This window comes from Myxocyprinus asiaticus, chromosome 33 (genome assembly GCF_019703515.2).
Source record: "Myxocyprinus asiaticus isolate MX2 ecotype Aquarium Trade chromosome 33, UBuf_Myxa_2, whole genome shotgun sequence".
NCBI classification, from domain to species: domain Eukaryota; kingdom Metazoa; phylum Chordata; class Actinopteri; order Cypriniformes; family Catostomidae; genus Myxocyprinus; species Myxocyprinus asiaticus.
In genome coordinates this window covers 20,400,795-20,527,354 of record NC_059376.1, presented here as the reverse complement: position 1 = coordinate 20,527,354, position 126,560 = coordinate 20,400,795, and the positions used below count along the sequence as shown (strand labels likewise).

The following is a 126,560-nucleotide window of genomic DNA, read 5'->3' as shown; positions in this document are numbered from 1 at the left end:
TTTTTTTTTTTTAAATGTACAGTATGTTTAAATCTGATAATTGCAACACACTCCAAAATAGTTGAGACAGGGCAATTTAAGACTAATAACAATTTGACGAGTTGAAATAAGGCAATGTTAAACAGGTGAGGCAATTGTGTCATAGTACTCTATACTGTATACTGTATAAGGAGCCTCCAAAAACAGCCTAGTCCTTCAAGAGCATGGATCGTTCAAGACTTGTCAATTTGCCAACAGACCCCTCGTCAAATAATCCAGCACTTTGAGAAAAAATTTTCCCCAAAGACTAATTGGAAGGATTTTGGGCATTTCACCCTCTACAGTGCACAATATAGTTAAAAGATTCAAGGAATCTGGTAAAATTTTGGTGCATAAAGGGCAAGACTAAAACCACTTCTGAATGTGCGTGATCTCTGATCCCTCAGACATCACTGTCTTAAAAAACATCATTCATCTGTAATGGATATAATGAACATTGGCTTGGGATTACTTTAGTAAACCTTTGTTAGACAACACCTTTCGCCGCTGCATCCACAGATGCAAGTTAAGACTTCACTAATGCAAAGCAGAAGCCCTACATCAACACTGTCCAGAAGCGCTGCCGACTTCTCTGGGCTCGGTCTCATCTTAAATGGAAAGTAGAACAGTGGAACTGTGTTTTTTGGTCCGAAGAGTCCACATTTCAAAAGGTTTTTTGTATAACACAGCCATTGTGTTCTCCGGGCCAAAAAGGAAAAGGACCACCTAAGCTGTTATTAGCGTCAGGTCCAAAAGCCAGTGTCTGTATGGGCCAGGGGTGTGTCAGTGCCCATGGCATGGGTAACTCGCACATCTGTGAGAACACCATGAATGCAGACATATGTGTAAACATTTTGGAGCAACATATACTGGCATCCAGCATTGTCTTTTCCAGGGACGTCCTTGCATTTTCCAGCAGAACAACTTCAAACCACATACTGCCTGGATTTTAAGTGCATGAGTGTGGATGCTGGATTGACCTGCCCGCAGTACTGACTGTCTCCAACTGAGAATGTGTGGTGCATTATGAAGCGCATTAGATGGCAATGAAGACCCCATACAATTATGCATCTAAAGACCTACATAATGGATGAATGGGGGAAAATTCCACTTTCTAAACTTAACAAACTTGTGTCTTCAGTGCCCAAATGCAGAAGAAATGGTGATGTTTCACAGTGGTAAACATTCGACTGTCCCAACTTTTTTGGAGTGTTGCAATCATCTAATTTGAAATTACATTTGTAAAACATTTATAGTGAAATTCACATGGTAAAACATAATATAATGTGTAGTTGTAGAGCTTTCAATATAGCAAAGGGTGAATATAATTTACAAATCACACATTTTTGTTTTTATTAGCATTTTTCATACTGTCCCAACTTTTTTGGAATTGGGGTTGTAGGTGATCTCAGGTTTTACTATCTTGTGGGGACATTTGGTCCCCACAATGTTGCATAAACATGTACAGAGACACACACACACACACACATACATACATATTGTGCTCATAATTGAACAGTATTGCTGGGTCATTCAATAATTGCATAGGAGCACAGACCTTGTAATCCATCAGCACAATGGATAAGCTGGCACTCTTTCAAAAGAATTCACTGCTCCATGAATCTATGAACTAATTTAGTTTGTTATACAAAAGTGAAGCATTAATCACATTTGCCATACAAATTATTTAAAACAGAGTTCTCTGTCTCAGTGTATATCAGTCTTACAGAATCACAGGAGCATTAATACATAAGCAAACATCCTGCCCAATACATCAACAACTGACCCTGGTGCAGTCTTATTATTATTAGGCAAAGCAGTCATTAAATTCTAAGCACATTGAATGCCCCGGGAGTGGCACTGATTGGAATCATCATTCCTCAATGCCCCATCAACCATGTTGCATTCCATTGGTTGAATGCACTGTAAAAAGTGGTGACTTGCAACTGTGCTTAAGGAGATAATTCTACCTGACCTTAAACTTAAAATTAGTTTTGTTTGTGTATTCAGTTTGGTTCGGTTATGTTAAATAATATTTTTGACTTGAATAAAACCAGTTAATTTAGATGTTACTACAATAAGCACATATTTTTAGGTTAACACTTTTTCAGTTTGCTTTCTCCGCAGAATGTGGCACTGACAACTGATCTTGATTTCTCCAAATCTATTCAGCTCAAGTTATCTTAGACAGGAAATCGCACTTGATCAGGCAAATTGTCTAATAATATGGTAAGCTGATTAGATTGGATAAAGAACTCCATACTGTAAAAAAGGTTTTCATCATTATAACATAATTTTTGTTTCCATACATTTAGCTTGTCACAATAATTTCTGTCATTTCTACATGATAAGAGTTTTCAAAGTTTCAATTCAATATTCTTTATCAGTAATTTATTTCAAAGTGATTGAAAAAGTGCAACAAACTTCCCTATTGGTTGTACCTTTAACACCACTTTGATTTTTCTTAATTTAAGGCAGCAATTAAACTTTAAAAGTTTAAACTTTAAGTTTTCTATTTTAGAGGTTTGAATTTTGTCATAGTGCACTTCAAATGTGACTGCAGTTGCTTTCTTTTTTATGCATGGCAGAAAAGGCCAATGAAAATTGGCGAGTGGAATTTGCATGCCAGACATACAGGTATAAAAGGAGCTGGTGTGCAACCACTCATTCAGATTTTTTCTTCGGAGCCGAGCGGTGTTGATGTATTCCACTGCCAATCTATTCATCTCTGCAAGAGAAAGCAAAAAGCGATCTCCACAGCTGCTGGATTTTACGGCACATCACAGAGGTTTCTCCCCCTCTCGCACAGATAAGTGCGGAGAACGCCCCTGGGCGCTTCGGCAGCGCGTGTTGAATGCTAAAAGAGTATATTTCTCCTTAAAAAGAGTGTATATTCCCTAAAAGAGTGGGCACTGACGGAAAGTGTCTTTTTAAAGATGCCTTTCTGATTATGTGCACTTCCTGGTTGCGGTCATTATCTCTCTGATAATTTGCAGTGGGCTGGGCAACACCCAATACCTTCGCAACATTTTATAATCTCCGGGTTAATCCAGTTTCATCCCGTGTGTTGGTAGGTACAAACAGGTAAGGATGCAGGCAGCTGGCCGTGTGTACCACTGGCACACAAGCGCCTTTCCTCTTCCGAGGGGAAGACGTGCACTCTTTCATCCAAGTGAGTTCCCGGGATTGGTGAACCCTGGATTCCTCCCTCAGCACCTGCAGCAAGCAAATTCGAGGAATTTGATGCCAGGCCCAGTACTTGTGTCAGTATGCCCTGTTCAGGTCAGCCCCTGTACTGGGATAGGTGCCCCATATGCGTTGGTTCCCTATCGGTAACCCCATATGACATAATCTTCCATGGTACGGTCTCCCTGACGGTATACCCGTGTCTCCCCTTGGGCAGAGTCCCCTCTGCCTCCATTTGCCACGTTTGTAGAGCTCCATACCCCTACCACGGGGACTTCCTCCACATGTGATACTGCCGATAAAGAATCGGTAAGCCCATGTGACATATTTCCACACAATTACCTCCCCTTCGGGCAGGATGTGGTCTCCGCGGTATCCTTTTCCACCCCGATGTGAATAAGTTTGGCCCCAGCTGGAATCAAGCAAGTTCTTTCTCCGGGAGAAGAAAGAAAAGAAAAGGCCGAACCATTTTATGCTTTCGGGGGGCGAGGGACCATACAACATGCATGGGGCACTGGGAAGATTACGATGGGGCCGGTGCACTTGTTACTTGGCACGCAGTGGCCTGCCTGCACCTGCACCGCCGATCCACGTAACACAGTTCAGCTGGTTGTGGCGTTTCGTATAGGGACCCCTAGTGTCACTACATAGACACAACGTTGAGTGAGTGACAAATAGGGAACGTCTAGGTTACTGTCATAACCCCCGTTCCCTGATGGAGGGAACGAGACGTTGTGTCCCTCCTGCCACAACACTGAACTACCTGCTGTAATGGCTGGGACTCTGTCTCGGCTCCTCAGCACAAACCTGAATGAGTGGTTGCACACCAGCTCCTTTTATACCCGTATGTCTGGGGGAGTGACATGCAAATTCCACTCGACAATTTTCATTGGCCTTTTCTAAAACATCAGAGGTGTTTGGGGCTCCCAAGCATGACCCCTAGAGTCACTACATCGACACAACGTCACGTTCCCTCCATCAGGGAACGGGGGTTACGACAGTAACCTAGACATTTTACCTATCAGCAGTCTTGGGGTGGCTTGTTGCTGCGCCACAAATGCCTTCATCGTGTCTTGAAAGTTGTGTCTCTAGTGTAATGGAGCTCTCATTGTGCATCTATCATGTCTTCAATTTCATTATGAAGTACTCAAGTCTGGTGGCTCAGCTAACACCACAGCAATAACCAGAACGGTTCTCACTCACTAAAATAAGAAATAAGACAGGCCCCACACTCAGCTCACTGGCTTGCTTTCTAGGTCTATTGCTAAAACAAAACTGACTTTACACCCTAGTAACATGGGCCAGATAGAGAATAACTCTACAATAAAGCAGTTGATGTACGCTACTGTCACTGTGTTGTCCGTCCGGACCAACACGTGCTTGTCCTGGATCAACGGCGTCCGCAGGGCGAGCAATACTGCCAGCAACTTGAGGCAGTTGATATGCCAACGCAGTCGTGGTTCTGTCCAGGGGATGGCGACTGCATGCCCATTGCACATGGTGCCCCAGCCATGCTTGGAGGCGTCTGTCATAACCACGACAAGCCTGGACACCTGCACTAAGGGGACCCCTGCCCACAGAAATGCAAGGTCTGTCCAAGGGCTGAACAGGCGACAGCAGATTGGTGTGTGTGGCAGCGGGGGCATGGTCAAGCATCTCTCCGGAGAGAGAGAAAGCGGTAAGGGCGCTTACACCTGAGTTAAATTATGTCTAACACCTGTCTCTAATTTCAGTGAGCACAGGGAGAGCGGCATAAATAGAGCCACACAGCAGTTGGATGAGAGAGAGAGCCTGGGCACAGACTGTGAAGCCAAGAATTATTATTACAAAGTTGAGAGTTTATTTTTGTGAACTAGTTTGTGGATTTTTTTTAGACTGTGTTATCGAACAACGTAAAAGCCTTGAGAGTGTGTATGTGCTACAGAGAGGAAAATAAAAATGCTTACCTGAACCAGGAAAACTGCTTCTCACCTCCTCCTTCCACTGAGAAGTGCTACAGCGTGATGGCCATGTGATGTGCCCCGCGGCGCCATGCCCATCTTGGGACTTGAGTCTGAAGCCAGTGCTGAAGCGGTCTCATATGCATCAACCCGAGCACCGCCGAGGACGCCATATGCCCCAGGAGCCTCTGAAATTGTTTCTGTGGGACCGCCGTTCTCTGCCTGAATGCCTTCAGACAGTTCAGCACCGACTGCACGCGCTCGCTCATGAGGCGCGCCATCATAGAGACTGAGTCTAACTCCATGCCGAGAAAAGAGATGCTCTGAACCGGGGAGAGCTTGCTCTTTTCCCAGCTGACCCGAAGCCCCAGCTGGCTGAGGTGACTGAGCACCAAGTCCCTGTGCACACACAACAAATCCCGAGGGTGAGCTAGAATCAGCCAGTCATCAAGATAGTTGAGGATGCAGATGCCCACTTCCCTTAGCAGGGCAAGGGCTGCCTCTGTGACTTTTGTGAAGGCGTGAGGTGACAGGGACAGACCGAATGGGAGGACCTTGTACTGGTATGCCTGGCCCTCGAAAGCAAACCTCAGGAAGGGCCTGTGTTGAGGTAAAATCGAGAAGTGGAAGTACGCGTCCTTCAGGTCTACCGCCACGAACCAATCTTGATGCCGGACGCTTGATAAAATGCGTTTTTGCGTCAGCATCTTGAATGGGAGTCTGTGCAAGGCCCGGTTCAGTACGTGCAGGTCCGAGATTGGCCGCAACCCACCGCCTTTCTTTGGTATGATGAAGTAGGGGCTGTAAAACCCCTTCTTCATCTCGGCAGGAGGGACCGGCTCTATCACGTCCTTCCGTAGAAGGGACGTGATCTCCGCACGCAAGGCAGCAGCGTTCTCACCCATCTCCGAGATGAAGTGGAAACCGTTGAACCTGGGCGGACGCCTGGCGAACTGAATCGCATAGCAGAGTCAGATGGTCCTGTTCAGCCACTGCGATGGGTTGGGGAGCGCAAGCCATGGCTTGCTCCAGGTGAGGGGGACCAAGGGAACATTCATGTCGGATGTACCGGTGGGTGGGGCCTCACGGCGGGGCGGAGTCTGATGCGCCAAGTTGGGGGGGCTCGAGCCCCAAACTTGTGGCCATGCTGAGTCTGGGGACATCGAAGCACTTATCTGGCTCCATATACCCACCATAGGACCAGTCCGGGGGGGGAGGAGGGAAATCATCCTCGTGGCCTGTCGCAGTCGTCCTGGTGTGGGTGCAATTGTGCCACAGCTGGGAACACGGGGGCGGGGGGCCCACCTCTGGAGCGCCATGCCTGCCATAAAGGTGCGGTGCCCAATGGTCGTGGACACCAAATGTGTGACCCAGGAAGTGAGGAAACCGCTCTTTTCTTGAAAACGTGGGTGAATTCATAAGAAAAGGAAAACAAGGATTCTCCTCCCAGCCCTCCACCGGGGGATGGAGTGGTCTGTTTACCAGCTCCAGGTCTGTAGCGGGTCTCCATCTCCCTGGGTCGCCCATCTCAGGGGCGCTTTGAAGCCTTCCACAGGTTCTTAGCGGCAGGTCGTGAAACGGGTGGTGTCTGCTTCCTGCGGGTGGATCCGGTGTTGCTGCCGCAGGGGGATTCCCTTGGCGACGAGCAGACAGGGTGCGGGATCTTGATCCGCGCTGTGGCAGGATGTGCTGGATAGCCTCCGTCTGCTTCTTAACCGTTGAGAACTACTGGACAAAGTCCTCTATGGTGTCGCTGAATAGGCCAACCTGGGAGATGGGGGCGTCAAGGAATCGTACCTTGTCAGCCTCCTTCATCTCGACCAGGTTGAGCCAAAGGTGGCGCTCATGAACCACCAGGATGGACATCGCCTGCCCAAGAGACCGCGCCGTGACCTTCGGCACCCGGAGGGTGAGATCGGTCGCCGAGCGCAGCTCCAGCATTAATCCCTGTTCAGAACTACCCTCATTCAGTTCTCTCAGCACCTTGGCTTGGTGCACTTGCGAGAGATCCATGGCGTGCAGGGCGGAGGCGGCCTGTCCAGCAGCACCATGTGCCTTAGTCGCCAGTGATGACATAAGCCTACAGGCCCTGGATGGGAGTCTCGGACAAGTGCACCGTAACCGCCTTATCCACCTGGGCAATCGCCGAGTACCCCCTGGCAGCCCCACTGTTGAGGGTAGTGAGAGTGGAGGAGCCCATAAATCGGGTCTGGGCAGTGAAAGGTGCCCGCCACGATCTCGTGAGCTCATCATGCACCTCTGGGAAGTGAGGAACCGGGGCGCGGCCGTGAGCGGCGCTCTGAGCCCAGGAACCAATCGTCGAGCCACGAGGGTTCAGGGGGGAGTGGAGGGTTCCACTCCAGCCTGACGCTCGCAGCCACCCGGGCAAGCATGGTCGAGTCCTCGGTGTCAGACTGGACGAGCCCGCTCTCCGATGCTGCGATCGAGAGCTCATCCTCTTCGTGAGTCCCGAATGAGCTTACGAACTCGCCATAAGACGAGCCAGCGGTCTCATCCCAGAAATCGACCGGGGCACACGAGCGTACTGGGGAATGGGAGGTCCGTGGGCCAGAAGAACACAGTTGTTTGGACTGTAAGGAACATTTTGACCACCAGGGACAACTGATAAGTAGTGGTTCATGCCTTGGAGACTCAAATGCTCAACTAGTCATATAAGAGATAGAGATGTTTAAACAAAATATATATTTTCAATAATTTATGGTATTTTCATGAATTTTGATAATTTTAAACATTAATAAATAGTGGATCAGCAGTTGAAAACAGTTTGATCTAAAAAGATAATTGCGATCAAGTCAAGTCATGGCTTCAACCAAACCATTGATATAAACTATGGATAATTATTGCATGTTTGTCACACTTGTTAAATGTGTTTAAATTACATCTGGAGACAACAAGAGAGTAGTATGGTCTCAGGTAAGCTTCCACAATTTTGTCTGGTTCAGACCAACTGTCTGTTCGCCTAGGGGGGTAGGGTGCCCATGGAGATGATGAGATGTTGTCTGGTAGTATGTGATTAACACATTCACCCCCAGTTCTCCATCCAGTTCTCAAATTTTGAAGCTCCAAAATCCACACAAGGGCAACATAAAAGTACTCTGGACAACTCTGGTGGTTAAATCCATATCTTCTGAAGCGATATCATAGGTGTGGGTGAGAAACAGATCAATATTTAAGTCCTTTTTCAATATTTAATTTCCACTTCACTTTAACTTTCACATTCTCCTTCTGTTTTTTGCAATTCACATTCTTCGTGTTCATCATCCCCTACTGGGCAGGGTGGAGAATTTATAGTAAAAATGACTTAAATATTGATCTGTTTCTCACCTTTTCTTACTTTTATGCTCCCTTTATGTGAATTTTGGAGCTTCAAAATTTCAGCACCCATTCACTTACATTGTGATGACCTACAGAGCTGAAATATTCTTCTAAAAATCTTAATTTGTGTTCTGCAGAAGAAAGAAAGTCATACACATCTGGGATGCCAGGAGGGTGAGTAAATCATGAGAACATTTTCATTTTTGGGTGAACTATCCCTTTAAGTGTTAATAAACTATGTGGCAATGTGCCATTTCAAGCAAAACTGGTAACACTTTACATTAAGGTTCCATTCGTTAACATTTGTTAATGCATGTATATCATGAACAAACAATGAATAATATGTTTTTACTGAATTTCTTAATCTTTGTTAATGTAAGTTAATAAAAATACAATTGTTCATTGTTAGTTCATGTTAGTTCATAGTGCATTAACTAATGTTAACAAATACAACTTTTGATTTAAAAAACATTTATTAGTATATGTTGAAATTAACATTAATATCCAAGATTAATAAAGGCTGTAAAAGTATTATTCATTGTTAGTTCATGTTATCTAATGTTGTTAACTAATGTTAACAAACGAAACCTTATTATAACGTGTTATGTCAAAATGTATACATTTCAATTTATGCTGGTATATCTTTATGCTTTCATAAAGGTAACAGGGTTGACAGTTTAAAAAATGTCTATATTAACACAAATACAAGCAAAATGTATGTGTATATTAACATTACAGAAAAAGTCAGCATCAACCATCCTTTAAAGTCAGTTTTTACACTTACTGTACTGTAGGCATATGAAGGACACAAATGAAAGTAAAATATACTTTAAGGACACGTTGATGAGTACAAGATTCTCTTTTGTTTCAAAGATATAATTGGATTTAATACAAAATCTGTTGTCAGCCAAGGCTGAAAACCATAACGTGAATGGTTTTTTATTATTTAATTGTGTATTGATGGACTGTTCTGTCCATTCTCCCAAAGCACTGTCAAAATTGTAATCCCCTTCTTTGTCTTCCTTTTTTTAATAACTGTTAAAATGTAAAAAAAAAAAAAAAATAATCAAATAATAAAATAAAACCAATGTGGGGATATCTGACCCATACCCAGACCATCCATATGCCGTATATGCAGCACTCAAATCAATCAGCTTCTGAGACAGTCCAAATAAGAACCAAATTCAAGGTGTACACAATTCATTCCGAGACATTCTGAGGAAGGGAAACAGAGACAAGAGAGATAGGATGGATGGGGAATAGGTTACAATTAGCTTGGTGGATGATGGCAATCCTAGACAATAAAGAGATCAGGTTATACACCCTGAAGTCATGTATTGCATGAGCACTGCTGGAATCTTGCACGATTCCTTCATTTATTGTCTCAGGTGTCAAACGTTTCAGGATAGTCATTTGTAACTGCTGAGACAAACATATTTCATGATTGGAAGTTGGCTTAAATTGTGAGCCTTTCCATAGGCCTACACTCAGTGAAGGGTTCTACAAGTATGGTTACTTGAAACCTTCAGTTTATGAACACAATGAATGTAGAGAAAAATAGGTGTTTCTTGATGGTTACTGTTTCCTTGTTTTCCCTCACCAGATATTGGCCCTGTTTCCATCACTATTGATCCCAAGAAGTTCCAAAAGGATCTTCAGGAGCTGTTTGTTCAGGTTGTCACCAGTCTGCAAAAGAGCTAATTTTACAGAGAAGAAATTACCACTATTTGAGTAATGCTTATATGATGAACAATGTATGGTTATTTTCTCAGTGTTTGGATGATGTCAAATTATCATTATTTGCATAATTCGTATAATCTTCAAATAATTTATAATCCTCAAATTGCAGTTTTACATAAAGTCATAATTATACCAGGGTTCCCATGGTCATAGAAAACCTGGAAACTTTAGGGAATTTTACAAATGTAATTGTAAAAGTCATAGAAATTCCTGCATAAAATTGATTAAAATGATGGAACAATCTTGAAAATTTTAATAGCGAATCAAAAAAATTCTAGTTATGGTCAGTTATAAAATATTTTCTTGGGTAGAAATTGCTCTTTGTGCGTGCAGTGGGGTTTAATCAAGAAACGTGCAGAATAATTTGTGTAAATTGAAGGTAAAACCATTCTTGTATAAATTATCCCATTTAAAGGGTCATGACATGCCTTTTGTTATTATTTTAATATGTTCCTTTGGGTTCACTTAGAATATTAGTAAAACAATTTTTTTTGCACAAATAGTGCATATATTTGTGCAAAAAGTCATATATTTGTAAAACATGACCATTTTCCACCCTCATTCTGACTCTGTCAGAAACGCTTGGTTTTGGTGCTGTTTCTCCTTTAAAACATGAGAGTAAACACCCACTGTTATGACTGGCTTTCTGCTTTTGACTGACCTGCTCTCTCCTTGCAATCTCACTGCTCACCACTACTGGGCGGAGCTATGGAAGTGATTAGGTAAAGTAGGCGTTGATGTGTTGTTGTGGGGGTGGTAAGATGCAAATAGGTGTGTTCAACTTGAACTGCATCTGGATTTGCCAAAATTTCCCGGTTGCAGTCAGGGGAGGAGTTGAAAATAGAGCCATCAAGCCAGACACTTTTGTGCTTCCCGTCATGTGCAGAACCTACACCAGTCACGGCAGATCACGTGATGTTTGTTTTCTTTATTGCAGAAGAAGTGGAATTCAGATAGACAGAGGTTTGAATCTTACATACTGTATACTGTAATAAGCAGAAACATTATTCATTTGAAAGGTTTATGTACTGCTTAACACCTGCCTGCTGTGTATACAAGATGAAAGTACAATAAAAGATTATATTATTTTAATACCAATAAAAGTGTCAGTATATTTAATAATTTGGTATGTTTTTCATGAATAAACATGATATTACTATGTTAAAAATAATATAACATGATGTAATGTTATAAGATTTTTGATAATTTAGTGTAACTGGAGGTGTCAGACTAAAAACCTTGGTAATGGCATACTACTACCATACTACTTTTATTTCTTCCATAGAGTGATATAGAAGAAGTAGTAAGAGTGAAATATGCAGTTGCAAACAAAGCCCATGAAACACACATCAGCGTTGTCATCTGAGAGTTCTGACCAATCGTGAATAAGCTGTGTCTTCATTCAGAGCTTGTGCAGCCACTCAGGAGCAACTGCAGCGGCTGCACTAGCTGGCTGATCTAGAACGTTCTTGGGGTACTTTGATGGCATACGTTACGGTGAAGTGGTGGTGGTGCCATCTCAAGTCAGACAAAATTTCTAACCAACATGCACTGCTTCAAGTAAGGCGCCGGTCTGCACAGCACTGCATGAATTCTAATACACCTAATATCTACCACAGTGTGACATCACAATGTAGAGCAGGGATGGGCAACTTTGAAGGGGGCGAGGGCCAACATTTTTCTCCATTCTACCAAGGGGCCGGATTACAAATCCGCACTCAAACAATGTTCTCCCATTTACTCAGTTTCCTCATAATTGTGGGTAATCTATGCACAACGAATGCAGTGTTCTTTTAAAGATTTTGTTACATATAGTAACATTTTTATTTAACAATATTTATAAAAAGTATATAATTATTTTGTAACTTGCGTTTTTACTAAAACATGCCGTTTACAAGTACAAATTCATGTTCAATTGACAAGCAATATACTTCAGACTTACATTTTAATTTGCATTGTCTACATTTGCAACAGACAAACACACAAATGAACAGACAACATTTTCAATCCCACCTCATAAAACAGCTTATAGGTATTAGTTACAATCTAAATATTATCATCAATAACAATACTGGATACAAGAACATAACATTTCAGTGCATTAATACAAAACATTTCAGCACCACAACATACACGCACAGACCAAACAGTCCCATGCGTCAGAGAACATTCTCTCTATTCGCAAAACTTTTCAGCAATCAGTCAGGCATCTCATTCATGCATTTCTTAAAAGTTTCTCCTTCTTATAACAACTTTTTTGTTTTTCACAAGCACGAGCAAAACAGCGTTAGATGTCTTTAGTGATTTCTGCACTGTCTCGGATTTCGCTGACAAGCTGAGGTAAAATTTTGCTCAATTTATCTTATAAATGATGAGCAAGTGTAAGATGTTGCATGCTAGAATCCTAGAGTGATCAGCAGGTCTTCTAAGAACAAGCGACCTCTTCTTGTCAATAGTTGTAATAACATCATAAGCTGAATGCAATCTTTACATAATCCCTTTTTCAAAGAAATAAAATCAATCCTCAGTCTTGTCCGACGGGCCATATTCAACGATACAGAGGGCTGTATACGGCCCGCGGCAACCAGTTGCCCATCCCTGATGTAGAGGAAGTAGAGAACAAATCGTTTTGGCAGCTTGGTTTCAACAAATGCTCTTTTTGCAGTGAGAGGGAAGTTTTGACTTCTGAAACTTACAGTGTGTTTTTATAGTACAATGAACTCTTAAATGGGAAAATATCAAGGAAAATTTTATTCCATACTAAATGTAATTCCTCATGTCATGACCCCTTTAAATGGGACAATTTACATAAGACTTATTTTACAAACAATTAACACACACGTTTCTTCTGCTCATGTTTCATGAAAAAAGCCAATTTTCTACAAAATCCTTATCCAGTTATTACAAATGACTGGAAACATCCTGAAAAGGTCATTGATATATATACAGTATGTACAGTATATATATATATATATATATATATATATATATATATATATATATATATATACTGTATATATACACCTATCAGCCACAACATTAAAACCACCTGCCTAATATTGTGTAGGTCCCCCTCGTGCTGCCAAAACAGCGCCAACTCGCATCTCAGAATAACATTCTTCTCACCACAATTGTACAGAGTTACCGTAGACTTTGTCAGTTCGAACCATTCTGGCCATTTTCTGTTGACCTCTCTCATCAACAAAGAATTTCCATCCAGCCACATGACTGGCTGATTAGATAATTGCATGGATGATTTTTGGTGCCAGACGGGCTGGCTTGAGTATTTCTGTAACTGCTGATCTCCTGGGATTTTCACACACAACAGTCTCTAGAATTTACTCTGAATGGTGCCAAAAACAAAAAACATCCAGTGAGCAGCAGTTCTGTGGATGGAAATGCCTTGTTGATGAGAGAGGTCAACAGAGAACCTACTACACGATATTATTTATATATATATATATATATATATATATATATATATATATATATATATATATATATACATATATACATATATAGACACTATATATATACTCACCGGATACTTTATCTTGTACATCTACTTATTCATGTGATCATCTAATCAGCCAATCGTGTGGCAGCAGTGTAATTTACTAAAATCATGCAGATATGGGTCAGGAGCTTCAGTTAATGTTTGCATCAACCATCAAAATGGATAAAAAGTGATTTTGACCGTGGCATGTTTGTTGGTGCCAGACAGGCTGATTTGAGTATTTCTGTAACTGCTGATCTCCTGGGATTTTCATGCACAGCAGTCTCTAGAGTGTATAGAGAATTGTGCGAAAAACAAAAAAGAAACAATAAATGGCAATTCTGTGGACGAAAAAGTCTTGTTGATGTCAGAGATCAGAGGAGAATGGCCAGACTGGTTCGAGATGATAGAAAGGCTACGGTAACTCAGATAACCACTCTGTACAATTGTAGTGACTAGAATAGCATCTCAGAATGCACAACATGTCAAACTTTGAGGCGGATGGGCTAAAAAAGCAGAAGGCCATGTTGGGTTCCACTTCTGTCAGCCAAGAACAGAAAACTGAGGCTGTAGTGGGCCTACCTCAGCAGAAATCCAGATTTGTCGGACCAGACGATGTTTTTCCAATCGTCTACTGTCCAGTTTTGGTGAGCCGGTGCCCACTGCAGCCTAGGTTTCCTGTTCTTAGCTGACAGTAATAGTACCTAGAGGGGTCTTCTGCTGCTGTAGCCCATCCGCCTCAGTGTTCGGCATGTTGTACGTTCAGAAATGCTTTTCTGTATAGCACTGTTGTAACGTGCGGTTATTTGGGTTACTGTCACCTTCCTGTCAGCTTGGACCAGTCTGGCCTCTGTCATTAACAAGCCGTTTTCGCCCACAGAACTGCCGCTTGCTGGATGTTTTTTTGTTTTTCACACCATTCTATTTACACTCTAGAGCAGGGGCACACAATTAAAGTTCCAAGAGGTCCAGTCTCTACATTTCCTTCCCAGCAAAGGTCCGGATAGTATGTAGCTTACATGGTGTCAGTAGTTATATGGCTAGGAAATTATGTATCTTCTTTTTAATAAAAAAAGAGGAGGGATGCGCTGTCGTAGAGACCTCGCCATTGCCATCCGCCAAAAGGAGCAGCCGCGGCCATCTACCGGGGGACGGAGGAGTTGCTGCCGGCCACCTGGACACAGAGAAACGTAGAAGGCGGAGCCATGGCAGGTTCGAGGGGCAAAGCCATAGAAGGCAGAGCCATGGGATGCTCGAGGGGCAAAGCTGTGGAAGGCAGAGCCGTGGCAGGCTCGAGGGGCGAAACTGTGGGAGGCTCGAGGGGCAAAGCCGTAGAAGGTGGAGCCGTGGCAGGCTTGAGGGGCGAAGCCGTAGAAGGCAGAGCCGTGGCAGGCTCACTAAAACAGACACTGGTTTGAGGCAGATGTAGGTAATTGGCGAGCACTTTACTGATCTGTGGAGAATATCCGCACATGTGGCACTCATTTCCAGTTGTAAACTCCGAAAGGAACCTGCTGCCGTCTGCAGCCAGAGAGAGAGAGAGAGAGAAAGAGAGAGTAAGAGAAATAGGGGAGAATGTGAATAATGAAATGATATGTTTGCTCAAATTTTCTCTGTCATTCCTAAATGTGTGAAGATGTGTTAAATAAGCCTCATTCTCAAGAGCTTACTCTGTGTTATGGACACAAAGCAGCTGTTATGTCTGTACTCAATATTAGGTCATAACAAATACGTACAGCTGTCTCTTAAGGAGTTAATGGCTGAAATCAAGAAATATGAACTGTGAAATTGAACCTCCCCACTTAACACTCTGTTTCCTTAATTGTTGGGCTTACATTCTCCTTGTGCTAATAAACTGCTGTCTCTGCTGAAAAAAAAAAAAAAAAAACTTAAGAAGGGAGTGAATTAGAGGAGAACATGTGTTGCTCGGCACGCTAATCAGTGGCATGATCAGCATTCCCCCGGGAACAATCAATTTTCCCATGGAAACGCCGATCATGCATGCCGGCCGCACCTGTGAGACATGAGGGAGAGAAAATGACAAAACAAACAAAACAAACCGGCGAACTCACCGGAGCCATGACACAGTACTTTTAGCTACATTTTAAAGGAAAGGAACTGTTCTGCATATGTCTTTAAAGTATAATAATAAAAAACCTTTCAATCTTAACTTTTCTTGATTCAGTCTTAGTTTAAAGCATCATGAACCAAACCGAACTGTGAGTTCAGTGTCGTGAACCAAACCAAATAGTGAGATGAGTAAATCGTTACACCCCTACTAAATGGATAATCAAAAATACTCAAAACCCAAAGGATTTATTTGGAAGACAATAGAGATTTTATTGTCATGTTTAGAATGCATATATCCATTAGACTTATCCATTTGTTTATGTTCTTAAATGGGTTGAGGAAACTATCCAGGCAATGAAGGTCCACCTTCTCTCATCCAACCATGAGAATGCCCATGAGACCCAGTGGGAGTTGCCCTTTGACCCCAGCTTGAAAGAGGTCACTGTGTCTTTGAGTGGTTCAGCACCACAAACTGAGCTCGGGGGCCCTCTAGGTAGGACCAAGTTCTGACTTGCATTTCATGACTAGAGAGAGGCCTATAAAAGGTATAACTGTATCAGCATACTATATGTACTACATGGTACTAAGATCAATATTCTCAGAAGTACATGACAGAATCAGACGTATATTGGATGTACAGTGCATCCGGACAACATACATTCGAGCTGGCATGGACTTTACATGTTTGTGCAAAACCTAATGATCCATCCATTTTATCCCAGCGTTATTTGATAATATTCCAAGAACATCTTGTGTGCTTCAATGGAAGCATGAAAACCTGACCTTTACTTAGCAAATTTGCACACATTTGCTTATTTAATTACTGACCTAGAAATATTGCAGAATCTTAAATATTTCATATTCACTTTATGCCTTTTTTTTTTTTTTTTTTTTACATTTTAATCCTTTATTTAAAACCTTCTGTTTATTTTCAGGTTAAAATTAGATCCCAGATTTTCAATGTGAACCTAATGTGAGTTTTGAACTCCATTGTATTTCATCATTTTTATGTCAGTTTCTCTTCATACAGAGCCCCTTCCTGTTCTTCGCCCCCCTGTCAATGTTACAACATCCCCAGGTACAGTGGCAGTGCTGTCATGTCAGGTTCAAGGCTCTGCGCAGCACAATCTGACCTGGTACCATTCGGGCTCTGTTTTATCATCTTGCTCGGGGAGGGTGAAAATACTAGCCAACTTGTCTCTAGAAATCAGCTGGGTTCGCACTCAGGATGCTGGACCCTACCAGTGCCGAGCCTCTAATGCCCATGGAGAGAGTCAGTCTGTCATATGGCTGGTGGTCTTAGGTACTGTACACCACCTGGTCAAACACTCAGCTCCTGGGCCTTGTGAGTCCTGCAGTCATGTGTGTTCCATTACAAGCCGCCAGAAGCCACAGCACACATTCTACGCATCCAGCAAGTTTGAGGCCAGCATGTTTCAAATAAGCAAGATTAATGAGAGCTTAGATTGGCAGTTCCTTTTAGAGACACAATTTCATCATGCCGTACAAATAGCGGAACAAATCGGAGATGTGTATCATATCAATGTGAGCAGTGTGCATGCAGGCTACCACAATTATTATACCATCCTTTACTGAAGCAATAAGCCAGGAAAGGCCATGCATTACATTGATTTTAAGACAAAAAGGGATGCACTTAGAAATCCCCTTAAAACCATATAGTCCCTTACCTGCAGTAAAATTACTGAGCATGTTTACATGCAACAATGTGTGTGTTCATGTAAATGCATTAAACAGCATTCCTTTATCGGTATATGGTCATAAACGGCGTAAGAATAAACAGATCGATGTGGGTAGATTTCTGCCCATTACGCCGATTTCATGCTGCATCTAAACTCCTTAATCGGCATTCTTACTGGCTTATTCAATGTGCGCAATTGAAACTTGAAATGTACATAAAAATAAAAATAAAAAAAATTGGAAAACACATTTCTTGCTTTATAAGATTTTTTAAATAAGCTGTTTTTTGGGACTATTCAGCGTATTTCTGTGCATGTAAACTGGCTCACTGTAACGCACACACTTGAGTGGCTTATTGCTTATATAAAATGGTGGAAACAGCTAAATTTGCAAAAAGGGCCAAATTCAGTCACTATGCCAAATGTGAAACTGAGAAAAATGGCAACAGAGTTGTTTGATTGTCTAGCCAATGTAGATTATAGTTTAATTCCTTTTTTGCTGAATTGCTTTGTTGAGCCAAACACATCTTTCACAGGATGTTTTGAACCCAATTTGGATATTAAGCATAGTTACTGAATTTTCCCTTTGCAGGGCAGTATGAGAAAAGACTCCAGTATTAAACAGATAAATGTATTGTTAATGATTATTAAAATAAACTAATTCTTCCACTAAGTAATATAGTTCATTGTCCTAACTGTAGACTGTTAATGGTTGCCAGGCAATGTAGCAGCTTGGTGCATTACAGTAATGTGAAGAGGATAAACCCAGCAACTCTTCCCTTCAAGAGTTGCTGGATTTATCCTCTTCATTTGTTCTATCCATGCACCTTGTTTGTTGGTGAAGTTGCACCAGACTCATTACCCAAATCCGCTTTACAGTTATATAGAATGTGCAGTCACATGTGTGTGTTTAGTTATTTTACAATAGCTTTGAACATGGCTCATCCAATCAAAATTAAGTTTTTTTTTTTTCTCTCTGGGTGCAGAGGTCCGCATCTCCTGTTCCGCATCTGGATCCCATCCTCCTAAGGTTTTCTGGAGCCATGGCAACATCTTTCTCTCCAACCACCACTGGTAGGTGACCAGCTCCCCCTCGCTTCTCCCACTATACATCTGTCTCTTCAACATCCACACACAATTTAAGATGCCTATTTGTATCTACATTCCTGAAATATAATTATTTATTCATGTCATTCAGAAAACTGTCCACAAACCATTAACAGTTTGAGATGTGGTCAGCACATTAAAATAAATCTGCATTTAATGCTGTATTTTATTCAGTCAGAAGTCAGTTTGATGTAAAGAAAATACTTTGTTAATACTGTCCAGTTTGGAAATCATTCCACACAACTCTCACTGTAATGTAATCATTATATCAACACTCAAAGTCTTGTGGCTTATTTGAAACTTTTGTGTGGTTTCAGAATGAGTATATCTGAGTCAGGCACTCTCACAGTCAGAGGAGCTGTCCCTGAGGATCACTGGAAACTATACGTGCCTGGCCACCAATAAGGCTGGCACCACCTCCCAGTCTGTTACCATCAGTTATGTTGGTGGGTGTTGGAGTCAGTGGTTCCGCTGATGGAAATGCTTGTACATTGTAAACCAGGCTTCTGTAATGTTGTAATTTTGAGTTATAGCTTTGATTATAAAACTGAAAATAACTCTGAGAATGACTTGACAGCATGCATTGTAAAGAATTGTGATTTAGGTGCTTTAAGTCTTGGCCCTTAGGTGTTGGCTGACTTGTCAACTGCAATATGCCAGAGCTTCAATATACCAGAGTATGGAAGCTTCTGCCACTAATCCATTTGTAGCTGGCATCTTTCAGTGGAATTTTCTCTGAATGTCATGCATAGTACAACTGACAGAAGTGCAAAAGAGAAGCAAAATTGCACAAGATAGGCTAATAAGATTTATTTTCAGAGAATATATCCCCCTCTAATTTTGTCTTGCTTTTAGCATAAATCAAGTCAAATTTTTTGTGGTTTACGCATTAAACAAGGAAAAACTATTTGCTAATGTGGCAAGAGACATTCTCAAGTAAAATCAAGGATGTTGTTTCAAATAATAATTAAAAATTCTTCTGGAAAAAACCTTTAGTAACAGGGCATAAAGGTAAATACTGTCTCAAGGGATAATACTAGGGGCCTTTAAGACATGTTACTTTGATTCTTTATTTACTTGATTTGAATATCTTATGCAGCCCAACTGTATTAGATTACGATAAGAATGCAGATGTAAGATCACCCCTCCCCTTTACAGAATGTAACTAATGAAATGAGTATATGAAAAAAAATAAAAAATACTACAAGAAGTAGCTTTGAGATGAATCTCAGCTTCAAAGAATAGAGCACAACAGTCTGGTTCCGGAAGTAAATGTCCCATTCATTTCTTCCATAGATGAATTGATTTTCAATGTTAACTTATAAACCTTTAAAGACAGACCTACCTTGAGCTTCGAGGTTGTTTATCGATGGTATATGCTTCCATTGAAGCCATCCGTATGCGTTATTTCAACTGAATTGTTTAAAAATATAAACAATATTACAACGTCTATAATAGCGGAATTCCTGTTGAACAACTACATTACTCATGGTCCAGCAGAGAAAACTTCACCATTCAGAGAACCGTGGCCATCGGAGCACGCAAAATAAGACCGGAAGCGACCGCACACTCCTGTGAATGAACACTGTGAATGACCCAAGCGAGTCGATCTCCCTGCACTCTCAAAAAACGTATATATTTGTGTTTATCATAATGGTTCCAATAAACAGAAACTATATTGTTTCTATACTTATAATCAACAACCTTAAATCAATATTTAATATATTCCCATCATTTTTTATTCAATTACATCACGCACAATGCTTTATGGGATTGTAGTTTGTACCCTTGTGAAATACGGTAGGTACACATTCTTGTACCTTTGTCTTTTTGTCCGATTTTCAAATCGTTTTTCGCCTCAGAACAAAGTTTGTGATGTTGTGATTCACCTTGGAGCTGGCTGGTTTGATTCATGGCTTATAACTCTTATGGAGGATTTTATGAAAGCCTATGCAAAAAATTAATGGGAAAATACTTTTGGAACACAGACGCTGAATAAGTGGGCGGGGCACTGTTATGTTCTATTACAAACTTTGATTTGAAGCAAGAAATTACATGAAAATAAGGGAAAAAGAGGACAAAGGTGGAAGACTGTGTACTTAGACTATTTTAGGAGGGAATTAACTACTTATCCCATAAATCATTTGAAATTATTATGAAGTTCCAAATGTAAGTTTGGGAGGAGCTTTGGTCTGCCAATCACATAAAAGGATATATAAGCAGCTGCTTCCCTCGCAATGGTGACGATTCTTCTGGTATCCCTCCACCTTCCCATCTCCACCTTTATTTTTCATAACACCTATACCAATTATTATATCAAAATTGTCCTTCTATTTCTTTCTTTAGTCAGATAGTCCAGGGGAAATCTCAGAACTAAAGCCCAGTCCTGTGCTGGACAGCACGCCATATACGTTTACCTTAAAGGGATAGTTCACCCAAAAATCATTTACTACCTCATGACATCCCAGATGTGTATGACTTTCTTTCTTTTTCTGAACACAAAATAAGGTTTTTAGTAGAATATTTCAAATCTGTAGGTCCATAAAATGCAAGTGAATGGGTGCCAACTTTTTGAAGCTTCTCAGTTCTCACGTGAACTTTTCAACATGCTTACGTCACACGATAGGCAGTGTGTATTCAACCCTCGTGACCATGCCTACCACAACTGGGTGGAAATGAAATTTCATAGTTAAAAGTTACGTTTTAAATATTGATGTTTTTCTTACATCATTTTATCTTTTCTTACATTATTTAATCTTTGGTGTTGTATGGATTACTTTTATGATGGTTATATGTTTTGGAACTTCAAAATTCTGGCACCCATTCACTTGCATTGTATGGACCTACAGAGCTGAAATATTCTTCCAAAAATAATTTGTGTTCTGAAGAAGAAAGACAGTCATACACATCTGGGATGGCATGAGGGTGAGTAAATGATGAAAGAATTTTCAATTTTGGGTGAACTAATCCTTTAATGTGCTCCAAGACTTTATGAACCCGTGAACTTGTGAAATAAATGTAAAAACAATACATGTTATTTTATTGCAACATATTAAGATACAGTATATATACACTGACTCTACACTTGAATTAAGTAATTCAAAAGGCTTCATCAGATTGGGTGGTCACTGCTGAGCCACTATTTTAATTTCTATAGTAACAATGATTTCTCTGAATGGCTAATCTGTCTTCAGGATTATAGGTAGTGTAGTTCTTCAACAGGAATTTAGCAATTAAACACAATTTTTGTATTTTTATGAATTTGAAATAACACTGACTTATTATGTTCTATCTTATTATTATATCATCACAGAGCACTTAGTAAGTCTTAAAATATTTTCACATTATTCTTAAAAATACATTTCTTTGTGGAGAAAATGGATGGATTTTTTTACTTCTGAAACCCTACTCTCATGTATGCTCTATTACATGTGTTCATTGAGTCTTACACCATCCCTCTTCAGGGGATCTGGATCTGGGCACAACACCATTTTTAGAGCAGGATGTCCATCGTGGAACACTGCAGATCTGTGGGGTTCAGGAACTGGATGCTGAAGATTATACCTGTGTGGCCACAGATATTGCTGGCTCGGCCTCTGCTGTGGTCATGCTACAGGTGGGAGGTGAGAACATAAGACCTCAACTGCTTTATATGTTTCAACACTGTATGTTTTAAATAGACCTGTTTCATTTTATATGGGGTTTTATTTATTTCTATTGCTTTTCCATAACTTTGAACCACATATATTTCATAGCATAAATAAAAAGCCTTGGACAAAAATGTTTGATTTATAAGTAGAACACACCCATAATTCCATGAGCTTCCAAACCACAAGTGATTCCCGCACCCAATGTTCCCCAGTATTGTTGCAGTGTGTGCAATTTGGAATGTTTGATATTTGAACAGGTTTCTTTAACAATTCCCCAGACAGCATTCTTAGACCCCCAGAAGCTCATGGCCAGTGTACGAGATGGCTTGAAAGACCCAGAGCCAGATCATAATATTTATAAAGAACTTGCCTCATAAAGTCCACCCTACATAATGTGCCATGCAATACTGAATGTGTAGCTTATTTCTTTTTCACGTGCAGATTTTCTACTTTGTTCTCTGATGTATATGAATAGTTGACATATAATATGTCCATGAACCTTTTTATTTTATTTTTTTTTCAACATTTTTGGTTAAAATTGATATATACATTGTGTTTACAGGAAAGTGTAGCCTATATATCATACACTTCCAATAACTGGTTACCATTTCTTTTAAGTGTTTTTATTTTTTATTATTTATTACTTTATTACTTTATTATTCATTATTATTTTAATCACCTTTTTTACTCACGCTGGTTTATTTAAATTGTGCCGCGGTGTGAAAAATGATTTTTTTTCCCATGTATTCTCTCAATTAATATGTATTCATAAAAACTGTATGTAGCCTAGTAATAGCCTAATAATAGAAGAATAAAAACATTTGCGAAAATTATTTTAATTATATAGTGTTATATAGCAAACTGCTTTAAATTTCATGTCAACAAAAGCATGTAGTAGAAAACAACATGTCAACACATGTCCATAAAAGACACAGATGGAATATATATGCTGAAACAGAGTGCAATGAGGTTCTGCAAGTAAACATTTTTCCATAGGGGAACTGATTGTTAATGATAACTTATAAACCTTTTAAAGACAGTGTAAAAGATTTCTGTTCATCTGGGAAAGGAGGAAGAGGGAGCCAGATCCACATTCAACAAGACTTTAATTATAACAAACACGTCTCTCTCTCTCTCTCTCTCTCTCTCTCTCTCTCTATCTCTCTCTCTCTCTCTCTCTCTCTCTCTCTCTCTCTCTCTCTCTGGCATCCTCGGCTCTTCTCTTATCTCTTTTCCACTGATTAGGCAACTCAGCATCACAGACAGACTTACCTTGAGCTCAGAGGTTGTAAATCGATGGTATATGCTACTGTTGAAGCCATCAGTCTGCATTATTTCAACTTTATTTAAAAAAAGTCTTGTTTAATAGCGAAATTTCTGGTGAAGAACTACACTACCCATGATTCCGAAGAGAAAGATCCATCAAACAAAGAATCGTGGCCAACAAACCTACTGTTCGGTGACCACCCACTTCCATGAAGTGTTGTGAATGACACAGTTATGTAGTTTCCCTTCAATCACAAACTACTTATACTTTTATATAAATCCTAATATTTTGCAAAACAACTTATAATATATTGTTTATATACTTATAATTAACAACTTTAAATCAATAGTTTTATATTTTTTTCACAGTTTCACAAGGCTTTATAGGATTGTAGTTTATTCACTCATTATGTACACAGTCTGGTACCTTGCCTTTTTGTCTGATTTTCAAATACCATTTCTGACCATTTCTGCAGATTACATAGTTACACCGGGAGGTGATGACAAATGAATGTATTTTATGTTATGAGTGAGTCGTTGAATCATTGACTCAACTGATTCATTTAAAAACACAGTTCATGACTGAAACAATGGAAGTAAACAAGAGCGATTTGTTCCTTTAAAAGATTGTTTCAAAATCACTGATTCGTTTACGAACGGAACACCACTAGTTTGAAAGCAGAGTAAAGCTGAGCTTGATACTTTGGCTTCTTTTGGAACTTTTTTTGCTGGAATTGAAAAATGAGCAAGCTAACTGGCCATTGTTTGTCTGAAATGTACTGTAAGTTATTCAATATGATTTACTTTTTTGTTGGACTGTTGTTTAAAAAGCAATATCACACCGCAATTGTGCTGTTCTAAATATCAGCATGTGATATTCAGAACAGCAGCACTCTTGCTCATGTTATAAAAGTGTCTTGCTCCTCCAAAGGGTACATGAAAAAGCTAATTATCTTTGAAAAACATTTGATGACCCTCTCCAATTTTTGCAGCTGCTCCAGCATTCTCAGAGTCCCCAGAAGACATATTGGCCAGCATGGATGATAACATTACTCTGCCGTGCATCGCCCATGGTTTCCCCACAGCATCTCTGACATGGAGATGCCAGGACGGACGTGTAATGAGGCAGAGCTGGTGGGAGTGAGGACCAAGGAGACCAGAGCAGATTAGGCGGACAGCCAGGAGACCAAAGAGACCAGAGCAGATCAGGCGGATGGCCAGGAGACCAAGGGGACCAGAGCAGATCAGGCGGACGGCCAGGAGACCAAGGAGACCAGAGCAGATCAGGCGGATGGCCAGGAGACCAAGGAGACCAGAGCAGATCAGGTGGATGGCCAGGAGGCCAAGGAGATGACCTCAAGGTGGGGACTGGATCAGGAGTCCTGGTAGGCAGCCGCAGGGCCAAGACAGGGTCAGGAGGTCCTGGGAGGTGGCTGCAGGGCCGAGACTGGGTCAGGAGGCCTGGGAGGTGGCCACAGGACAAGGACTGGGTCAGGCGGTGGAACCGCTGTAAGAGGAGTCACTGTTAAGGCGGATGGAACTGCTGGAGGAGGAGTCTCTGGGGGAGCGGTCGGAGCCGCTGGAGGAATAGTCTCTGGGGGAGCGGGCAGAGCCGTGGAAGACTATGTGGGCAGAGCCGTGGAGACTCTGTGGGCGGAGCCAGGAGAGGCTTGAGGGGCGAAGCCATGGAAGGCGGAGCCGTGGGAGGCTCGAGGGGTGAAGCCATGGAAGGTGGAGCCGTGGGAGGCTCAAGACAAAGAGTCCTGGATGACTGGGAAATGACCTCCATGGTCGCGAACATGGGAAGAGTCTCGGGAACGACCTCTGTGGTTGTGGGCACGGGCAGAGACTCGGGAACGACCTCTGTGGTCGTGAATATTGGCAGGGACTTGGGAATGACCTCTGTGGTTGTGAACACTGGCAGAGACTCTGGAACAACCTCTGTGGTTGTGAACACTGGCAGAGACTCGGGAACGACCTCTGTGGTCATGGGCATGGGCAGAGACTCGGGAATGACCTCTGTGGTCATGAACACTGGCAGAGACTTGGGAATGACCTCTGTGGTCGTAAACGCTGGCTGAGACTCAGAGACGACCTCTGTGGTCGTAAACATTGGCAGAGACTCAGGAACGACCTCCGTGGTCGTGAACATGGGCTGAGACTTGGGAACAGAAGCCTTTCTTCTCCTCCTCCTCCTCCGGATGGCCGAAGTTGTCAATGCTGGCTCTGGGACGGACGAGGCTGGCAATGCTGGCTCTGGGACGGATGAGGCTGGCAAAGCTGGCTCTGGGATGGACAAGGCTGGCAACACAGGCTCTGGGATGGATGAGGCTGGCAACGCAGGCTCTGGGATGGATGGGGCTTCCAGCTCATTGGCCGTGGCAGGCGTGGGCACTGGCTCGTGGGCCGTGGCAGGCGTGGGCGCTGGCTCGTGGGCCGTGGCAGGCGTGGGCGCTGGCTCGTGGGCCGTGGCAGGCGTGGGCGCTGGCTCGTGGGCCGTGGCAGGTGTGGGCACTGGCTCGTTGGCCGTGGCAGGCGTGGGCACTGACAATTTGTGATGTAAGGTCTTCATGGCCCTACGTACCAACATCAGTGGCAGATCATTCAACAGGCGGCTTGGAGCGAGGAGTCGCGGAAGGCTTGGCTGTGACATGGCATGGGGCAGACTCAGGCGTGGCTGTGACATGGCGTGGAGCAGACTCAGGCGTGGCTGTGACATGGCGTGGAGCAGACTCGGGTGTGGCTGTGACATGGCGTGGAGCAGACTCAGGCGTGGCTGTGACATGGCATGGAGCAGACTCAGGCGTGGCTGTGACATGGCTTGGAGCAGACTCAGGCGTGGCTGTGACATGGCGTGGAGCAGACTCCGGCGTGGCTGTGACATGGCGTGGAGCAGACTCCGGCGTGGCTGTGACATGGCGTGGAGCAGACTCCAGCGTGGCTGTGACATGGTGTGGAGCAGACTCCGGCGTGGCTGTGACATGGCGTGGAGCAGATTCAGACTTGGGTGTGACATGCCGTGGAGCAGACTCAGGCGTGGGCGCTGGCTCGTTGGCCATGGCAGGCATGGGCGCTGGCTTGGAGCAAGGAGCCGTGGAAGGCTTGGAGCAAGAGAGCTGAAGATGCAGGTTTTGGCCCGGGGTTCCCACCATAATCCACTGTGTAAAGGGAACCACAAAATTCCAGAGCCTTCTCCACATATTCGTAGAGTGTGCAGTGAGTATCAGCCGGAGGCAATAGTTCCTTCAGTGCACTATTCAGACCGGCCCGGAAGAAAACAACCAGAGAGCGGTCTGGATAGTGCACTAAATTCGCTAGCTCTAAAAACTCACGGACGTGATCCTCAACTGGACGGTCCCCTTGCTTAAGGAGCAGAATTCTGACAGCCGCTAGATCCATTTTTGGTCAGTCTTTCTGTAACGAGGCAGGTGAGGATGGAGGATCTAAATGCAGCTTTTAATGTAAACAAAAGATGAACAAGATAACACAGAATAAAATGAAAACAAAACACAGGGAACCAAGTACAGAGCATAACAAACACATGTGAAGACTGACAAACTAACCAGGGGAAACAAGGGCTTAAATACACAAGGGAAAACAAGGAACACCTGGGGAAACAATCAGGGAACGAGGAACACCTGGAGAAACAATCAGGGAGAAGCAATCATGAAATAAAACTACAAAGGACTACAAAACTAACACAGGAAACAGGTACGGGGAATTAAAAAAGAATTACAACATAAAAGTCTAGACAAAAACAGGGAATACATGACAGGACGTCCCATTTTTGGCAAGTCGTCTGGCCACGTAGGCACTTTACAACTGCCCTCTGGTGCCCTACAGATCCAGAGTGAGTCACCATATCTGTCTTTCAAAAGATGTTCAGAGAGATTAAGTATAATCCCTCCCAGGGATCTAACTCCTAGCTAACAAATTTCTGTTCTCAAAATGTTTCTAAAATGTCACATTGTCGTTGTGGGAATGTCAAAACTTCCAATTATCTTAACACGAGTAGGTTGCTTTTTTTTTTTTAATCCCCTTTTCTCCCAATTTGGAATGCCCAATTTCTACTACTTAGTAGGTCCTCATGGTGATGTGACATAACTTTAGCCAAAGTTGAATGTTTCCTGTTAGATGGGCTAAGACAGACCACCATGCAGGCCCTGTTCCACCCACATGAGAATTGTGAAGATGTTATTTTAGGTGTTGACATGCTGGGGAGGTGGTTCTGTAACCAACTGCTGCGATACAGGATATAGAAACAGTTACAATTGATAGTTTCCTCTCTCAAAGAGTGGAATGAGAGACCCTGAGGGAGATCTCTTTACCCTAGGCAAACTCAGGGGTTGGGTGGAGTAAGAAGTCAAACCGCAAGCCTCTCAGGCCTGCATCGGAGCTTCTGGCAGAACAAGGAACTACATATGGACAAAGTAGAGTTCTAAATGTTTATAGGCTACAGTGTTTTTATTGAACAGCCATTACAATTTAGCGGTGATCTGCTGTTGGCTGACTTGGTACTAAAAACATTAGGAGTATATGGCTCTTTTACTACCTGCCACTGTGTGTGTGTATTTAGACTGTATATCTAGCCTGAATGTGTGAAAATGTTTTGAGATGGAGATGGCTGTTTTAAAGTTTCATAGACATTTGAAATGGATTCATAAATTTAATTTAAACGATTATTCATGCTCATATAGCCATAGGAAAGAGAAATCATAAATCAGATCATTTGAATATCATAGTTTTCGCTGAAGCCAGGCGATTGACACAATGTCCTGTCACTTGACGTGGTTGCTGATTAGGACAAAAACTCAGATTTACATAGAAGAGATACTTTTATCTTTTGTTGCTTTATCGCCTTATGTCTGCTTTGGACACAGTGTTAATGTATATTAACAATTGGCTCATTTGTGTCTATTTTTATTTTTCCTAAAGGATTGTAGTAGAAACATCTAAGGCAAAGTTACAGTAATACTTATATAAAACATAACTGAGAGCTGCATTAAGTCTTTTGAGCTACAAAAGAGCAACCTCTGATCGATTTTTCTTTAGATTACACCTTATTATATCCACATCCACATTCAAACATTGCTTGATTTACAGTATATTGAAACATAATAATTTACACTGTTGTCATGTATCCATTGTCTCTCAATGGATCACTTTAATGTATTGTAATGTATCATTTCAACAGCTGCCAATGTGTGTGCAAAGGCTGAAATGACTGCTATTCAAATTCCATCCATCCAAAGTGTTGCTAAGATCTTAGCAATAAACTCATTACAATAGCTTCATTGTTTTATCAGATGAAAAGTTGAATGCGAAATGCTCTCAAGCAAAAATGAATTGCCACAAATGATGTCAGAACTATCATCACAATGGAATTAACTACTTTGTTGTAAATACAAGCAAATCAGCATTCCCATAAATTTTCACAATCTCTAGTCCAAAGGCGCCAAGGAATGATTGGGCTTTACGCAAATCTAAAAACTTGTTGGTCTTTAACTTTTGATTATTTATTTCTGTAACAAACATGCAGATTTACATCATTATAAAGCATTAAAAATTATATATTATAATGATAAATTATGATTTTAGGTATCACTCTTAGATATCCTAGATTTAGATATTTATTAGATATGTAGCATTTTTTTTTTATCCGAGAACTTAAGAGAAATTAGAGATGAAATGAACAACTTTATCTTTGTTACTGTATGACATATAATTGTGTTGAGAAGAGCAAGTACAATTTTAATAGTAGCCTATTATTTCTGTGCATTGTTAAACAAGATATTGCTGACTGAATATTTGTTCCAGCTGTTGTTTTCATCCTTTATTAAGCCAACATATTACTTATCCCATTGACATTAATAACTGTAACAGCAAACTATCAAACTATTATAGCTTAATACTATGTTAAAGACTTTTGTATGAAATGCTCTTACATGTTTATGAGTGTCATTACACAAGAGTCCTATACATTATAAACAGTATGGCTCCGTTCACTCACTCCAGGTGTTTGGGTCAATGATGAGGGTGTGTATGTATGTGAGGCCAAAAACCAGTTTGGATCCAATAAGGCACTCGCCAGAGTCACTGTTACTGTCTTAGGTACATATACTGTATGTATCGTGCTCCTCACCAATATCACAAATATCGCCACCATAAACTCCAGAAATATGGCCTTCTGTGTGATTTCACAGTTATATTTTTTCCTTTCAACAGAACCACCATTTTTTAGCTAAAGGTGCACCAGCTGTCACAACCACAGTTGGTCAACCTTTGAACATTCCCTGGATGTTACTAGTTGGAATTCCACTCCCTGAGAGAGTCTGGATGCACAATGGAAAACAAGTGAGTGAAAAGAGAGAGGTGTGTAATTTTAATAAACATATTTTCAAAAGGAGGTCTGTTCATTTCTTTAAGGTTCAAAAAAGATCACCTCATGGGGGCTTTCATGTTGTGATCACCTGACCCGCCGAATACTACTCGCTTTATCTCAGTACCCCTGTTATGTGACATTTTGCTCACTGAACAAATTACTTTAAAATCTTGATAGTAGCCTATTGCTTGTGTGTATTCTTAAACTAGTCACAAGACTGCCTGAATTTTTATTCTCCTTGTTCTTTCTTATTCTGATGTTGATGCAAATTTTGAGGTAGCAAATTTTAAATATCAGTGAAGTAAAACCAAGTGAAGGTAACTGCGAACTTCTAGGAAAATGCATGTGTTGTGGTCCGTTGTTTTTATTGTTATTTCTTTATGATCCTGTCTTTAGGTGCGTATGGGTGGGAGAGTCTTTCTAAGGAGTGACGGCAGTCTACATGTGGATAGAGCTGTACCAGAAGATGCTGGGATATATGTTTGCACCACAATGAATGTAGCAGGATCTGCCAATATTACAGTCCAAGTGGAAATTCATGGTTAGTGGACAGGACCTAATTATGATTTAGAATAACTGATTATCATATTTGTCATGCTTTGATTGTGAGAACAAGACAAAATGAGACAATGGAGGAAGAATAATGGACAGCTGTATGCATACACCATTATTTATCCTATAGCCCTGATCAAAATAAACAAACAATGCATAAGTTTTAAACAATCTCCAGAGATTTGTATCTAAAGTTACTCAATGTTTAGCTACTCATTTAGCTCAAAATACAGTCAACTCATCTAGACCATTATGCAGCTAATATTAGAGTTTCATATTGAGTGGTAAGTCTCTGGATTTCTTATGAAATATCTTTGGCAGACTTCTAATTGTGAACTGCAGGTTGTAAAGGCCCAGTGAGCAGCTGTTATTTTGACCTACTTTTGCAGTCCCTCCTAATATCAAGGCTGGTCTGCTGCACTACATAGCCAACGAGGGCACACCCATCTCCATGTCCTGTGAAGTAAATGGGGTGCCCACACCCACAATCATCTGGTCCAAGGTACATCACCCTGATCTCCTTACTTTGCTCCCTCTTTTTACCTAACAGTGCTTTTAACTGTCACCATACCGGTTGTGACAGATGGCAGTAGCACTGTGTTAAATAGTGAGCTGGAATAATTTAGGATAATGGAGTTTAAGAGAAGTGCTGAAGCAGCACATTCATATTATGATGCATCACTTTCTCAGTTGCCTTTAAAACAAATGGGGGCTCACATCCACCTGCCCCAATCACAGTGAGTTAATTTTTCCACCACCTTGTTTCAGAAAATGAGAGATTGGTGGTGCATTGTCTACAGTATCCACATAAGGCATGTAAATTGCTATTCTGGTCACATGAAACAAGGTCTGCTACATACATATTGTTATCAGCAAAATGGGGTGGGTGATACGCATGGGGAATGCCTGATTCCTGGTAACTCGAGAAGCATCTTCAGAGATTTTGCTGCTCTGTTGAGTGGATATGCTTTCCAATCTCTCCCTTCAATCAACATGCTTATTTCAGGGCTTTTAGGTTGTCTGCCATCTCCTTTTCTCCCCAGGGTCGAGATCCCTCAACCAGGACAGTCTGCAAGAGGTGCTGACAAGCTGACAGAAGTCTACACATCCCCAGTCCCACGCTGGAGGATGCGGAGGTCTATGTCTGTACCGCCACCACCGCAGTGGGCTACAATAGTAGAGAGATGCATCTCAGTGTTAACAGTATGGAATGTCATAAATTAATTTAAACTTCCTACTCGATTCACATCTACAAAAGCAATCCATATATATCAGCTTTGGAAAAATATAGGTGGAATAAGCTTCCAACCATCACTAGATCTGCTGAGACCATTACAACCGTCAAGAAATCGTCTGAAGACATATGTTTTCCACGAGCACTTAAAGGGAATGTTTCACCTAAAAATGTTAATTCTGTTGTCATGCCTATTCAAACCCGGAAGATTTTCTTTCTTTAGAAGAATACAAAATAAAGTGTTAAGGAGACCTTGGAGCCTCAGTCACCATTCACTTTCATTGTATGAACAAAATTTGCAATTAAAGTGAATGGTAACTGAGGATGTCAGTTCTGCCTAAGATCTCGTTTTGTGTTCCACGGAAGAAAGAAAATCTTACGGGTTTTGACTAACTTGAGGGTGAGTAAATTATGACATTTTTGTTTTTGGTGTGAACTATCCCTTTTATTAATCTGTGGATTAATAAAAGGGATATTCACCCAAAAATGAAAATAAGATCACTATTTTCACTACCAGAAATAAGATCACTTCATATTAACCAAAAATATAATCTTTTTTCTATTTCTCTCTTTGAAATTACTCTCATTTACTCTTGAAATTCAGGTTGCAGTCCTGCTAATTTTGTTGGCTCTTGTATGATAAATTGCTTGTGCTGGTCCACATTTGTAGTTCACTGATTAAATGCAAGATTATGTGTAACATATTCCCTGTTTTTTGCATTGACTTTTATGTTGAAATTCTTGTTTATTTCCCACATTCCTGTTTCCTGTTAGTTTGTAGTCCTTTGTAGTTTCATTTTATGATTGGTTTTCCCCTGATCGTTCCCTTGTTTGCCACTGTGTATTTAAGCCCTTGTTTTCCCTGTTTCCTTTGTCAGTCTTCACATGTATTGTCATGTTTTGTACAGGGTTCCCTGTGGTGTTTTCATTTTTATTCTGAGTTCCTTTGTTCATCTTTTGTTTCCATTAAAAGCTGCACTTAGATCCTCCATCCTCGCCTGCCGTGTTACAGAAAGACTGACCCAAAAAATTGATCTAGCGGCTGTCAGAATTCTGCTCCTTCAACAAGGGGAACATCCAGTTGAGGATCACGTCCGTGAGTTTTTAAAGCTGGCAAATGTAGTGCACTATCCAGACCGCTCTCTGGTGGTTTTCTTCTGGGCCGGTCTGAATAGTGCACTAGAAACTGATACCTCTGGCTGATCCTCACTGGACGCTCAACGAATATGTGAAGGCTCTGGAACTTTGTGGTTCCCTTTATACAGTGGATTATGGCGGGAACCCCGGGCCAAAACCTGCGTCTTTGGCCCCTGTCTCTAAGCCTTCCACGGCCCCTATCTAGAAGTTGTATGATCTGCCACTGACGTCAGTGCGTAGGTTCATGAAGACCATACCTCATTGTCCACGGCCAACGAGTTGCCAGCCTTGCCCGTCCCAGAGCCAGTGTTGCCAACTTTGGCCATCCGGAGGAGGAGGAAAAGAGTTTCTGTTCCCAAGTCCCTTCCCATGCACACGACCACGGAGGTTGTTTCCAAGTCTCCTCTCATGCCCACGACCACGGAAGTCGTTTCCCATTCATCCTGGACTCTTTGTCTCGAGTCTCCCACGGCTCTGCCTTCCATGGCTTTGCCCCTCGAGCCTGCCACGACTCCGCCCGCTCCCCCAGAGACTATTCCTCCGGCGGCTCCACCTGCTCCCCCAGAGACTCCTCCTACAGCGGCTCCACTGCCTGACCCTGTCTCGGCCCTGCGGCCACCTCCCAGGCCTCCTGATCCTATCCACACCTTGATCGTCTCCTGGCCGTCTGCCTGATCTGCTCTGGTCTCCTTGGTCCTTACTCCCACCAGCTCTACCTCGGTCTTCCGAGCTCCACCTCAGCCCTCTGAATCTCTGGTTCCAGCTTGGTCCTCCGAGCCTGCAGCGTCGCCCTGACTCCATCCCTCCAGCTCTGCTTTGGTCTCAAGCCTCCCTAACTTTGCCTTGTTCCTCTGCTCCCCTTGTGCCCCCCTGAACTACCTGTTTTCCCCCACACCCCATGGATGATTTGTTTTGAGCATCTGGAATCCGCTCCTTAATAGGGGGGCTCTGTCACGCATTTGTTTTTTGTGGTGTATGGTGTGGGTTTTTTTTTTTTTTTTTTTTCCATTGACTTGAAGTTCTTGCTTGGTTCAGATGTTCTTGTTTGTAGTTTCATTTTTATGATTTGGTTTTCCCCTGATTGTTTCTACAGGTGTTCCTCTTCCATTGTTTGCCACTGTGTATTTAAGCCCTTGTTTTCCCTGTTTCCTTTGTCAGTCTTCACATGTATTGTCATGTTCTGTACCGGGTTCCCTGTGGTGTTTTCATTTTTATTCTGAGTTCCTTTTGTTCATCTTTTGTTTCCATTAAAAGCTGCACTTAGATCCTCCATCCTTGCCTGCTGTGTTACATTATGTGAATAGAGAATTTGATGATTGAATATATACATACTCCAAACATGCATTTAAAACAGTATGGAAGTATTTTCTACCCATATTTCTCAAACTGTATATGGACATGGTGCTTTCAAACCTTAAATACTCATTTCAATAGCCAAACCAAGAATTGTTGGTGTTGATGGGACACAAACAATGGTTAAAATAGCAGCTGTGGTTGGATCTGATGTCATCCTTCCATGTGACGTTCATGGAAGTCCTTCACCGCTGGTGACTTGGAACAGAAATGCGCAGCCCATCCCTCCTGTCACAGCCTGGTAAGAATACTATAATAAATTCTGTCAGACACCACATTAAATTCACTAAGACAACCCTGAACTTCCCTTAGAAAAGCAGACTTCTGGCGAACTTGCTGCAAATTTCCACTCATTTTCACATGCGACTGAGCTTTGTGACAAACTCTTCGTTGTCGTCAAAGGTTTGCTGCAGTTTCACCACTACCAGTGAAGAACTACAAACTTGTCAAACATTTGTGGTGAGTTACAAGCTCATTTACATGTGAAAATGAGTTGTGGCAAGTTTGTCAGAACTTTAGGTGTTTCCATGATTTTCAGTTATCAAAACTATGACTTCGCACCAGTGGAAGTATAGGAACCGTATGTAATTCAAATGTAGTGACAAAGTGTTGAACAAATCAAATTTTTTTTTTTTTTTTTTTTTAGCTATTATACAGTAGCCTTCCTTTGCCAAGATAACAGCTGTGCACACTTTGAGCATTCTCTCAACCAACTTCATGAGGTGCCACCAGGGATGCTTTTTAAACTGCATTAAAGGAGTGCCAAGCATGATTGGAACATGTAGGCTGTTTTTTCTTTCATCATCTGGTTTAACTCGCCCATCCATTCAGTAAGCTAGTTATTTAGAACTCAATCTAGCTAGTTGGCAATAAAATAAGTGAGTGAGCTAGCTACTTGCTAACTAGTTAATAAGTGAGCTAGAGAAATGCATTTGGGGGCAGACTTTATATTTCTCTACCAAGCCATATCAAATGATTTCCAAGATTATGAGAAAAATACATTCAGACAAGTGCACTTTAAATAGATTTTATAAGGTAACCTAAAAAAGGTGCTTCATATGGTATCATCTAAATTAAAGGAATAGTTCAAAAAGAAAAATGAATATTCTCTCATTTTCTTATCCTTATACCATCCCAGATCTGTGAATTACTTTCTTCTACTGAACACAAACTAAGGTTTTTAGAAGAATATTTAAACTCTGTAGGTCCATTCAATGCAAGTGAATGGGTACTAAAATTATAAGCTGCAAAAACGCACTTAAAGGCAGAGTAAAAGTAATCCAAAAGACTCCAGTTAACCACTGTCTATGTCTTCAGAAGCCATATAAGTGTGTGTGAGAAACTGATCAATATTTAACTTGTTTTATTCAATTCAAAAACGTTGTTTAATCTGGAATTTGAAAAGTAATTTTCATTTTTGATCCTTAAAATAAAAATTGCAGGTTACCACTTTTTTTAAAACATGTCCAAACTTTTATCACCATAATTGTTGAAACATGATAGAGAATGATGCTAGTGGCCTTGACAGGGTTTATCTTCTCAGCTAAATATAAAAAATAGTTTGCACAGCCCTGGTTTGTAGAACAGTGTTATTATAGTGCATAACAAATGCCAAAAATATGTTCTTGATGAGCGATTATGTTTTCTTGCTGAGAAGGAATGGGCCCTTATGATGTGATGTAGCCATTTATAAAAGGCTTCAGCTGTGTCAAAATTCACCCCAGTTGACTTATCTTGCCTCATTCTAACTCTGACTCCCTCCACAACAAAGCCATTGGTTCTCTGTTGTAAAGGATTCACATTAAATCTTAATGCTTTACATTTATATGGCTTAACTGGAAATACATTTAATTTGCAGTGATGCAGGCATCTTGTCTCAGCATTAATCTCATTGAGAGTTTTGAGAGTGGATAAAAGTTGTACAACATCCATAACAATCTCTTCAGAGGCCATAGCTCATTCAGAAGTCCAATCATGTTACGTGGGATTGTGTTTGGGGCTGAGACTTTCTCATGCTAAAATTCTGTCATCATTTACCACCCACATATCGTTCCAAACCCCTTAGTTATTACGTAGAACACCAAATGAGATTTAATTATTCCTTTAACCCATTACAGGAATAGTTCACCCATTTTTCATCATTTACTCACTCTCATATTGTTTCAAACCCATATGACATGTGCTGTGGAGCACAAAAGGAGTTTTTTATAGCAGAATGTCCGATCTGCTCTCTTCCATTTAGGAATGGAAGAGAGCAAATCCGACCAGGGGCTGTCAAGCTCAAATAAATTACAAAAATGCCATAAAAGCATCAGAACAGTAGTACATGTGACTCTTGAGAGTCTTTTGAAGCCATATCATAGCTTTAATCTTTATTCGCTGAAAATCTTGCCTGGAAAGTCTTTGAAAGTTTCAGTATTCTGCTATAAACAACTACTCATTTTCACAGAAGAAGGAAAGTCATATGGGTTTGCAACAACAAGAGGGTGACTAAATTATGGCAGAATTTTCATCTTTGGGTGAACTATCTCTTTAACAGTCTTGGCTTTTGTTATATCAGAATGAGACTAGGAACTTGTGAATGCACATGTTGAGGTACAGCCTGAAATCTTTTTGAGTCATACCTACCAATCACTAGATGTGCAAGGTGTAGAATCACATGTGGTGGACTGGAAAACAGAAGTTGAGATAATTATGTTGAGGTTGTCACATTTGCTAAGCATGGTTGGCCCTAGATACTTTCACTCTCACTTGCAGACATGTCCTGGTCAGGGTTTAATCACTGGAAACTGGTAAACCGATGATGGCAGTGAAGGGCGGGAGTGGAGATTCAAAACAAGCATGCTGGGATTTATTAGATTCTGGAGCATTGATGGTATTAGTCAGAGGGAAGCAGTAGATACAGTGTGTATATATATATTTATTTCTTTCTTCATCAAAACAGAATTTAAGATTTTTAGGATTTCATTTCAGGCCTCCTCCTTTAAACAATGCAAGTGAATGTACTCTATTTTTTGACCAAAATGCATATTTAGGGTGCATCAAAATAATACACACGATTCCAGTCGACAAATAAAGTTCTTCTGAACCCAAGCAATTAATTATTTTTTAGAAACAAAACAATACTTATACATTTCTGTGACGCGCGCTCCTGAGACGGATGACGTAAGCTCGTTGGTAAGCTCCCGCGTCATGTGGAGGAGGAGGCAGGAAGCGCACCATTGTTTACTAGAGAAACTTGCACAGACCAAGCGCCATTCACAAACCAAAACAGTCCAAAACAATTTCAAAACAATATAAAATAAAAAATAATTTCCAAATAATAATAAAAAAAAAAAACATTACTGCAGTAAATAACCATCCTTTTTTTCAGAGCAATGCCATTGCGTTATCTACTTGTGCTTTTTCTTTAGCAGAAATATATAGGCTATATGACTGTCAGGAATTCAAGCCACACAAGTTGTAGTTAGTGAAACCAAGTGCGAGAGCATTTACTGAGATTCACAGGGTTTACATAGTGAGATCAATGGTATAGGTGATATCACACAGAAGAGAAGCTTCACAAACTGAAGAAGAGGTAACAGGCAAAACAGCAGAGTAAGCACTAAACAGATATCTACGAAGATCAAGAGCAAATACAGACAGGTAAATAAACAGTGCATGAGAACAGCGCGGTCAAACTAGAGTCCTTTGTGTGAGACTTGACAGTGAAGTGGCGTGAAGGTGAGTTATTTATGCAGGCAGTGATGAGTGAGTGAATTGAGTGCAGGTACGGTGAATCAGAAATCAGGTGATGAGGAGCAGAGAGCAGAGGAAGGTGCAGAGCCCGAGGGAGGTGTGACAATGACAAAGTTTTCACACATACCTGAGTTTGCTGGAAAAACAGCACGGGCACAGCCGATGAATTCAGAAATCGACCCTTTGTTTCTTTCAATGGTCTGAAATCCTCAGGGGTAAAATATTCACTGCACACCCCCCAATATTTGAGAGAATGTAGGGATGTACTGATATCCAGGTTCAGCGCGATAAGCCAGAGCTTCAAACGCTCATGATCATGTATAGACAATCGATGAAAAGTTAATATTTTTCCCAGGCTGAAACATCCAGGATACACACACCAAATGACCATTTTGAGCAATACACTTATACAAATCTAGAGCAAAGACAATTAAACTTTTGTACAGTGATCCTTCTCTTTTAAACAATGACGCAATTTCTGCCTCCTCCTCCACGTGACGCATGACCTTACCAACGAGCTTACATCATCCCTCTAATGAGCGGGATGTACGGAAGTGAAAATTTGTAGTTAAAAAGTATACAAGTATTGTTTTGTTTCTCAAAATAATCAATTGTTTGGGGCAGAAGAACTTTATTTGTCGACTGGAGTCATGTGGATTATTTTGACGCACCCTAAATATGCATTTTGGACCGTCAAAAAATGGAGTACATTCACTTGCATTGTTTAAAGGAGGTGGCCTGAAATGAAATCCTAAAAATCTTAAATTCTGTTTTGATGAAAGAAACTCATATACATCTTGGATGGACTGAGGGTGAGTAAATTATCATCAAATTTTCATTTTTGGGTGAACTATTCCTTTAAGATAATAGGTGTTGTTTTGATAGAAAAACTGCCATAGCAACCCTGCGTGTTTTGCGGATATGACATGATGTGTGTGTGTTTCAAGAGTGTGAATATGTGTAAACTGCTATGCCGCAGCTGGAACATTACTCTTCTCCTGTGTCTTTGAGGGCCAAATACGCTTTCCTAAAAAAAGAGGGCCCCACTGGGAGAGGAAACCTAATTAGAGACCAGACCACTGCAGGCAGAGAGCAGGAGGCTAAGAGTGAGAGTACAGGGAAGTGTTTTATGGGTCTGTTTTGTTGCACGTAAAGAGGTAGTCATCAGTTTCTTGAATAAGAGAAAGGCAGGAGAGTGTCAAGTCTTCTATACTCTTAAGAATTTGTGCTGAATTGCAGTTTTCTGTCAGTATTTTAGAGTCTCTTATTGTGTTGTTATGGTGACTGGGAAAGATAGTCTGGCTATACTCTGTGCTTCACTTAATGAAAGGTACTTAAATAGGATGTGACCATAAATATGTGCAAATAGATATTTTGTTGTGCAGGTCTGGTGGAGGGTGACAGTAATGATACTTGTCTGAATAAAATGAAGACAAAAATTCTAAAGGAAAGGGAAAATCCTGTAGAAATATATTGAAGAAGGAACCAGAGCAATGTCTTACAGGTGGTGGACTCTTTTGACTTGAGCCAGTGAGTAACCACCTAACAACTACCCAGAACACCCTCCCAAAACACCCTAGCAAAACACCTTAGCAACTGCATAGCAATAAGCTAAAAACCACTAAGAACACCTCAGCAACCATCCACAACACCCTAGCATTGTGGTGGTGTGTTTTGCGCATACAAGCAACATTCATATTTTCTTCAGGAAGTTTAAAAAATCAAATTGTTTTTTTAGTTGTAGGGTAGAGCAGTGGTTCTCAAACAGTGTGCTGCGGCACACTGGTGTACCATGGGAGGTGGGTTGGTGTGCCGTTGAATTTGTCCTTACAAACTAAATAACCTTTTTCAATTATTCCATGATATGTGTGTTGTACAATTTTTATATATATATATATATATATATATATATATATATATATATATATATATATATATATATATATACACACCCCGAAACATCCTCTTCAACTTCACTCGAGAGTGAACCAAAAGAAGAAATATCGAAAACATTCAACAGACAATACCATGACAGCTACATCACCTTGGGCTTTATGTGGACGGGTGATGCCGCTTCTCCGCAACCCGAATGTCTCATCTGAATCTCAGTTTACTACACTGTAAAAAAAAAAAAAAAAAAACAATTGTGTGAGTTTACCGTATATTCCTGGCTACTACTTGCATGACTTTCACAGTATATTTTACAGTAGTATTTCTACAATTTATTACAAATGATAGACTGTACACTGTGACTTCACAGTTAACAGGTCCAAGAAATTATTGTAATGTAGCAGTGCTGTATTGTAGAATCACAATGATCATTTTGAATTTTGAAAAAAAATTTGTTAATTGTCACCATAGTTGAGATTTGTATGCTGAGTGTTGATATCTGTGTCTGGTTGACGATTTTTTTCTAAAAGTTGATGAGAGATAAAACCAGTCATAGCATTGCAAATGTCCCTCCCTCATTGTTCATTTAAAATTATACTGTTTTCTTACTTTCAAATGTATCATATAGTGTAGCCTACACATCACGGTCCGACATAAAGTCAACCACTAAATTGACTAATTTTCTCCGTACATCACTGTACATCAATTCATGTTCTTAAACACAATTGCTCCAACTGGGAGAAAATGAATTAGTAACAAATAAGATAAGGTCCCATCCAAAGGGAACACTGAACACAATTTGAAACACAATTTTCCCACAATGCAGTCCGTTATTCTAATTTCTTTTTTCACAGTAATTTGTTGTATGACAGAAAATGACCTAGCCTGCATTGATTTTTACAGTAAAATACTGAAAACAGTATTTTACTGTAAGAATTCTCTGTTAAACCTTGTGAAATCCTGACAATTTTTTTTACAGTGTAACTGTATTTTTATTTTTACAGTGTAACTGTAATTTATATTAGATTGTGGAGCTCTGAATAACTAAATGTGCTTGGTATCATCAGTATCACCCACTATTTTGGACACTGGCCATCCTTCAGAGGTCAGCTCACCTGCAGGGGAGGAGTTAACTCTTGAATGTTGGGTGATGGGTACACCCACACCCAAAGTGAGCTGGCTAAAGAGCGAAATGACTCTAGAGAATGGCATCACAGAGCATACAGAGTAAGACTCTCTTACACCGATTAATTCACAATTATTACATTTTATATTAGAAATAAAATATAAATATACTAAAATTATAAATATAATATATACATGAATGATATAATATATATAAATTATAAAAGATTAACTTAATATTTTGCTTGACAGAGTAAAGCTAGTTTTTAGTTCACAGTTCCACCAATTGATGGTGTGTATATATAAGGATGTGTGCATGTGTTACAGTATCTCTCCAGATGGGAGCACTCTAACACTTGTAAATATAAGGCCAGAGGACTCTGGAATATACACCTGTCTGGCTGTCAGCTCAGCTGGCCAAGAGAGCAAGATCTATACCTTGTTTGTTTTGGGTAAGAGGAGCATTCTTAAAAAAATTTTATCGTACACAATACAAATTAATTAATTGTCATGCTGTTTTTTATTTTCATTGCTATGATATCAGTTGAAAAGACCAGCATTGTTGTCTATAGCATATGTTGTGTTTTGGATGCTGGTATGCAGGTGTCCCTATCAGACTTCCTTAATAGCTTAATCCAAAAGCCTCCCTTTGTCATTTTTGATTGTGAACAACATGGCAGTGCTGGTTCACCAGCTATACCAGCACCAAACCAGCATACAAATGTTGGGACCTGGACACAGAACAATTTTAGGGCCCCCTTTAGTGTGCTGGGCTACTAAATGTTTTTTTTTTTAGGTTAAAATATAACAGTGCTATAGTAATTCACAACTTTTTTATTTTCAAACACAAATCTACTTTCAATCAAGTAATAAATTAATAAAAAACACTGCCTGCTAACAAAATAAATTGAACATGTATAAATTTACAAGTTTTCTTGTTGGCAAATCATTAGATTTCTGAAATGAGACTGAGAGGATGTTGTTCAGTCTATCCTGATGCATTTCTGCTCTCATTTACATTTAGCAAGTCTTAACTTGCTAACTGACATTTATATAGGGTCCAATATTAACTTAGAATATTACAAAACAATTTTTAATATCTATTAAAATGTATTTATTATAAAAATATAAAGATAAAAATGAAGTATTTCTTACTAGCGATTTAAAAAATGTTTTTTCATTATTTTGATTACAATCTATTTTTGTTTCTATGACACTGGAATGTTTAGCTGTTTTTTCCTGTGACAAACAACGCAGGTTTTTAATTGTGTCAGTACATTGAAACTGCACCTCTCAGAAAAAAATAATTAGATACATCATCATGATTGTGATCCATTCCTCACATATTGTATTCTTTTGGTTGTTTGAAGTAAGGAAGATTCCACATTGAATGGTGTTCTGAAGGAAAAAAACTTTAGATATCATACTGTGCATAAATATCTTATTGTAATTTTTTATTTGAAGAAGCATGAGTCATGGCAGATGTTTCCTTTCACAGACAGTTTGATTTGTGCACATCACTTTATTTAGCAAGGGTCAGATTGTTTTTCTCACAGTTCTATGTAAATCATGTAGTTGTTAATAATGTTCCTAGCATACTGGTGAATAAGTTGGTTTCATTTAGTCACCAAAGCCAATTTTGTCTAGCATTTGGTGCGAGCCGAGTCAGTGTCAATTTCAGTTCAATTTTGGACCCTGTGTACGGGGATATCTAACAAATGTTTACATAAGTTGCTATGTTTACATGTATGACAGACCTTTCTTCTGAGAGGAACATATAAATCGTCTGCTACATCTCACTCTTTCTCTGCTCCTTTCTCTTTTTAATATCAAATTTCGGCTTAATTTTTGTTGTAATGTATATGTTGGTACTCTGTTTGCACTGTGCGCTGGCTGAACTTGAGGACCAGACCACTTTCATTTTTGATGGAGGTGGAGAACGGGTTCACTAACAAGGGAAGAGACAGGGCAGATCAGGGAACTCCCCATTTTTACGGATAGAATTGGAGTCTTGCAGTCTTGTTTTATTCATACCATAGCACATTATTGCTATATATACAGTAACTGTTTCATGATAATATCATGGAATATCAGTTTTGCCTTTCAGTGGTCCCCCTCCAGAGAGGGCCCCTGCTACTCATGTCCACCATTACTCCCGGTCTGACGCACCTGTAAATCAGCCTTAACAAGCATGAGAATTCATGTTGGTCTTTTCAGCAAGGATAGTTTTAATTGTTAGTTTAAAGACATTGTATACCTTCTGTAGGTATCCAGGTAAAACTTTCAGATTTTTGACCCTACAGTTCCTCCCTCCATCAGTGGGGAGACCAGCATCCCCCGTGAGGTGCACACCACTCAGAACAGTGTGGTTACATTTGAGTGCAAATCCACTGGAAACCCCCAGCCTCAAATCAGCTGGCTGAGGGATGGACATCCTTTGCTCCTGTCACCCCGCCTCCGCCTGCTTTTTGCAGATTCTGTTCTTAGGTCAGTTGCACACAGAACCAACCAAGGTTGTACTTTCTGATATTATAGATTTAACAATAGATTAATGGTATTCTGTATGTGTGGACACAGGATCTCACAAGTGCAGCTGTCTGATTCTGGGAACTGCACTTATGTGGCGCGTAGCCAAGCTGGACTAGCCGAACTCAACTTTGACCTCCAAGTGCAAGGTACTGTTGAAACCATTTTAAGAATAATTTACCCCAAAATTCAAATTCTGTCATCATTTTCTCACCATCATGTCACTCCTAACCTGTATGAATTTCTTCCATAATGAAACCATAATGAAAGTAGCCCCTAGAGCGCTATATTCCAAGTCTTCTGAAGACATACAATAGCTTTATGCGAGGAACAGGCTGAAATTTAATATTCAAAAACAAACAAACAAAAAATAAAATAAAATATTTACTTCCCTGGAAAATCTTGTCTTGAAAGTCTTGCTTTACATTCATAGTCACTGTTAACTTTCAGTATACAGAAAACATTAGCTTGGACATCCTGCTTTTAATAACTTATTTTGTGTTCCACGGAAGAAAGAATGTCATATAGGTTTCGAAATACATGAGGGTGAGTAAATAATTTTCATTTATGAGTGAACTATTTGGTTACTGTAATAAAAAAAGGATTCCAAGAAATAGCCTAAACACTTCAAGCTAATGATTTTTTGCAAGTTGTTGATCGTTGTTGTTTGCCCCCATCATCAGCTCCCCCTGCTGTGGAGCACACAGAGCCAACAGAGCAGGTGACTGTGGTCCAGGGCTCTTCAGTGACACTCACTTGTGAAGCCCGCGGTGTGCCTCCTCCCATTCTTTCTTGGCTGAAAGATGATCAGCCGCTCTCACTGCACCGAAATCTGCTCCTGGATGGACAGGAAACCTGTTTCCTGCTCTCTGATGTGGGTCACAGTGATGGAGGTCTCTACAGCTGTGTGGCAAGCAACCAAGCAGGAAGCAGTACCAAGACCTTCAACCTCACCATCCTAGGAATTTCAGTTTAAAGGGTTTACAGTGTTTTTATTTAGTTTTTGCTAAACTTTTAGTAGAATAGCAGTTCATGTTTAAAAATATGGTTATAATAATAATGTACACTCATCTGAGTGTATATCAGTCTTAGAGGAAAAGCTGTTTTATTCTACATATGGTGCTAAGTGAACATTCATGACACCACGATGCTGAGATCACATGACCAGCTGAACATCATTAGTTTATCTCAAAAATCCCCTTTAATTGGACACTTTCACTTGCATTGCACATTTTTAGAGTGACATTGGTAGCTGAGAACTTCTGATTTTACATGATGCTGCATCAACGCCACTAGGTGTCAGCGCAACATTAAAGGAATAGTTGACCCAAATTTTTAAATTATCTCATCATTTACTCACCCTCATGTTATCCCAGATGTGTATGGCTTTCTTTCTTCTGTTGAACACAAAGGAAGATTTTTAGAAGAATATCTCACCTCTGTAGGTCCATACAGTGCAAGTGAATAATGACCAGAACTTTGAAGCTCCAAAAAGCACATAAAGGCTGCATAAAAGTAATCCATATGACTCCAGTGTTTAAATCCATGTCTTCAGAAGCGATATTATATGTGTGAGTGAGAAGCAGATATATTTTTAAGTCCTTTTTTCCCTATAAATCTCCACTTTCACATTCTTCTTTTGTTTCTGGTGATTTGCATTCTTCATGCATATCGCCACCTACTGGCAGGGAGGATAATTTTATAGTATATAAAACAGACTTAAATATTGATCTGTTACCCACAGTAATCATATCGCTTTAGAAGATATGGATTTAACCACTGGAGTTGTATGGATTACTTTTATGCTGCCTTTATTTCCTTTTTGGAGCTTCAAAGTTCTGGTCACCATTCACTTGCATTGTATGGACCTACAGAGCTGAGATATTGTTCTGAAACTCTTTATTTCTTTTCAGCAGAAGAAAGAAAGTCATACACATCTGGGATGGGATGAGCGTGAGTAAATGATGAGAATTTTTATTTATGGGTGAACTAACCCTTTAACACGAATATTACGGAGTGCACCTATAAGAGATGTGTATTAATGTAAAATGACCAATTAAGAGACTTGACAAAGTTTTTTGGTCCACACAATAATATTCCAATAATTTTAGAACCAGGTAAAAGTGTTTTGTGTGGATTTCATCCTTGACCAGCACAGAAATTGATGCTTCTTCAGCAGGGAGATCTCCTTACTCAAATCTGATGTATATATATATATATATATATATATATATATATATATATATATATATATATATATATACTTAATCTGATCGTGTATTTGCCTATGACAGAGTCCCCCAAGATCTCAGGATCTTCATCCCCTGAGGAGCTTTTTGTTGCTGTGGACAGTGTCCTTGAGTTAGAGTGCATTGCTACAGGTCTTCCCCCTCCTACTGGCTAAATAATGGGCGCCCCCTACAGGAAAGCACGGCAGTATTACAGAGAGATGGACAGCTTCTCAGGATCAGTGAAGTTCAGGTACTTAGAATTCTTAAAAAAACAAACAAAAAAAAACATTGTAATCCAATTTATCTTTTTGCTTTCTTGTAATACATGTATATACGTTTTTCATTTGCGTGTAACTTTGCATTTGCGCCAATGTGCTTTCGTGTAGGTGGAGGATGCAGGTCTGTATACCTGTCTTGCCAGTAGTCCAGCAGGAGAAGATGGTAGAAACCACAGGGTGCGCGTTCAACATGAGTAAACCAAGAGACATTAGAATCTCATTACCCTGTTACACAGACCAACATATCTGGTCACCAGAATACACTGTGTTTTAGATGCTGGTGTCCCTACCACTTTTTCTTTACCACAACCAGCAAATTAATCTTGGTCAACCAGCTTTGCCAGAATGATAATACTGGTGGACCAGCTTTACAAGCTGAATTTTGCTGGTCCACTAGCTAGACAGCTCCATACCAGCACTGACCAGTATAAATCAGCATTCAAAATTCATGCTTTTTTTTCTTTTTTCTTTTCTTTTTTTGTCTTATCACTTTCAGTTCCACCCACTTTGCTTGGCTCTAGTGACATCAGAACTGTGTCAGTGCCAGCCAAAAGTCACTTGACACTGGAGTGTCAAACTGACAGTGACACTCCACCAGAGATTGAGTGGTACAAGGATGATGTCAAAATACAGGTGAGGACAGATTTGTGTACTTACAGGACACATTTTTAAAACCATTATGCCACTATTTGCATTACATTCATCTTGTTTTTCTATTGCCTCTCTTGTCTCTCTTAGCTGGGAGGGTGAATTCAGACCATTGCTGGTGGACAGTTTCTGGAAATTGAAGATGTCAGGACCCACGATAGTGGACAGTACAGTTGCGTGGTCACCAACATTGCTGGTAGCACCAGCCTATTCTGCATAGTAGATATTCTTTGTAAGTTTGTGTCTATAACAGAATCGGTGACCTTGAAATGAAAATTCTGTCATTATTTACTCAACCTTGTGTTGTTTGAAACCAGTGAATTTCTTACTTCCATACAAAAGGACATGCTTTAAATATGTTCCTGCAGTTTTTTTTCTCCATCCAACAAAAGTACTATAGTAGATTTTTATATATCAAATGTAGAAAAGTACTAATATAGCCTGGACTTTGTGTGTGACCCAGGAGAGGGCATATGGGGTTACTAGGAGTGTGGACTTTGTGTGACCCAGGAGAGGGCATATGAGGTTACTAAAAGTGCTGATGTTACAAGAAACACTCTGTGTCCTCAGCTGTAGCAATGAACAATGGTGCTGAGACATGAGAAAACTCTGGGAAGAACAGCAAAAGTTAAAGATTAACACAACCATTAATCAAAAGTAACTATATTATGCTCAGATTGTGATGTATTATTTACTCAGAATGTGTACTTTCATGATAAATGAATTTAAAATGTAATTTTTTTAAATGGACTAAAAGCCAGGTTTCCACCATTAAAAAGCGGTCAAAGGGTCTGTGAAATAATGGTGGGAAACATAATCCATTGGATACAAAAAATATTAAGAGGGCGTAGACATGAGGTAATGCTAGATAACAAACTGTATAAAAAAGGAGGGTTTGACCAAAAGCGTCAGATCTCAGCTGATGTCTCGGGTTTTGTTGGTTTGCTCAATAAACTCTAACCTTTGACACCTGGAACTCCTGACTCCAAGAGTTTTCTTACAGAGAGGGAAGAAAAGTTTTCCATGCTCCACAACAGTACATAGTGACCAGAAGCCACTATGCTCCAAAAACGAACATAAAGTTTCAAAAAGGATGATAAAAGTACCATAGAAATAGTCCTTAAATCTCTTGCACAATATTCTAAGTCTTTTAAAGCCATACAATAGCTTTGTGTGAGGAACAGACTGAAATTTAAGTCATTAATCACTGAAAATCTTGCCAGCTTTCAAGTTTGTGCATGTGCATTTTTCAACTTGGCACGAAGAAGTGTTGTTCCAGATCTTACATAAATTATGTCATTGGTTCTTGCATGACTTATGATGCCTTTTTGGAGCTTGACAGCCCCTGGTCACTATGCTATGTTGTATGGATAAGAGCAGTGTGTACATTCTCCAAAATATCTCATTTTTGTTCAACGGATAAAAGAAAATCATATGGCTTTATAACAGCTTGACAAAACATGTCAGGTAAATAATGACCAAAAAAAAAAAATCTTTGAACTATCTCTTTAATTCCAATGATTTCTGTAAGCAAACATAATGTTGTCAAAACTTAACCATTGACTTAACAGCTTCTTGATTATGTTCACCCAGTGCCGCCATTTATCAGAGAGGGCAGCCCACTGATCATAGTGCATGTTAATCAGGATGCAGTGTTGCCATGTGAAGTGGAGAGAGGGCCATCCTCATCTGTCTTATGGAGGAAAGATGGAGGCCCAGTCCCACTTCACAATAGCAGGTGAGGTTGATCCTCAAACATTTATGAAATGTCATGTTTCATAAACCATCATTTATATTAGTGGCTCAATTGATTAGATGTCAAAGTGTTTTTCTTGAAGGTGCTTACCAACTCATTTTAATCTCTTTGCTTGCATATTCACTTTGCTGTCAGAGGGCTCTTTGTGCATTGAGGCAGTGCAGCTGTCTGATCCTGGATGTTACTTCTGCATTGTATCTAACCAAGCAGGATCAGACCATCGCGGCATGGACCTGAGTCTACGGTACTGCAGAACACTAACACTTTGTCTCTCTGTATTGAAGAGGCATGATGTCCTTTTTACTTACCTCATAACTGAGTAACTGCAACTTTTCTTTTTATCATGCTTAAAATATAGGAGTGTGGTTGTAATGTTTCTATTAATCCTCTTGTGGTCCACAACAATCAATGAAATGAAGATGTCTTAAACTGACAGTATTAACATGATTAATTCAGTCTTTACTGTCTTCATTTAATCTTCCAGTGGGACCCTCAATCAGCCCTGGCCCCTTTAATGTAACAGTGGCTACAGGTCATAGGGCAGTGCTTAGTTGTGAGACCACAGGCATACCCGCTCCTCAGGTGAGCTGGAAGAGGAACGGCACACCCCTCCATGTGGATCTTCACTCTGGTGCTTACAGGTGTGCACTGCTAAAATACAACACTGTTATTGACAGTTCATTTAATTCTTAATAGGTGAAGTATGTAGTTTTATATATACAGTGGCCCCAAAAAGTATTTGGACACTTAAGCTTAACTTAAAAGTGCATGAATTCCTTTGCATTTGAAAACAAAACATCAAACCAATTTGCATTTATTGTAAAGAAAGATAACATAAGCACAATTTTCAAGCAGAATATTTAACAAAAAGAAGCTTATGTTTTAAATTATAAAACAACTGATATATGGTTTAAAATTAAGACAAAATTATTTGGACACTTGATAATGGCTTCATTAAAGATTACAAGTTCAAGTATTTTAGTTTGCAATCTGAGCATAGAATCAGCAAATTTCTGCAAAAGCTGTGGGGAAAGTTTCCTCCAGGTATCAGCCACCAAAGCTTTCAATTCATCTACAGTAGAACATCGACGATCTGACATTTTCTTCTTCATTGCATCCCATAGGTGCTCTATAGGGTTTAGGTCACGGCTCTGGGAGGGCCATTCTAGGACATTAATAAAAACATTTGCAAAGTAATCTTTCAGTAGGCAGTTGGTATGCTTTGGATCCTTATCCTGTTGAAAGAGCCACTTCTGTCTTAATTTCTTCACTGAGTTCTGCAAGTTTGCATCCAGAATTTCAATGTACACTTCAGAGTTCATGATTCCATCAATTAACACAAGCTCACTGACACCACTGTAAGAGAAACAGCCCCAGACTCTGACGTTTCCACCTCTGTGCTTTACAGTACCTGTCAGGGTACTTAAGAGAAGGACCCAAACACAAGGGGCAAATTAATGGGCTTTATTATAAAATAAAATAAATAGAAACCAAACACTCTCATGGGGGAGAAAAACAGAAAACAGGTCTAAATAACAACATACAGAAAAACTGACCAAGAATAATGAGCAGATCAGGAACCAAAGGACAAGGTACACACAAAACAATCTGGCACAGGATTCTTCTTCTTCTTTGGATTTATGGCGGTTGGCAAACCAACTTTTGGTGCATTTCCGCCACCTACTGCGATGGAGTGTGAAGCGTTGATGTAAAGGGGGGGACCACCTAAAGACTAAATTCTTCTATACAGATCTGTTTCTTTTAAATAATTTAAGAGAACTTTATACACTTTTGAAGACTTGTTCAAAATGTTCTGTAATGTCAGTTTATACCAAGAGATTTAAACTCATCTTTGAGTTGGAATCTTTCACTGTCGTATGCCATACCATTTAGTAGCACATGCTCAACAGTCTCAGGAAGACCACATTTATTACAGGTACCAGATTCATGTTTACCTATGATGTAAAGTGAGTGATTGAGAGCTGAGTGTACAATACATAATCGAGATTTTACTCCATCATTCCTCCTCTTGCCATAGTTAATCCTTTCATAACCAACTTGTTTTTGGATATTATATAGATGTTTTCCCTTTATTTCCTTGTCCCACCTCTCTTGCCACATCCCTTTAACAGCCATTTTAATTAGTCATTTGACTTCAGATTTGCTTAAATGGTGCATTTTGTCAATTATTGAATGTGTAAGAGCTTGCTTAGCCATATTATCCACCTCCTCATTACCCTCCACTCCAACATGAGCAGGTACCCATAAGAAGACAATTATTATTCTTAGCTGATGTATTCTGAACAAACTCTGAAGGATTTCCAATAGAATGTCTTGCCTAGATGATGATTTGCCACTCATTAAACTTGTAAGTGCTGAATATGAGTCAGAGCAAATCACAACACTTATCGGATGCATTTCTTCCACCCACTGCAAAGCCAACTGAATAGCAATCATCTCTGTTGTATAGACTGATAAATAATTTGATGTTCTTTTAAGAATTTTATATTTAAAATGAGGAATGAACACTGCTGCAGCTGTACGTCCAGAATCAGGATCTTTTGAACCATCAGTGTATACTTGCAAAGAAAGGAAGTACTTTTCATCACCTTTGTTTATCATTGATGATATTTAATATCTGGAGATCAGTGATGACACTGGGAAAAACCAAGGGGGTGAGACTGACACAGGCACAGTTGGGCTAATAGTATCAATATTATGTATTCTTATGTGTTGAGCCTCCTTGTTTGCAGTCCATCCAAAAAAGTCTAACTGTTTATATTCATATTACCAGCAATTCTACAATACCTTTTTAACAGGATGATAAATAAATTGACCTTTTATACAAATACAGTAAACCATTTTGAGTTGGAGTCTTCGAATGTCTAAAGGCATTTCTCCCATTTCTACTTGCAGTACTGCTATAGGTGATGAACTAAAAGCACCACAGCATATTCTCAAAGCTTGACACTGAATTACATTTATCATTCATCTTCGATGATGATGCTGAACTGTATACTTAACTGCCGTAGTCAAATTTCTCAAACACAGGTTGGGAAGTTTGCATCTGTTCTTTCTGCTGTGCTGTCTTTTGAACGTTTAATTGCTTCCATGTATGTTATTCCCTCTGACACTCTAACATTCTGAACTTTCACAGCATCCTTTCTAACCTGGCAACCACCATAACCTGCACTGTGATCACCTCCACAGTTACAACATTTTGGATTCACCCCTTGACTACACTTTCCATACTCATGATCTCCACCACACCTTGCACAACGTTGCTTTCCTTTGCATACCACCGCCACATGACCGTACTTCTGACACTTGAAGCATCTAATTGGTGGCGGGACATAAGGATGAACCACACAACTTAGAAATCCTAGAAATACTCTATCATGTAGTTTTTCCTCATCAAAGTGGATCATTACAGAAAGACTATCCATCTTCTACCTATTCCTGACATATTTCAAGCACTTTACATTTATCACTGCCGCTCCTGTAAGGTTTCACTTGATTGAATCGATTGAAACATCTGTTGAAACCCCTGTTATAACTCCTCTTACCTATTTATTTTCTTCCATCACTGAACTCACAACCTTTATTCCTAGAAGAGACATTCATCCTAATGCTGCTTTTTGTTGCTACATATCTTTGCAGAACAGCCACAATTTTCCATCTCGCATCATTTTTGCACTTTCAGTTTTTCCAACCGCATCCTTTAATGCTTTAGTAACTTTAATTGTTCACTGATTCTGATACAAATTTTATCATTACCTTGTGTTCTTCTTTCCGTCTTCTAACCTGATTGTTTTCCCTTTCACTATCAGTTCCGGAAGCCTGACTCCAAACTATCTTTCTTTTGCGACCTTTAACTAAATTCCAATCATTTCTAGTATCTTCAAATTCCCTGCCAAACGCTCCATCCTCCATCTCCAGATCACTTCCGGAATCTGCGCCATTTCCTTCCATCTCTGCTTCAGTCACACCCCAATGTGTCCAACCGCCCAGCGTCCTCCCTGGCACAGGGTTGAACCTGAGAGGAGCTTAAATAGGGAAGGGTAATTGGAAGCAGGTGCAGCTGATAATGAGCAGGGTGGAGTAATGAGCCGTTGTCTGGGCACAGAGCTAGTGTTCCCCTCCTGGCACCTGCAAACACAAAAGGGAGAGGGTGAAACACAGAAACAAGCAGGCAGTGGAGACTGTCATGATCATGCCACAACATGTATAAACATAGACAAAAATGGCGGGATCATAACAGTACCATTAGTGTAGTGTGGCTGGAATACTTCCCCTGCCTTTCTCCACACAAATACTCTGCCATCAGATCCATGCAGGTTCAATTTGGACTTATCTGATAAAGCTGCTGTCTTTCTGCGCATGTTCTTTTGATAATTTTACCCTGTCTTTATAATTCTTTAAGCTAATGAATGGTTTACGCCACATTACTCTCCCTCTGTACCCATACTCATTGATCCTATTTCGAATGGTCAGCGAACTAAGTTGTATCTGGTAGTTCTCATTGATGTGTGAGGCAATCCTTGCAGCTGTTTCTTGACTGTTTCTCTTGATTTCACTTACAATTATCCTGTCCAATCTGCTGGTTGTCTTTCTGGGTCTGCCTGTGAGCGTTCTGTTCTCATTCAAAAGTCCTTTATCTTTGAACTTTTTTGCAATATACCCAATTGTGGAGGATGGAAGATTTTGTTTTTCGCTTATCTGGTGAAAGCACTTATAAAGAAAATGTCAGATTGTCGATGTTCTAGTGTGGATAAACTGAAAGCTTTGGTGGCTGAAACCTTGAGGAAACTTTCATCACAGCTTTTACAGAAACTTGTTGATTCTATGCCCAGACGTTACAAACCAAAATCTAAAACACTTGAACTTGTAATCTTTAATGAAGCCATTATCAAGTGTCTGAATATTTTATTTTATTTTATTTTATATAAAATGTCTGTTGTTTTATTATTTAAAACGTAACAAGCTTCTTTTTGTTAAATGTTTTGCTTGAAAAGTGTGCTTATGTTATCTTTCTTTACAATAAATGCAAATTGGTTTGATGTTTTGTTCTCAAATGCAAAGGAATTCATGCACTTTTTAAGTTCATTTTAAGCTTCCAAATACTGTTTTGGAGCCACTGTAGGTGTAGTGTGTAGTATCTAGACTTTGTCTTTCCTGTTTTGTCACTTAAAATGTGTACAAACAGGATTGTTTAGAAAAATACCGATCTGCCAGGCTTTTTTTCTTTCATTATTACAGTGTATGCATAAACATACTGTGCGGTAGCTGTATTTGGAAATAATCCAGAGGAATCTCTGCCAGACAGACTTTTCCAGTTCTTATATACACATTCCAGAGATGCTCAATCATGTGTGTATGTTTATATCTGAACATACCGTGTCAGACTTAAAAACACATTAGCAGATGTCAGATATGCAATTGTATTCTTTCTTATTTTAAAGCTCACACAACTTTACCAAGTGATTTTGCATTGAAGGTTAATGTCTTCTGGCTCTTTGGTCATCACCTCCCCATCTGATGAAGATGAGGTTTACTTTGAGTGCACTGTGACCAATGAAGTTGGAGAAGAGCAAAGGGTCATCGGGGTGATTCTGCAAGGTTTGAGATGGAGATTTAAATCTTGTGTTTTCATTAATTGTGTAACATGTTAATTGATGATCGACAGAGATGTAAAATACACACTCATAAGGGGCCCCAACAAGTATTTGGACATTGAAGCCACACATAATGCATGAATGTTTTTAAATTATATACAAAAATATCAAACCAAGTGCTATTTATTTGAAATAAATATAACAAAAACACACTTCCTTTTTTTTTTTTTTTTGGAATCCCCCCTCCCAATATTGGTAGTGCCCAGGAACCTGAATGACTCCACTGCTTAGAATGGTGAGGGGGGTCAATGTCGGGGTGTTCCTCCTGAAGTCCACAGTCATCTCCACCGTTTTGAGCGTGTTCAGCTCCAGGGTAGGGTTGCACCAGCTATGCATAAGTTCTCACGTAAGTTAGGACATAAAGTTCACACTAAGGGCTTAGTAACTACTAGTTAGTTTGTAACTAAGTCAGTGCTTAATTTGGTTGCCCCACCTGTTCTTAAGGCAAGACTTAACTAGCAGGTCGTAAGCTCTCCGTAAAGTGATGCGTAGTCGCATAATATGACGTTTACCTGTATTGATCCAATAAGCAGCCTTCAAATTTGTACACAGAAGTATTAAAAAGCCATGAATTTCAGTTTGATCTTGTTACGGTTGATGTTCAAAACTTGTTTGTTCACGTAAATGTCAGCTGTAATAAATTATATCCCCGTTAAAAATGATATGTAATAAAACAAGATTTCATTAATGAGATATTTAGCCTATGTAAATAACAATATTTAAGAACTGTATCTAAAATGAATAAGGGACAATAAATAAATAATTACTTATACAACAGGCTGGAAAAATAGACATTTATTCATTTTAATATCATATATATATATATATATATATATATATATATATATATATATATATATATATATATATATAAAATGTGTTGAAACATGACACTTGGCGATGCACCCTGAAAACTGCACCGTTAGATCGGTTTCATGCTGAAGTGCCGCTTAAAAGTACGTTTTTTTTTTCTCTCTCGTAAATGTAAACGAGTGTAAATGCCAACATCATCATATATGTCGAAAGGACTGAAGCCTGTCACGCAAAATATGAGCTCACTGATGTCATAAAATATCAGTCTGCTTTTTTATTCCATCAGCTACTCCTGGTCGGAGGCTGCCGTAAATATTTAGTTTATACGTAGGGGTACGTCCTACCTAAATTGAATGGTGCAATGCTCAAATATTTAGTAGTGCGTAAATTGTGACTTAGTGCCCATTTATGCCACAACTAGGCTAAGTTTTAACTTGCGCACAGCTGGTGCAACCGGCCCCAGGTTGTTTTGACTACATCAGTAAGCCAGTCGTTCAACCTCCCTTCTGTATACAGACTCATCGTCATCTTGGATGAGGCCGATGACAGTGTCATCTGCAAACTTCAGGAGCTTGACAGAGGGGTGCTTGGCGGTGCAGTCATTTGTATACAGGGAGAAGAGTAGTGGGGAGAGCACATATCCTTGAGGGGCACCAGTGCTGATGGTACATGTGCTGGAAGTGAATTTCCTCTGCCTCATTAGCTGCTGCCTGTCCGTCAGAAAGCTGGTGATCCACTGACAGATAGACGTGGGAACAGAGAGTTGGTGTAATTTAGTCTGGAGAATAGCTGGGATGATGGTGTTGAAAGCCGAACTGAAGTCCACAAAAAGGATCCTTGCATATTAGGCAGATGGCTTTAATGTTGTGGTTTTAATGTTGTGGTCGGTGTATATACAGTGGTTATGGGTACTTTTTTCTTAGGTCATAGACTGACAGAGCTCTCCAATGGAGCTTTGAAGTTCTCACGGGTCACTCTTGGAGATGCTGGAACTTACCAGTGCCTGGCACAGAATGAAGCAGGCACAGCTATGGGACAGACTCACCTAGTTTTGCAAGGTATGTCAGTTGCATGTTTTTTGTAAAAAAAAATAAATAAAAAAAAATCAAATGTCCAAGACCAGACTCAGTCATTGAAAAGCCCATATTGATTCACAACTAATCTAAAAACTGGGGGGGACCTGTCTACATTAACGCCTATTGTGGTTACAGCCCTGATGTCAATGTTAACTTTTTAGTCTGTGGAAAATGCTTCAGAATTTTTCAGTGAGCTTCACCCTCTATACTCTGAAAGATGACTTTAATCAGTTTATAAAAGAAAATGACTACTGAGTGATCACTGAGTTCTCTCTGTTTTGGTACAGTTCCTCCAGTGCTCTCTGTGCCGCATCTGGAGTACACAGCAATTCTTGGCCAGCCAGTCAGCCTGGAGCGCACTGCAGATGGCCATCCAAAGCCAGACGTGACCTGGCACAGGGAGTGTAGGCCTGTGGTGGAGGGTACACATCTGAGACTGTTCTCCAACGGCACCCTGCACATTACCGCCACTCAAGGGAGCGATGCAGGAATCTATACCTGCTCAGCCTGAAACAATGTTGGAAGAGCCAGCCAAGATGTTAGACTGGTTCTGCAAAGTGAGTTCCATACAATTAAAAGAGAACCATTGTTTTATGTTTGTTAGAAAGCTTTGTGAACACCATGTGATGTTCATGACAGTTTTGAGGACTGTATTCCTCTTTATTGTCACCTTTGGCTAGCTCATTGGGAGTATCAAAAGAAACAATAATGTAGGTAGTTGACATGAACTACTTTTGGAAAGTTGACATCCTACAGGGAACTCCATCTAAACCAATTTTAAACAGCATTTTACAGTATAATTGCTCATTATTTGATAGTTATGCAAACAGTTTTTATAACCATATTAACTGAAATGCAACTTTGAAAAAAATGGTGATTAGTCACAGCACTTAAAGTATACATTTCCCCCCCATATGTACATTTACCTAAATTATGAAAAGTATTATGAGAAGTGCCATACAAATAAAAATGGCTTTAACAGACTTATCCATTTAACACACTGTGGTTTTAGGATAGACAATATTAGTACCTATTAATGACATCGACATAGAAAGATTTTTGTACCTATATTTTGTACATAAATACCTGTGTGTTTCTCTTTCTTAGTCCCACCCCAGATTTCTATTGGTCAGTCAGAGATAACTGTCATCCAGGGATTTCAAGCCCTGTTGCCATGTGCACCTCAGGGGCTTCTAGAGCCCAGAGTGAGCTGGGAGAAACAGGGAATCCCTGTGCTAAACCTGCCAAGCAAATTCACTCTACTGAGGTCAGGAGAACTGATTATCAAAAGGGCAGAGGTCAGTATGTGCATGTGTGTATATTTGCTGCAAGGTCAGAATCCATGGCCAAGGGCAAAGTATACCCAATTCATGTTATGAATTTCTTAATATTCTATTCTTGGCCTAATCTAGTGCTTTATGTATAGCAAATTTTGTGTTTGATTTTATGAGTAACCACCATAATTCTTCAGATTAAAAATGATTGATTCAAATGAAGTATTTGATGTAAACGGCATCATGCTGTGTGTTTTATGTGGTTTAAAAAAAAATATGTCCATGTAGGAGCCATAAAGTTATGTACAGAAGGAGGATGATAATGTAAAAATGTCTTTATGATATGGTTTAATTAATTTAGTTTCTGTGATCCCCTGTGGTAGATAGAATGCATTGCACCAGCTTTTGCTTTTCCTGTATGCAACCATTTAAAAAATATGAAAGTGATGTGGCAAGGGGAAGTGGGAGGGAGGACAGTTTTTGTACCTACACTTACAATACAAAGTGTTTTTCTCTGATCTTCTTTGAGTAGTGTCAGTTAATCTTTCCCGCAAACAGAAGTTGCTTAAATTGAAAAGGAAGCCACTACAGTCCTCATAAATGTAAAAAAGAAAAAATGCAAATAATTTCCTATAATTATATTAATTATAATAATCATAAAAAAAACATAAAAAAAAACTTGTGTATGTAATTATGATGCAGTTTTGTCTATGTGCAGGCTGGCGATGCAGGTCTATTTACCTGTGTAGCAACCAACACTGCTGGAACAACTCGACAGAACATTTGCCTCTCAGTCAACATGAGACCTGCTTTTAAAGAGTTACCTGGTGATGTGACTGTGAATAAAGGTCTTAGTCTCACGCTTTCCTGCCATGCTCAGCGTACTCCAACCCCCACAATAACCTGGACAGCCAACAACCTGCCATATATAGGTATAAGAGGGTCTGTCTGGCTTTATTTTGTTGATTTTCTGCTAGAGCTGGCAGCCATATAACATCATATTGTCATGAGCATCACAAAAATGTTCTTGTTTTTCTTTTTTCTTTTTTTTTTTTTTTTTTTTGCCTGCAGGTCCAAGTGTTGATGGATCTGGTAGAAGCTCAGTGATTACTGAGAATGTCACTGTAAGTGATGGTGGCACCTATGTCTGCATTGCAGAGAACACTGTTGGCTCCATACAAGCTCTCTCATTTGTACGTGTCAGAGGTATGCATTCAAGTATCCATACTGTTTAATCGTGGTCGAAATCAGTTGTTCAGTGGCTGATACTGTTAACTTAGGAGCAGGTTGGCCAAAGGCCAATGTAAGGCAATATGAAAATGTTCAATAGAACTGCCAAAACGTTTTTGAACATTGATGGTTGGTTTCAGTGCCTATATTTTTTATTACAGATTCCCAAATTATGTATATCCTCATTTTATTTTTTTTTCCTAGTTCCTGTCTTTTTGATTTGTCCTTGGTTGTTTGTTTGTTTTTTATATATTTAAAAGCCTAAGCAGGGACAGGTGCTGCAAATAAGTTATTAGCTTGAAGACTGTGTACAGAGCATCTACTGTTAAACTTATGTAGCAATGTTATTCTGCATTGTCTCTGTCAAATAAACCAATAAATAAATATAGGCAACAAAAAATATATATTTATATAACATATTGAGATGTACACACAAAAGCTGACATTTAAACAAGCTTCTTTTTACACAGTATTTACTTATATTTGAAAAACCAGTTTCGCATTATAACAGGGTTGTTGCTTCTGTTAATCAGCCAAGTAGGCCATCATTTCCAAATGACCAAATATCATATATTTAATGGCCTACCCGATAGGTCATCTATACCTATACTGCCCTATACTAATCTAATCTATACTGCCCTATAAATCCAAAACACAGTAACTACGCCAACACTTAAACTGAGAAAAATGTATTTCGTTTTTAGACTGTCCAGCCAATTATCAAATAGTCTCATTCTTTCTGTCACAGGACAGATCATAGTCTACGAGACTACGAGACTTTATTTTGTCAAAAAGAGTTATGACCAAAATCTTTACTGTCTTATCTAGTGAAACTGTCCAAGATGTAATGTTTGCTAGCTTCTTTATGATGTTGTTGCTTCTATATGATTGCTGGTGGTGTACCATTGACAGCTTAAGCACACCCATCTGTCATTGCAGAACCTCCGGTGTTGAGAGGGTAAGCACACACGACTCAGACTGTAGTGCAGGGCAAAGCAGCCATGTCGGACTGTGCTGTTAGCGGGGACCCAGTCCCTTCCCTATGCTGGCACAAAGATGGCCAGCCCTTTCTTGGCTCCCTGCAGTTTCATCCTCTTCACAATGTCTCCCTTGCTCTCTACAGTGCCGCGGTAAACAGTTCAGCATAAGGCTTATCAGTGTAAGCTGCAATATTTTGTACTTTTGGTACAATGCCTAAATGCTGGAATGAGCTGTGTGTGTGTTTTCCAGAATAGAGACTCAGGAGAGTACAGATGTGTTGCAGAAAGTGAGGCAAGTGTTGCAGAAAGAACAATATTTCTAAAAGTGCAGGATAAATTATTATACAGTATCAGTTATTTTATCAGATCTCAGTCATGTGTAACCAGAATTTCCATTTCATTGGTGTCAGTAAAGTCCTTTTATACATTTGTATTGCCAATTTCATGTGTAAACTAATTGTTTGATTCGATCGATATTCTTTACTGTGATTGTAGTCCCAGGGGGCTACTCAAACTGGGAAGCATGGGGCACATGTAGTGCCACCTGCGGGCAAGGTATCCAGGAACGAATCAGATTTTGTAACAACCCATCACCAACCAATGGGGGCCCAACGTGTGAGGGTCCAAATGTCAATTCCAGGAAATGTCAGGCCTCACTTTGTCCAGGTACATTTCCATTTATTCAAATATAGTTTTCTTAAGAAAACAAATAAAAATAAAATCATCCAGTTTAAAATCTTAATTGAAAACAATTCATGTCCCTACCTCTAGAACAAGATCCCAAGTCTCTAAAACACAGATATTTCACTATCAGCATTCTGGTGGACTTTTTAACTTATTTTTGGCCAAGAACCACAAAACAAATAAAATCATGGCTGTTTATATTTGTTTTTTTATTTTTTATCTGAAATCGATAAAACCACAGTAATAGACTGGCTTACACCAGTACTGTGTGCAACTTTATGGTCACAGTGTTCTTTCATCCTAACATACGAACTATTTTAAGAGCATAACTCCACAAACAAGGTGGAATATACAGGTGTGCTTGTTTACTTGCTATTGATTGACAAAACTCTGTTTAAAATATGTAATGCCATGAAATCCAGCAACTACTTTATAATCAAAAGCACTCATTGTTGCAGCCTAACAAAATTCCACAGAATTGTGACAAAACTGTAGGTCTTTTCTGACTATCTGAAGTTGCAAAGCCACCAACCACTTAGATTTGAAGTGGTGGATGTCATTTTAGTGTAAAAAAGTGCCTCAGACCGTCTATGATGGTACTGTACAGACAACAAGAACCCGGACACAATCTTTCTTTCTTGCTTATTCTCTGTCATGTAGGTGAGTTTCCACAGCGTGAATGAGGCAGACTGATAGGTATGATTAATGAGAAGGACTTTGGAAGTGGCCTTTTTTGGAAGCCAAAATTACAGAGAATAAAGTGGATGGCACCAGCACACTGGAGGCCCATGTGGACAACATTCCACCAAATGTCAGTGAGTGACAACTGGAGAAACATTACACATACAATTCATTTGCATAGACAATGTTATTTATTTGACCATGTGCCAGAGTGTACTCAACCATACAGTCACACCCATGTCTTATCAAAACAATGCTTACAAGAACAGAACAAGTGCCCATTCAAGCTTAGAGGCAAAAATAAAAGCATTCAATTTTCATTTCAAATGGATTCCAAAGTGTCAAGAAAATAAATAAGTACCCCTAGTTAATAGTTTCATTTGCTGTAAAAAAAAAAAAAAAAAAAAAAAACACTGTGTTTGCCTAAGCAGATGTAGTTCCTTGTTAACATTAATTGAAAGGTTTGTTATTGACAGCCCCATTTCCAAAACCTCAAAAATGTGCTTTCAAACTGACACCCTCCTCAAGGGGCATTGTTCAAAGAAGCATGTTGCATTGATGCAATGTTGTTTTGATTTTGATGTACTGAATATTTGTGTGAAAGTTCCCAGCATTACAGGTCCTTTGTTGTGAGTGCTTGTGTCTGTACTTGCCCCAATTTACTGGATGACACAGAATGGCTTCTCCCTCATACATGGGCAGTTCAGACAGGAATCTCAACTGGAGTTTGAGACAGGTTAGGGCCTTCAGTGGTTTGTGAAGTAGAACATGCATGATTGAAGAGCCAAACTGACAGATTTGATTGCAGTACATGAAATAGCAATAAGTTGTTGCACACTAGCCAGAAATGCCTTTACTGTGAATGGAAAAACCTTTTTCATTTCCTGTGAAGAAACTCATATATTTTGTTGAAAAGATATTTAGCCCCAGAAAAATAGATAGTCTTTGTTCAGAAGGATTAAACCCATTATGTGCATGCTCTGAGAGTCATTTTTACCTGCTGTGTCTTTTGCCTTGGGTTTTGGAATCACAGGAGAGATTTTAAAGCTGACTCATGTGGCTAGAGGTCTGGATGCGGAGGGCACTATGCTGGTGGACATTGTTATCAGTGGCTTTGTTCCTCCCAGGGTTTTGTCGTCTACTCTCAATTTAAAGGTTGGTATTGCAAACGCAAACCTAAAATTGAAGTGGGTAATTTCTGCGGCCTTTGCATCACCAAACAGATTGTAGAAATAATGTTTTTTTTTTTTTTTTTTAAATAGGTTTCCCACACTCCCCGTTTGCCATTGATTGGAGCAACAAATAGTCCTGTTCCAAACTCATGACATTGGATGAGCCAATGTAGCTGTGTCTGGCTGGTTGAGATGCTCAAACAAACAGAGCAACGTTTTGATAGTGCAACATTTACATTTATGCATTTGGCAGATGCTTTCATCCAAATACTTATTACAGGGACAGTACCCCTGGAGCAACCTGGAGTTTAGTGCCTTGCTCAAGGACACAATGGTGGTGGCTGTGGGGATTGAACCAGCAACCTTCTGATTACCAGTTATGTGCTTTAGCCCACTACACCACCAGCACTCCTATAGAGAGGGCAACAGAGCCACAGTGTTAGAATAAATAAATTTAAAAAAATGTATCCCCTTTTCTCCCAATTTGTAATGCCCAATTCCCACTACTTAGTAGGTCCTCGTGGTAGCATGGCTACTTATCTGGGGTGGCAGCCAGCGTCAATACTCGCTGAATTACTATAGTAGATTTTTATATCAGCATGAACTAAAACATAGAAAAGAACTAACATAGAAAGCCTGGACTTTGTGTGATCCAGAAGAGGGCATATGAGGTAACTAAAAGTGCTTATGTTGCTAAAAACACTCTGTGTCCTCAGCTGTAGCAAAGAACAATGGTGCTGAGACATGAGAAAACTCTGGGAAGCACAGCAAATGTTAAAGATTAACACAACCAATAATCAAAGTAACTATATTATGCTAAGATTGTGATGTATTATTCACTCAGTATATTTTCATGATAAATTAATTTAAAATGTTATTTTGTTTTGGACTAAAAGCCAGCTTCCCACCATTGAAAAGAGTCCAGAGGTTCTGTGAAATTATGGTGGCGAACAAATATTAAGAGGGCATAGACATGAGGTAATGCTAGATAACAAACTGTATAAAAAAGGAGGGTTTGACCAAGAGAGTCAGATCTCAGCTGACATCTCAGGTTTGTTGGTTTGCTCAATAAACTCCTGAATTTGAGAATTTTCTTACAGAGAGGGAAGAAAAGTCTTCCACGCTCCACAACACTACCCAGGCCCCCAGTGTTAGAACTTTTGGTGAATTCAACCTATAGTATTTTTATCCGCATTTATTTTTAAATGACACCAAATAAATGGCACACTTCAGCTTTAAGACTTGCTTTTATGCATAAAATTTAAATGGAGAACACCCTGCATGTTTTTGCATCTTAATATTAACACTTTTGAACAAACAGTTCAATGTGTGTTTTCAATTTTTTCCTTTATTTGCTTATTTAGGAGTTTGATGAGTCATATGTGTAGACAGGCTCCAGGCAGCTTTACTCCTGGTCCTCACAGAAAGACTTGTGGGATGGGGCACCTATGGCATTGCGCTGCAATCATTCTGTGGTGTTTGAGGGGCCAGAGAGCCATCAAGGGCCCCTGCTGCAACTCCTCAGACTGACAGGAATAACCAGCACCTACAGCCTTTTTACTCTCAGCCAAGAATTTAGGATGACTGCAAGTTTACTCATACCAGGTCAGTTATTATTTATATGTATTTTGTTCAGATACATAGATATATTGTCATTATATGTTTTTCAGATGATATCGTAAGTCAAACATACTTGATCAATGTTCCATTTCTCTCTAGAAGGGGATGGTCGTCCAACCGTGGGGAGTGTCTGTGAGTGGGTGGAGAGCAAGTTTTTGCATCCACCCCATGCCCCCACTCTAGAACTGACCCTGGTTGAGTGTAAGGTCCCTAGAACTATCAGCAGATTAAACTGAAAAACAGAAGAAAACATTTACTCAATTTGTTGGCCAAAAAATCATTTTTGCTGTTCTATATCTCTTCAACTTGTAAATGAGACTTTAATTTTGTTGTGCCACAGATATTGATGAGTGCACCCAAGGTTCCCATTTGTGTCATCCCAACCATCTTTGCAAAAACACTGTGGGGATGTATCGTTGTCAAGCCAAGTGTAGCCCAGGATTCAAACCCAACGTGGTGGGCACCAGCTGTGAAGGTTCATTTGACCACTTAACAAGAAAATTAACTTTTTTTTTTTTATTTTTTATTTTATTATTTTTTGAGATCTGTTTTACTGATTTTAAAACTGTATTGTTTCTTACTCAAATCATATTAAATGGTTAATTAAAAAATTGCATTAATTGCATAAATGCATAAATTGCATTAAGAAAAGACATGGGATTTCCACTGTGAGATTTAGAGCACATTGATATAGCACCATTCACTCAGTACAGTAGATTATAGTTAGTTGGATATCTGACTGTATATTTAGAAAACCAAATGAATGAGAAAGGGATTACTCAGGATCTCTTCTTTCATATGTGGATGAGTGTCAAGAATCAGCAATCTCTCCATGTAAGCAGCAGTGTTTCAATACTCTGGGCTCCTACCACTGCACCTGCCAACCAGGATACCAGCTGGTGGGGCATCACTGCCTAGGTCAGTATCACTTTACAGTGTTGCATCAAAATTCAGAGGTTCACAAACAAATGAGTCTCTGGCTCCTATCAAACCGGTTTAGAAAATCTGTATAGTTTGTCAATTTCATTGAAAAAAATCTGCAGAAAACTGGGAGAAAATCTGCAGAATTCTGGCGAATAGATTTAAATTTGGTCAAATGTAATAAATGTGGTTGTTCCGAAAGGTTCAAGGAATGATCCATGTATTGCATTCATTCAGCCAACACAGACAATATTAAGCTGCTGTAGATAGAATCAACACTACACAAAAGCTTTAAGTATTACCCAACATAATTTATGTTTGTGTGTAATCAGATGTCAATGAATGTTTGAGGAATGTCTATCCAGCACATCAGCAATGCAGAAACACAGATGGAGGGTGTCAGTGTTTTGACAGCTGCCCACCGGGTATGACCACAGCAGAAAATGGGATGTGTGTAGGTAAGGCGTCAAACACTCTCGGAATCAAGTAAAACCCTGTTTAATGTGGAAAAATTATAGTCCAGGGCACTTTCTCTTGTATAAATTTTAAAGAGGTTGAGCTCACTGGTAGAAATGCAATGGCCAATGAAATGAAGAAACATAGGTGATGATGGATTGGTCATGCCCTCTGTCGGCCTCTACAAGACATCAGTAGGACTGCACTTGATTGGAAACCCAAGGCAGTTATAGACCCGGGCGACCAAGCAAAACATGGCACAGAACAGTAGCAAAAGAAGCCAAAGGCAATGGCAAAACATGGCAGCAAGTCAAGGCACCTGGCGAACAACTGTGAGGCGTGGAGACGTTGGACTGATGCGCTATGCTCCTCATAGGAGCCACAGCAAGCAAGCAAATGTTGAAAAAGCCTTTGTTTTAATTTGGCTTGAGATTTAGTTTTAGTTTTTTTACAACTAAAGAATGAGGTCCTTTCGGTAAGTAGCACTTTTAAATATATTTTTCCATAAATAAACCTGTTTCCATTAGAATAACTTTTGATGAAAGCTGTTACTAAGGTGCATGATACTGTATGTGTATATATATATATTTAACAACAAATTATTTTATTTGATATGAGACACTTTCTGTCACTTTCTACCCACGATTGGTGGGTATGGATGTGTTTGTCCTAGAGGATACCACTCACAAGGTGTTGGTCGACCTTGAAGATAAATAATGTTATGAGATGAATATTTAAAATATAAAATTATGAATATAAAAATATGAAATAAATGAAAATATGACGTTTTTAAATATTAAACTACAGTAAATTATGACATATGTGCTCTAACATTACAACAAGTTTAGGGCTACCCTGATGCTTCATTTCCACAGAACCAAAGCAGCATCAGAACTGCCTTTGATACTAGGGGCTGAGGTGGGTCAGAGCAGGCATAATCTGAGACGTTTGTCTCTGCAGAACAAAAATAGGCGTTTTCCAATCCGTGAGCGTTTTCAAACCGGGATGGGTGTTTTTCAAACGCTTTACACGATTTGCCTACTACATTGAGATACCCTACATTCATTGGATAGTTGAAAAACGCCCATCCCGAATTGAAAACACCCAGAGACTGAGAAATGCCCATTATTGTTCTACAGAGACCTATACTCGATAATTTAGTCTGGCTTTTGTGTCTTTACACAGAATTTTGAGCAGGCACAGAGCAGGCTTAACTCTGCTGTGTAAAGTCACCCAAAGGTAGCTAGACATGGCGTGAGAGAACAGAACAGAACCTATGGGGTCTTGAAATGCTGGTCAAACCACAAGATGGGACACGACAGCTAAAGACTGATGTTTTCTGCATGTCTACATAGACTAACAATTTAAAAATAGTGCAGATGGAATGCATGAATGCATTCAGTGTGAACGCTTATAAGTGTACCTCTGACAGAATGACAAACTCAATTTTAAAATGAATTGCTAAGGACTATGGGCCAGTGATTGGCTTATGTTCAATAAAATTGGAATAAAACAAACAATATATTGACTTTCAAAGCTACTTTTTTGTTATGTCTATTCAATGCTTTACTTATCTGTCACGATAATGTTTTAACATCATTTGGGGGCATTTTTGAATTAATTGAAAGCCCAAAGAATTAAATTCAAGACTGTTTAAACAAAAAAAATATTTTTCTCCTCTTCAAAGATATTGATGAGTGTGCATTTAGAAAGCCTTGCCAACATGAGTGCAAAGGAAGCTACCAGTGCACCTGCCCTCCAGGTTACCAACTATTATCCAACGTGAATCTTCCATTTTTTTAATAATATTTTTATTGATAAAGGGGCGGTCATACTAGGCTTTAAGCAAAACAATTTCAGACAATGTGACAAACCAGGATATGATGTCATGCAGAAGGGCTTTTAGTTTTACACATCACAAAAATAAAAAACATTTATAATCAAAATGTTAAAATGTAATCTCGACAAACTTTCCTGAAAAAAATAAAATAAAAAATGCAACTTTGTAATATTTATATTTGTAATGAGCCAAGAGGTAAGCCTGTGACGTTTCAATCTTCAACTGGTCACGCATCCTCTCGTCATCCGTATTCACAGATCAGAGTTCACCAAACTTAAATTTTCATCCACTGCAAAACACAGTATTTCTTTGCACGAGCTTGCGTTTTCGGTCTTCCGTGTACGCAAGTTTTTTAATGGGAGTGAATGGGGCGCAAAGTCCAGTGTGACCGGGGCTTAAGTGATATTGGCTGTCACAAGCTCAGATACATACTCCTGTTGATAAAGCATTGTTTATGTAAAAAGTCTGAAAATGTAATTTTCACTTGACACATCATGCCCAGCCAGCTACCACAGAGGACGCAGATGAGGGTAAGATCCATTTATAATATAGGGAAAGATGGGGGAAGATATGTATTTTCTCAGTTAAGTTGCATAACTGAATAATAAGAGATAAGTAAAAATAAAACACAAAAAAAAAAAAAAAAAAAAAACAAAACAGAATGGCCAGTCAAAGAGATTTATCTGAAAGGTAAACAGTATTCTACTAATTATATACTGTACATGACTATGAATATTTACATATTTAGAATGTCACAGATCATTATTTTCCAAAGACACAAAATTAAATATATTGGCCTCAAGCCTGTTTTGATGGAATAAATCTCACAAATGTTGATGTTCAAATGAAATGTCAAGATTAAGAGCACAGCCATTCAATAAATGTGTTGAGATTAGATTTAGTCCCATATATGTTCTAGAGAAAAAGTCATCTTACTCCAGATGGCATCTTCCCCCATATTCCCCTAACTGAAGACCCCATGAAATCTCTTGATTAGCTTAGTTTTCTTTCCTGTGTTGATGGATTTACTTTCCAGGAAGTTTGGGTGGGACACCCTTAAAAAAAAAATAGCCAACAGGATTCAGTTCCGTGGCAGCCATGAACAATCATTTACTACTTGCTAGTCGGATGCACATGATATTAGGGGGAGGGACATTCTCGTTCTAGAGAGCATTTGATTGAACATACAGACATACATTTTACACCTCTACGGCCCATTAGTTTTTTGTGCAGAGTCGACCTCAAAGTATACTCTTTTGACCGCTAGCGAATACAAACGTGTTCGACACATGCATACTACCATTGTTTTGTAATACTCTTTTTTTAATTTTTTTTATTTGGAATGCCCAATTTCCAATGCGCTCTAAGTCCTCATCGTGGCATAATGACACACCTCAATCCAGGTGGCGGAGGACAGATCTCAGTTGCCTCTACGTCTGAGACCATCAATCCACGCATCTTATCACGTGGCTTGCTGTGCATGACGCCGCGGAGAATCCCAGCATGTGGAGGCTCATGCTACTCTCCGCGATCCACGCACAACTTACCATGTCTCCCACTGAGAGCGAGAACCCCTAATCTCGACCACAAGGAGGTTACGCCAAGTGACTCTACCCTCCCTAGCAACCGGGCCAATTTGTTTGCTTAGGAGACCTGGCTGGAGTCACTCAGCACACCCTGGATTCGAACTCGTGACTCCAGGGGTGGTAGTCAGTGTCAATACTCGCTGAGGTACCCAGGCCCCCTGTTGTGTGATACTCTTTTAGTAAAGTCAATGGCTGGCGCATGCATGGACAATGCAAACAGACGAGTACTGTCAACGTATTTAGAAAACCGGGGCTGCACACAGACAGTCCGCACAGACTGTGCTGATGATGAATTTAGAATCACACATTATGTGCGTGGTGAAACGCGGACAACTGAAGTATACTTTGGCCTTTATTTACAGTACTTTACATTTTTGAGGTCTTAAACCTTTAACATTGTAATAGATTTATATTAAACAGCCAAATCTCATTCACACCTGCAATATATATCTGCTTTCTCACTATGACCACAGTACCAGCTATAGACCTTGCACTCCCAGACTGGATTGTGCCACCATGAGCTCTCCTCCTTTTCTCCAGTACAAGCTCCTCACTTTTCCACTGGGCATACCAGTTCACCACAATGTGGCCCATTTGTCGGCTTTCTCTGTGTCAGGCATTGTCCAAGACCACACATCCTTCACCGTCTTGGAGCAAGGAGGAGACACTGGAGAAAGACCGTTTGGGATTAAGGACGAAGCAGGATTAAGGACGAAGCACTGCAGTGCCGTTAGATCAGCCTGGCCTGGTGCGACTTCGGGTACAAGCCACTACGCTGTCAGACCAGGGGCGCATAACCTACCAGAGTGTCTTTATAATCTACATCTCCATCTCCAAATACCCCTACTGAGTATTCAAGACTGCAAAGGGGCCACAAAAGTCAGAGAACAGCCCTGGATGTACTGTTGCTTTTCGGGCCATAGGAGAAGCACTAGTAAATTAACTTAATTTGCCATCTTTATGTGCCCTCTTTAGAGTTTTGTCTGAAGCACAGAAAACACTAACTATGACTGTTAACCAAGACAGAGTGCAAAATCAACATGTGTTTGGACAAATATTTGAAGCCAAGACCTATCAAGGGCATATTGTATCATGTCTATATCATAAAGTCTTTGGATTACAATACTGTCACTTACTTTTTCAGAATGTTGGTTTTTTGAATTATCATTAAGGTAATAAATACTCTGCACCTTTTAAAATTTTTATTATTTGAAAGTATTGTAGTATTTTCAAAATCAAAATCTTAAGGCTTGCTTGGGCTCTTTCTCTCTCTCTCTCTCTCTCTCTCTCTCTCTCTGTAGTGTACCTTTTTTTTTTTTTTTTTTTTTTTGCAGTTTGGCAATTATAGAAATGATCAGGATCCACCCAGTATTAAATCTTTTGGAAATAAAATGAACCCTAAGTATTGAGGAAAGAAAAAAAAAAAAAAACTCAAAACAGATTGTTCATAATATGGGGCCAAATTACTTTTCCTTCACTGACATTTTGATAGGCTTCAATTTTACTTTCAGCATGAGTTGATCATGAGCAAAGTTGTCTTTAATTTAAAATTGATGAATGTTTACTTTTTCCATGTCATATTGATGTATTCATGTAAATTAATGAATGTAGGGTACAAAGGGGCTAAAGGCACCTCTTAAGGAAATATTGCTTTTTTTTCTTTTTTTTTTGGTCACAAAATGTATCAATGTCGAAGAAAATGATTTATTTTTATTGCATATTGATGGAGCAACATAATTTGTATGAAAAGATAACGTACTTTTTTTTTTATTATTAAAATTCAATTTTTTTTAAAAGATGGTGAGGGAGGGGGTTTAAAGTGATATCGTGCAGATATAGGGACAATAGTTTGTCAACTAATACAAATTATTTTCAGACAGCAAGATGCTTTTTTGAGTAACAAATTAAGATGATGCTTCCTCAAAATTACAACAAAACAAATAAACAATTTCCTGTTAATTTCAAACACATTTTGCATTTTATTATAAAATTGTTTAATGGGGGCTTTGGCCCTTGCAACAGGGGGGACATTTTACCCCAAATACTATCCTTTCACTTATTGGACAGTTATTGAAAAATTTTTGATTTAACAACCTTAAACAAAACTGAAAAAAGATAAATAAGTATTTTATCTCAAAAGAAATGTTAATTTGAGGGATTTTCATTAGCTACATACATTTGCAACATTTAAAAAAATATAAAACATTACATTAAATAGCCTCAAAACCAAACTTTAGACATTACACACAAAGATCTCATGGATCAGGAATATTTTGTAGTCCATAGTGACAAACAGGAGTTTAGGAAAGTGCTGTGATAGTTTTTGTTGCTATTTAGCGTTTTGGGGAAAATAAAATCAATGGAGCGTTTACCTCACGGAGCCTTTAGCACCGTTGTACCCTACTCTCAGGTGCTTGTGTATGTGCGTGCATGCGTGTTAGTGAACCACTGCAAGCATGTTTTTGCAATGCTTATCAACAAAAGGTTGTGCTTTGACTGCTTATGACTCCTTGAAAATGAAATGTATAGTATTAAAATGTAATTTAAAAAAATCTTATATTTAAGTTTAGCACACAGCTTTTGCTTTGCACTTTGAAGGGATGCTTCTGACAAAAATAAAAATTCTGTCATTGATTAATCGCCCACTTGTTGCTCCAAACCTGTACGACTTTGAACACAAAAGATGTTAGGCAGAATGTTAGCCTCAGTCACCATTCACATTCACTGAATGACAAAAAGATGCAATTAATTTTATTGGTGACTGAGGCTAACAGAAAAAAGTCATTAGGGTGTATTAATGATGAAAGAATTTTCAGAAACTACATGCTACACTGCTGAAAATGGAAAGAGGGAATGAGGATGTGATACAACTCAATAGAACTGCTGTAGTGCGGTTAGTTAACAGTTTCCTGTGTAGAGGAGACATTATTGTTTGCACTTATTTCCTGTTCTGTATTTCTGTGTAAATAGCTCAGTTAATTCTGATATAGACCTAATTTGTAAAGCCTTATAATCAGCATAGAAACAGAAATGACATTCATTTTAATTGTAAGCTGCATCTCCACTGTTTTGGCCTTTAAATGTGAATTTGGACTTTGTTGTATTTTGACTTTTTATTAGTGCGTTATTGCAAGAGAAAATTTACATTGCAAGATAGTTAAATTTTACATAATTGCATTATAAACATGTCAATTTTGAGGTTTTAACACACCTGAAAGTTTCAATGCCTGGTCAACATTTGGTACCAGTTTTTGTGCAAAGTCCCACACTCTTTTGTCCACAAACAGTTGCTCTCTAGTAAGATACCCCTGCAGTGGGACTCTTACATGTACAATCCTACACACATCAAATGGCACATGGTAAGTATATCCAAAGTATTTCAAAGAGGAATGCACTGATATTTGCTCCACCTTTCTTGGGTCAACTATCATCTTTGTGGGATTGAAAACTTTCTTTCGATCAGGTTCTCTGTAAATATGCTCCATGATATTGATGCCAGGAACATTATTCCATTCTGGCCGTTTGTACTTTCCACTGTCCTCAAACTGAGTTTTGGGGAATATGTGGTTCTCAATAAGGAATACACCTACACTGGGGTGTGCAGACTGGAGGTCCTCCATTAGAGAAGGTAAATTGACATGCTTGTAAGGCATGATGATCTCATCAATGTCATTCAGTAGAACATACTTGGATTGATACATGTGCCTGTAAATGCACTCATTGAGTGTTGTCAGCTGTCCGAAATAGTGGAGATCACCCTTGTGTTCATTGAAGTTCCAGCCTGAGGACGGGTTAAGAAATTGGTCGATAGGCCATGAAACAATCTCCAGTATTCCCTCTCTCTCATAGTGCTTTAAGAGTCTTTCCAGGTCGGGTCCACAACTAGTGTTATAGATTACCACTCGCTGTACGCCCAGAAGCTTGTATATCTCCATCGTTTGAGCAAATTGCAGTACATTATTGTAGTCGCCAAAAAGGTTAGGGATGCAAACAGTGAAGTTATATTTAAAGGTTGCTCTTATCACTCGATTTTGTATTGGTAGGTATTCCATCTTGAGTTTGGGTGAATCTTTATCAGTTGAGATGAGGACATGTGTTGCATTTTGCAAGTGTGTGCCATCACAAATCACATCTGAGACATGAAAGGGGAAACCAAAATGGTCACTGTGTATCTGGACATCTGTGTTAACAGTTTTACAGTCATGGTCAATGCTGCAGTAGACACAGTAAAGTGGCTGAAGACTGTTCCTGTTGATTATGCTGATGACTCGAATGGTCTTGTCCAATCTGTGGTCGATAAATGCAGACACCATAAAGTGCTTTGAATTATTGATGGGCGTAATTGAAAATGAAGCCTCCGCAAACTTCTGTGAATTATTGAATGCTTTTAGAATTATGTAATAAGGACGTGTGCCCATGTATGCTAATATCAATATGACGATAACAGTGACGATACATATTCCCAGGAATTTCTTATATTTGTTTTCTTTCCCCATTTGCCTTTTTATGCCTGTAGAGGAAAGAACAGAGGCATGTCAGAAAATGTATAAAAACTAGAAATTTCTAGTCATTGATTTACATTGTATAATGGATTTTGGGTTCTGCTCTGAGATTTTACCTATATAATTTGCTCTTAAGTCTTTGCTCTTAAGCAACACTGTAGATGGCAGTTACTATAAGTGCTATGTTCATCTGGCTGTAAAACAATATTAAACTGAACAAAATCACTACGAGGCCAGTATTGTCATGACAGACAAATTAGGACAATCTTACGGATTTTTCCCACACCATACATACTGTAACTATATGTAGCATAATGAACAGAACAAAACCCAGGTGTTTTAAGTTGTTGTTCTTTTTAACCTGACACGGTGTCTAAAAACACGATGCTCCAGCACAAGACACTGAAAAAATAAAATAATAATAATTTTAAAAGGGAGATGCGGCGTAATGGCCAAACGACGCAAAAACGCGTTCGATTTCAAGGCCCCCTTATAGCAGTGAAATTACAATTAAATGCACTTGCAAATTCAACAGCAAATACATAAAGTACTTTTAACAATGTAAATAATTAACTAATTTATCATTATTAATAGTTCAATGCTTGTAAGTGGACTTCTTGCTTAGTACTTTTTTTTAAACGGTGTCCAATCAATTACAATAAGCTGTAAAGAAAGGCTATAGTCTATTGTGTATGTGCACTCAAAAAAGTATTTTAGCCTTTTAAATTTAATCAATTAAATTTCATAAAATTCCATCAAAATAAAATGTGTAATCTTAGAAATTAGATGGACAAAACTTGAATAAATGTAAGTTTTATTAATTCAATTTTGTTAAAGATCACTTCATTTACTTTTATAGAATTTTATGAAATTACAATGGGTAAATCTTAAAAATAGGCTAAATCGTTTTTTGAGTGCACAAACACAATAGATTCGCCTTTGATCACGGACAAATCAGAATAGAAGCTGTTGGCCATCTGATAACTCTCTAATGATTTTTGAACTTGTTAGAGAAAAAAGAATCTTGGTGGTTTCCTAGTCCTATTTATCAAATTATTGACCTATGTTTTATAAAAACTATTCTAGATCTTTTTTAGCTGGTTCTCAATAAAACTATTTTAACACTTTTTTCTTTTCATATGAGTGCAGAGTTTAATAATAATAATAATAATAATAATAATAATAATAATAGCCTAATAACAGTAATAGGCCAATAAAGATAATCAAATGGTATAGTTCTTGTCCACTTTCACCTTTTTTTTTTTTTTTTTTTGTGGCCTACTTTGATTGTTCAACCTAAATTAACACTAAAATAAAATGAAATGTTTTATTACCATATTTAGTTATATACAAAGTTATCAAAAACAAACTGACTGGCTGCATCTCCGCCTGGTATGGCAATAGCACTGCCCACAACTGCAAAGCCCTGCAAAGTGTGGTGCGAACTGCCAGACACATCATTGGAGGTGAGCTTCCCTCTCTCCAGGACATATATACCAGGCGGTGTGTGAAAAAAGCTCGGAGGATCATCAGAGACTCCAGCCACCCGGGCCATGGGCTGTTCTCACTGCTACCATCAGGCAGGCGGTATCGCAGCATCAGAACCTGCACCAGCCGACTACATGACAGCTTCTTCCCTCAAGCAATCAGAATTTTGAACTCTTGATCTCTCACGATCAAAATACATCAGCACTGCACTTTATTACTCTTATATCTCAAACCGGACTGTCATAAATGATTTGAACACACTGGCAACTTACTATCAACTGACAGCCTGAATGTCAATACAGTACAATACAACCTACTGTACATTTTATATATTCTATTTTTATTGTATAATGTGTATTCTATATTGTGTGTATTTTATACTGTACATTGTATGTTATTATTTGTATATTGTGTTATGTGTAATTATGTGTATATTAGATTTTAAATTGTGTTGTGTAAATCAGATGTTTATAAAATTGAAAATTGGTTTATGTCTCATCACTGTCACGATTACTATGTTGCTCGGAACTGCATCCAAGAATTTCACACACTATTGCACTTGTGTATATGGTTGTATGACAATAAAAGTGATTTGATTTGATTTGGTTGGCATGAGGGTGAGTAAATGAAGAGAGAATTTAAATTTTGGGGTGAACTATCCCTTTAATTACTGTCTCTCGTAATCTTTTTTTTTTTTTTCCTAAAATTTTATCTAAAGACTTATATGCTTTATTTTAGATTTATAGAATAAAAAAATCTTAGTTATTTTTATTTTTATTTTATTTTTATTTTATTGATGTTTTGATTTTTACAAATGTATTATGCTAAACATCACATTTTCATCTAAAATATATGCTGAGGCGCGTGAACACACTGGAGACTAGAAAACTAACACAGGCTTCTGTCTTCTGTTGTATTCCGTTGAACTGGGCTGCATTGGTGTTCGCTGGCAAGTATCGCGAGCTGGGTTGCAAGGGTGCAGTTGAACTGCTCCACCAACCCGTCACTTTGCGGGTGAAGGAGAGTGGAACGGGTCTTTCACAGCCTTAGCCTGTGACAGGCTTCCATGAAAACCTCCACCTCACATGTCTGCCCCTGGTCACTGTGGTCCTCTTTGGGCACTCCAAAATGGCAGAACATTTCCTAATCCAGATTCTCTGCAGGCGTGATGGCACTCTGGTCAGGAATCACATATGCCTCAGGCCACTTTGCAAAGTAGTCCATGGCCACAAGGATATAGTGGTTCCCGGTGAGTGCCAGTGCCTGTAAAATGAGCCATCTTGCAGGGTCAGCATTGTCCTACTGGCAAGGTAGGCTTTCATCTCAGGATCCAACTGAGATAATATCTCCCAGCCCAGTTGCTGCCCATCCTCCTACCATGTCCACACTGGCGCCAGGTCGGGGTCTGCTTCTCGGGTTGTTCTCCCTCAGCATCGGCTCTTGTTGGTGCCACCAAAGTCTGCACTTCCCATGTCCGCTCCTCCAGCTGTTGGCTGTAGCAGCATTAACCAGCCTCACATGATTGACAGGAGAGGGCGTCCGCCTTTCCATGCTGGCAGCTGGTATTTCCTTTCCAGACAGCTCAGCGTCTGTCTATAATTGGCGACAACCCTCTCACCGTCTTCGCCAATGCCCCCATTGCTGGCGTCCGTGTTCACAATGAAGGGCCTGTTCTTGCATCTATAAGAGGTAGAAATGGCACTGGTTTTTGCATGACATAATCAGTGTCCACAATTACCATCTGTTCTTACAGTCCTGTCTTACATAGGTCTATACAATGTACTGTAGCAAGGCTGCATTTTTTTTTTTTACAGTAAACTTAGTCTTACATTTCTGATTAAAGAAACCGTCCTGGTTGCGTAACCTCCATTCCCTGATGGAGGGAACAAGACGTTATGTCGATGTTGTGACGCTAGGGGTCACTCTTGGGAGCACGAAACACCTCTGGTCTTTGATAAAAGGCCAATGAAAATTGGCGAGTGGTATTTGCATACCACTCCCCCGGACATACGGCTATAAAAGGAGCTGGTATTCAACCACTCATTCAGGTTTTGTGCTGAGGAGCCGAAACAAGGTCCTGGCCATTTCAGCGGGTAGTTCAGCATTTTGGCAGGAGGGACACAATGTCTCATTCCCTCCATCAGGGAACGGGGGTTACGCAAGTAACCAGGACATTCCCTATCTGTCACTCACTCGACATTGTGTTGATGTAGTGACACTAGGGGTCCCTATACAAAATGCCACAACTGGCTGAACTGTGTTATGTGAACTGGCGGTGTGTGACGGGCAGACCACTGTGTGCCTCGTAGCCAGCGCACCAGGCCAACACGTAACCTCCCCCAATGTTGTTATGAGTGTCGAATGGCCCTTTGGGGACAAGTCGACTGCCCAAAAGATAGAGACAGGCTAGCCCAGTTGTGGCCTCTTATCCTCTTTTTTCCCCTCTCCCCCCAAAAAAAGGAATTTACTGACTGGGGCCACCAGGTCTACGTCAGGGGGGTGTCCCTCCCAAGGGGAAGACACCGCGGAGACCACACCCCACCCGGGTGGGGGGGGGGGGTTTATTTTGAGTGGAAATATGTCACATGGTCTTGCCGAGCTTTGCCGGAAGTATGTCATGTGGGGAAGTCCCATGGTAAGTCCTACCCTACGGGGGAGGAGTTTCTACAAGCATGGTGACTGGGGCAGAGGGGCCTCTGCCCAAGGAAGACACAGTTTACCAACAGGGAAACGAATTAGCAGTAGATATACGTCACATGGTGTTACCTTTGGGGAACCAACTCATGCGGAGCACCTACCCCAAAAGAGGGCTTAGTTAGTACATGTACTGAGCCAGCAGCGAGTTTCTCTGTGAATTCGTCTGCCACAGGGCTCAGAGGAAATCATCCAGGGAACACAGTTTGTGAACACTACTGGGAGTCAACAGCGCACGTCTTCAGCTCAGGGGAGGTGACTTATCTGCTTGTGCCTGCCACTACACGGGACAAAACCGGTTCCACCCGGAGATTGTAAAACCTCGCAAATGTGTTGGGTGTTGCCCAGCCCGCTGCTCTGCAAATGTCTGTTAGAGAGGTGCCACTGGTCAAGGCCCAGGAGGCCGCTACACTCCTGGTAGAATGGGCTCGTAGCCCTGCTGGGGGCGGCACGTCCTGGGCGTGATATGCCATTGTTATGGTGTCAATGAGCCAGTGGGCGATCCTCTCCTTGGAGACAGCGCTTCCTTTCCGCTGTCCACTAAATCAGACAAAGAGCTGCTCAGAGACTCTAAAGCTCTGCGTGCGATTCAAATAGATGCGTAAAGCGCACACCGGACACAGCAATGTCAGGGCTGGGTCTGCCTCCTCCTGGGGCAACGCTTGCAGGTTCACCACCTGGTCCCTAAAAGGGGTCGTGGGAACCTTGGACACATAGCCCGGTCGGGGTCTCAGGATCACGTGAGAGTAACCCAGACCGAACTCCAGGCACGTTTCGCTGACAGAGAACGCTTGCAGGTCTCCTACCCTCTTGATGGAAGTGAGCGCAGTCAGGAGGGCAGTCTTCAAAGAGAGTGCCTTAAGCTCAGCTGACTGCAGGGGCTCAAAGGGGGCTCTCCGTAGACCCTGAAGAACTACAGAGAGGTACAGATAAGGTACAATTGCTCCATATCCTGCAAATAAAACTTTACCAGAAGGATGTCATTCAGCTTCTCCATCACGACAAGATGGGCTCCCTCATAATAATGCGATGGATATATCAAGATATTTAATGGAAACACTCAACGATTCAATTCGAAAAGTTGAATTTTAATAAATGCGCTTAAAAATGTGAAACATTTCGATACCGAACATTAATGATGCTCAGAAGGCAGCAGTCACCAACAATGAGCTGAGAAGGCTGCAGATGGATATTGTGGCCCTCCAGGAATGAAGGCTGTCGTCCTCTGGATGTCTCAAGGAGAAGGACTCCTTTTTCTGCATGGGAATCCTCCAGAAGAAAAAAGGGAACACGGTGTTGGCTTTGCAATCAGAAACAACTGAGTTTTCACAGTCATACCACCAAATGTGGGACATGAGAGAATGCTGAAAATCCAGCTTCAAACCACAGCGGACCTGGTCAACATCTTTAGCAGCTGTGTGCCTACATTAACTTCTACCCAGGAAGATAAGGACAAGTTCTATGATGAACTTAGTACTGCCATCAGTAAGGTCCCTTCTCAAGAGCCATTATTCGTTCTTGGCAACTATAACTCCAGAGTTGGCAGCGACCACCACAGCTGGCCATCCTATCTGGCACAGTTCGGAATAGGGAAGATGAATGAAAATGGACAGCGCCTCCTAGAACTTTGCTCTCATCATGACCTCTGCATAACCAATACCTTTTTCAATGTCAGACCCCAGCACAGTGTTTCATGGCAACATCCAAAATACGCTAGGGGTCACTCTTGGGAGCACGAAACACCTCTGGTCTTTGATAAAAGGCCAATGAAAATTGGCGAGTGGTATTTGCATACCACTCCCCCGGACATACGGCTATAAAAGGAGCTGGTATTCAACCACTCATTCAGGTTTTGTGCTGAGGAGCCGAAACAAGGTCCTGGCCATTTCAGCGGGTAGTTCAGCATTTTGGCAGGAGGGACACAATGTCTCATTCCCTCCATCAGGGAACGGGGGTTACGCAAGTAACCAGGACATTCCCTATCTGTCACTCACTCGACATTGTGTTGATGTAGTGACACTAGGGGTCCCTATACAAAATGCCACAACTGGCTGAACTGTGTTATGTGAACTGGCGGTGTGTGACGGGCAGACCACTGTGTGCCTCGTAGCCAGCGCACCAGGCCAACACGTAACCTCCCCCAATGTTGTTATGAGTGTCGAATGGCCCTTTGGGGACAAGTCGACTGCCCAAAAGATAGAGACAGGCTAGCCCAGTTGTGGCCTCTTATCCTCTTTTTTTCCCCTCTCCCCCCCAAAAAAAGGAATTTACTGACTGGGGCCACCAGGTCTACGTCAGGGGGGTGTCCCTCCCAAGGGGAAGACACCGCGGAGACCACACCCCACCCGGGTGGGGGGGGGGGGTTTATTTTGAGTGGAAATATGTCACATGGTCTTGCCGAGCTTTGCCGGAAGTATGTCATGTGGGGAAGTCCCATGGTAAGTCCTACCCTACGGGGGAGGAGTTTCTACAAGCATGGTGACTGGGGCAGAGGGGCCTCTGCCCAAGGAAGACACAGTTTACCAACAGGGAAACGAATTAGCAGTAGATATACGTCACATGGTGTTACCTTTGGGGAACCAACTCATGCGGAGCACCTACCCCAAAAGAGGGCTTAGTTAGTACATGTACTGAGCCAGCAGCGAGTTTCTCTGTGAATTCGTCTGCCACAGGGCTCAGAGGAAATCATCCAGGGAACACAGTTTGTGAACACTACTGGGAGTCAACAGCGCACGTCTTCAGCTCAGGGGAGGTGACTTATCTGCTTGTGCCTGCCACTACACGGGACAAAACCGGTTCCACCCGGAGATTGTAAAACCTCGCAAATGTGTTGGGTGTTGCCCAGCCCGCTGCTCTGCAAATGTCTGTTAGAGAGGTGCCACTGGTCAAGGCCCAGGAGGCCGCTACACTCCTGGTAGAATGGGCTCGTAGCCCTGCTGGGGGCGGCACGTCCTGGGCGTGATATGCCATTGTTATGGTGTCAATGAGCCAGTGGGCGATCCTCTCCTTGGAGACAGCGCTTCCTTTCCGCTGTCCACTAAATCAGACAAAGAGCTGCTCAGAGACTCTAAAGCTCTGCGTGCGATTCAAATAGATGCGTAAAGCGCACACCGGACACAGCAATGTCAGGGCTGGGTCTGCCTCCTCCTGGGGCAACGCTTGCAGGTTCACCACCTGGTCCCTAAAAGGGGTCGTGGGAACCTTGGACACATAGCCCGGTCGGGGTCTCAGGATCACGTGAGAGTAACCCAGACCGAACTCCAGGCACGTTTCGCTGACAGAGAACGCTTGCAGGTCTCCTACCCTCTTGATGGAAGTGAGCGCAGTCAGGAGGGCAGTCTTCAAAGAGAGTGCCTTAAGCTCAGCTGACTGCAGGGGCTCAAAGGGGGCTCTCCGTAGACCCTGAAGAACTACAGAGAGGTACAGATAAGGTACAATTGCTCCATATCCTGCAAATAAAACTTTACCAGAAGGATGTCATTCAGCTTCTCCATCACGACAAGATGGGCTCCCTCATAATAATGCGATGGATATATCAAGATATTTAATGGAAACACTCAACGATTCAATTCGAAAAGTTGAATTTTAATAAATGCGCTTAAAAATGTGAAACATTTCGATACCGAACATTAATGATGCTCAGAAGGCAGCAGTCACCAACAATGAGCTGAGAAGGCTGCAGATGGATATTGTGGCCCTCCAGGAATGAAGGCTGTCGTCCTCTGGATGTCTCAAGGAGAAGGACTCCTTTTTCTGCATGGGAATCCTCCAGAAGAAAAAAGGGAACACGGTGTTGGCTTTGCAATCAGAAACAACTGAGTTTTCACAGTCATACCACCAAATGTGGGACATGAGAGAATGCTGAAAATCCAGCTTCAAACCACAGCGGACCTGGTCAACATCTTTAGCAGCTGTGTGCCTACATTAACTTCTACCCAGGAAGATAAGGACAAGTTCTATGATGAACTTAGTACTGCCATCAGTAAGGTCCCTTCTCAAGAGCCATTATTCGTTCTTGGCAACTATAACTCCAGAGTTGGCAGCGACCACCACAGCTGGCCATCCTATCTGGCACAGTTCGGAATAGGGAAGATGAATGAAAATGGACAGCGCCTCCTAGAACTTTGCTCTCATCATGACCTCTGCATAACCAATACCTTTTTCAATGTCAGACCCCAGCACAGTGTTTCATGGCAACATCCAAAATCAAAACAATGGCACCAGCTTGACCTCATCCTCACCAACGCAGAAGTTTAGGTAATGTTAGGGTGACACTCAGCTACCATAGTGCAGACTGCGACACTGATCACTTGCTTGTGTGTAGCAAGGTGAACATCCAGCTGCAAAGATCTTTTAGCACCAGAAAGGAAGGGAGACCACCCATTGATGCCAGCAAAACTCATGACTCTTCAAAAGTATGCAAGTTTGTCCATGCACTTGAAAAGGCCTTGGTGACACCGATGTCAGCAAGAGGTGGGAACAACTACGGGACATTATCTACAACAGCACAATGTTTACCTCTGGAAAGACAACAGTTAAGTCAGCTGATTGGTTTGAAGCCCACTATAATGTATTGATGCCTGTAATTAAGAAGAGACAGGCACTCACTGTAAACAGGTCCTCACCCAGTGAGGAGAACCTACAGATGTTCTGGTCTGTTCAGAGTGAAGTGCAGCAGCTTGCCTGGTGGTGTGCCAATGATTACTGGCTCCAACTCTGCTTCAAGATTCAGCAGGCTGCGGACAGTGGTAACATGCAAGGAATGTATGATGGAATCAAACAGGCCATCGGCCCTTTACAGAGGACGACCGCCCCACTTAAGTCGACCACAGTTGTGGTGTTGAAGGATAGAACCAGGCATATGGAATGCTGGGTGGAACATTACTCGCAGCTGTACGCCAGAGAGACCATAGTTACTGAGAGAGCTCTGAATGCCATCGAGCCTCTGCCCACCATGGCTGAATTAGATGCTGAGCACACCTTAGAGGAACTTTGTGATGCGTTAAAGGCACTTTCTTCTGGAAAGGCCCCTGGGAATGATGGAATTCCCTCAGAAATTAAAATAATGGTGACAAAATTGACTGTAACAACTACCGCTACATCTCCCTTCTCAGCACCATGGGGAAGCTGTTTGCATGTGTCGTCCTGAAGAGGCTCCACAGTCTTGCAGAGAGAGTATACCCTGAGTCCCAGTGTGGGTTCAGAGCTGAAAGGTCCACCATAAACATGGTTTTCTCTGTTAGACAGCTACAAGAAAAGTGCAGGGAGCAGAATAAACCACTGTATATCACCTTCATAGATCTGACCATGGTATTTGACTGTTAGCAGAAAAGGTCTGTTTGCTATTCTGGCTAAGGTTGGCTGTCCCCAAACTCTACTCAGCATCACCACAGCCTTCCACGAAGGCATTAGGGGGACTACTGTATACGACGGATCCACATCTGAACCCAGATGTGTTATGGCTCCAATACTGTATGGTATATTCATTGCAGTTCTGCTCAAATATGCTTTGGAACTGCTACAGAGGGCATCATTCTCCGCACAAGAACAGACGGCAACCTCTTCAAACTGTCGAGACTTTGAGCAAAGACCAGGGTGCTTACAAAATGTCTAAGGGAGTTTCTTTTTGCTGCAGATGCAGCAATCATTGCCCACACTCAGCAAGAACTGCAGTTTCTCATGACTCTCTTTGCGGAAGCCTGCACGGAATTTGGCCTTACAATCAGCTTAAAGACCCAGATGATGGGCCAAAATGTGGGTAGCAAGCTATCAATCAGTGTACTTGACTATGAATTGGAAGCCGTCCATGAGTTTGTGTACCTAGACTCTATGATCTCAGACAATCTGTCACTTGATAGTGAGATCAACAAGCACATTGGAAAAGCCACTACAACATTTTCCATGCTGACAAAGAAAGTATGGGCTAACAACAAGCTCACTGTACACACCAAGGTACAGGTTTACAGTGCCTGCATTTTGAGTATATTTCTGGATGCCAGTGAAACATGTACTCTGTACTCAAAACGAGAGCAGCAGCTCAACACATTCAGTATGCGCTGCCTTAGATGCATACTCTGTATCTCATGGTAGGACAAGGTCCCCAATAGCACAGTGCTTGAGAGGGCCAGCACCGTCTCCATGTTTACTCTCCTCAAACAGAGGGGTATGCGCTGGCAGGGCCATGTCTCACACATGACGCAAACGTGACCTTAATGCTCACTTGGTTAATGCGAACACCTGGCATTTGCTTGCCTCACATAGGTATGCCTGGAAACAGGGAGTGAAGGATGTTCTTTCTATATATGAAACTACCTTGATAAAGGGAGTAGAAGACAAGAGAGCCCTCAGGAAGACCCATGCCGGTGATACCAGACTGACCTCTGCCTTCTGCTGGTCACAGTGCAGAAAGGACCATCACTCTCAGATTGGTTTGTACATCCACAGAAGACGCTGCTTGAAGTAGTCCAACAGGGGTGCTAAAACATGATCCCTTGGGATCAAAGGATGCCTATTATGTATTTTATTCAATGTGTAATATAATTTAGTTATTTTAGTGTGTGATATTTTTCCCAATGTATTTTTTTTAACATAAAAAAAAATACATCACATTTCATTTAGAAATGATGTACCAGACAATTCATACTGAAATGCTGGTAATGTTAGGTTGCGCAGTGTGCGTACTCTGCATTCAGGCAGGGGTGCCACTGTGTGAATGATGAAATTTTCAGGTGAACTAATCCTATAGTATATTAACCAAAATGATTTAAAAAAAACTAAAATATGTAATTCAGCTGTAGTGTCATTATAACTCACTGCACTGTATTGTTCATCTTTGTCACTAACATCATCCTCATTTTTATAATTACACTATAAATATAAATATATGCATTGTGCATATTGTGTCTGGGTTATCAGTTCAGGAAGCAGACTGCTTTTGTGGTAGATACATCTGTCGTGTTCCTCATATTGACATTTTTTTTTTTCCAGCAGATGGCAGTGAGAGTCACTTTTGTACCATTTTTCAAGCCTTTATTTTTTTTGTATACAGATGTTATAGAATTATTTTGATGAAAAGATGTGTGCTTTTACTCTTCTAAGTGATCAAACTTTCCCGGCGGACCATAGAAGAACAGACCACAAAAAAATAAAAATAAATAAATAAAAAATGTAAAAAAAATCTCTTAGACATTGTAGGAGATACAGAATATCGCTTGCGGGTGAGCACTTTTGACTTGGGTCAGTAAGCAACTATTAATCTATAGTACTTAGCTAATTTATTAATGAACTTAACATGGAACGATGCGTTAGAATGTGTGTATAAGGTTTACGAAAGGTTATGACATTTGGATTATGGCTTGCCTTTTCATAGCAAGGTATATTTTTGAACTGCACCGAACGGCTCATTTGAACTCACTTTACCTGGGTCTATCACAATACTGTATATGAGCACTCCCACAATACAAAACTTAGAAGGCTGTCATCTTGCATTTGTATTAAGAAAAAAAAAACTTTCAAGATTTATACTTTTTTTTCACATTTACATTAATAATACAAACATGTTAACTGGTAAGCCTCAGAAAACCTGAAAGTTTCAAAGTTTTGTCAACATTCTGTATCAGTTCTTGGTCAAAGTCCCACACACTTGTGTCCACAGTCAGTTCCTTTTTTGTGAGATGCCCCTGCAGTGGGACTCTTACATGTACAATTCTACACATATGAAACGGTACACAGTAAATACCTCCAACTCTTTTCAAGGGTGAATGTACTGAGGTTTGCTCCACCTTTCTCGGGTCAACTACCATCTTTGTGGGATTGAAAACTTTCTTTCGATCAGGTTCTCTGTAAATGTGCTCCATGATATTGATGCCAGGAACATTATTCCATTCTGGCTGTTTGTACTTTCCACTGCCCTCAAACTGAGTTTTGGGGAATATGTGGTTCTCAATAAGGAATACACCTACACTGGGGTGTGCAGACTGGAGGTCCTCCATAAGAGAGGGTAACTTGACATGCTTGTAAGTCATGATCATCTCATCAATGTCATTCAGGAGAACATGCTTGGATGGATACATGTGCATGTAAATGTACTCATTGAGTGTTGTTAGCTGTCTGTAATAGCGGAGATCACCCTTGTGTTTCTTGTTATTCCAGCCTGAGGATGGTTTAAGAAATTGGTCGATAGGCCATGAAACAATCTCCAGTATTCCCTCTCTCTCATAGTGCTTTGAGTTTTTCCAGGTTGGGTCCACAACTAGTGTTATAGATTACTGTATGCCCAGAAGCTTGTATATCTCCATCGTTTGAGCAAATTTCAGTACATTATTGTAGTCGCCGAAAGGTTGGAGATGCAAACAGTGAAGTTATATTTAAAGGTCGCTCTTATCACTCGATTTTTTATTGGTAGGTATTCCATCTTGAGGTTGGGTGAATCTTTATCAGTTGAGATGAGAACACGTTTGCATTTTGCAAGTGTGTGCCATCACAAATCACATCTGAGACATGAAAGGGGAAACCAAAATGGTCACTGTGTATCTGGACATCTGTGTTAATAGTTTTACAGTCATGGTCAGTGCTGTGCTGCAGTAGACACAGTAAAGTGGCTGAAGACTGTTCCTGTTGATTATGCTGATGACTCGAATGGTCTTGTCCAATCTGTGGTCGATAAATGCAGACACCATAAAGTGCTTTGAATTATTGATGGCCGTAATTGAATTTAAAGGCTCTATGAACTTCTGTTTATTGCTGGGTTGAAGGATTTCGATGTAATAAGTGTGATTGTCTCTGTGTGCCAAAATCAGCATTCCAATGATGGTGGCAATAAATAATATTGTAAAAAGTGTCTTTAACCCTCTGGGGTCGATGGACGCGCCGGCGCGTCCTGCTGGATTTTTTCCTCATAACAGCGGAAACGACTTAAAATACTCCTTCATTTTTGGGCATAAGTGTAAGACATCATTAGAGACTATAAAGGGTCTACTTTTAATTGTGTACACTCACAATAACAATAAAACCTTGTGCTTTTGTAAAATAAAGAAAATAAACAGGGTGCGCTTTCAGCCGTCTCTGTCTCCGCGAGCATCTTTCTGAAACACGTCACAAAAATGAACTGAAACTCTGCAAATATTTATCACACAAACATGAAACATATATCTAAAGAAAGCTTAAAATGTCTACTTTTAAATAAAACAATTCAAATTTAAAATAAATATTCTCAAATATTCAAATATGCTCAAGACCCCACACCCTGTCTGCTCGTTGCCAAGGGCATCCTCCTGCAGCAACAGCACCGGCTCCGCCGCAGCCCGCCCCTGCGTGGAGCCCACCACAGGAAGCAGATGCCACCCGTCTCACGGCCGGCCACCAAGAACCCTAGGAAGGCTTCAAAGTGCCCCTGAGACGGGCAACCAAAGGGCAAGGAGACCCGCTTCTACGGAGCTGGTAGAAAGACCACTCAATCCCCCGGTGGGGGGGGGGGTCGGGAAAAGAATCTACTGTTTCATTTTTCGCCGCATGCCCAAGAGGCTGCGGCACCCAAAACTTCCAACAAAAGAGTGGTTTCCTTGTTTTCTGTGTCACATGTCAGGTGTGCACGGCCGTCGTCGCGGCCACCATCTACCATCCCATTTTGGTAGGTTTGGCGCTCCAGCGGCAGATGCCCCGCCCCTGCGCACCCAGCTGTGGCACAAAAATGCCCACACCGGGTTGGTTCCAATGGACTGTGGGGACGATGTTCCTCCTCGACCAATCTTATTGTGGGTGTCAGGAGCCAGGTAAGTGCTTCGATGTCTCTGGACTCAGCACGGGTTCGAGCCCCCTCGATGTGGTGTCTCAGGCTCCGCCCCACCGTGAGGCCCCACCCACTGATACGTCCGACATGATTATTCCCTTGGTCCCCCTCGCACGGAGTTTGGACGCATGGCTCGTGCTTTCCAGCCTGTCGCGATGACTAACCAGGACCGTTCTGACTCGGCTACACGATTCAGTTCTCCAGGTGCCCGCCCAGGTTCAGTGGCGTCCGCTTCACCTCGGTGAAGGTAGCGCCATTCTCGCCCTTGCGTGCGGAGATCGCTACCCTTCTACGGAAGGGTGCGATAGAGCCTGTCCCTCCAGCCGAGATGAAGAAAGGGTTTTACAGCCCCTACTTCATTGTACCAAAGAAAGGCGGTGGGTTGCAGCCAATCTTTGACCTGCAAGTACTGAACTGGGCCTTGCACAGACTCCCGTTCAAAATGCTGACGCAAAAACGCATTTTAGCAAGCGTCCGGCATCAAGATTGGTTCACGGCGGTAGACCTGCAGGACGCGTACTTCCATGTCTCGGTTTTACCTCGACACAGACCCTTCCTGCAGTTTGCTATCGAGGGCCGGGCATACAATTACAAGGTCCTCCCCTTCGGACTGTCCTTGTTCCCTCGCGTCTTCACAAAGGTCACAGAGGCAGCCCTTGCCCCGCTAAGGGAAGTTGGTGTCCGCATCCTCAATTATCTCGACGACTGGCTAATCCTAGCTCACTCTCAGGATGTGTTGTGTGCGCACAGGGATCTGGTGCTCATGCACCTCAGCCGACTGGGGCTTCGGGTGAACTGGGAAAAGAGCAAGCTCTCCCCAGTTCAGAGCATCTCTTTTCTCGGCTTGGAGTTGGACTCAGTCTCGATGACGACGCGCCTCACGAATGAGTGCGCACAGTCGCTAATGAACTGTCTGAAGACGTTCAGACAGAAGACAGTGGTTCCACTGAAACTTTTTCAGAGGCTCCTGGGGCATATGGCATCCTCAGTGGTTGCCACACCGCTCGGGTTGATGCATATGAGACCTCTTCAGCACTGGCTTCAGACTTGAGTCCCAAGATGGGCATGGCACCACGGGACACATCGCGTGGTCATCACGCCGATCTGTTGCTGCCTCTTCAGTCCTTGGACCGACCTTGCATTTCTATGGGCAGGGGTTCCCCTAGAGCAGGTCTCCAGGCACGTCATGGTTACAACAGAAGCCTCCAAGACAGGCTGGGGCACCGTATGCAACTGGCTCCTGGACTGGCCCACGGCTGCGTTGGCACATCAACTGCCTCGAGTCGTTGCCTTACTGCTCGCCCTGCGGAGGTTCCAGCCGTTGATCCAGGGCAAACACGTGTTGGTCCGGACAGACAACACGGCAACGATAGCGTACGTCAACCGCCAAGGCAGTCTATGCTCCCATAGCATGTTACAACTCGCCCGTCGTCTCCTCCTCTGGAGTCAACAGCGCCTCAAGTTGCTACGAGCCACTCAAATCCCGGGCGACCTCAACACCACAGCGGACGCGCTGTCACGACAGGTTACGCTCAGGGGAGAGTGGAGACTCCACCCCCAGGTGGTCCAGCTGATGGAGTCGATTCGGTCAAGCACAGGTAGACCCGTTTGCTTCCCGGGAATCCTCCCACTGCCCACTTTGGTACGCCCTGACCGAGGCACCCCTCGGAATAGATGCGCTGGCACACAGCTGGCCCCCTGGACTATGCAAATATGCGTTTCCCCCAGTGAGCCTACTTGCACAGACCCTGTGCAAGGTCAGGGAGGACAATGAGCAGATCGTCCTAGTAGCACCCTACTGGCCCACCCAGACGTGGTTCTCGGACCTCACGATCCTTGCGACAGCCCGTCCCTGGTGAATTTCCCTGAGGAAAGACCTTCTTTCTCAGGGACGGGGCACCATCTGGCACCCGTGACCAGATCTCTGGAATCTCCACGTCTGGCCCTTGGACGGGACGTGGAAGACCTAAGTGGCCTACCACCCGCAGTGGTAGACACGATCACTCAGGCTAGGGCTCCATCTACGAGGCCTCTGTTCGCTAAGTGCTGTTTTTCCTGACGCGAAGACCCCCAGAGATGCGCAGTCGGACCGGTGCTTTCTTTCCTGCAGGAGAGGCTGGATAGGTGGCTGTCCCCCTCCACCTTGAAGGTGTATGTAGCTGCCATTTCGGCACATCATGAGGCAGTGGATGGTAAGTATTTGGGGAAGCACGACTTGATCATCAGGTTCTTGAGAGGTGCTAGGAGGTTGAATCCCTCCAGACCATGCCTCATGCCCTCGTGGGACCTCTTTGTAATCCTTCGACGTCTACGGGGTGCTACCTTTGAGCCCCTGGAGTCAGTACAGCTTAAGGCACTCTCTTTGAAGACTGCCCTCCTGACTGTGCTCACTTCCGTCAAGAGGGTAGGGGACCTGCAAGCGTTCTCTGTCAGCGAATCGTGCCTGGACTTCGGTCCGGGTTACTCTCACTATGTGCCCAAGGTTCCCACAACCCATTTAGGGATCAGGTGGTGAACCTGCAAGTGCTGCCCCAGGAGGAGGCAGACCCAGCTTTGGCGTTGCTGTGTCTGGTGCGTGCTTTACACATCTATTTGGATCTATTTAGAAGCTCCGAGCAGCTCTTGTCTGCTTTGGTGGACAGCGGAAAGGAAGCGCTGCCTCCAAACAGAGGATCGCCCACTGGGTTGTTGACACCATCGTGATGGCATATCACACCCAGGACGTGCCGCCCCCCCATGGGACTATGGGCCCACTCTACTAGGTGTAGCGGCCTCCTGGGCCCTGACCAGTGGCGCCTCTTTGGCAGACATCTGCAGAGCAGCGGGCTGGGCAACACCCAACACATTTGTGAGGTTCTATAATCTCCAGGTTGAGCCGGTTTCGTACTGTGTATTGTCAGGTCCGAACAAGTAAGTTCCGGGACAGCTGGCCAGGTGTACCGCTTGCGCATAGCGCCCCTCCCCTCCCATGAGGTGAAGACATGCGTTTTTGACTCCCAGTCGTGTTCACAAGTTGTGATCCCTGGATGACTTTCCTCCTTAGCCCTGTGGAAGATGAGTTTGCGGGAGAAACTCGCTGCCAGCCCAGTATGTGTGCTAACTAGGCCCTGTACTGAGGTAGGTGCTCCACATGTGGTGGTTCCCTGTAGGTGACCCCATGTGATATCTTCCGCTAAATCGTTTCCCTGTTGGAAAACTGCGTCTTACTTGGGCAGAGGCCACTCTGCTCCTGGGCACCATGTTTGTAGAAACTCCTCCCCCCTCGGGTAGGACCTACCATGGGACTTTTCCACATGACATACTTCCGACAAGATTCTGTAAGACCATGTGACGTATTTCCACTCAAAATACCCCCCCCCCCCGGGCGGGGTGTGGTCTCCGCGGTGTCTTCCCCTTGGAAGTGACCCCCCCACGATGTAGACATTTATGGCCCCCAGTCAGTTAACAAATTCCACTCTTTTTGGGGAGAGAAAAAAAAAAAAAAAAAAAAAAAAAAAGAGGCCACGGCTTGGCTAGCTTGTCCCTATTTTTTGGGCAGTTGACTTGTTCCCGAAGGACCGTTCGACGCTCATAATAATGTTGGGGGAGGTTACGTGATGGCCTGGTTTGCTGGCTACGAGGCACACAGCGGTCTGCCCGTCTCGCACCGCCAGTCCACGTAACACAGTTCAGCCAGTTGCAGCATTTTGTATAGGGACCCCTAGTGTCACTACATCAACACAACGTCGAGTTAGTGACAGATAGGGAACGTCCTGGTTATTTTCGTAACCTCCGTTCCATTGTGTCCCTCTTGCCACAACACTGAACTACCCGCTGAAATGTCCGGGACCTTGGCTCGGCTCCTCAGCACAAAACCTGAATGAGTGGTTGCATACCAGCTCCTTTTATACCCGTATGTCCGGGGGAGTGGCATGCAAATTCCACTCGCCAATTCCCATTGGCCTTTTTTCAAAATCAGAGGTGTTTGGGGCTCCCAAGAGTGACCACTAGTGTCACTACATCGACACAACGTCTCATTCACTCCATCAGGGAACAGAGGTTACGAAAGTAACCAGGATGTTTTGCTGTATTTTGGATCAAATAAATGCAGCCTTGGTGAGCAGAAGAGACTTCTTTTAAAAACATTAAAAGTTATATGTCTTTCATAACTTTCATAAATGACTATATTGTTTTGTATGAATGAGTGATCAGGATGGTTTTCACATCATTTTTGTAGCAAAAACTACAAGATCCAGTTCTCAAATGTCTTGTGAACAAATGTTTAGTATGTGTTCTATGGCCTTATTTCAGTGACTTAAAATGTTTTTTTTTTTCCAAAAACCACGCATAAATGTTATTTTCTTAAAAATACAAACAATGTACATACATGTTGTTCACATATTATTGTAGCCCAGTTTGTGCTGAATACAGTGTTATCAGACTTTTCAACTGTTACCATTAATATTTTTTAAAGCAACTGAAAAAAGCACAAACCCCAGAACCCAGAGGGTTAATCTGTCCTTTTCCATCTGCCCTTTAATTACTGTAGATTAAAGCAAAAAGATGCCAGAAATCATGCGAATACTCAGATCAAGGTGCAATATAATTTATGAACTGTCATTAAATTTTGGGCTCTTGGATTTGACTTAGAATTCTGTCTTTTCCCATTTCCATATATCTTTCATCAAATTATATTTTCTTTTAAACATAAATAAGATGAACAAGACTTTAAAACATGATTAAACCAGTAGCACACAGATGAGTTGAAATTATGCATAAAGGCTGGCCTGGCAATATTTTATTTTATTTTTTTGCAAAACATGAACAGAAGTACAATAAGAATAACAAAATTCTTAAAACTATGAATAATTTGCAAGTGAAAGATTAACACACACACACAAAAAGAAAGAAAAGTAGCAGAGAAAGATTAAGCTCTCAGTGACCAATCGGTGGTTCATCTAAAATGCTATGTTCCTTCATTAAATTATGCTTAAATGTTTAAATGACTGGATTCTGCCATGGTTTTAGTTATTATTACAGCATATTGCAACATTTATTTAACTCACTAAGAAGCAATTAAACAACTTTCTCAACTTTAGCTCAATTCAACACATTTTTACATTCATGGAAGTCTTGAACAAGTCTTAACTTTAAAACAAAGATATTGCGAATTGTGAGTTCTTCCTTTTTTTTCCCCTCTCTCTTTCTCTTTTGATCAACCACAATTCACTAGACTGTGGAAACTGGACTGTGGACCAGTGTGCAATATAACTGTAAACTGAATTCTAAGTGAATATATAAAATACATTGTCTCAACGTGCATAGAAATGTCCAGCTAAGGTCCATTGATCTCATATTACACAGGCCAGATTATTCTGCCATTTGATGAGTGCTCGATGATTACGAAAACGATTATTCATTTTTGATGATTATAATTTTACTTCAGTTGGTTTTTCAATAACTGTTAGTTTTGTTTAGTTTTTCCATTTACTTTGCAATATTTATTTTAATTCAGTTCCCAAATATGTTTTTAAATCAATCATTTTTGTCTTAGTTTTAGTTTACGAAAAGAACCCTGGTTTGCAACACACAGCCCGTCCCCCGAATTGCTTTTAACCAATGCAGAAATTGTAAAAAAAAAAAAAATTATAATAATAATAATAACTTATAATATATATATAATTTTTTTTTTATACTGTGTGATATAAATGTAATATATATTTATATATCTAAAAGAGTCACTTACGTGTTTGCGTCTTTTTAAAGATGTCGTTCCATAAGTGTTCCTTGTGCGAGAGGCACATTCCGCCGTCAGATCAGCATGAGAGCTGCATTTACTGTCTGAGCCTCACTGTGAGGGCATGAGTCTCAAGACGCTTCACTCATGAATCACCCTCGTTCTGAGGAATGATTCAGCCTCAGTTGCCCTCCCACCCGCCTCTTCTGTGATACCCGAGGATTCACACGAGGAGGCACGGCAGGGCCGCGAGGTCGAGCAGGATGACTTTGAGGTGGTCCTTGTGGCAGCACACGCCCCGTGAGCCCCTCAATCTCTCCGATGCGCATGTTTTCCGATACGCTATATGGGAGATGAGCTCCGGCCTTCTGAAAGAGCGGGCGGCCTCGTCTCGTGCAGCGGTTCTGATGCTGGGGATAATAATGACGATGTCATTATGTCTCCTGCTGCACCAGGCGAGTGGTCAGTGGATGAGGCTGCAACCCCTCCGCCCAGCGAGGGTGAGGAACGTGCACGCGCCACTGACAGGGAGATACTCCGCATCCTACAAGGGCGGTCGAAAAGCTTCACCTTGAGTGGTCTCCCCCAGAGGAACCTGAACAGTCTCGCCTTGATGAATGGTTCCAGCAGTGTGGACGCCGTCAAACGGCAGCATCCTGCAAATCTGCCCCATTCTTCTCCGAAGTTCATAACGAACCTCTTTAATGTGGATCACGGGGAAGAAAATGGTTATTAAAGCGGCACACCTCTGCCCAGCGAGTAACAGGGCGTGGAAATCACGCCGCATACATCCTTCCAAACTGTGTCAACAAATGTCCGCACTGGCGGGAAAAGCTTAGCAGCAGAACAAGCTGGTTCAGCACTCCACACAATGGCGGTGCGCCAGGTATTTCAAGCCAGGCTCCTCAGGCAAATGGACGAGCATGGCTTCGATCCAGAGATATTCAAAGAGCTCCGCACCGCTACAGACTTTGCGCTACATACCACGAAAGTCACTGCGCAGGCCATCGGTAAGTCCATGGTCAACCTGGCAGTTCTGGATCGATGTATATGGCTGACCCTCACAGAAATGAGTGATAAGGAAAAAGCCACTCTTTTGGATGCTCCAGTGTCTCCAGCCAGCCTCTTTGGTGGCTCTGTGAATAAGTTTGCTGAGCGTTACATCGCGATTCAGCAGCAGTCACAGGCTATGAGACACTTTATGCCAAAACGGAGTATATCACAGCCGGTTCGCTCTCGCTCTGTTTCGAGCCAGCGCCCGACTAAAAGCCCCATACCTGCTGCCTCACCAGCACCTGCGTATCAGCGCGTGCGGCAAAAGCGCTCCTGAAGGGCACAACCCTTTGAAGCGGAAAGTAGAGCCCGCAGTTCTCTCAAGGTCTGCTCCAAAAAAGGCTCGATTGGAGACACAAAATTCTGTTCCCCATCTCCCCACTATTGTTTGTTGGGAAAGGAATATTGTTGTTCACAATATTGTTCAAAAAGTGTTGTTTCTGTGTCTTGCACTCAAATAAATGCAATAAAAAATCCAATAAGTGCAAAAAAAGAATACAGCATTTGTTGCAAATGCATGAGATGCTCACATATTCTCAATAAAGAGCCCCTTTTTCCTCTTCAAAGCACACACGAGCGTCGCATCATATCATACAGTGAGCAAACCAAATTGTTCTCTGGCCCATTACGTGGATGCGTGGCAAGCCCTAATGGGTATGTAAGAATGGATGCAAAAACGACCACACATGGTTATACGATCCAATTTTGCACACCGGCCAACGGCATTCTGTCTCCCACGGTTTCGTCCAAAGACGCACCAATGTTAAGAGCCGAAATACACAGTCACATCGTGAAAAACGTGATAGAGTCAAGCACAAAAAGGGTTTTACAGCATTATTTTTTTGTTCCAAAGAAAGACGGTGGGCTTCGGCCAATCCTGGATCTGAGACATTTAAATCGCGCACTCAAAGCACCCATTCAAAATGATTACTCGGAAACGGACCTTATCACATGTATCCCCACACGATTGGTTTGCGTCGATAGATCTGAAGGATGCGTACTTTCATGTCTAAATTGTACGACATCACAGGATGTTTTTGAGATTCGCATTCGAGGGAACAGCGTATCAATTCAAAGTCCTGCCCTTTGGAGTGGCTCCTTGCACATTCACAAAGCGCATTGATGTGGTTCTCGCCCCTCTGAGATCGAGCGGTGTACGCATCTTGAACTACCTTGACGATTGGCTGTTACTGGTGCAATCAGAGGCTTTGTTATGCCAGCACAGAGACTTACTGCTTCAGCCATTCTACATTGTCCATCTCAGTTCAAACTGGGGAGAACACTTCCACTGAAATGGTTTCAGAAAGCATTGGGATTTATGGGGGCGACATTCCATTAGGTCTCTTACACGAGACCTCTTCAGTGCTGGCTGAAGCGCCATGTGCCACGACGTGCTTTGCACCAAGGGTGCATGCGCATCACTATATCCCGCCACTGTATAGTTGCTTTAGCACCACAGACAGCTCCTGTGTTTTACCAGCGAGGTGTCGCGCTGGGGCAAGTTGTCACGCAGCGCCTAAAGCAATCGGTTGTATTTATAGCCTTAAAGGCTTTTCAATCAGAAATATAAAACTGTCATGTCCTGGTTCGCTCAGACAACATGACAGTTGTGGCATATATAAACCACCAAGGCTGAATCAGGAGACTTAACCCTCAAACTGTACTGAGGATTTGGGAAATAGCTGACAAAGCAGAAATCGATCTATTTGCCTCAGTGGAGAATACCCAGTATCCCCTCTGGTACTCGAAGTCCAAAGTTGTCAGGTGGAAAGTGGTGACCACGGATGCTTCCAACACAGGTTGGGGGGGGGGTGTGCGATGGACGCCCAACTTTCAGCACCTGGACAGGTGCGAGGAGGGTGTGGCACATCAACCGCTTAGAGCTATCGGCTGTAATTCTAGCCTTAAAGGCTTTCAGTCAGAAATAGCGAGCTGTCATGTCCTGGTTTGCTCAGACAGCATGACAGTTGTAGCATATATAAACAGCCAAGGCATTCACCGCCACTGTTGAGATACCGGGCGAATGGAAACTTCATCCTCAAACTGTACTGAAGATTTGGGAAATATTCGGCAAAGCAGAAATCGATCTATTTGCCTCAGTGGAGAATGCCCACTGTCCCCTCTGTTATTTGAAGTCCCAAGCCCCGCTGGGAACGGACGCAATGGCACACAAATGGCCGGCGAAATGCAAATATACGTTTCCCCCAGTATGCCTTATTCACTCTGTCATATACAAAGTCCGAGAGGACAAGGAAACGGCTCTATTAGTTGCGCCGAAATGGCCCAACCAGCCATGGTTTCTGGAAATGGAGATTCTGTACAGCTTGCTCACCATGGGAAATACCGCTGAGGAGGGATCTCCCCTCAGGTGCAAGGCACAATCTGGCATCCCTAGCCCCAACTGTGTAACCTACATGTGTGGCCCCTGTGCACTACACACACCAGAACTGACGTGTTCAGTTATGAACACCATTTTACAGGCCAGAGCACCGTCCATGAGACGCCTCTACGCACAAAAATGGAAGGTGTTCACTGATTGGTGTCTCTTACATGGCAAGGACCCAGTAAACTGCCCCATACATGAAATTCTAATATTTCTTCAAGAGCGATTAAATGCAGGACTTACCCTGTCAATGCTCAAAGTGCATGTGGCAACTATATCCACGTATCATGCACATGAAGCCGGCGCCTCTATAGGCAAGCATGATTTAATCATAAAGTTCCTTAAAGGAGCAAGACGATTAAACCCAACTTGGGACTTAACTTTAGTCCTAAAAGCTCTTGCAGGGCCCCCCTTCGAGCCATTGGACTCTGTAGAACCGTGCATGCTTTCCATTAAGACCGCACTACTGCTGGCTCTGGCCTCAGTAAAACGGGTCTGTGACCTGCATTTACTATCAGTCAACAATTCATGTCTGGAGTTTGGCCCCAGTCTTTCAAGAGTCACTGTCAAACCCAGGAAAGGCTATGTGCCCAAGGTCCTAACCACGGCCATCAAAGCGCAGGTGGTTCACCTTCAGGCCTTCTTCCCTCCTCTATTTAATTCGGATGAGGAACAATTATTGCATTATTATGCCCTGTATAGGCACTACATGCATATGTTGAGCATACTTGCCTGTTCAGACTGTCTATTCAGCTCTTTATATGCTATGGAGGACGCACAAAAGGAATGCCTGTCTCCAAACAAAGGCTCTCTCACTGGATTATCGATGCAATTACCCTGGCTTATGAGTTGCAGGGTAAGACTTGCCCAATTGGTGTTAAAGCACACTCAACTAGAGGCATGGCCTCCTCATGGGCATGGACGAATGGTGTGTCCTTACAAGACTTGTTTTGCAGCAGGATGGTCCTCTCAAAACACATTTGCAAGGTTTTACAACCTAGACGTAACATCTCTTTTTTCACAAGTCCTCTCTGTTTAGAGCACTTGCTATTCATTAGCCAAATATATATATACTTATGCCCTTCCCTTTAAGTACGGGCTCCACATAATTTGCACAACTGCCTGCATCAGGCCGTTATAATTTACCATAAAGATGCAAGCACTTTCATTATAAATATACTCCCTTCCCGACTGGGTTCATAAGGAGTTAATTCATACTACATGACTAGTTCATATATTCGTTTTGAGTGCTCTCCTCCTGGCCATCACGAGGATCACTCACTGCGGCATGCTCATGTCAGTCGCCGTCCCACAAGACTGCGCCACCTTGTTTCTTCTCTGGGAAGTTATGTCGTGTAGTGCGGCATGATGGGATTCTGTTCCCCATATGCGTAACTACGCAATGTCAAGTGTACTGAGTCGTAAGGGAACGTCTCAGTTATGTACGTAACCTCGGTTCCCTGAGACAAAGGGAAAGAGACATTGCGAATGCTAGCCGCACTACAAGACTCAAGAGTTCTTGAGGTACGAGCGATGCGCTCCTTGTTCTCAGTCAAAAATTCTGAGGAAATGGTGTCTTGCACCTGTTTTTATAGCGGACAGTTTCGCACCAAGACAGGCGGGGCTCAAACACCATAGCCAATATTAGAATATTGGCGTTATTGTAGAGAGGTTTCAACTAGGTCGTGTATGAAGGCACTGCCCATATGCGTAACTACGCAATGTCTCTTTCACTTCATCTCAGGGAACCGAGGTTAGGTTCGTAACAGAGACGATTTGTCCTCCGCCACCCAGATTGAGGCGAATCACTACGCCACCATGAGGACTTAGAGCACAGTGGGAATTGGGCATTCCAAATTGGGGAGAAAAAAAAAAAGAAGACTTTTCAAATAGTGATGGTGCTGTTTTTTTATATCAGTAATGTCCTGACTATACTTTGTGATCAGTTGAATGCAACTTTGGTGAATTAAAGTACCAATTTCCTTCCAAAACAGCAAAATCTGTACATTATTCAAAATTTTTGGCCACCAGTGTGTATACAGTTGTGCTCAAAAGTTTGCATACCCTGGCAGAAATTGTGAAATTTTGGCAATGATTTTGAAAATATGACTGATCATGCAAAAAAACTGTCTTTTATTTAAGGATAGTGATCATATGAAGCCATTTATGATCACATAGTTGTTTGGCTCCTTTTTAAATCATAATGATTTTAAATCATAATGATTCACCCAAATGGCCCTGATCAAAAGTTAACATACCCTTGAATGTTTGGCCTTGTTACAGACACACAAGGTGACACACACACAGGTTTAAATGGCAATTAAAGTTTAATTTCCCACACCAGTGGCTTTTTAAATTGCAATTAGTGTCTGCGTATAAACAGTCATTGAGTTTGTCAGCTCTCACGTGGATGCACTGGGCAGGCTAGATACTGAGCCATGGGGAGCAGAAAAGAACTGTCAAAAGACCTGCGTAACAAGGTAATGGAACTTTATAAAGATGGAAAAGGATATAAAAAGATTTCCAAAGCCTTGAAAATGCCAGTCAGTACTGTTCAATAACTTATTAAGAAGTGGAAAATTCGGGGATCTTTTGATACCAAGCCAAGGTCAGGTAGACCAAGAAAGATTTCAGCCACAACTGCCAGAAGAATTGTTTGGGGAAACAAATAAAAACCCACAGGTAACCTCAGGAGAAATACAGGCTGCTCTGGAAAAAGATGGTGTGGTTGTTTCAAGGAGCACAATACGACGATATTTGAACAAAAATGAGCTGCATGGTCTAGTTGCCAGAAAGAAGCCTTTACTGTACAAAAAAGCCCGGTAACAATATGCCCGGCAACACCTTGACACGCCTCACAGCTTCTGGCACACTGTAATTTGGAGTGACGAGATCAAAATAGAGCTTTATGGTCACAACCATACAACATGGCCTATAGTGAAAAGAATAACATCCCCACTGTGAAGCATGGTGGTGGCTCACTGATGTTTTGGGGGTGTGTGAGCTCTAAAGGCAAGGGGAATCTTGTGAAAATTGATGGCAAGATGAACGCAGCATGTTATCAGAAAATACTGGCAGACAATTTGCATTCTTCTGCACCAGTGTTACTCATTGCGCGGCTCGCGTGCCTCCTGCGGCTCGCCAAGCTTTAATTTGTGGCTCGCATGGCAGTAAATAATACGTTGATATGACCTAATGTGAAAATAAGTGGGGCAGCCAGAAATCTGCCCCAATGGCTCAATGAGAGCGTGCAGCAGTTCCATTTTTCACCAAAGATTTACATTGGAAATTTTAATGATCATTTCATGCTTGTTAGCTTGTGTTATATACGGACTGAAAATGGATCGATTTCTTATTAAACAAAGTTGCCCACCAAGTGGACAGCAACTAAGCAATGTGACAGTGACAAACGAGGGAACTAAAGATTCGGAGCATGCAACAACCGCAAATCGACAGGAAGATGACGGAGACGGGGTTTGTGGAGAGTCAACTCCTTCTAAAAAGAGAAAGGTACGAGTCATACAAGATGAGCATAGAAAATTTCAAGAAAAGTGGACACAGGAATTTTTATTTGCCTCCACAGATCGAACCCTTTGTGTTTACTATGCAAACAAACCCGCTCTGGTTTCAAGCGAAGTAATTTGGAGCGGCATTTCCAAACGACGCATCCAAAATTCAATAAAAGTTATCCACCTGGAAGTGAAATAAGGAAAAGAAAAATAGAGCAGCTTTCTTCCTCTCTTTCTGGACAACAAAGGCTCATACACAGGACAACTTCTACAGCTGAATGTTTAACTGAGGCATCTTTTGAGATCGCATGGATTTTGGCTCAGGGAAAAAATCCCTTCTCAGACTCAGAAATTGTGAAAGATTGCTTTTTGGCTTCAGCAGAAATATTGTTTGCAGAGTTTGACAACAATGACGCAATTGTAAAGCAAATTAAAGGATTACAATTATCCAATTCCACCATAATGAGGTGGATTGAAACCATCGGCAAAGATGTGAGTGACCAGCTCTGTGCAGAAGTGTCAGCAGCACCGTGTTTCAGCATCACGGTGGATGAAAGCACCGATGTCACAGATGTTGCTCAGTTGTGTGTTTGGGTGAGGTTCCCCAAAGAAAAAAGTCTTTCCGAGAAGAAATGCTGTGCTTCCACTTGTTGGCCAAATGAGAGGTGAGGACATTCTGAATGCACTTCTGGCATTTTTTAATGAAAAAAAAAAATCTCAATTGGTCAGGTCTAGCAAGTGTGTGCACGGATGGCGCCCCTAGCATGTGAGGAAAGGAGAAGGGGCTTGTTGGGCTCATGAAAAAAAGAGAAGAAATACCCAACTTTATCAGTTTCCACTGCATCATAAATCAGGAGTCACTGGTATCAAAACTGAGAAATAATACATTCCAAAACATGATGCAAACAGTTGTTCATGTGGTAAACTTCATCGTCTCCAGAGTGCTGAACCACAGACAGTTCCGACAGTTCATTGAGGACTATGACACAAGAGCATGGTGATTTACTGATGCACAGTGAAGTGAGATGGTTGTCCCGTGGAAAAGTGCTTGAACAGTTTCTGAGCCTCCTCCCTCAGATTTGCACTTTCCTGGACAGCAAAGGAAAACAGGAGCCAGAGCTGGAAGACCCATGCTGGATCACACAGCTGGCCTTTCTGACTGACATCACCTGTCACCTGAACACTCTCAACTTGCAGCTTCAAGGAAGAGATAAGCTTCCAAGCAACATGCTGAATGCAATCAGAGCATTTCAGAACAAAATAACTACCCTGTACATACCTGACAGAAAATTCATTCACTTCCCCAAACTCAGAGCTGTCAAAACAAATGACCCATCTCTGCAGCAGCACTTCAGCCACAGAGGATTTGTGAATGTTTTGGAAGAGCTGAGGGGGAAATTGAATCCAGATTTAAGGATGTGAATGAGCACAAGGAGATTTTCAACTTTACTGAAAACCCCTTCCATGTGGATGTGTCATCTCTCACTCCAACTATCACTCTGCTCTGCCCTACTCAGCATGCTGCTGTAGAAAGTGAAATGGTAGAACTGCAGACAAAAGACATTCTCCAAGTTGAACTCAGAGCACGTGTTGGTCACTTCTGGAGTTTGGTGCCTGAAGAAGCCACTTTGAAGCCACTTGTGCAAAAAGTGATGTCCTTCTTGTGAGCACATACACATGCGAGTCAACATTTTCAACCATGAACACTATAAAGAGGAAACAGAGAAACCACCTCACCAATGAACATCTTGCATGCCACACAAGGATTGCAACAACAAGCTACAAATACAACATGAAAAAAGTCAAGGAAATACATGCGTGCTTCCGCTCATCCCAGCATTAAGTTAATCCTGTTTTTCAGTCATTAAGGGAAATCCTTGTCTCAGTTACAAATTTGACTGGTAAATGATAAAGAATGATTTTCCCCCCCTTTTGTATTTATTGCATTGCATATTGTATGTTCAGGGATGACAGATTGATAAGCAGACATGCTATTTATGACTGGATGTAACTTTTGATACTTTGCGGTAAAAGTGGCTCTCCTATTGACTTTGTCCTATCAGTGTGGCTCTCATGAAAAAAATAGTGAAGACCACTGTTCTGCACGAAAGCTGCGCATGGGACACTCTTGGACTTTCCAGCACAACAATGACCCAAAGCACAAGGCCAAGTTAACCCTCCAGTAGTTACAGCAGAAAAAGGTGAAGGTTCTAGAGTGGCCATCACAGTCTCCTGACCTTAATATCATCGAGCCACTCTGGGGAGATCTCAAACGTGCGGTTCATGCAAGATGACCAAAGACTTTGCATGACCTGGAGGCATTTTGCCAAGACGAATGGGCAGCTATACCACCTGCAAGAATTTGGGGCCTCACAGACAACTATTACAAAACACTGCACGCTGACATTGATGCTAAAGGGGGCAATACATAGTATTAAGAACTAAGGGTACGCAGACTTTTGAACAGGGGTCATTTAATTTTTTTCTTTGTTGCCATGTTTTGTTTTATGATTGTGCCATTCTGTTATAATGTACATATTCTGTAAAAATGGTACATATACTACCAATTCTCCAAGGGTATGCAAACTTTTGAGTACAACTGTATGTGTATATATATATATATATATATATATATATATATATATATATATATATATATATGTGTGTGTGTATGTATATGGATATGTATGTATGTATGTATGTATGTATGTGTATATATATATATATATATATATATATATATATATATATATATATATATTTATTAACTAGCCTACATTTATGAGGCTAAAAATTATTTTATGAATTCAAATTCAAAGACAAAAATTTTCAATACACATTATAAAATATATATGTGTTATATTGTATGAAATAAACCACAACAGCCTGGATTGTTGAATAAACTTGAAGTGTTTTGTTTGGACATTTTATTCAGTCTACAAAAAGTAGTGGACAATTACTGTACATTATAATTTAAATCTCGTTCTAAACAAGAACTCATGTGTGGTAAAAGACAATTTCAATGTAGGTTAAATGGTGCTTTTAAGATTATTTGCGGTAGTTCTTCGAAATACAGCCACATCTACTCAAACTTCCCTCAAATTTATCTCATGGGATTGAAGCATCGTGCTTTGGTAGGTGTATATAGGCCCTGATTTAATTTTTAGAAATGGACCTATTAATAGTTTTTATTAATAAAATTGACTTAATAAGATTTTTATAGTAAGTCCATTTATATGAAAACAGAATTCAACTATTTTAGACAAACATTCACAAATTCACCAAAATGCTTTTTACACACTCCAATGGCTGTAGTAAATTCCCAGTGGATAGACTGACTTACTACAGATGAGATTTTTACAGTAACTCCTATTATATGTTTACAGTATTCTGTTATTTTAGAAGAATATTCCCCAAAATTCACCAAAATGCTTTTTTTCACAGCCCAAAGGTTGTAGTAAGTTCCCAGTGATCCCAGATGACTTACTACAAGTGAGATTTTTACAGTACAGCACAGGAAGGCTGTTCCATATTGTAGAACGCATCCAAACGCGGTCAGCAGGAGATGCGGTCATGAACACAGAGACAGTGCGCAAAAGCGAAAGCCACTGGGGTAGCACACATTGATGGAATAACTGACTGACAGGTGTAAGACTAGCACAGAATTTTCTGCATCACTTGCTTCTGGGAAAGTTATGAACTTGTGAGATAACATCATCATAGAACTCACACACAAAAGGGACAGCTGCACCGAAGTGGCACCCCCTGAGAAGACATCTCCTCCTGAGACAACATACCCCACTGATTAGGGACCATAAAACACAAATCACACTCACTTCTGCTCTCTCTCTCTCTCTCACCTCAGGTCACTTTAAGGACGCCAAGTTATGACTTATCATGTACTGTAATGTAAAAAGGTTTTTGATCATACATGTTTGGTATCATTCAAGAGGTAAAAGTGCAACTGGTAAAACAGTCTCATTCCCTTTCAGCAAAGTCAAATCACAAGTAAGATTTAAGAACTTAGTAAAATACTGTATTCTATCAGAGAATGCCCCTCCCAGGGATCAGATGCTGTATGCAGATTAGGTGCATTCTTTGTAAACATCAACCAAACACTCAATCACAAGTTTCAAAGGTCTACCTTCAAACCCCTAAATTGTAAACCAAATCCTGAATAACATCAAACACACACATCTGAAATAACAATAGAATCGTTTGGTACTTAAAGAAAGATGGCAGAGGAGCTTGGGGAATCTGTAAGCCAGATCTCCCATGCTTTGCTGTTTGCATGTAGTTTTTCTCTACCAGGTATTTCTTATTACTGATAAATGTTTCAAGGTCTCTGTAGCCAGATGATCCACACAGTAAACATTGTGTGTAGTTTTTTCTCTCTACCAGGTAATTACAATTTGAATTTCTTATGTTTGGTAAATATTTGAATGGAATGCAACTTTAATTATATTATTATGCTTGGTTCACTGATAGCTTTGAGTTTGATTTAATATTTTAATTGGATTGTTTTGAATGTATTACTATTACCTGGTAAATTAATTGTTACATTTGAGTTTATTCTGATTTACTCTGAAACTACTGTCTTTAGTAGATTAAGTTAAATCCATGTTTCCACAAATCTACGACCAGGTTAGTAGCGGACTAAAGCTCAGTTCTGAGTGAAGCATGGGGCACACCGACTGAGACTTTAGAGCTCCGACTAACAAATTGGAATTACTTCCAGTGTACTTAGAGTGTACAGGCTCGTTATGGAATTTCCATTTAGGACAACATGAAGTTGTCAGCCAAGCCTAAATAAGGTGAAGTCTGAACCTCTGGTTATTGTAATATTTTCTAGCTAAGTGTACATAGGAAACTATGGCATGATCATATAAAGCTATTTTAACTATTAATTGTATTGTTGGTCTACCTTTGTTATTTTAGTGGTCATGACCCCTGGGTAGAGATAATGTTACTCTAAGTGTTTACTATCTAAGGGGACTAAACAAAATACTTATAGATAAAAAAGGCAAGCATGAGCAGCCATCTAATTAGTATTTAGTCAATTACTGTTTTAATGACCAATACTGGCGTATTTGTGACCGTGAGATCCACGTACACGGCCGGCGCGAGACTCTCTAAGCGACAGGAATCCGAGTGAATGAGTACAATATAAAATAGAGTTAAATACAATGATCAAATTTTAAACCAAATATAATAATAAAGATAGGAACAGATAAAAGGAGTCAGATAAAATAAACGGAGATCATAAAACGAATAATATAGTTATTTAATTGGAACGAAATAACTTAAACTGAATGCGCACGATAAGACAGAACACGCAGGAGACCTTCATCCATGCCAATGGATACCGTCCTTGGGCCAGTGGGTGGCCCCTTACACAGGTGAGATTTTTACAGTATTTAACTATTTTATAAATAAATTCACTAAAATTCACCAAAATGATATTTTCACAATCCAAAGGCTGTAGTAAGTTCCCAGACTTACTACAGGTGAGATTTTTTACTGTAAGTCTAATTATATGAACACAGTATTCAATTACTTTTGAAAAAACAAAACAAAAAAAACACATCAATAAAAGGCTATGTTCACATTCCAAAGGCTGTAGTAAGTTCTCAGCGGTTAGACTGACTTACTACAGGTGAGATTTTTACAGTAAGTTCAATCACATGAATATGATATTCACTTTTTTTTAAAATAATAACAGAATACTGTACTCATATAATTTGACATAATATAAAATTCTCACCAGTAGTAAGTCAATCTGTTCGCTTTTGCGCACTATCTCTGTGTTTATGACCGCGTCTCCTGCTGACCGCGTTTGGATGCGTTCTACAATATGGAACAGCCTTCCTGTGCTGTACTGTAAAAATCTCACTTGTAGTACGTCAGTCTATCCACTGGGAACTTACTACAACCTTTGGAATGTGAAAAAAGCATTTTGGTGAATGTTGGGGAATATTCTTCTAAAATAACAGAATACTGTAAACATATAATAGGAATTACTGTAAAAATCTCATCTGTAGTAAGTCAGTCTATCCACTGGGAACTTACTACAGCCATTGGAATGTGTAAAAAGCATTTTGGTGAATTTTGGTGATTTTTTATCTAAAATAATTAAATACTGTACACATATAATTGGATTTACTGTAAATAAATTTCACCTGTAGTAAGTCAGTCTGTCCACTAGGAACAAGTACAGCCATTGGAATGTGTAACAATCATATATAAATCTGTATATTAGCAATTTACTGTGCTAAAAATATAAGCTAACAAACAACTTGAGATGAGCATATTCATGGGGAACTATTGTAATACCTCCAGTCCATTAAAACAGACTATATGTGCAAAAATGTGTGCAGGTGTGTGCAATGAATGGTTGCTGTTATATCTAGGCTGTATTAAAAGAATGAAATAGGCCTACTAAGAAATCATGAATATTGGAAAAATTATGGTAACTTCACTTCTTTACAAACACTTTGCCACAAAGAATGGTAACCACAATATCCTGAGTCCTGATTGATTTACTGAAGCATGACAACCATTATAACTTATAAGGTAAAGTTTTATTCTAAAAAAACTGCTGGACAGAAAACTGCGGCGATGTAATGCCTGAGCTCCGCCCAAAATCTGTAGAGTCCGTCCCCCAAGGGGAACATTCAAGGTTTGCAGAAAGAGCATAACGTGACGGTACACTGGCAAATTAGTTTTAGCCTCAGATGGCATGCCCATGGACTGCACTAACCGGTGTGATGCATATGACATAAAATTGGAAAGCGCTTTCTTGATCTAATAAATGCCGATCTGATTGAACTTCCATGAGTAAAAGCATACAGGACTTTTTATCAGTTTGCCTGGAGACAGGTACATGATCACAAATTTCTGGGCTGATACAATTTGTGATTTTGAGGATGAAATCATCACTGGATCTGCCAAAGTTTGTCAGGTGAGAGACCAGAGCCAGTGCTAGCTATAGACAAACTAGGTAATTGCCTACAGCCTCTGCATTATCGGGGGCCTCCAAAAGACATTCAGAGTTCCCACTCTTTTCAAGGCACAAATTTCCAGGACATTTCCAGGACATTTTATGCACTCAACATGTGTTTATAAGTGTTGAATTATTGAAAATTAATTCACATCCTGAGGTATTAAGGCCGAATCACCATGCTACCAACCTAGTGTGAATTAATAAAAATAAAATAAAAATCAGTGGTCCGACTGTCATTGTTGTCTAAAGTTTATAACTCACAGGGATACAAACTCATGAGGGTCGAAAAAGTTGAGATAATCACTGATCCACGGACATGTTTTCCAGGGTTGTGCAGAATTAGCTGCAAAAATAAAGGGTATTTTGGTGTGGCTTGCTTCTGTTTCACAAATTTGTTCAGTTTCATTAACTGACTAGTTTAGTGACCACTTCTGGAGATGTCACTAAGTGGCGACAAATGAGCGCCTCATGTGCAATGAGTAAGTCACTGAATTATTTTGAGATGTTCACCACTGAAATCTGCCAAGAGGCTTTATAGTATTTAAAGGGATAGTTAACCCAAAAATGAAAATTCTCTGATAATTTACTCACCCTCATGCCATCTGAGATGGGTATGACTTTCTTTCTTCTGCAAAACACTTTAAGATTTGTATTAAAAGATCCAGGATCAGCAGGTCCTGCTTCCAGTCAGGCGTTGACGGATGGCCGAATTTACCCGAGTGCTCCTGTGATGCACGCACATTGCTTCAACTCATTTGTTGTGTGTTTGTCACGCATCAGTTCACATGCCATTACGCTTACTTCACGGGAGCAATCGGGTAAATTTGGCCATTTGTCTACGCCTGACTGGAAGCGATCTTTTATAGTTAAAAAGTGCTTAAATATCATTCTTTTTGCACACAAAGTGATCAGTTCACTTTAGAAGTCATAAATGTCACCGCTGGAGATAGGATGGATTACTCTTATGCTGACTTTCTTTGCTTTTAGGACCTACAAATTTCTAATAACCATCCTGTCACATTCTAAGGACCTGCTGAGCATAGATCTTTTTCTACAAATCTTCAAAATTGTTTTACAGAAGAAAGTAAGTCATATATTTCTCAGATGGCATGAGGGTGAGTAAATTATTAAATTAATTTTCATTTTTGGGTAAACTATCCCTTTAAGCATTATACGAATAAAGCAGCTCTATAATTTCCATTCAGTTTGTGAACTGGTGAGCATGACTTTTCATCCAAAAAAAACAACAATAATAGTCTAATAATGAGTATCAATAACATCCTTAACTTCTCCTTTATTAAAATTTGCATGTCAAATCTACTGACTTCAGTAGAATGTTTAAGCAATATAAGAACAAAGAAGATCTACTGTATCATTTTCCTACAGTATTTAAACTGCCGAGCATGACTTTTATAAGAAAATACAACATAATTTAAGTATAAATTACTCTAAACATCCAACTTGTTCAGTCATGCATGCACTATCGGGCATTTGCCCTCCCCACATCTTGCTGAAGCACATGGACTGAAATATGTCAATGCAGAGAGCATTGGCAAATCCAAGGCAAGCTCTTTTAACCCTTGTGCAACCTTTGGGACATTTTTGTCTTTCATTTTTTTTTTTCTCCTGATAATTTTGGCTGTGTAAATGCCAACGGCATACATTTTGCCAAAGGTGTGTATTTTGGGGGGAATTTTGATATTTCAACCTCAGATCCTACAATACATCTATAATACATTGTGCACACAAAATAGTTACACTCAGGACCTTAAATACAAAAATGTCCCCATTGAAACCCAGTGCCATTAAAGCATAAAATCATGAATTCTATGAGATTATGCTCTCATTCTGGAGCCCTGGCTTCAAAATTTACATTTTTTATATTTTCCACCAGATGGCGCCATTTTCTCATCATTTACTTACACTTATGCTGTCTCGAGCATTTATGACTTTCTTTCCTCTCATGTTTAGCATAGGGAGAACATACATGCTTTTTTCCTATTTTCTGTTTGTTGCATTAAAGAGCACTGCAGGCCAATTGAATAAATGATGCAGCTAAAATTGTGTGGATGTGTTTGTATGGATGTCAGAGTGTGTTCTGTATGTGTGTATTGAGAAATTTATGTGCGTGTGTGTGTGAAAAACAACAGTGGCATTATGTAAACAAACTGGCATTTAAAGGGTTAAAATCCTGAAAATGAATGAATATTTGGTAGTTATGATCAGGACTGATGTTGGTTTAAAAAAAATCATTACTATTTGAAAGTGGAAAATAATATTAATATGGCAGTTTTTTGACGCGGACATTTTTGTCCTCTAAGGATTTCTGAGTAACTTTTTTAAATTGACGCACAAGGGTTAATTAACACATCATTTACTAACTGTATTGTTTGATATTCTTAATTATTGTTTTTTTTTAAATATTTATTAATGTTATATTAGTTTGGTTGCCCATATTAAAAACGTACTTTGTGAACACATTTTGAACACTGCACGTGTTATTAATTTGAAGCAATTGATTTTGTGCTTAATTTTTTTATTTCCTGCTTCGTGTGTGTAAAGTCAGCTGCCTGGTTGTCTATTAATTACTTTAAAAATTGCAGAATTTTTACTTTGGTTGTATTGCAAGGTGGCAGCAGCTGCAAAGTTACTGTCTTTTGACCATGTACCAGTGATATGAATTAAAGAAATACCCAAATTAATTTGTTGAATTTACAGACTGACTCAGATTTATGGATGAGAATTAAGGGCTGTTTGTTGTCTAGGGGGACACAGTACACTGAGCCCACAAGGGGAGAGAGAGGTAGTTTCATTTCTGAAATAGTTTTGCATTCTCACAGTAAGTTTTGCATTCCCTTGCAATAAGCTTAGTGTTTGCCATTCAATCTGCTTTATCAAAAAAAAATATATATACACATTTACTACAGTAATCATTTTTCTACTATGGTATTTGTAGTAAAACATAGAAGTCAATTCTATATTTTTTAAGTGCCCCATGCTTGCTTTATATATATATATATATATATATACACTGCAGACAGTTACAGTGCATTCGTAAATTATTCAGATCGTTTCAGTTTTTCCCCATTTTGTTATGTTGCAGCCTTAAGCTAAAATTCTTTATTTTTTTTATTTTTTTTTCACATCAATTTACACTCCAAACCCCATAATGACCAAGCAAAAACTTTTTAAATGTATTAAAAATAAAAAACTGAAATATCACATTGACATAAGTATTCAGACCCTTTGCTACGACACTTGAAATAGCTAAGGTGCATCACATTTCTCTGGATCATCTTTGAGATGTTTCTACTTTGATTGGAGTACATCTGTGGCAAACTCAATTGATTGGACATGATTTGGAAAGGCACACGCCTGTCTATATAATGTCTCACAGCTGAAAATGCATATCAGAGCAAAAACCAAGCCATGCAGTCAAAGGAACTGCCTGCAGAGCTCAGAGACAGGATTGTTTTGAGGCACAGATCTGGGGAAGACTTAAAAAAAAACAAAAAAAAACAAAACAATTGGCTGCATTGAAGGTTCCCAAGAGCACAGTGGCCTCCATAATTGGCAGAGTGGACAGACAGAAGCCTCTCCTCAGTGCAAGACACATGAAAGCCCGCTTGGAATTAGCAAAAAAAAGCACCAAAGGACTCTCAGACTGTGTGAAACTTTGAAGAACTTTTGAGAAAAAAAGATTCTCTGGTCTGATGAAACGAAGATTGATCTGTTTGGCCTCAATTCCAAGCATCATGTCTAGAGGAAACCAGGCACCGCTCATCACCTGCACAAAACCATCTCAAGCATGGTGGTGGTAGCATCATGCTGTGGGGGTGTTTTTCAGTGACAGGTGATATTTCAGTTTTTATTTCAGTTTTTTTTTATTTATTTTTTTTTATACATTTGCAAAGTTATCAAAAATCTTGTTTTTGCTTTGGCATTATGGGGTAATGGAGTGTAGATTGATCTGAAAAAAAAAAAAAAAAAATATATATATATATATAAAATAATTAAGCATTTTAGCATAAGGCTGCAGCAATAAAATGTGAAAAAAATAAAGGGGTCTGAATACTTTATGAATGCACTGTATATGTTTATGCCCCAAACCAGTGTTTCCCCGCTACTGAATCTCAAGCGCCACAGCAAAATAAATTTAATTTCAATAGAGAGTTGTGAGCATCCATTCTGAATTCAATGTGAAGATCGTGCACCGCAAAATAACAGAAAAATCTATTAATGTATTGCTCTAAACGACTCACTGATTTGCGAGTTAATCGCTCTGAATAAGGATTTTTTGGACTGACTCTTTTTGAGCCAGTTGTTTTAATGTATTAATTTTGCAAGCTTTCGAGTTTGTAACTTGTCACGACAATGTGTGGTTAAATTAAACATTTGTAGTTTGTAATTAACAATGTGGCAAACAACACTGCACCAAGCACCAGTCCAAATATACAAAGATATAATCCAGTTATCCAAGTGCGTATATCCAAAAATATGCAATGGGAAGGAATGATGAATCCGCACTCCAAAATGGGCTAAATCTCACATCAATTTATTTATATAGAGGCCCCAAAAGAGTAAAAAAAAAAAAAAAAGTGCAAAAAGTGCCAAGTGTAGCATCAAAATGTTTACGGGTTTACCCCTTCATCAGTGCTAAATACCGATAAGCACACACTTGCAATAATTTACAATACAAGCCTTTACCGTAAAAATTCTAATATTAAAGCATGTAACTGGTTCAAAAGTCAAGACACGTAGTTATATACATTCCAAGAAACATTGCTTGTATCAATAAATAAAAACATATTACATTTTAGGATCAAATATACATTATTTCCCATTCAAAATTTTTGTACATTGATATAAAAAGGAAATTTAGTACAGCCCCATTGTTTCTGTTTTTCATCCATTAATTGTTGGTCTAGACTATGGTATATCCCAGATTATCACCGATCCTCCACCTGGACATCTAATAGTTAGACGGAGACCTGGAGAGGACTTCAAGCCACAGTGTCTCACACCCACTGTGAAATTTGGTGGAGGATCGGTGATGATCTGGAGGTGCTTCAGCAAGGCTTGAATCAGGCAGATTAGTCTTTGTGAAGGACACATGAATCAAGCCATGTACAAGTTTATCCTGGAAGAAAACTTGCTTCCTTCTGCTCTGACAATGTTCCCCAACTCTGAGGATTGGTTTTTCCAGCAGGACAAAGCTCCATGCCACACAGCCAGGTCAATCAAGTTGTTGATGAAGGACCACCGGATCAAGACCCTGTCATGTCCAGCCCAATCTCCAGACCTGAACCCCACTGAAAACCTCTGGAATGTGATCAAGAGGAAGATAGATGATCACAAACCATCAAACAAAGCCGAGCTGCTTGAATTTTTATGCCAGGAGTGGCATAAAGTCACCCAACAGCAATGTGGAAGACTAGGAGAGACGCATGAAAACTGTGATCGAAAATCAGGGTTATTCCACCAAATATTGATTTCTGAACTCTTGTGTTATTTAATATTTTACAATATTTTTATTTAGAATTTGGGAGAAATGTTGTCAGTACTTTATAGAATAAAACAAAAATGTTCATTTTACTCAAACACATACCTATATATAGTAAATCCAGAGAAACTGAAAATTTGTGTGTCCAGCTCCAAAACCGCTCCAGTGAGAAATCATTAATATATGATTTCTTTACCATCATTGGTGTTGTGTTGTTACACATAACTAATTATATTAAAGCAACTAAATCTAATGTTAAATATTATTACTGCAATAAGTGGTATTGTGACAAACATCTGATTTAAATTGGGGTTCTCACAAAATAGCTCTGCGATGAATGACTAATGAGAGATTGAGTGCACCTGGCATAACAGCTTGAACTGTCTGTCGCTCCACACACCGTCTGATTATCGCTATTCACGTTACATCACGCATACTGCGATTTTTATTCGCATCTTTATTTGTTGTTTAATTCGTTTTTACATCCGTTGAAGTCTCTTTGCCCTCTCTGTCTCTATAAAGCGAGTCTGAAACACTACCGTAATGACTCCTGGGCACCTTACAAGTCACGCATTGTATTTGGATGAATATATGTAATTCATCCAAATTTTAAAAATAAACCGCCATATTCATCTGAATTACAGCATGTCTGAAAGTGTCAATTTGCGAATGTTTAGAATTGCCAAGAACTCACCCTCCAGTGGTCGCAATGTCTTCATTCTAGGGATGAGAAAGTGCTCATTCTTTAGAGTGGTAGTGTGTGATACCTGCATACTGAGGAAAAAAAAAAAAACGATCACCCTGAATCTAGGCACTATTGGCCGATCGCCGATCACAGATTTAATACGAAGAACAGCCGATCGCGATCGGTGGCAAATCGATCGGTGCATCCCTAACTACAAGATTTACTATAATATATATAGTATAGTTCAAGCATGATTTGGGTTGTAAAACCATAATAACCACAATGTATAATTGTTTTACTAACATATTTAACCATACTATTTGTAAGAAAACCATAGTAATACAGGAAACTAAATCAAACCAAAACATTACTATACAAAATGGTAAATTTGTGGTACATGAATTAAAGTCATGATTATCATTACAGTTTTACTATTATAAACAATGACACATTTTTGTAAGGGCATTTTTTTATTTATTTATTTTATTTTATTTTATTTTTTTTGGGTAGGGTCAATGACACATTCCACAAATAAGGCTTTTTAGCAGAATCATTTTGATTTTTATTGCCCCAGTTTTGGTTTTCTTGTATTATTACTATATGGTCAGCAAACACAAAACGTTTTTACAACGTTTCACAACGTTGCAGTTTGGTTGCAGTTAGGTAATGTTGCAGTACAACGTTTTAACGTCCCAGAAACAACACCTGAACAACACAGCCAAAACAAAACGTTTTAAAAACGCTGTGAAAGTACCAACCTTTAATGTTTTCTTTTAATAGACAAAAAACGTAAATATAACGTGTTTTTAATACGAAAATATAACCAGACCAAAATGCAAATTTTGTGGGACTTTTTATTTAGGTGTTAAAATAACATAATTTGTACGTTTTAATATGACGTTTAAAGTACGTCATAAAATACAAAAATACAATAAGACCAAATTACAACATTTGTAGACGTTTTATTTAGGTGTTGAAATAATGTAATTTGTACGTTGAAATAAGACGTTAAAATACGTCATGAAAATACCAAATTACAACCATGCCAAATTACACCGTTTGAGGAACTTTATGTCTGTATTTTAATTTAGTTATGTAAATGGTGATTAGTCACAGTTTTACTCTCTGGCTGGAGGAGAATTTTTGAAAGACTGCACGAGGCATAGGCTACATTTGGCCAGAGGAGTGCGCACGAGACACATCTCTCTGCGGCAGAGCCTCGCATCTGCTTCAAGAGTCAGGACATGGTATATGAATTCCAATTTTGTCTTACAGAATTGTCAATTTTGGTTTTTCTGAAGATGAAATTTTGAAAGATTAAAAATCTAATTTGTTAAATACCATAGGCTCATAAACAAATGGCTCTTTTTGATCTTCAAATATGAACAAAAATTCACTTTGACTCTCTCTCTCTATCTCTCTCTCTCTCTCTCTCTCTCTCTCTCTCTCTCTCTCTCTCTATATATATATATATATATAAACAGCCAGAACATAAGCCTATGAGGCGGGCACATATGGACTTATTAAGTGCGCTGTACTGTGAAAATGTATTTATTTAATCTATCCCTGTGTTGTTCTGGCTTGTTGGGACAATGTTGTTGTTTGTTACTAACATTTAATAAAAAAATAAAATAAAATAAAATAAAAAAATAAACAAAATCAGCCTTGTGGCGACGTTGGGGCAGTTTACCAGCTAACGCTAACTATATGTTTCATGTTAAGACTGTGGACGTTTATGTTGGTCATCCTGCTGTACTCGAACATTTCTCAGCAGTTATTGTTTGCCATTTAGATTCATCTTTCCAACACAGATAATCGAAGAACTGCACATGCGCCAGCGCCACAAGATCAAGTTAGGAGATGCGGATGCCGCTGAAGAAAAGGTAGGCAGTTTAAATCTCATTTTCCATTGTATTACCCATGTTTTTGCCAATCTAACGTCATAAGTACTTCTTTAAATTTATATTAGAGTAATTTGTTGTGTTTTAATGTAAAAAAAAAAAAAAAAAACATTATAAAAACTCTGCTGGTAATTTTTTTCACCACAGTTTTCCATGAGGCGGCTTGAGGTAAAGGGTCTATGTGGGTGCCTCGTTCAAAAGTTTACATCCCTCTTTGATTCTTAAAATTGTGTGTTGTCTTCTTGAGTATCAATGCACCATTTGTAATAATTGCAACTAGGGCTACATGATTATGACGGAAATCATAATAGTAGATTATTTCCTTTGATGTTGTAATTGCAATTATTCATTTTGATTAATAGAATTTGCATTAAGCTACTTATTTTTGTGGGGCAACTGCATGTCACACTATCCAAAACATGCTGAGAATTGAGTTCTTAAATTGCTTTACTGCATGAAAAACCAAAGTACTCTTCAAATTTAGAATACTTTTACACAGAAATTGAGCAATGCAACAATGCTAGAATACTATATTGTCATTTCTGATATGACAATGGACTAATTTTAGCATCTTTGATTTGCTGTTGCATTCAAGGAATAGTTCACCCCAAAATGAAAATTCTCTCATTATTCACTTACCCTGATGCCTTCCCAGATGTGTATGACTGTCTTTCACACAGATTTTTAGAAGAAGATCTGAGCTCTGTTTGTCCTTATAATACAAGTACACAGGTACCAGCACTTTGACAGTCCAAAAGTCACATTTAGGCAGCATAAAAGTAATCCATGCGACTCCAGTCAGTCAGTTAATATCTTCTGAAGCAAATCGATAGAGTTATGTAAGAAACAAGCTGATAATTATTTTTTTTTTAAACTTTAAATCTGCGCTTCTGTCCAGGGCTCTGATGCTGTTTGAAATGGCAGTCTCTCATTTCTTGTTCTGTCTTAATTTTAAGCTTCCGAATTCTCACGTGAACTCGCCGATACGCCAACATCACGTGACAGCTAGGTGATGCGTCAGCTGCTGGCCGAAAGCACTTTTTAAGGTAAATAACATTTTAATTATTGTTTTATTTTTTACACAAATTTATCGATTGGCTTCAGAAGACATTGAGTTGTGTGGATTATTTTTATGCTGCCTAAGTGTGACTTTTGGACCATCAGAGTGCTGGCACTTGTCTACTTGCATTATAAGGACCTGACAGACCTCAGATCTTCTAAAAATCTTTGTGCTGAAGAAAGACAGTCATATACATCTGGGATGGCATCAGGGTAAGTGAATAATGAGAGATTTTCATTTTGGGGTGAGTTATTCCTCTCATGCGCCCAAATTATTTTGTAAACAGAAAATGTTGAGGTATTAGGAGTAGACCTAAATTAAATTATGTAATTGAAACTTCAAGATTAGTTAATTGTGGGAACTGTAATTGTAATGTCAATTTATTTATTTTATTTATTTACTGAAACTTCTCGAGATTAGTTAATTGTGGCCACTGCAATTGTAATGATGATTTATTTATTTTTTCAATTAATTGTGCAGCCGTAAATGCAACATCAATTTGTAGGTGAATCCGGAATGCTAATCAACACTTGGGATTCTCTTCCTACCCTTCCAATGGGATTTAATAATGGCAGTTAGGATGTTTTGTGCTACAACATAAATTACACACAGTCATACCTAAAACATGAATTTTGAAGTCGCATTGAAGAAACTTTTTATAAAACATGACGGCTTCAAAATTCACTTTTGAGGTATGACTAATTTATGTTGGAGAACAAAACAGCCATGTATTATCAAGGCCACAGACCTTATTTTATTTATAAATCCAAAACTGTCATTATAGAAACCCATAGAAAAATCCTCAGGGAACCCATGGAGATTTCTCTTCTAGAGTTTTGTACTACAAACTGAACAACTCTATTGTTAAACTGGATCTCAGCATAATATAGTGTAGCAACTGTTGGGAAGACTTCAAATGTGCAGAAGATGCTGGGAAATTAAAGAGCATGTTGTACCTGGAGGATTTTTTTAAGAACAGTGGGCAGCTTCACTGCTCAGGGCAAAGCAGGGACTTGTGCGCAACTATCACAAAGACACAAACGACCACTGATCATCAAGGAAGCAACACATATATTAAGAACCACAGGGATGTAAACATTTTAAACAGAATAATTTATGTGGGGATATTTGTAAATATCTGTTCTGTCAAATCGTTTGATCAGGGCAGCACTAAATAAATAAAAAATAAAAATAAAAAAAGCATTTTGATTATTTAAGGGGGATGCAAATTTATGCACTCAGCTGTATGCAAATATTACTCAGGGACATGAACACCTGAAAACTACAAGATTAGGAACATACTTTAAGAATTTAATGTTAATTTCAATAAAATTAAAATCATTTGTCCACAGTTTTTACATTTAATGTGTAACATTTCTTTTAAAATGCTTATGTTAAATGTATAACTTTGACATTAGTTAAGCTTGTCTATAGTTTGTTTAGTATTATAGGGGAGACCAGGGTTAGTTGTCAAATTTTTTTTATTTTATTTTTTTAGGAAAATCTTAACTGTAAAACAGTTGAGGCACAAAATGATTAATAAAACAACAAAAATTAAAAAGGTAATGTACAGAAATATCAAAACATAGTTTTGGCCAACAGATATTGTCATCAATAAATTCGATGTATTTTTGCCATACAACCTGGTCTGATAAATATGTGGAGTCTTCAGCTCATGTGAGCCTTGGCCTCTCCTATATATAGTTTTCAGTGCACAGATGTTAAGGCAAAGTTTAATTTCTATATGTTGTGAATAAATACAATAAGTAAATATGTTTTCTGTTTCACATACTTGCATATGCTGATGTAGCCTATGACAATTTGAATTCTGCAAATAATTATAAAGAAATGATAAAAAGACATCACTTTAGTAACATTTAGGGTGTGTTCACACTTGTAGTTCGGTTCTCTAGGTCCGGACCAAAAAAGAAAATGATACATTTAGTCCTGGTTCGCTTAGCATTCACACTTGCATTTTTAACACCGAACCTAACGATATGAAACAAAAGGCATCAGCAAAAAGTCACAACCTGATTGGACATCTTTTATGACATATATTTTGCGAAGGAACTTGCCGAACATCCATAACAATGCTGGCTGCTGGGCTAAATGTGTTCATTAGATTTATATATGTATATATGGTGGCATTTTTTTAGCAGCTGAGAACAAACGAAGAGCAAATAAAATGTGTAAAGGAGTCAAAACAGCGCCAGGAATTCCTCCGTTGCACACACAAATGAAGATATGCTTCAAGGATGGCTGACGCCTGTACCGAACTGTAATGGGCAACATAGCTCCTATGATGAGAAGAAACAGGTATGTTTGAGGTCAGTATTAGGCAAATTACTAACTGTTTTTGTCCGTTTAGACGTCTTTGGTCCATGTTGCGTTCATATATCAATCGAACCGCACCAGAGTTCGTTTGGAAGAGGACCAAGACCCACTATTCAGGCGGTCTCGGTCCGCTTGTTTGGTGCGCACCAAGGTTCGGATGGCAGCGTTCACACTTGTTCAAATGAACCGCACTAACAGAGCAATCGAACCACACCTGCCAAGTGTGAACACACCCTACACTTGGCAGGTTTGGTTCAATTAAATTTTAAGTTCGATTAAAACTAACTCTGGTGCGATTGCCCTGTTAGTGCGTTTCATTTGAACAAGTGTGAACACTGTCACCTGAACCTTGGTGCGCACCAAACAAGTGGACCGAGACCGCATGAATAGTGGGTCTCGGTCCGCTTCCAAACAAACTCTGGTGCGGTTCGATAAGTGAACGCAACCTGGACCAAAGACGTCTAAACGGACCAAAAACATTAAGTAATTTGCCTAATACTGACCTCAAGCATACCTGGTTCTTCTCATCATAGGAGCTATATTGCCCATTACAGTTCGGTACAGGCGTTGGAACTGCCGTCAGCCGTCCTTGCAGCATATCTTCGTTTGTGTGTGCAACGGAGGAATTCCTGGCGCTCTTTTGACTCCTTTACACATTTTATTAGCTCTTCGTTTGTTCTCAGCTGGTAAAATATCACCATATATACATATATAAATATAACGAGTGCATTTCGCCCATCAGCCAGCATTGTTTTGGATGATCGTTAAGTTCCGTCAAAAACTATATGTCATAAAAGCTGTCCAATCAGGTTGTGACTTTTTCCTGATGCCTTTGGTTTTGTATCGTTAGGTTCGGTGTTAAAAAAGCCAGTGTGAACGCTAAGCGAACCAGGACTAAATGTATCAATTTCCTTTTTGGTCCGGAACAAGAGGACCAAGAGAACCGAACTACAAGTGTGAACACACCCTTAGTCTTTCTAGCACTGTGTAAGTAAGTAAACTCTAGAAGATAACGTGGTAAAAGCAATTTGACAACAGCATGTGTATTCCCAGGTTGAACGTGGTAAGCAGGTTTAAAAAACGTCACTAGAAGACGTGATAAAAACGTAAAAGCAATGGTTCTGCAAAGTAGGGGGAAAAAAAACGTTTTTATAACGTAGTTCGCTGGGATGATGTTAGTAAACTATGCTTCAGAAGATGAAAGTAGGGAACAAACATTTGGATAACACAGTAGCACAAGTCCCCAGCTGGAGGTGGTAAGTAGGCTCCTTGAACGTCAAAAGTCAATTTGTGGACGTGATAAAAATGTTATAACCATGTTCCAGCAACGTTAAAATACGTAGGCCTATATAACATGAAAAAAATCCGACATCTATGGAATTAAATAGGGTGGATTAGGGTAATGTGGGACACTTTTTTGCAATTCTGATTTGTGTAGCATATTTCCATATGAAGCCAAAACAATATATCAACACCTTCTATCATTATGAAATCCCCAAGATGTTCATTTATTAAATCAGAAGACAATTTTCAGATTTACATTTATGCATTTGGCAGACACTTTTATCCAAAGTGACTTACAGCGTACTTATTACAGGGACAATACCCCTAGAGCAACGTGCCTTGCTCAAGGACACAATGGTGGGGGCTGTGGGGATTGAACCAACAACCTACTGATTACCAGTTATGTGCTTTAGCCCACTACGCCACCACCACTTCATAAAATATTGGACTCAAAGGGAAAATGGTACATATATTAGTGTTCTCCCTGTCCTCTAAGGGGCTCCTGAGAATAGCCCTGTACTTAACACGTAAACTTTTACAGCCCTAGTTTTAAAATAATTAATAAATATTGAAATAAATAATACCATAAAAAAGTTCCATGTCCCCTACTACATTAACCTACCTGAAAGGCCCACTCTTTGGGGAAAAACTGGGGTATGCATCCCTTGTTTGTTGTTCATTACCATTTGAGTGATTTGTTTATTTATTTATTTTTTGATTACCTGTTGATGAGCTGCCATGCATTGGAAATGTAAGTTCTGCACCAGGGGCGAATGGGCGATTCTAGGATTTCAATCTTAGGGGGGCTCAGCCCCCAATTACACTATTAGATGTGCACATTTAATATATTCCACTCTTTAGCAAAGATTTTTTTTATTTATTTTTTTTTATTGTGTTCACATCATTCAAGATAGCTATCTAATATTCATTTAGAATATTGTAATTTTCTGTAATAAACACACTTATAAAGTTATTTAAAAAAAAAACTGAGACCGTTTAAAGGACCATTCAAATAATCATTTTATTTTTAATTTTTTTACATTTATTAACAAATAATGAAAAAAAAAGTGTTCATTATAGAAAATCAATAATTTCGCAACTGCTGTAGATTAAACTTATACCAAACACCACAAAAAACTATTATTAAAATAAGCATTTGTATTATATTATAAAATTTAGCTTGGTCGATCTTTAGTGGAGTGAATACACTCCAGATGATGTTTCTCTGTATGTCATTAACTCGTGATTCAAGTCTTTTGAATTGGTTCAAAAGAGAAAATCGATCTGAAAAAAGATTTTAATAGAATAACCCTGGTAAAATAAAGGTGTGTGTGTGTGTGTGTGTATATATATATATATATATATATATACACACACACACACCCACACAACTCAGCAAAAAAAGAAACGTCCATTTTTCAGGACACTATATTTTAAAGATAATTTTTTTTAAAATCCATATAACTTTATTTAGACAGCAACACCCCCCACTCAACAACTTTTGGGCCAGTTTCTATGTAAAATCGTGGGCCGATTTCTCTTCCCAATCTGCCCCTGACTGTAATTAAGTAGTTTTTCCCAGGAATTGTACTTTAAGTAGTTTTAAAATGGGATACTTTTACTTGAGTACATTTTAAGAGTTGTAACTTTACTTTTACTGCACTATTTTCCCTCTGTCTGTGTTCACTAGTTCCCTGTTCTGATTTTATTTTTATCCAACATCAGTGTGACTCCCGTCATATCAATGTCATGTGAGTTTAGCTTGTTTGTTTAAACCATTTGAGATGTCAGCATTAATTATACGTAATTTGAAGAAAGATATTGAGGTAAATTTCATATTTCTGCTTACTACATTTTCTGTAAATTAGCTATAACTGAGATTATTGGGCTGCTGTGAAAGATTTATAGAGTGTTAGCTTGGTGTGGTGATGGGGGTGGTTGGGGGGGGGGGGGTCCTATGTCTGTCTGCAGGAGAGAGAGAGTGGTAAGGCTCATCACCTGGGTTGTAATTATCTCTAACACCTGTCTCTTGTTATAGTGATGGCGGAGGAAGACTTAAAAGCCGCACCAACGCATCAGTTCGGGGGAGAGAGAGTGCGACCCAAAAGCACGATCTCGACGTGTATTGAGTGTATTAAAAAGTGTGTTATCTTATTGAGTGTTGTGAAGAATCTACATGAATTGAGTGCATTAAAAATACAAGATGCTGAAGGCAGAAAATAAAAGACTTGCCTGCACTGCTTCATTATCTCCTGGCTCCACCAATGCCAAAAAAGAACTGAACCTACTACACTCGGTTATAGGGCTGGAGAATAAAACAATCTCGATATTTATCAGAAAAAAATTAATTAAAAAAAAATCCTTGATATAGATGATAAACTTGAGTAATTTTCTATATTTAGTCTGTGTTCTACATCTAGACTAGGGGTGCTCATTACGTTTATCGCAATTGTAAGACAACCACTGGTTGATCTCGATAAAATCTAAAAGATTTACTTTTTATTTCCTGGCATCTGTGGCAGCGCACTGTTTGACTGATAGGTGGCTTATGTTTGTGCCCTTTACATGTGCATTTGCTCCTAAACTGTCAGACACATTTTATAATCCACCAAAATGCCCGACTTGGCCGGGTATTAATGTAAACACAGTCTAAATTGTGTATGTTCAATGTCTAAATTGAACGTACACAGTGGGACAAAAAGCGGATTTGTAGCAAAATGTCAGACTTGAATGTAACCGAATAGACCATTGTCTAGTGTGTCATTAAAAGGCTATTAATCAAACAACGAGAAAATGAGAAAACCACTCTCTGCTTTTGGCTGAATTACTTTAGTAGCTTTAAAAGTATTAATGTAATATAATAAAACAGTGACATTTTAATAATAGATTTTTATTTATTTTTTTTTTTTTATAATACTGACCCCTGATGTAGAGTGTGTGTTAATTTGAACAATAAATTACCAGGGAAGTAGAGATAATAAAATTATTTATAATTATGCTCAGCCTTTATCAAATGTTTCTAATGTTTGTAGAGCAATACTTTAGGCAGAATTGTCCCATTGTCACAAATACACTTGAGAAAATTGTGCATCATGCATTAGCATGAGAACACAACTATTTCTTGTTGTGAAATAGTTCACCCCCCCCCCCCCCCCCCATGTACTACTTAAAGCCTGATGTGGCCCCTGTACCAAAAAACTTTGCCCACCCCTGCTCTATACCCCCTTTATTGTGCGGGAGGTGACAAGTGACTGTCTTTTTCTGTTTTATTTTTTTGTTTTTGTTTTGGCATTCTTTTGAAAAATGCTATGCGCAACAATAAATTGCTCTGTCGGCATGAAGGGAAATTTAGACCCTACACAAACTGATTTTAAGGTAATTGCTTCACACTAAGACTTAACATGGTGATCAGTGTATTGAAAATAACTTTTTCATCTCTGTAATCATGTCTCCCTTTTTATTTTTTTTGGAATCAGATTCATGTAGTGTTTGTCATAGATAAGTGATGTATTTTTAAGGTTGCCCATCAAAAATACCTATAAAATACCAATATTTTTCATTCTTTCTGAATTTTTTTTTTTTTAAATTATGGTATGTAGGCTATATTTTGAAATTGCAGCGTACAGTTTATTACAAGGGGTCATCGGATTCACAACCCAACACTCAATACTCATTACTCATGAGTACTTTTAAAAAAGCTACTCTTTTACTCTTACTTGAGTAGTTTTTAGAACAGGTACTTTTACTCTACTCATACTACATTTTTGGGGAGTAACAATACTTGATGATTTTTCAGTACTCTTTCCACCCCAGGGGAGGGTGGACCACACTGTGTGCCCCCCTCTGATGTCAGCAGCCAATCATTACCCTGAAAATGATAGGTGGCAAACTGGAATATAAACAGTATCCTTCCTCGTCATGAAAGTATAAAGCATCCTTACAATCAGCCACACCTTTGTTCTGAAACTCCTTCTGGCATAGTAGGAGATGTAACAGAATACAAACCACCTTTGTACTGAGTCTCCGCTCCAGGAAGCAATAACAGTAACACCAAAATTTTCCGCCCGGCAAGCCAGGAGGCTATAACAGAAAATGTAACAGCAAAGACAATGACATATACAATTGTCTAAGTCACTCCACGAGAGACACTAACAGAATGACCATCCAATGTGCTGAGTCTCTGCTACACACACACAGAGAGAGAGAGAGAAAGAGAGAAAGAGAGAGAGAGACAGTAGAGTGATCAACCAAGTACCAAGTCTCGCTACAAGAGACTACAGTAATGCCAAGTTTGAAATCCCCATACCAGGAAGATAACTGTAGTGGCAAGGTTTAGCCCTGGCGAGCAAACCTTCTCTTCAAGTTTCATGTATCTGTGTGTTCCAGATGAAGAAACTTGCGCGACATAAGGGCTGTATATCTGCGTGTTCCAGATTGCAAGAACCCTCTCTGTATTTCCAGGAGATTAGCATTCCTCAGCTCCTTCATATCCAAGGCTGTATTAAATCACTATCCAAACCTCTCTCCAGAGACCTTGGCATTGGGGTATACTATCAGTTTATGATTATCTAATGTTCCTTAGATTGCATAACCTGTGTATCAAATGTCTACCAAATTATATTTATTTGTTTAAATAGAAATAAGGTTTCCACCTTACTGATGAACAGAAAAACAGCAATTTATCTCTACATAAGGTAATAGTCATACTTTGCCATTGCTACATCCAATTCAACCACTTGCATCTTTCCATCCTATGCACTATTATTTACCTATTCATTTATATTACTCTTTAATATATTAGTATATTTTGTAGTTTTTGTTAGTTATTCTTGTTTATCTTTTTGTAAATAAAAAAACATTTTATTACAACTGTGTTTTCCTTGTGTTGATGAGGCAGAAGGGCTCTAAAGGGTTAGGCCAAATCACACAAATCCTTCAGATTACTCAGATGACCAACTCCCTCGAATTTACATTGTTGGAAACTCGGGTAAATCTTCAACATGATTCTTTATTGTAGAAGATCAGGAGCATCAGTATACATGTCAGAACGTGTTGTCTCGGGCTGCAGTCAACAAGTCTGACTTCAGACTTATAAAGCCCTTGTAGCAGAGGGAGGCATACATTGCAATTTAAAGGCATTCAGTGGGCAGTCCTTATCCATATTGGCCTTAAACACAGGGCTGAAACAGAGGTAAGCAAATGTACCTCTGACTGTAAGCTCAAATAGACCTCATCTAGATAAGTATCACCAAATGGCTAAATGCCTTGTGAGCTCCAGCATGCCTAATGATAACTAGTATCAACAAAGGGTTTGATGCCCAACTGGTCCCGAGAACTAGAGACAGGTCAACATTCACGCACAGTTTGATTCTTATCAAGTATGAACTAAGAAACAGGCATCATTTATCTCTGCTCATCCTGAATGCTAGATGCAACACACACATTTATAAAAAGAAGCAGACAGTCAACTAATTTAAAAATGATAATCTTACATTTGTATTCCCACAACATATTCTAATTTACTGAATGGCCAATTTGAATAATTTTATACTGTTAAGGTGAAACTCCTTAACTGGTGCTCCGAGGATGGAGGGAGGGGCCATCTGATATTAATAAACACACACATATAAACACCTTAAGTGAAAATATGATTAAAAATCACCACCTACTTTGGTCTTGTGAGGCCCAATTCATTTCAATTGGTGGCTGTGTGATTCTCACTTCATACTGTATTTTGGTGCCCCTTGTGATGTCTAACTTAAATTTGAAATGAGTATTTGTATATCAACATAAGTCAATACACTAAAAGATAACAAGAGCTTAACTTTAGCAGGAAATGAAATATTGACTTGAGCCTGTAACCAATTGCATAGCAAAAGTGATTCCCCCAAGCCTGATTGCTAGTTCCCTATCTGTCACTCACTCGATGTTGTGTCGATGTAGTGACACTAGGGGTCACTCTTGGGAGCCCGAGACACCTCTGGTCTTTGATAAAAGGCCAATGAAAATTGGCGAGTGGTATTTGCATGCCACTCCCCCGGACATACAGGTATAAAAGGAGCTGGTATGCAACCACTCATTCAGATTTTCTCTTCGGAGCCGAACGGTCATGCTCATTGAGCTGAATACTACTGTTCATTCACCTCTGCTGGATCTGACGGCACATTTCAGTGGCTTCTCCCTCCTCTGCACTGGTGCACTGTAGAGAACGCCCCTGGGCGCTTCGGCAGAAAAACTAGAGAGTATATTTTCTGAAAGAGCTTTTTTCCCCTCTAAAAGAGTATATATTTCTCTAAAAAAGCGCACACACGGAACGTCTTTTTAAAGATGCCTTTCCGATTGTGTGTTATTCCTGGTTGCGGTCGTTATCTCTCAACTTCGGATGGTCATGATCGCTGTTTTCGTGTCTGGGGCCAACAAGACACGGTTCCTTGCTGCCCCCATTTCCCAGGCGGGTCTATTCGGCGACACCGTCGAGGACTTTGCCTAGCAGTTCTCGATGGTGAAGCAGCAGACGGAGGCAATCCGGCACATCCTGCCCCGGCACGGCTGAAGATCCCACACCCCATCTGCTCGTCACCAAGGGCGTCCCCCTGCGGTGACTGCACCGGCTCCGCCACAGCCCGCCCCTTTGGCCCAGCCCTGGCGTGGAGCCCACCGCAGGAAGCCGACGCCACCCATCTCACAGCCAGTGCCGAAGAACCCACGGAGGTCCTCAAAGCACCCCTGAGACGGGCGACCCAGGGACGAGGGAACCCACTCACGTGGAGCTGGTAGGAAGACCACTCCATCCCCCGGTGGAGGGCCGGGTGGAAAATCTTTTGTTGCCTTTTTGTTTGATTTTTCCGCACACCCAAGTGGCTGCGGAACCCAACAGTTCAGCAAAAGAGCGGCTTCCTTCCTCCCTGGGTCACATACCTGGTGCGTACGGTCGTCACCACGACTACCGTCCACGAGCTTTTTCTTGCAGGATTGGCACTCCAGCAGTGCCCTTTCCGCCCCTGAGCACCAAGCTGTGGCACACAGCTGCCCCCGATGTGGCAGTCTCCATGGGTTACAAGGACAGGCCTCTTCCTCCCCCATCCCAGGCTGTTCCGGGGGTGGTCACAAGGAGCCAGGTAAGTGCTTTGATGTCCCTAGACTCAGCATGGCCATGATGTGCTGTGGCACCTCGCGCTCTGCCCTGCCGCGAGGCCCCACCTGCCGGTACGTCCGACGACGTTGTCCCCTTGGTCCCCCTCGTGCGTAATTTGGACACGTAGCTCGCGCTTTCCAATCCATCGCGATGGATCCG

At 40.4% G+C, this 126,560-nt stretch overlaps 2 protein-coding genes and 1 long non-coding RNA gene across 4 annotated transcripts; 2 read left to right on the top strand and 1 right to left on the bottom strand.

Annotated features, from left to right (window-relative positions):
- The first annotated feature begins 16,140 nt into the window (after window positions 1-16,140).
- On the top strand, window positions 16,141-71,351 carry LOC127424602 (hemicentin-2-like). Its single transcript, XM_051669944.1, is given in 45 exon segments — window positions 16,141-16,279; window positions 16,817-17,089; window positions 22,055-22,213; window positions 24,499-24,621; window positions 27,282-27,356; window positions 29,522-29,617; window positions 29,732-29,739; window positions 29,741-29,860; window positions 30,285-30,429; window positions 30,830-30,942; window positions 31,484-31,643; window positions 34,246-34,405; window positions 38,914-39,014; window positions 40,860-41,019; window positions 41,245-41,369; window positions 43,221-43,404; window positions 43,495-43,592; window positions 44,127-44,413; window positions 45,740-45,836; window positions 45,839-45,924; window positions 46,061-46,140; window positions 46,447-46,585; window positions 46,691-46,832; window positions 48,194-48,335; window positions 48,475-48,605; window positions 48,841-48,997; window positions 53,854-53,975; window positions 55,768-55,902; window positions 56,208-56,477; window positions 57,028-57,218; window positions 57,913-58,126; window positions 58,266-58,400; window positions 59,364-59,554; window positions 59,655-59,751; window positions 59,900-60,070; window positions 60,749-60,816; window positions 60,819-60,903; window positions 61,389-61,505; window positions 61,803-61,924; window positions 63,306-63,546; window positions 63,661-63,762; window positions 63,902-64,036; window positions 64,360-64,479; window positions 64,815-64,940; window positions 68,981-71,351. Coding segments are annotated over 45 exon segments (6,474 nt in total). The 3' UTR covers window positions 69,313-71,351.
- Window positions 71,352-71,489: 138 nt separating this feature from the next.
- On the bottom strand, window positions 71,490-112,759 carry LOC127424274 (uncharacterized). 2 transcript variants are annotated; one of them, XM_051669297.1, is made up of 2 exons: window positions 112,697-112,759; window positions 71,490-72,874 (listed from the first exon to the last, which is right to left on the bottom strand). In XM_051669297.1, exons 1-2 carry the CDS (start codon window positions 112,719-112,721, stop codon window positions 71,553-71,555), a joined length of 1,347 nt encoding a protein of 448 aa, XP_051525257.1. In that variant the 5' UTR covers window positions 112,722-112,759; the 3' UTR covers window positions 71,490-71,552. The 2 variants fall into 2 exon arrangements, with proteins under 2 accessions (XP_051525257.1, XP_051525256.1); XM_051669296.1 differs by lacking the exon at window positions 112,697-112,759 and adding an exon at window positions 92,561-92,648.
- Window positions 107,486-122,181, top strand: LOC127424276 (uncharacterized). Its single transcript, XR_007894441.1, has 5 exons — window positions 107,486-107,583; window positions 114,499-114,570; window positions 115,545-115,634; window positions 115,753-115,860; window positions 121,305-122,181. It is a non-coding gene; the product is annotated as an uncharacterized LOC127424276 (long non-coding RNA).
- The last annotated feature ends 4,379 nt before the right edge of the window (window positions 122,182-126,560 follow it).

Excerpts from the sequence above, each read along its gene's own strand:
- LOC127424274 (XM_051669296.1), bottom strand. The coding sequence starts at position 92,618 with ATGTGCCTCTCGCACAAGGAACACTTATGGAACGACATCTTTAAAAAG. Across the intron at positions 72,875-92,560 it reads CTTTAAAAAGACGCAAACAC|GCATAAAAAGGCAAATGGGG; the intron begins GTAAGTGACTCT and ends TTTCCTCTACAG.